At 44.9% G+C, this 144,179-nt stretch overlaps 1 long non-coding RNA gene across 1 annotated transcript; it reads left to right on the top strand.

The window, feature by feature from the left end:
- The first annotated feature begins 66,038 nt into the window (after positions 1 to 66,038).
- LOC135186980 (uncharacterized) lies at positions 66,039 to 100,638 on the top strand. Its single transcript, XR_010307157.1, has 3 exons — positions 66,039 to 66,128; positions 82,262 to 82,338; positions 100,279 to 100,638. It is a non-coding gene; the product is annotated as an uncharacterized LOC135186980 (long non-coding RNA).
- Positions 100,639 to 144,179: the final 43,541 nt, after the last annotated feature.

The following is a 144,179-nucleotide window of genomic DNA, read 5'->3' as shown; positions in this document are numbered from 1 at the left end:
AAAGATTTTAGGCTTCTGGGCCCAGCTTGATGAGAGATTGTAGCTCAGATATTTTGCAAGACTACAGAGTGATTGTGAGGCTGAATTAGGAATCCTATAGCTGTTTAGTGTTGCTCTGAACTCTGATCTTGCTTAAGATGTGTGTCAAAGATTTGCTTGGACAGGTATATTTATACCCATAACACTCCCATAAAGAAAAGCACACACAAGACATAAATGCAGTGTGGATACAGGAAGACGTGGCTTGGAAGAGAGAAGAGGACCAGAAGGCATGGTGGGATTATTAAGAGCAGAATCCTAGTACAGACCCTTGATGGTCCATCTCACTTTGGATTCTTACTTCCCTAGAGCAGACTCCTTGGGGGAGATACTTAGTTGGTGTTTTCACTAGGCACCCTTATTGTTAATTTGAGCTTATCTACTTTCAAGTGCATGAGCAGCATCTGGTATGAACCTCTAAACCAGAGTAATTGTTCAGCTGAATATGCAGATGTAGTACTTGAAGCTCCACTGATACAGATGGCGTGTCCATTATGTTTGTAGATTCAGATACTGGCAGTATCTGTTTGCACAGACTTTTTTTTTTCCCTTGGATTTGAGAAAGTAGTTGCAAAAATAGTTGTGTGATGCTTGTAAGCAGATACTGTGCTATAATGAATTGCCTTATGTTCAACATTGCATTTAGGGGAGCTAGACTCTAAAGTTTTGCCATTCTGAGCAGTGGCACAGCTGTATACTATGAGAGTATTTGTTATGACATTAATATGCTATCCTGCTATTACCTACTCTTATTGCTTTTAAGAGTCACTGAGTCACAGTTTTGCTGTTGGATCAAGGCTGTGTCTCAGGGGCCAGAGTCTGGTGGCTGTTAAAATTGGCCTAATGTGGTAAGAGAGCCATTGTTCTCTTCAGTGTCTGATTCTGTACGTGAAGGGAGTGTTGTGCTGGTTTGAGCCTAGCTGGGATATTTTGCTGAGAAGAGTTAGATTATAGGCTGTGAAAAGGAAACAATGGTGATGCCTGCTGCACTCACAGATCATAGTATCTCTCTCTGCTTTTTGGGGCTGCATGAACTTCCCTCTCTAACTTCCTGCCTGACTAACCCTTCTGCTTCCTAACCTGGGAGCCCCTCCTGAGGACTCAGGTTTCTGGGAGGGCTGTTGTGTTTCTGTATTACCTTTTACCTTGTATATAACTGCATATACTGCAGATACCTGCTTGTATATTGAGCTAAGCTGTAAATATAAGCTTCATTCATATTTCCAGAACTGGCTGAGTCCAGTCTGGGTGATTTCCAAAGTCTGGAGGGGCAGGGAACACCCAAACCATCACAAACTGCTTTTTTTTTGTTTTAAGGTGTTTATACAGTGGCAGAAAAATCAACAGGGCTCTTCATAGAATGTGTATTGTCGTTGGAGGCTTCTGGCTCAAAGAAACTTAAACATAGTTCACTTTTTCCATAACAATTGAAATGTGTTGCTAGCATCTTGCCCCCTGTGTTAGTATATTTCTCTGCAAAATGGGTAATTCATCCTCAGTTTAGGTTTGCTAGGAAATATATACAGCCTTTGAAAAGTCAGATATTCATGCTTCTGTCTTGATGTCACTTGCCTCAACTTCTGCAGTGAAAATATGCCACTCATTTATTTGTGCAACACAGTTGTGTCTTTTGAAGTGCTTACTAAACTGCAGCTGACTTTGAAATGCTGGCAGTGAATGCTGCTGTTGTAGATGTCTGTCAATCCTTCTCTATCAGTCTCAATGCTTTTTTGGCACGCTGAGGAGAACTAATGAGCAGCAAATGCAGAAATAGGACTGTGCTTGTAAACTGCAGGGATTTGATCACACTTTGTGCTTCTGTGAGTTTAAATAAAGATGGGTGGCAATGATGTATTGCCTATGGATGGCAATGGATTGCCTATGTTCTGCAGTAGCAATATAGAATATTTTGAACTCTGTCATGCAAATCCATTATTGTTTAAGGAAGTAGGTTGCTGATTTGGTTTTTGTCCACTTGCATCTCTGAGAAGAGTGTTCAGGTAAGTGCAGTACAGAGAGCAGAAGATACTCAAACTCTTGTTGGCATTATAAAGAAGATGCAAAAGATGTGATTTTTTTCCCCTCTTTTCTTCACTTTTCAGGGGATTTTATGGTTCTTGAGCTAGAACAGAGAAATCCTGCACAAGCCATGTGTATGCTTGTTAATGATAAGCCACGCAGGAGAAGGTGCTGGTGTGAAGTGAGATACCCTTTGCCTAATTGAATCATAGAGTCATAGAATCAACCAGGTTGGAAGAGACCTCCAAGATCATCCAGTCCAACCTAGCACCCAAACCTATCCAGTCAACTAGACCATAGCACTAAGTGACTCATCCAGTCTCTTTTTCAGCACCTCCAGGGACGGTGACTCCACCACCTCCCTGGGCAGCCCATTCCAATGCCAATCACTCTCTCTGGCAACAGCTTCCTCCTAACATCCAGCCCCTTGTTCTTTTGCTGGTTGTCTGGGAGAAGAGACCAACACCTACCTGGCCACAACCTCCCTTCAGGTAGTTGTAGGCAGCAATGAGGTCAGCCCTGAGCCTTCTCTTCTCCAGGCTGCACACCCCCAGCTCCCTCAGCCTCTCCTCATAGGGTTTGTGCTCCAGGCCCCTCACCAGCTTTGTTGCCCTTCTCTGGACATGTTCCAGCACCTCAACATCTCTCTTGAATTGAGGAGCCCAGAACTAGACACAGTACTCAAGGTGTGGCCTGACCAGTGGGAAAGAATAACTTCCCTCATCCTACTGGCCACACTGTTCCTGATCCAGGCCAGGATGCCATTGGCTCTCTTGGCCACCTGGGCACACTGCTGGCTCATCTTCAGCTACTATCTACCAGTACCCCCAGGTGTCTTTCTTCCTGGCTGCTCTCAGCCACTCTATCCCCAGCCTGTAGCACTGTTTGGGGTTGTTGTGGCCAAAGTGCAGAACCCTGCACTTGGCCTTGTTAAAGATAACAAGAACTAAAAAGCAAAGACTAAAAACATGCAGGGAATGAAAGTGAGACTGTTTGTTTGTTAAGATCTTCTTTCTGAGTTATGCTGGTTACTTATTTGTTTTTCTAGGACAAGCAGCACACTGCAGAAGCCCCTTTCCTGGGGTTTAGTTTATGTCCCTTGTGGAGTTAAGTACTGAATTAACAGTAGACCCTTTCAGGAGGCTTGTGAAATTGCTGTTTAAAAATCCAGTATTTAAAGATTTGTCCATTATGACCTGTCAAGATCTGAATTTTTTTCTATCTTGCACCCTTAGTTGAACCTCTGGCAGATTGCAGGCAAGTGCAGGAAAGCAGGAGGCTGTCATCCTAACAGAGCACAGCATTTCCTTTGTGGCCTGTTAGGGAAGCAGCTTATGGAAGAACGTGAAGATATGGCTTTGTGGAAGGAATTTGGCAGGGAGTCTGCACATGGTTGTCCATGACAATACGTCTGGACAGTCTGGGTGTCTTGTAATTAAACTTATTAAGTGTTTTGATTGCTCCAGGCACTTAATATTGTTCTCTAACTATGGAGACCAGTGAGGTTATGTGTAGTAGCTTGCCAAATTGAAAACAACTGCCCTGTGCACCCATTAATGCAACAGATTTTTAGAAGATAATTGCTTGTGGCATGCCTGACTGGATACCATTTCATACCATTATGCTTCCATTTCCTTGAATGTTTGCAAGTTGTAATGAGGTTGGGGCAGTAAGGTTTCATATGGCTGGGGAAGTTATTAGTGACATAACTTGGAGCTGACACTTTTCTTCCTTTCTTATAGGAGGCATATGGCAATAGGATCCCATCCTTTAAAGATTTAGCTTGGTTTTGAAGGAAACCTCTGGTTTAGTTTCTTCCATGGTGATGATCAAAAGAGGGGACATGTGGCATCTGGTGTGAATATAGAATCATAGAATGGTTTAATTGTAATGAAATAATTGTACTTAGTGATTTTTAAATATTTGTTAAGGTTACTCAATAGAACCATAGAATGGTTTAGGTTGGAAGGGACCTCAAGGATCATCCAGTTCCAAGCCCCTGCCATAGGCAGGGACATCTCCCACTGGAACAGGTTGCTCAAGGCGTCATTCAACCTGGCCCTGAACACCTCCAGGGAGGGAGCAGCCACAGCCTCCCTGGGCAACCTGTGCCAGTGTCTCACCACCCTCACTGCAAAGAACCCTTTCCTAACATCTAGTTTCAATCTCCTCTCTTCCAGTTTAAACCCATTCCCCCTTGTCCTGTCATTACAAGACCTTGTCAATAGTCCTTCCCCTGCCTTCCTGTAGGCTCCCTTCAGATACTGGAAAGCCACTATAAGGTCTCCTTGAAGCCTTCTCTTCTCCAGGCTGCAAAGCCCCAACTCTTTTGTATTGACAAATACTGAATGATTGAAATTTGCAAAAGGGTTTGTAGTGAACTTGAAGATGATATTTGTGCTTAGCAGGTGGACAAGGAAGCAGGGTGGTCATAAAATGTTGAATAAACTGTGCACGACAGTGCTAAAACCCTCCCAGATCTAGAAAACAAAAGGCCTAGAAGATAAGCACTGTTGCTAAGGTCTGGAATCCCTAGGGTGTTGCAAAAGTCTCTGTGTTTCAATAAAGTCCTGGCATTTCTCCAAAGGGAAGCAGAAGGAAGGTGACTGTGACCAGGTTTTGAGATGTGTACTTATGTATGAAATCAGCATGGGAACACTGGATTGGTAGAAGCCTTGCAAAGATGGGGGAAATGACTGCTTAGTGAGGAGTAGCTCTGTTAGGTTTGGGGGTTGAGCTGGCTTTCTTTTATTTTTTGAAGAAGATGTAGTTGTTTGTTGGAAAACCTCTGTTTTTTTTTTTTTTTTTTTTTCAAATGGAAACAGGACATAGAAGTTGGAGAAGGAAGAGAACAGTAGGAATTGAAAGCAAATTGGTAAATTCAGCCTGCTGTTGTGATGTTTTTGTGGTGTCTGAGTTGGACCTGAAGAGCCTGGTTAACACATTCCCAGCAGCTAGAGCTGTTTGCACAATGGGAGGAATGGCAGAATTCACATTAGCTCTCTGTGTATACAGCCTGTTGAAGAAACATGAACAAGGGAAATTATCAAGCTGTTTTTAATGAATCTAGTAGTGGTGACTTCTGCAGGGAGATCAAAAGCAGAAGCTACAGGCTGATGAGGTTTTAAGGCTTTTCAAGAAGCATCAAACTGAACTTTGATTCAACAGGAAGAAAAACATTAATTACAAATCACACCCTCATTCTGGTGCTCTGTATTTCAGCTGCTGGTTAAAAAACAACCAGCCACAAACAGGATGAGAAATATTAAATCTGGAAATAGCAATGCTAGTTACAGGATTGTGACAGTTTGGGTGTTACCCACCCCCCTACTCTTGTGAAATCACCCAGACTAGACTTAGCTGAGCTGGAAGTTAAGGAATGTAGCTATATTTATAGCTTAGCACAATATACAAGCAGATAGTTACAATATCTACAGCTATATACAGAAATATACAAGTTAAAAGTAATACAGAAACACAACAGCCCTTGAGAAACCATGGTCCCTAGGAGGGGCTCCCAACCACCCTTCCACCTCCTTTCCATCTCTCTACTTTATCTCAGACTTTGCCTTACATTCAGGGTGAGTTTGGAGAATCAGCCAGGGGGGTTAGGAAGCAAATGGATTAGTTAGACAGCAGGTTAGAGAGAGAAGGGCACGCAGCCAGAGCCAGAGAGCAGCTCTGTTATCTGTATTTGTGTTATTGTTTTTATCCATCTCAGCAAGCCTATGAGTGCAGCAGACATCACCATAGTTTCCTTTTCACAGCCTGTCCTCTAATTCCTCTCACTAAAATATCCCAGCTAGCTTCAAACTAGCACACAGCAGGAATTGAAGGTATTGAATACCTTTTCTTTAAGGACAGAACTAAGTATGAGGAAAAGTCAATGAAAAAAGGATTTGGATATATTTTTTTCCTGATAGAAGTCAGAAGAGATGCCCTGGAGAATCCTTTCCTAGCACTTCCCCTTTTAGAATGCACTAAGTTTGAGAAGGAACAGAAGCTGAAGAACAAAAGGGTTGTCTGAAAACCAACCCACATGGGCTTGTGAGGAACACCCGCCCGCAGCTGCTCTGTAAATAGTTGCTTTACTAAAGATCCATTTTAGCTTGATGAAGTTGCTTGTTACTCAGCACATGGTACGTAGAGAACACCAAGCTCTGTAAATTAAGTAGTGATTGATCTGAGCTGTGTGTTAATTTCTTCATGCTATTGTCATTCCTCCTACCGGTGTCCTGAAAACAATTAGGTGTACTCAGATCCTATTTTAGAACCTACTGTTGGGCAATTATTCAGAGCAAATGGAAGGAACATTTTTGTCTTTTTCTTCACAGTATCATCAGGGTTGGAAGAGACCTCACAGATCATCAAGTCCAACCCTTTACCACAGAGCTCAAGGCCAGACCATGGCACCAAGTGCCACGTCCAACCTTGCCTTGAACAGCCCCAGGGACGGCGACTCCACCACCTCCCCGGGCAGCCCATTCCAGTGCCCAATGACTCTCTCAGTGAAGAACTTTCTCCTCACCTCCAGCCTAAATTTCCCCTGGCGCAGCCTGAGGCTGTGTCCTCTTGTTCTGGTGCTGGCCACCTGAGAGAAGAGAGCAACCTCCCCCTGGCCACAACCACCCCTCAGGTAGTTGTAGACAGCAATAAGGTCAGCCCTGAGCCTCCTCTTCTCCAGGCTAACCAATCCCAGCTCCCTCAGCCTCTCCTCGTAGGGCTGTGCTCAAGGCCTCTCCCCAGCCTCGTCGCCCTTCTCTGGACATGTTCAAGCATCTCAATGTCCCTCCTAAACTGGGGGGCCCAGAACTGAACACAGTACTCCAGGTGTGGTCTAACCAGTGCAGAGTACAGGGGCAGAATGACCTCCCTGCTCCTGCTGACCACACCATTCCTGATGCAGGCCAGGATGCCACTGGCTCTCTTGGCCACCTGGGCACACTGCTGGCTCATGTTCAGGCAGGTATCAATCAGCACCCCCAGATCCCTCTCTGTTTGGCTGCTCTCCAGCCACTCCGACCCCAGCCTGTATCTCTGCATGGGGTTGTTGTGGCCAAAGTGCAGCACCCTGCACTTGGAGCTATTGAACCCCATCCCCTTGGACTCTGCCCATCTGTCCAGGTGGTCAAGGTCCCACTGCAGAGCCCTTCTGCCTTCTAACTCAGTCACATCTGCCCCCAGCTTGGTGTCATCTGCAAACTTGCTGATGACTGACTCCATGCCCTCATCCAGGTCATCTATGAAGATGTTAAAGAGGATGAAGCTTTTAAAAGAAAAGGATGGGAAACTCTTTAAAAGCATATCTGTCATAATAAGAAACCATACTTCTGTTCCTGTAGGCAGTAAGCAGTTGATTAAACTACTGTGATGCATTGGTGCAGGTTCTAAGCTGTACAGTTCCTGGAGGTTGTCGTGCAATACATAACAGTATTATGCATAAATGGTAACCAGAGGAGCTTTTTGAAGAGGGAAGACTGCATTGTTTCTGTGATGAATGGTAACATCAGCAGTGACAAATTTTGCTTGTGGCAAAATGCTAAGAAAATTGATGACTAAGCAGGAGAAGCTCCTGTGCCAGTTGTTGTCCGAGTCTGTCTGGCAGCTTAATCTGTAGTGTATCATCTTATGATGAGTGACTGGGAACTCAGTGAAATTTTCCTGTATAATGAGAATGTGATTTAGGTACATTAGTTTGACGGAGATGGAGCTGTGTGAGTCATAGCTCATGCAAGTGTTGTAGACAGTGTTGCTGAACAGCCCAAAGCAGGATCAATGAGATATTGTAAAAGTTGAGAATTCAACAAGGCCAAGTGTAAGGTCCTGCACCTGGGTCATCACATTCCCAAGCATAACTGCAGGCTGGGCGGGGAATGGCTGAGAGCAGCCCTGAGGAAAAGGATCTGGAGTGATGCAAAGCTCAACAGGAGCCTGCAGTGTGAGTGCAGCCCAGACAGCAACTGTGTGCTGAGCTGCAGCAAGAGCAGTGTGGCCAGCAGGGCAAGGGAGGAGATTCTTGCTCCTTTACTCTGCTCTCCTCAGACCCCACCTGGAGTACTGTGTACAGTTCTGGAGCCCCCAAGACAAGGAGAACATTGAACTGTTAGAGTGAGTCTAGAGGGGACACAAAGATGATAAGGCTGCAGCAGCTCTGCTATGAGGACAGGCTACAAGAGTTGGGGTTCTGCAGCCTGGAGAAGAGAAGGCTTTGAGGAGACTTTGTAGTGGCCTTCCAGTATCTAAAAGAGACCTACAGGAAGGCTGAGGAGGAACTACTGACAAGGTCTTGTAATGAGAGGATGAGGGGTAATGGGTTTAAACTGGCAGAGGGGAGATTCAAACTAGATGTTGGGAAGAAGTTCTTTGCAGTGAGGGTGGTGAGACACTGGCACAGGTTGCCCAGGGAGGTTGTGGCTGCTCCCTCCCTGGAGGTGTTCAAGGCCAGGTTGGATGAGGCCTTGAGTGACCTGTTCTAGTGGGAGGTGTCCCTGCCTATGGCAGGCATTTGGAACTGGCAGATCTTTGAGGTCCCTTCCAACCTAAACGTTTCTATGGCTGTATGGTCTGCATCTTGGACAATGTTTCCTCACTTCAGCAACCCATGGATGGGCTGTGTTGCAGAGTTAAAAACTTTGTTCAGTGCATTCCAAAAATGAGTTTTCTACATGGAGAATCTTCTGCTTTCTAAGAAGTTTCGTATTATTGCAAGGAACATGCTCTATTTGCTAGAGGATTCAAGCAGAAGAGTCATTCTGTGCTTCCATCTTTCATTATGGCATGGCAGTAAAAGAGGAGATTGCATCCTTCTTCAGAGGTGCCACCTTTGTCTCTTTTTGTTAAGACCTAATTACATTAAATGGGAAAAGTATAACATTTCTGTTATGAATTAATATGATTTCAGTAGGAAAGCACAGTATGCCTTTGTAGAGGAAGATGGAATATTATTGCTGTGTTAGAGCTCTTTGAAGGAGCAGATTGCTAACAATGGTCTGCTTGATGTGATGTTTGTACATCCAAAAGCTTGGAAAAAGAAGTCCTTTACTGAAGGGTCTGTCCAAGCTGTTACAAAATAAGCATTTGTAGATGACATTCATCTAGATATCTGTTGTGAAAGAACAGGTTGAGAACCTCAGAGGGTTGCAAGGACTACTGACCAGATTTTGTCACTAGTCATGTAACTAAGCCTTGCAGCATGTTTATAACTGACTTTTAAAAGTACTGAATCAAGGAGGAAGCAGTTTAAGTTACTCCAGAGCTTTAAAATGACACTGATGCCATGAGTGTAAAGACTGGATGAGGCACTTAGTGCCATGGTCTAGTTGACTGGCTAAGGCTGGGTGCTAGGTTTGACTGGATGATCTTGGAGGTCTCTTCCAACCTGGTTGATTCTATGAGCAATACAGTGTGAGATGAACCTCGGTGCTCCTAGACACAAAGAAATGCTTTGCAGAGAAAACAGTCCTAACTATCTGTATGTGTTGGTGGGTTTAAAATTAGCTATTGCTGCTTCTCAAACAGGAGTTTGAGTCATTTTGGATAATTCCTGTAATATCAACTCAATGTTTAGGTAATGTGCAGAAGAACAGAAGTTCCTAACCTTATTTGTGAAAGACAATAAAGAGTTCAGTATGTTGCATGTAACTTGAAGAGAACAGAAGAGCATAGAGAATTCATTCACGGTGTATTAGAGCTGGGAAGATGCAAATAGGGCAGCTAAGAAGTGTTAAACAGCTTACAGAGAGGAGATGCCAAGGACCATTTTCTTCACAGAAAGGACAAAGGAGGATGGGATGGCAGATGTCTATAAAATTTTGGGCTGTTATGAAGTAGTAAATGAGAATATAAATATTGAATGAGAACAAATGCTATCCTCTGACCTTTCAGTCTTCCAGATGCTGAAAGGTGGTGAAATGGCAGAATGGAGCTCTGCTATGGGCATGTTCTGTCATCCTTGATTGCTCAAGGTTGGTTTGGTGCCTCCTACCTGCCTTGTGAATACCACCATACTTCTCTACAAACTGAAGGTCTTTGGGTGGAGGGCCAAGCAGCTGCATGTGCACCTATAGCAGTCTGTTAGGGTGAGTCATAGTTCACTGTTACCTTTCTGAGTTGTCTCTCTCACCTTCTGTTTGGCAGCTGGCAAAGCTGTTGCTTTCTGTCACAGTTGTGAGCTCTGAAGTGCACATTCCCATAGTGCAAATACAACAAAAGTTCTTTACAATGTGGGTAGTAGAGCACTGGTAACAGGTTGCCCAGGGAGGTGGTAGAGGCCTCATCCCTGCAGAAATTCAAGCTGGAGAGCTTGATGATGTTTAGAGATTCATTCCAAGCCAGTGGATTCTGTGAAAGACTATTCTCCTAAGTGCGCCCTCAAAGCTAAATATATACCTAATCATTGTGCATGGTGCTCTGCAGAGCAATAACACTCCTGCTCAAAGTCAAGAACTTCTGTGGCCTCTCTCAAATACTTACTGCACCTGTTCTGGTTGTAAGATTGATTTTTAGGTTTTTTGGTGTATATTTTGTAATGCCTCAGTCTAAGTGTGTTGTTTTTTTCCTGTTGTGTCACCAGATGAAGACAATGAGCAATGCCAGTGGCGTTGATAATGTTTTACATGAGGAGAAGCAGCTGCAAAGATACATGCTTGATGTGTAATTTGTATTATTAACCAGAGTGACAAGTTAGGGTTAGAGTTATGCTGCTGCTCATGAACAGGAGGAAAGTGTCTTTGTCTGTGGGTCTGTACTTTTATGTACCTGGTAGCCTAATGCATAGAGCAGTGACTGGCATCATAACCTGTGCTTCGCTTGCAGTTCGCCTTCAAGAAGCACTGGACTTTTTCTTGCTGCTGGTTGGAAGTGTTCAGCATATGATAACCTGGAGAGTGGGGTCTCCACTGCCTAATGGTGTGTTTGAGTTGATTCTCCCTCTTCAGCTACAGCTAATGAAAAGTGCTGCCATTTTAAGACTGTACTATGCTAGATCTCTTGGTTGGTGGTGTCTCCATGACATGTGTTTCATGATGTCCTTCAGAAATCTCTGGGTTAAAATTAAGCACACTGAATTCAAAAGCACTGTTTCTGTCCCTGCTACAGGTTTAATATTTGGATTTCTGCTTCAGTTTGAATTTAGCACTTTTATAAGATACTTTAATATTTGCTTACAGCAAAACATTTCTGTAAACAGTTCCAGCAAATCCATTAATCATTTCTAAAGTACAAGAGTAGTGCAGTTAAACTGAACTTTCCTGTTCCATCTGTACAGACTCAGCTTCCTCAGGGGATTTTGTAGCTGTTGACATTGAAAAAAGGCAGAGGTGACTGGAGAGTTGCACTCTGGGATCACCTCTTTGCTCCTCTCAGGCAGCAGCTATCTTGTCTGAGGTAAATGACTTAATGAAAAGGGAAAAAGCAGGCTTGTGTTATTGTAACAGGGAGTAGTTGCATGCTTGTTAAAATCACACACAGAACTAACCAGGTTGGAGAAGACCTCTAGGATCATTGATTCCAACCTATCACCTAACCTTTCTAATTAACTAAACCATGGCACTAAGTGCCTCATCCAGCCTCCTCTTAAACACCTTCAGGGATGGTGACTCCACCGCCTCCCTGGGCAGCCCATTCCGAAGGGCAATCACTCTTTCCATGAAGAACTTCTTCCTAATATCCAGCCTAAACCTGCCCTGGTGCAGTTTGAAGCTGTGTCCTCTTGTTCTGTCACTGGGTGCCTGGGAGAAGAGACCAATCCCCGTCTGGCTATAACCTCCTTTCAGATAGCTCATTCTTGATAGTGTTTTTGTATAGTAAGTTTGTTTCCCATACTTCTGCCTTATGCTTTTCTCTGTGATGTATATTTGATGTTGGGAAGAATCAGATATATCAAATCATTGGTAAGCAAAAGCAGCACAGAGAGGATGGTGTTTATCTTCTGCCAGGGCCTCCACAAAACCAGAAGTGGTCCTGGAAAAGAAATTCTCTCAAAAGATGAGACTAGCTTTTGAAAGGGGGACAATGACACGGGTGAAACGAGGGCAATCTCATGTAGTTGCAGGGACAGGGCCAGAATTTGGGTCCAAAGTTTGTAATGATGTGTATAAAAATAAGTAAACAATGTAAAGGCAGTTTAACAATGGACCAGATTAACCAAGGAGAGTGACCCCTTCCAGACTGTTTGAATGAGTATTCTTAGACTCAGTTAAATCCTCTAGAAGAAGAGTATTACAGTAAATGATTTACACCCATAAGCCAGTTGGTTATCTGAATGTAGAGACTGTCAGTCCTCAGAGGTAGCTGTTGTGGTGAGAGCTGGGGAGGAGGAGAGGAAGGTAGAAGCAGCTTCCTTTTTCCTTAGTCAATAATTGTTGGTGAGACTAAGCTTAGGTGCTGTGTAGAGATGATCCAGGATCATTTAATGTTATTCTTGCTTTCAACAATGCTGGAAGGGTAATAGCTCAGCTGCCTTTTGCCAGAGCACATTTGACATTGCATATATGTGGTACCAGAACTGCATTCAAATGACAACTAATAGACTTGGGGATTTCTTTTTATCTAGAGGTTTGGAATCTTGTTGCAACTGTGCAGTAAGTGCCAGTGTGAGATCACAGTATCACAGTATTATTAGGATTGGAAGAGACCTCACAGATCATCAAGTCCAACCCTTTACCACAGAGCTCAAGGCTAGACCATGGCACCAAGTGCCACGTCCAATCCTGCCTTGAACAGCTCCAGGGACGGCGACTCCACCTCCCCGGGCAGCCCATTCCAGTGTCCAATGACTCTCTCAGTGAAGAACTTTCTCCTCACCTCCAGCCTAAATCTCCCCTGGCACAGCCTGAGGCTGTGTCCTCTCGTTCTCGTGCTGGCTACCTGAGAGAAGAGAGCAACCTCCTCCTGGCCACAACCACCCCTCAGGTAGTTGTAGACAGCAATAAGGTCACCCCTGAGCCTCCTCTTCTCCAGGCTAACCAATCCCAGCTCCCTCAGCCTCTCCTCATAGGGCTGTGCTCAAGGCCTCTCCCCAGCCTCATCGCCCTTCTCTGGACACGCTCAAGCATCTCAATGTCCCTCCTAAACTGGGGGGCCCAGAACTGAACACAGTCCTCAAGGTGTGGTCTAACCAGTGCAGAGTACAGGGGCAGAATGACCTCCCTGCTCCTGCTGACCACACCATTCCTGATGCAGGCCAGGATGCCACTGGCTCTCTTGGCCACCTGGGCACACTGCTGGCTCATGTTCAGGTGGGTATCAATCAGTACCCCCAGATCCCTCTCTGTCTGGCTGCTCTCCAGCCACTCCGACCCCAGCCTGTATCTCTGCATGGGGTTGTTGTGGCCAAAGTGCAGCACCCTGCACTTGGAGCTGTTGAATGCCATCCCCTTGGACTCTGCCCATCTGTCCAGGCGGTCAAGGTCCTGCTGCAGAGCCCTTCTGCCCTCCAACCCAGTCACATCTGCCCCCAGCTTAGTGTCATCTGCAAACTTGCTGATGACTGACTCCATGCCCTCATCCAGGTCATCTATGAAGATGTTAAAGAGGATGAAGCTTGTTTTCCCTGTTATTTGAACTATTAAGCTCTGTGCAGTAAAATAAGTAAACATGGAGAAGCATTTAAAAACTTTTACAGACCCTTGGAGTTCTTAAACTTACAAATGACTTAATTTGTGTTATGATAGAAAACTCATTGCAGTTCAAGTCATAAATACTGGAGCTTACTAATTCAGTTTTGTACATGCCCTACGCCTTCAGGGGGATGGAAGTGTGATGGCTGTCTCATTATTGAGGCTATTATAGAGGCATAAAGGTGCGAGAGAGAAAAATAGTGTTGCACAGATAATTATTGTCACCTTAACTGCAGATGATTGTCACCAAAGTTTAAGAATTGTTTTATCTATCTAATAATGCAGTACATTAGATTTAAGCATGGTAATTAGTTTAACTTGCAATATGAAAGGTAAGCCTTAATTATGTTTCTTCTTCCATGGCTTGTTTTTCACCAGTGATCTCTTTAATTTATTTGCTTCTGTTTTCAAGCAGTTCAAGATTATTTTTTTCAAAGTCAGAACAAGGTAGAGGAAAGAGAAAAAAAATATTCTGACTGCTGTTGCAGTTGAAATACATCTTTATTTCTTTAGTAAAGCAACTTTATGCAAATAAAAACCTACCAGCAATATAGTACCTAAAATAAAACAGCAAGCACTAAGTCAAGTAGGAAAGCTGTAAAGCAGTATTCCAGTGCTGAATGTTAAGTATTCAAATAAACATTGTAAAAACTTCAGAAAGACTTTATGGGGCCATAGCCAAACAGTGTAAAATCACTCGAGTTCTGCTAGCAGATGACACCAATTGTTCAACATATTCCTATCAGTCCAAGTTGAAAGTGAGTATCGTAAGGGAGAGGAGCACTTATGCTAGTGCATGTGTGTAATTCATCTGCCACACTGCCTGTCGCCTGCTGCTTTCCTTATTACACCTTTGCATACAGAATCAAGACAGTGTTTAAGTGCACAGAACACTGACAACATAAATAAATGTATGTATTTGGGTAAAGGAGGCAGCTTGTTGCACCTAGGTGTGCCATTACTGCCATGGATGCATGCTGTGTGTGTGTTGGTAAGTGTACAAGGGGAACTGAGGAAGTGCTGTGTGAGCTAAAAAAAGGCTTCCTGCAGAAATATGGAAGAAAAAGGCAGAATAATAGTGGGAAGGAAAGGGACTTAACAGTAGACATTTGGGGTTTTTTCCCCCCCTAGATTACTTCCTTTTATTCTGTTGTTGAAATGCATTTAATGTAAAAGACATCTTAAGAAAAGACTTCATGGGAAGCCTCAGTTGAATTATAGAATCATAGAATCAACCAGGTTGGAAGAGACCTCCAAGATCATCCAGTCCAACCTAGCACCCAGCCCTATCCAATCAACCAGACCATGGCACTAAGTGCCTCATCCAGGCTTTGCTTCAACATCTCCAGGGACAGTGACTCCACCACCTCCCTGCACAGCCCATTCCAATGCCAATCACTCTCTCTGGTAAGAACTTCCTCCTAACATCCAGCCTAGACCTCCCCTGGCACAAATTGAGACTGTGTCCCCTTGTTCTGTTGCTGGTTGCCTGGGAGAAGAGACCAACCCCACCTGGCTACGGCCTCCCTTCAGGTAGTTCAGACAGCAATGAGGTCAGCCCTGAACCTCCTCCAGGCTGCACACTCCCAGCTCACCCAGCCTCTGCTTTCAGGGAATTCTGTTACTTGTCTTGTCAACCACCGAGACTTCTGATTCTTCCCAAGCTTCTCAGGCTGGGGAAAGGAGGCAGACAATCTCTGACCATGTATCTTTGCTTCTCTGGATGATCTGTGTATCTCCATGACTTCCCATCCTGGCAGGAGAGTTTCGGGTGCAGGCAGGATGTCTTGCAGTGTGCAGTCTTAGCACAATGTCATGCTGGCTATGCAGGCTGATCACGTGGAGGCATTTGAAGTGTGTTTCTGGTAAACTTGAGGCAGTGGAGTTTCCAGCCAGGTCAGGAGGCACTGAAACAGTAAGCAATGGCAGCAAGCAGGCAGCAGGTTTGAAAACAACAGCAGAACACACTGTGTTTACCTGTGTATCTCTTTTTATCAATGTAGCCTGAAACTAATGGGCTTTTGGACACAGAATAGCCAATTAGAATAGCAGTTATCCAAGCTTGAATATGTTAGGTGAAGCCATAGGATTACTTTACCCAAATCTGGGAAAAGCATAGGCCTTGCACAAGGCAGGCACAAGCTAAGTGCATGTACCTTGTTTACCACAGGATGTAAACATGTCTGGGCAGGCCAGAGTCCTTAGACTCAGTGGCTCCAGGTTCTTTGTCCTCTTTCCCATGGCTGCTTCTCCCCAAACCAGAAGGAAGGAGAGCAGGAAAACATGCCTGGGCAAGCCAGGACATGGATAAGCCTATTTCAGCTCATCAGGCTTACCACAACATCAGTTGCTGTCCCTGGAGATGTTCAAGAAAGGACTGGATGAGGCACTTACTGCCATGGTCTAGTTGATTAGACAGGGCTGGGTGATAGGTTGGACTAGATGAGCTTGGAGGTCTCATCCAACTTGGTTGACTCTATGATTCTATGATCTCCTCTTCTGTGGGAGATGACTGGGAGGGAGGAGCACCTCTGGGCTGGTTTGGAGTGTCTCAATGTTTTTTTACCACAAAAGCAGGTGGCATATCTGGATAGCCTCTGTTTATTGAATGAGGTTACTTATAAAGTTAATCTGGATCCAAATAAAGAAGAGTTGGTGATTTTATAAGAAGGATTCTGTGGAAGATTGAATTTAAGCTGAAGAACTAAAATCTGCAAAACATAGGAATTTTTTTTAGGGGCTAAAAATTCAGCTCAGGGTAGATCATGTTCTGGAGTTAAATTGTACAGCATGACTCAACAGTTACTGCAGTAGCAGTTATTTTAATCAGCTCTTTTTGTAATCAAGTAATTGTTCTAATAGCTCATCTAAGAGTTTGATTTAGCTTTAAATAAACTGGAAAGAGGAAGGATGGAACTCCTCAAATGTAATCAGTATTTTATTTTAGGAAATAAAATTACACCTTATATTTGTTACCCAGGACCTAAGTTACAGACTGAAACCTAATTTGTCTTCTGGGGTTATTTTTGATATTGTCTCACAGAAAGGTTTCTGTTGACAGAGAATAAACAATTTTGTGCAAGTAAGGTGGGCTTGGGACTTGCAAGACCTGTGCTGAGTTCTTAGCTCAGTGCCAGCATTCCTTGAAATCACTTAATCTGGATGGTTTCCCATCTGTTCTGCTTTTCTAGGTGGGGAGCTTTTGTGGCCACATTTGCATGTCTATGAATACAGGTGGTTCCAAGTGTTACTTGGAGCATCTTGTTGCTGTTGAAATGTGTTTGCCAGTGAAATTAATCCCTGGTTTATGTCCTTAAGTGATTAGATCTTAATTATATGCAAGTGTGTATTTTTCACTTGCAAGTAATCGTGGGAAACATTTACAAATGTGTTCCTCCTGCACAGAAAACTGATTAAATAAGCATGAGGGTAATGGTTTAAGAAGCAAGCTATAAGGTTATGGAGGCCAACTTGTAGGAGAATAGTTTCAAGTCACCCACTTCAACTGTTTATGGCCTTATGACTTTGCTGTCTGATTTTCCAGCCACAGTGGCCTGATCAGACATGCCCAAGCCTCTTCCTGAGTACAGGATGCTGAAGTAGTAGTGTAGCGACAGGACTAGGGGGCATGGAGCCAAGCTGGAGATGGATAGGTTCAGACTGGATGTGAGGAGGAAGTTGTTGAGCATGAGAATGGTGAGAGGCTGGAATGGGTTGCCCAGGGAGCTGGTTGAGGCCCCATGCCTGGAGGTGTTTAAGGCCAGGCTGGATGAGGCTGTGGGCAGCCTGCTCTAGGGTAGGGTGTCCCTGGGCTGTGGCAGAGCTAGATGATGCTGTGGTCCCTTCCAACTCTGTTTCTATGATTCTAAGTGTAGAGTTGGAGAAGGTTAAGTTAGAATGGAAGTATGGTGCATTAAAAACAATTATCACAGGCCATGAGGAGTCCCAAGAGGTTTATTCTGGCAGTTTAAAAGGTTGTAGCTGTGCTTTGCTGGGTTCATTAGCAAAAGAGGTATTTTCAACTGCTGTAAATTGCTAAAGCTCTGCTTACAGGTACCTTCTTAGATAAGCTGAGTACTCAAACTTGAGAATCCCAAGTATCACTGAACTAAAACCTCAGGGTATTACTTTAGTTTCTACGTGGGGAATAACCCAAAACACACAGTTTGCAGAGATGTGTCCACATCTTGTGTATTAATGGACTGAGCTGTCTTCAGTTCCTGCCTACTGTAGGCTGCCTTTGTTTCTGGAGTGTGCTCTGCTGTGTGGATGTCTGGCTAACCTTTGATCTCACCTGACCTCTTAACTGCAGGCTTTAAATGACGTTTTTTCCTGGAACAGGCATCCTATGCTGCACAACTTCACTTAAATCCAGACAGCTGGTGTTTTGAGTTTGCTGAATAGATAATAGTGCTATGTGATAGGCACACTTTTTGGCAAGCTGCCGTTTTGATACACCTTTAAAAGCTATTGAAGTTCTGTGCTTGTGAGTTTTGCATGCCCTGCTTCCCCTCGTGCCTTCAAAGGTATGGTTTGCATTTTTTGGCAGGTAATGGGGAATAGTGGCTACTCAAATTCCTGGCCATACTTCACAGAAAATTACTAGTAGAGATCCAAGGGAAAAAATTGTAGACTACTTACAGAAGAAAGAATGGTTTCCATCTGATGTTATTTTTGGATTCAGAAGCTGTTGGTAGCAGAGGCACCTTTCTTTTGCATGCTGTTACATGTTTCCTTTAGCCTAGTTACAGGACTAGCAACGTTACCTTAAAATCACTACAGCATCTAAGCTCAGGTGTGTCCATTGTTGTCACACATTATTGTCTGTAGGTTTCACAGTGTCATTAGGGTTGGAAGAGACCTCACAGATCATCAAGTCCAAGCCTTTGCCATAGAGCTCAAGGCCAGACCATGGCACCAAGTGCCACGTCCAATCCTGCCTTGAACAGTCCCAGGGACGGCGACTCCACCACCTCCCCGGGCAGCCCATTCCAGTGTCCAATGACTCTCTCAGTGAAGAACTTTCTCCTCATCTCAAGCCTAAATTTCCCCTGGTGCAGCTTGAGGCTGTGTCCTCTTCTTCTGGCGCTGGCCACCTGAGAGAAGAGAGCAGCCTCCCCCTGGAGAGAGCATCCTTCCCCTGGGGAGAGCAGCCTCCCCCTGGAGAGAGCAGCCTCCCCCTGGGAGAGCAGCCTTCCCCTGGAGAAAGCAGCCTTCCCCTGGAGAGAGCAGCCTTCCCCTGGGGAGAGCAGCCTCCCCCTGGGAGGCCTGGTTTGAATGGCTCTTCCCCATTATGAACTGTAATTCTTTGGAATGGGATTTTTAGGTGCCATTATGGAGAAAATCACTGTGGCCTGGACTACAACAGAGAGTAAAGGTTGGTATGGACTGAGAATGGGACAGAGAGGGGCCAGTGCTGTTTTGTGAGGTTCTTCCTTACTCTTCATCAGAAGTGGTGGAAATTGGTGGAATACTCAGGATCCTATTTTTCTATCTCAAATATGAGCAAAAGTGTGCCCTTCAGAATAACCTCAAAATGCTTTCATTTGGGCTAAAAGATGAAGGCAAATTGTTTAAGGCTGACAAAGCATTGGGTAGTCTGTTTGGTGGATGAGGAACTGGCTGGATGGTCACAGCCAGAGGGTGGTGCTGGAAGTCCAGTTGGAGAGCAGTGACAAGTGGTGTCCCTCAGGGGTTGAGATGGTTTGGGTGTTCCCTGCCCCCCCATACATTAGAAATCACCCAGACCAGTCTCAGCCAGCTCTGGGAATATAAATGAAGCTATTTATTTACAGCTAGCACAATATACAAGCAGATAGTTACAGTATATACAGTTATAGACAGAAATACACAAGGTAAAAAGTAATACAGGAACACAACAGCCCTCCCAGAAACCTGGGTCCCCAGGAGGGGCTCTCAACCACCCCTGCACCTTCCCCCTGCCCCTCTCAACCTTACTCCAGTCCTAAGGAAGAATGGAGGTTCGGCCAAGAGGTTAAGAAGCAAAGGTGAGTGGAAGGTGAGGTTAGGGAGATGCAGCTCAGTCAGAAGCCCAAAGCAGAGTGTGAGACAAAATGGCAAGAGTGTTATCTAATGTTTTTGTTTCTTCTTCAGCAAGACTCTGAGTGCAGTACCATCACCATTGCTTTCCTTTCACAGCCTATGATCTGGTTCTTCTCACCAGAACATTCTACCCTGCTTCAAACTAGCACAGGGGTCCGCACTGCTACCTGTACTGTTTAATGCTTTTACCAATGAGAGAGACACTGGGATCGAGGGCAGCATCAACAAGTTTGCAGATGGCTTGATCTTACACTTGACTCCAGTGGGCCCGGCGTGCTCTGCCCGGGGCCCGGCGTGCTCTGCCCGGGGCCTTCTGTGCTCTGCCCGGGGCCCGGCGTGCTCTGCCTTGGGCCTTCTGTGCTCTGCCCGGGGCCTTCTGTGCTCTGCCTTGGGCCTTCTGTGCTCTGCCCGGGGCCTTCTGTGCTCTGCCTTGGGCCTTCTGTGCTCTGCCCGGGGCCCGGCGTGCTCTGCCCGGGGCCCGGCGCGCTCTGCCCGGGGCCCGGCGTGCTCTGCCTTGGGCCTTCTGTGCTCTGCCCGGGGCCTTCTGTGCTCTGCCCGGGGCCCGGCGTGCTCTGCCTTGGGCCTTCTGTGCTCTGCCCGGGGCCTTCTGTGCTCTGCCCGGGGCCCGGCGTGCTCTGCCTTGGGCCTTCTGTGCTCTGCCCGGGGCCTTCTGTGCTCTGCCCGGGGCCCGGCGTGCTCTGCCCGGGGCCCGGCGCGCTCTGCCCGGGGCCCGGCGTGCTCTGCCTTGGGCCTTCTGTGCTCTGCCCGGGGCCTTCTGTGCTCTGCCCGGGGCCCGGCGTGCTCTGCCCGGGGCCCGGCGTGCTCTGCCCGGGGCCCGGCGTGCTCTGCCTGGGGCCCTGTGCGCAGCCCAGTCCCCATCAGAGAGCAGCCTAGGAGGTGAGTGCTGGCGCTGCAGCGTGTGAGGAGCTCTGCTCTTCCCCTGTGTTTAGAGCTGTCACAGCTATCAGGTGTTTGCCTGCAGGCAGTGGAGATTTGTGGCTCTGTGGGTGGATGTTATGAAATGAATGTGATGAGAGGATTGGTCTGGGGCCGGTGGGATGGATTCAGGCCTCGCAGCTCTGGTTTGTGGTGAGAGCAGCACATAGCACCTGGGCATGTGTCCTCATAGGTACTGAAATGGAACTGAGTGGATTCACACTGTGCAGAGGAGGGCCACGAAGGTGCTCAGAGGGCTGCAGCAGCTCTGCTGTGAGGACAGGCTATGAGAGTTGGGGCTCTGCAGCCTGCAGAAGAGAAGGCTTCAAGGAGGCCATATTGTGGCCTGCCAGTATCTGAAGGGGGCCTGCAGGAAGGCTGGGGAGGGACTATTCACAAGGTCTTGTAATGACAGCACAAGGGGGAATGGGTTTGAACTGGAAGAGAGGAGGCTCTTGGTGCCATGGTCTGGCCTTGAGCTCTGTGGTAAAGGGTTGGACTTGATGGTCTGTGAGGTCTCTTCCAACCTTGGTGACACTGTGATGTTAGGAAAGGGTTGTTTGCAGTGAGGGTGGTGAGACACTGGCACAGGCTGCCCAGGGAGGTTGTGGAGCACAGAATCACCCAACGTGATCTTTGATCACGTTGGGTGATTCTGTGCTCCACAACCTCCCTGGAGGTGTTCAAGGCCAGGCTGGATGAGGCCTTGAGTGACCTGTTCCAGTGAGAGGTGTCCCTGCCTATGGCAGGGGGTTGGAACTGGATGATCCTTGAGGTCCCTTCCAACCTGAACCATTCTGTGATTCTAAATACGAAGATGACAGCCACAGTAAGTGCCAATCATATTAAAAGGTACTACTCCAGTTTTTCATGGTATGCTACCGGTGTCTGGTAACAGAATTTGGTAGGTCCTGATGGTTACATAAAGCAACTTTTAATAAGGTCTATTTTTTTCCAGATTCCTTGCTGGCCTGAGTACAATGTGCTCTGGGTTAGTCAACCTGATTTCTTGCTAGGGTGACTGTAATGTGCTCTAGGTTATTTAACCACATCTCCTAATGGATGATCCTTGAGGTCCCTTCCAGCCTAAACCATTCTGTGATTCTGTTGAGTAACCAAGAAAATTAAAAAAATCAACAAGTGCATTTCTTTTAGTATATATTTATTAACTATAATTAATGAAATTACAATTAATGAGCTAAAGCAGAACAGAATATAAGATTATTAAGCTATTGCTTTATGTGTTATAGTAAGACCAGTGGAAGTGTTATCACAGTATCATCAGGGTTGGAAGAGACCTCACAGATCATCAAGTCCAACCCTTTACCACAGAGCTCAAGGCCAGACCATGGCACCAAGTGCCACGTCCAATCCTGCCTTGAACAGCTCCAGGGACAGCGACTCCACCACCTCCCCGGGCAGCCCATTCCAGTGTCCAATGACTCTCTCAGGGAAGAACTTTCTCCTCATCTCCAGCCTAAATCTCCCCTGGTGCAGCCTGAGGCTGTGTCCTCTCGTTCTGGTGCTGGCCACCTGAGAGAAGACAGCAACCTCCTCCTGGCCACAACCACCCCTCAGGTAGTTGTAGACAGCAATAAGGTCACCCCTGAGCCTCCTTCTCTCCAGGCTAACCAATCCCAGCTCCCTCAGCCTCTCCTCATAGGGCTTGTGCTCAAGGCCTCTCACCAGCCTCGTCGCCCTTCTGTCTGCTTGTCCATTGTCAGCACTGAGGATGGAGTGGCAAGTCTGCAAACCATGCATAGGGGTTAGAGAGTGTGAGCAACAGCACTTCAGGAGTGCTTTATACAGATCCTGGTTGCTTGACAAGCCTCAGGGTCATGCAGAGTGTGTGCTTAAAAGGTATGCTTGGCTTGTCTTAAAATGTTTGGGTAACCCTCAGTGATGCTAGTAAGAAACAGCTCTGTTACGGCAACCGCAGAGGCCACATGAACTCTTAATTTGTAGTTCAGTTCAGGTCAGTGACTTCTGTTCCTTCCAGCCTGTCTCTCCTGGACTGCAGAGCAGCAGTGCAGATCCATGGTTCTACCTAGATGGAAACATCAGGAAGGTGGGGGTGAAGGATATAATCCAAAAACCTGGTAGTTGTTCTGTAGCAAAGGGGCCCCCAGCTTAGCTGAGTTTCTGTACGTTCATTTGCATACCAAAACTGAACTGGTTTAAAATGTGACTAGCATTTAGAAGTATCATGTTGTAACTTAAATTATAGATTGGGAAGTTAGAAGAAATTAAATATCTGGAATTTCAAAGATTAACACCTTCTAAGATGGTTTTTTTCCTGCTGTCTTCAAGATTAGCTTAGAAGCTAAATTAAAACTAGCCAGCACGTCTCAAGTTTTGAGGTTTGTTCAGCCCAAATTTTTACTGGTGAAAAAGTCTGACATTTTGTAGGTACAGGATTAAACAAATGCGACTTTCATGCAGCTCTAGAAAGGCTGAAGTGGAATAACTTCAACTGCTCAAGTTCATGGAAAGATCACACCATTTTTCCCTACTTTTGAGTTATTTTTCACATCTTTAGGAAGTAGCATATAGCTTCATATCTCCTAGGAAGTCACAGCAATTTCCCCCAATGCCTTCAAAAGTGTAGACTATTTTATCAGAAAATGGAAAAGTACTCTCTTCTAATTTCATACCCACAGGTTATTTGAGACTTCTTACATAAAGACAACTTAAAAATGTAGCAAAGGAAGGTGTCCATGTAGAAATCCACAGCACTGGATGCAGTACTCCAGCTGGAGTGCACGTCTGTATGTCTGTGAGTTGCACACAGTTCCAGTACTGTCATAACTCTATTTTGTAAGAAATTCCATTTAGATTAATTTTTAGGAATGTTTTAAAGTATGCCCAGGAATAAGAAGGATCATCTTCATAGTAATTATCTGCTCTATTCTGCTCTGGTCAGATCCCACCTGGAGTACTGCATCCAGTCTGGAGCCCCTATTACAAGAGTCATGTGGAGATGCTGGAGTGTGACCACAAGGATCATCCAGCTCCAACCCCCCTGCCATGCCCAGGGACACTCTACCCTAGAGCAGGCTGCCCACAGCCTCATCCAGCCTGACCTTAAACACCTCCAGGCATGGGGCCTTAACCACCTCCCTGGGCAACCCATTCCAGGCTCTCACCACTCTCATGCTCAACAACTTCCTCCTCATGTCCAGCCTGAATCTTGCCATCTCCAGCTTTGCTCCATTCCCCCCAGTCCTGTCACTCCCTGAGAGCCTAAAAAGTCCCTCCCCAGCTATTTTGTAGGCCCCCTTCAGATCCTGGAAGGCCACAAGAAGGTCACCTGGGAGCCTCCTCTTCTCCAGACTGCACAGCCCCAACTCTTTCAGTCTGTCCTCACAGCAGAGCTGCTGCAGCCTTCTGAGCATCCTCATGGCCCTTCTCTGGACATGCTCCAGCATCTCCACATTGCTCTTGTAATAGGAGCTCCAGACCTGGATGCAGTACTCCAGGTGGGGTCCTTATATATCCTTACATGTTCCAGATCATATATAAATTCCTTATATATTCTTAAGTGTTCCAAAATTAAGACTTGGGTTCTGAGTTCAACAAGAGAAACGAATGATAAAAATTATCTTAAAGTGATGAGTGACATTTTTATTGTTGTAAAGTGTAATATTGTTCCATCTTGAACCATTTACCCACTTCAGAGGTATTTTGAAGCGGGCTCAAAAATCACTCAATGCATTGGATTGTCATGAGGAGTTCCTAGGAAGTCAGTGCTTGCCCACATGATTACTCTTAAGTATAGGTGCCAGTAAGGTTTCTTTTCTTCAGGAGAGCTCTGCTAACCAGCCCTGCCTAATTTTGCAAGTCTGCCTGCCTGCCTGGTCTTTGGAAGGGTTTTTGTTCAGTGTATTGCCACTAACAGGACTGGGCTGAAACAAATGATTCTTTAGTGGATAATATAAAGAACTCCCTGAACAATGGGAATTCTCTTAACCTCTGCTGCCTGAGTAGAATAAATTTCAGTGTCATGAAGCTGCTTCAGTGGTCTGGAGACTCCTAAAAAAGTTGAAAATATGATCAGGATGTTACCTATTAAAGGAATAGAATAGGAAATAAAATCAGTTAAATAGTAATGCAGAATAAAAACTACTTTAGCATAAAAAATATGCAGAGGAAGCACTATGTAAAAAAAGATAGTAATCTGATTAAAAATAGTGTGCACAGAATTATTTCACAGTGACATTAAGCTGGAGGGAGACTTGTGGTGGGAAACAATCTGTCAAGTAGTATCCATGACAGTTCAGCAACAGTGAGATCCAGCTGGTGAAAACCTGGTGAATATGGAGCTGTCCAGTATTGCTTTGGAAAACCTATCATACCCTGATTGGATTCCTGTCATCATCTCTGTGCTTAGCTCTGTTCTTTGCATTCAGTTCCCAACAAATATTTGTATGGATTTAACTTATACTTTGGATATGATGATCCCAGTTTGCACTAAAATAGCACTTGTTTAATAGGATTTTTTTTAAAAACCTTTTTTGTTCAGTTTGGACTTTTTTAGGATTGTGCTAGTTTGAGCCTAGCTGGGATGTTTTGGTGACATGAATCCTTTTTTCATCCACTCTTCCTAATACTTAGTTCTGTCCTTACAGACAAGGTATCCAATACCCTCAGTTCCTGCTGTGTGCTAGTTTGAAGCTAGCTTGGATATTATCACAGTATCATCAGGGTTGGAAGAGACTTCACAGATCATCAAGTCCAACCCTTTACCACAGAGCTCAAGGCTAGACCATGGCATTAGATGATAGGCTGTGAAAAGGAAACAGTGGTGATGTCTGCTGCACTCATAGGCTTGCTGAGATGGATAAAAACAAGAACATAAACACAGATAACAGAGGTGCTCTCTGCCTCTGGCTGCCTCCCTTATCTCTCTAACCTGCTGTCTGTGTGACTAATCCCTCTGCTTCCTAACCCTCCCTGGCTGATTCTCCAAACTCACCTTGAATGTAAGGCAAAGTCTGGAGTAAGGCAGAGAAGTAGGAGGAAGGTGGAAGGGTGGTTGGGAGCCCCTCCTGGGGACTCTGGTTTCTGGGAGGGCTGTTGTGTTTCTGTATGGCCTTTTTAAATTGTGTGTTTCTGCACATATTGTAAATACCTGCTTGTCTATTGTGCTAAGCTGTAAATATAAAGCTTCATTTTAATCTCCATCTTGACTGAGTCTAGTCTGGGTGATTTTCTTAAGTGTAGGGGAGCAGGTAACACCCAAACCATCACTAGGATAAAGTAATAGGGAAGGGTCTACGTTGCCTTGGATTCATGTACTTGGTGGCTCTCTGGAAATTGTCAACTTTTCAGCTGACTGATGAAGAGAGACTCTTTAAGTATTTCCCATAGTTAAACTGTTTTCCAGTGGAATAGTTTTGGGCAATTAGGACAATGTTGCGCCCTGGAGGTTGTCCAGATAAACTCTTTGCATCTGATAACTGATTGCTGATTAGCCTGAGAACAAATTAGCATTTACATAAATGTCCATTGAGATACTTCAGTTGTAAAAGTGCCAGTTGTAAATGCTGTTCTAGTGCTGAGACTTAGGATCCAGCTCCTGTTTGACCCTTGAAATATTTTAGTGCCTTTACAGCTGTAGCCTCTTTCAAGTCTTTGATTCCTGGCTTTTCTTCAGTGTCTCAACATCTAAACACCCTCCTGCAGTTTTTATGCCTATTACAAGTGAGTTGGCTGGGAAAACAGAATGGGATGTAGATACAGATGTGTAACTGCATCTGGACTGGCAGTTAAAATGGCTTCATTGTTTGTGCTCTTATAGTGATGCAGTAAGGTCTGAAAAAATGTGTAGCCAAAAAGAAATGTAGAGACAGCTCTTTGTATTGCAAAGCTGTTCTGCAATTAGCTGAAATCCTTGGCAATTACCTAAAAGCCAGGCTGGGTGTCTCTAGAGTGCAGAAGGGCTTTATGCATATGCATGGACATGTGAGTAGATGTATCCACAAAGTATTTTACAGATACTCTTTCTATCCAAATTCTGCTGGTGCTAGCACCTGGGTAAATTAAAAGAATTTGTATTGCTTTGTGTGTAAGTGGTTATGAAATGGAGGATCTGTAACACATCTTCTATATCTGGTCTCCTCCACTGTTGTCCACAACAGGGATATTGGGCTGCTCGCATCTAATTTTACAATCTCTAGACAGAAATAAGTCTTGAAAGGCAAAAGCTACTCAGGATTCAGATTTGGAGTGTAACATACACTGACCTGCATGCTAGAGGTATCTGTATTGCTTGGTGCTTTTTCCAAGTTGTATCCAGCTCACAGATCAAGTTAACTAGATCTCGCCTAGAAAGCTCTATGGATGAGGGCCATCACATGGCACACACAGGGCATCTTGGTGATCAGGTCTAGTCAGCATGGATTTATGAAAGGCAGGTCCTGCTCAAACTAGTTAGGTCTTCAATGATTACAGAATCATAGAATCAGTCAGGGTTGGAAGGGACCACAAGGATCATTTAATTCCAATCCCCTGCCATGGGCAGGGACACCCTACCCTAGCTAGGGCTGACCAGAGCCTCATCCAGCCAGGCCTTAAACACCTGGGGTGTATTTAAGACTGGGGTCGGAGTGGCTGGAGAGCAGCCAGACAGAGAGGGATCTGGGGGTGCTGATTGATACCCACCTGAACATGAGCCAGCAGTGTGCCCAGGTGGCCAAGAGAGCCAGTGGCATCCTGGACTGCATCAGGAATGGTGTGGTCAGCAGGAGCAGGGAGGTCATTCTGCCTCTGTACTCTGCACTGGTTAGACCACACCTTGAGGACTGTGTTCAGTTCTGGGCCCCCCAGTTTAGGAGGGACATTGAGATGCTTGAGCGTGTCCAGAGAAGGGCGACGAGGCTGGGGAGAGGCCTTGAGCACAGCCCTACGAGGAGAGGCTGAGGGAGCTGGGATTGGTTAGCCTGGAGAAGAGGAGGCTCAGGGGTGACCTTATTGCTGCCTACAACTACCTGAGGGGTGGTTGTGGCCAGGAGGAGGTTGCTCTCTGCTCTCAGGTGGCCAGCACCAGAACAAGAGGACACAGCCTCAGGCTGTGCCAGGGGAGATTTAGGCTGGAGGTGAGGAGAAAGTTCTTCACTGAGAGAGTCATTGGGCACTGGAATGGGCTGCCCGGGGAGGTGGTGGAGTCGCCGTCCCTGGAGCTGTTCAAGGCAGGACTGGACGTGGCACTTGGTGCCATGGTCTGGCCTTGAGCTCTGTGGTAAAGGGTTGGACTTGATGATCTATGAGGTCTCTTCCAACCTTGTTGATACTGTGATACCTCCAGGGATGGGGCCTCAACCACTTCCCTGGGCAGACCATTCCAGGCTCTCACCACTCTCATGCTGAAGAACTTCCTAAGATTCTTTCCAACCAAAGTGATTCTATATTCTCAATCAAAAGTAGCATAGAGATATGTTTACAAAGATGGATCTGGATACAAACATGAAGTCGTTGTGTAGCAACACTCTACAGTCAGCTGCTTCTGCAGATGGGAAGGCTGTGTGCAGTGTTGGCAGTAAATTGTTAGGCTGGATACATTAATTGCATGATAGAAGGTTGCTGTAGCTTGACTTACTATTAATGGTTTTCAGATGGATAAAATCCTGAGTGGATCATGTTCATATTTGTCCACAAGACAGGACAGACCTCATTGCTGTCTATGACTACCTGAAGGGAGGTTGTAGCCAGGTGGGGTTGGTCTCTTCTGCCAGGCAACCAGCAACAGAACAAGGGGACACAGTCTTAAGTTGCGCTGGGGGAGGCCTAGGATGGATGTTAGGAGGAAGTTGTTGTCAGAGAGAGTGATTGGCACTGGAATGGGCTGCCCAGGGAGGTGGTGGAGTCGCTGTCCCTGGAAGTGATGAAGCAAAGCCTGGATGAGGCACTTGGTGCCATGGTCTGGTTGACTGGATAGGGCTGGGTGCTAGGTTGGCCTGGATGATCTTGGAAGTCTCTTCTAACTTGATTGATTCTATGATTCTAAGACTGTTTAGGCACAGTGTGGGGGTAATTGTAAGCATCCTGCCCATGGACTGTAGCTGCTGGGAGCATTAATTGACTTGGATGAAATGGATTGTTTATATAATGCCCACACATTGAGGTTCTGTGTCCTGACAAATGGTGTGTGAATGGTCTAAAAATAGATATATTGCTGATTTATTTGTAAAAATTAATATGCTTGAGAGTACACAAGAATTTGAGAGGGTAATGTAAGCAGGTTGGTGAGAAGTAAAAGCTCATTTGGAATGCCACAAGGCCAGTGTTGGAGCTAGTGCTGCTTTCATAAGACACTATGGTAGAGTTTAAATTTTACAACATTCCTATATTCCAAATCCAAACCAAATATACTCATTTTTAACTTTGACATTTGCTCTTCTGTGATTACTAATACCACAACTGTGTTGTTCTATCCTCATGCATCATGTATCTTTTGGACACAAAGCAGGCTTCCAAATCCTCTTTCATGCAAGGGAATTGACCTTCTCATTAGCTGGAAATAACACTATGATAGGTAATCGATATTTAGTTGAAATACCAGCATTGCTCATTCTTATTTCTGGAAAGCATTCAGATTAAAAGCAAAATGTTTAGACTGGGCTGTGTATGGCAAACCTGCCTTTATACATACAAATCCAGTGTATGCAGGTGTTGATGTGGATCTACAAACTGTGGGTGGACATTTCTGAAGCTTCTTACACATCAGTTTGATCACAGGCTCACAGGATATTAGGGGTTAGAAGGGACCCAAGGAGATAGAGTCCAACTCCCCTGCCAGAGCAGGACAATCCTATCTAACACAGATCACAGAGGAACACATCCAGACAGGCCTGGAAAGGCTCTGGAGAAGGAGACTCCACAACCTCTCTGGGCAGCCTGTGCCAGTGCTCTGGGACCCTTACAGTAAAGAAGTTCCCCCTTGTGTTAAGAAAGAACCTCTTATGCTGCAACTTACACCCATTGCTCCTTGTCCTATCCCAGGGAGCAGTGAGCAGAGCCTGTCCCTCCCCTCCTGGCCAGCTCTCAGATACTTATAAACATTTATCAAATCCCCTCTAAGTCTTCTCTTCTCCAGACTAAAAAGCCCCAGGTCCCTCAGCCTCTCCTCATTAGCCATGCCCTCCAGTCCCCTCATCATCCTCGTAGCCCTCTGCTGGACCCTCTCCAGCAGATCCCTGTCCCTCTTCAACTGGGGAGCCCAAAACTGAACACAGTATTCGAGATGAGGTCTCCCCAGGGCAGAGTAGAGGAGGAGGAGAACCTCCCTTGATCTGCTGGACACACTCTTCCTAATACACCCCAGGATCCCACTGGCCTTCTTGGCCACAAGGGCACACTGCTGTGCCATGGGTAACTTGTTAGCCATGGAGGACCCCCCAGCTTCCTCTCCACAGGACTGCTTTCCAGCAGATCAGCTCCCAGCCTGCACTCAAGAGCCTGTATCAGAACATGAAGCAATTGTCCTGAGTGCTGCCAGGTTTCCCTGCTGCCAGGACCCTAATGAAAGAGATCAAAGGCTATTTTTTTTTTAAGCTGCTGTAGAGACTTGGTAGAAAGTCACTGTTTTTATCCTCACACTTAAAAAAATGTGGCAGATAGAAATTGATGCAAATATTGATTAGCATTTGGAATTGTGAAGTCAATTCACTGTTGGCATTTTAAAAGCAAATGCACCTTCACCTCCCCATTTCCCATAAAGTCAAAGGAAGAACTAAGTGACTATCTGAAAATGTAGCTTCAGCTTTTAATGGAAGTGTGACCTACTATGCCCTAGTTCAGCTCAGGTCTGCTTGGTCTGTAATCAGCCTGCTGGTTTGGTAAGCATGAAAGCCTCTTTGCCACTCACGTCTAATGAGGCTGTGTGAAGTCTGTGCCAACATATGTATATTTCTAGTGAATATGAAGAGACCATTGCTTAGTCTCTGGAGATTGGATTCTCTTTAGATTTCTTGGCTATCTTCTCTAATTTTACACATCTTGTTAGGGGTGTTGGTGGTGGTTGTTGTTTTATTTGTTTGTGTTTTGGTAGGGTTTTTTGTGGATTGGTTTTTGTTTGTTTGAAGTTCGAGGTGCAAATACTACAGTTATTGCAGGACTATAAAGGAGCACTTCTGCCCTGTCTGTAGAAAGAAATAAATAGAGACAGCTCCTATGAGGAGAGGCTGAGGGAGCTGGGATTGGTTAGCCTGGAGAAGAGGAGGCTCAGGGGAGACCTTATTGCTGTCCACAACTACCTGAGGGGTGGTTGTGGCCAGGGCAGGTTGCTCTCTTCTCTCAGGTGGCCAGCACCAGAACAAGAGGACACAGCCTCAGGCTGCGCCAGGGGAGATTTAGGCTGGAGGTGAGGAGAAAGTTCTTCACTGAGAGAGTCATTGGACACTGGAATGGGCTGCCCGGGGAGGTGGTGGAGTCGCCGTCCCTGGAGCTGTTCAAGGCAGGATTGGACGTGGCACTTGGTGCCATGGTCTAGCCTTGAGCTGTGTGGTAAAGGGTTGGACTTGATGATCTGTGAGGTCTCTTCCAACCCTGATGATACTGTGATACTGTGTGTGAAATGCATTTCCTTTTACCCTACCATCTATCTCCTCTACTCACAGCTCATTCATGAGAGCTGCACAGGCAAATCTTTGTCTAGGTCTGCTTATAAAATGATAATCACAGCAGCCTGTGTTATTTAACAGCTATAATCAAATGAGGTGGTATTCCTGAAACCCCCATCTCACTCTCCCCTAGGGGTACTGAATGTGTATGAAACTATAGGCCATAGCATCAAAATTAACTTTTTGCTTCTGCATAGGCCATTTCTGTTCTGCATGAATACAACAGAGTGCTTGAGTCTTACTTTAGTAGTAATGATGAAAATGTTTGCAGGTACAAACCCAAGCCCCACAGTCACTGCTCTTTGTATGGATGATGGAAATTGATTATTCTGGTCCTTGTTATGTTTGGGGTTACATCCATAACCTGTCTTTTGGCCAGATTGGATCTCAGTGCAACACAAAGGCACAAGAATCCAAGCCTTGATATGGCTTATACTTATGATGTGGCATATCAAAACTGCAGCTACGTTTTGCTGTTGTTCTGACAATGTCTGTATAAAGTAGAGGAAGAGAAAGTAATGGTCAGATGGTTTTTCCTCAACAGAAATACTCAGGTTAGGCTAAAAATATATTTTCAAAAATAATCTGCACTGGAATAGAATCAACCAGGTTGGAAGAGACCTCCAAGATCATCCAGGCCAACCTAGCACCCAGCTCTTGCCAGTCAACTAGACCATGGCACTAAATGCCTCATCCAGGCTTTTCTTGAACACCTCCAGGGATGATGACTCCACCACCTCCCTGGACAGCCCATTCCAATGAAATAGAAAGGGATCTGGAGGTGCCAGGCAGAAAGGGATATGGAGGTGCTGGTAGAGAGTAGCTGAACGTCAGCCAGCAGTGTGCCCAGGTGGCCAAGAGAGCCAATGGCATCTTGGCTTGCATCAGGAATGGTGTGGTCAGCAGGAGCAGGGAGGTCATTCTGCCCCTGTACTCTGCACTGGTTAGACCACACCTTGAGTACTGTGTTCAGTTCTGGGCCCCCCAGTTTAGGAGGGACATTGAGATGCTTGAGCGTGTCCAGAGAAGGGCGACGAGGCTGGGGAGAGGCCTTGAGCACAGCCCTACGAGGAGAGGCTGAGGGAGCTGGGATTGGTTAGCCTGGAGAAGAGGAGGCTCAGGGGGGACCTTATTGCTGTCTACAACTACCTGAGGGGTGGTTGTGGCCAGGAGGAGGTTGCTCTCTTCTCTCAGGTGGCCAGCGCCAGAATGAGAGGACACAGCCTCAGGCTGCACCAGGGGAGATTTAGGCTGGAGGTGAGGAGAAAGTTCTTCACTGAGAGAGTCATTGGACACTGGAATGGGCTGCCCAGGGAGGTGGTGGAGTCGCCGTCCCTGGGGCTGTTCAAGGCAAGATTGGATGTGGCACTTGGTGCCATGGTCTAGCCTTGAGCTCTGTGGTAAAGGGTTGGACTTGATGATCTGTGAGGTCTCTTCCAACCCTGATAATACTGTGATACTGTGTGATACTGTGAAAATACTTAAGCATCAATAGATCTTCAAGTTAGTAACATGAATTTCATTGGCAGAACTGAGAGAAGGTGATCCAAATGGGTCTCTTACAGCCCAGTCAGTCAGTAGTGCCCTGGCAGAGTGAGCCCAGCTGGATGCTAATGCAAAGTAAATTGAGAATGAAGCTATATGCCCATTCTGACCACACATAAAACAATCTGCTGAGTCTGAAAATATTTTAGAGTAAGGATCAATCCATGTACCTCAAGGTTAGTTTTAGTTAAAAGAGGTTTTGGGTTTTTTTTCCTGTCTTGTCATTCACCCTCAGTTCCCTACATGCAGGAAAAATATTAAGCTGATAGTATTTGATTCAGATGATAAACCATAGGTAGGGGCTGTTGCATCTACTAAGCTTAGGTTGTGTTCAAGTGCTGTGAGAATTGATCAAATTGAAGAAGAAATGATGGTTCCTTTTGTTTGATCTTCTGACACATCATTTCAACTAGTTTGAAGAGGTAGGAAACCCTAAACATCCCTAAGGAGCCGCAGTGCACATTTTTGTTCCTCAGGAGTGGATGACATGTTTTAAAATGGAGTCTTGTAGGCATGTCTTTTTGAACAATAAGATAGTCTCAACATGTTAATGTGACACCTGCTCACCTAATGCAGCAATGGTTGCAGATGTGCTGCTTTTCTGCATTCTGCAGTTGCTTCTGTCAAGAAAAGCTGGCGTTGTTGTAAAATGGCATTCTGGAAGTCACTGCTCTTGTTCATCAACCAGTATTGCAGGAAGCCTGCAATAAGTCTGAGTTTGTATAACAGTAATAGAGGAATTATTCTTTTCTCTATGTATCATATCTTATTAAAGCAACTACCAGCAGAACTATAGTGATTAGTAGTCATAGAATCATAGATCAAACAGGTTGGAAGAGACCTCCAAGATCATCCAGTCCAACCTATCACCCAGCCTATCCAATCAACTAGAAGGTTTGTGTTCCAGGCCCCTCACCAGCTTAATCACCCTTCTCTGGACACCTTCCAGTACCTCAATATTTCTCTTGAATTGAGGAGCCCAGAAATTGGATGCAGAACTCAAGGTGGGGCCTGACCAGTGTTGAGCACAGGGGCAGAATAATCTCCCTTGTCCTGCTAGCCACACTATTCCTGATCCAGGCCAGGATGCTATTGGCTCTCTTGGCCACCTGGGCACACTGCTGGCTCATGTTCAGCTACTCTCTACCAGCACCTCCAGATCCCTTTCTGCCTGGCTGCTCTCCATCCACTCTGTCCCCAGCCTGTAGTGCTGCTTGGGGTTGTTGTGGCCGTAGTGTAGAACCCTGCGCTTGGCCTTGTTAAATCCCATTGGCCTCAAAACAGTTTTAAATTTTGAAGTGTAAATGGCTACTGAAGTAATGCAGGGATTGGAAACAACCCCTTGAAAGTTTGAGGTTTAGCATCACTTAAGATGTGGCTCTTACTGAATGAAGTTGGAAGTTAAACAATTGTAATTCTGCAAGGTGCTGATGATTTTCCCAAATGTTTCTTAAAATCAAGTGGACCAGAAGAAAAAAAAATCACTTACCTGTGTGTTCAATGCTTCACCACTCTTGCAGATGTTGGACATGCAATTGCTTTGTGGGAAACACTGGAATTACTGTGGCAGTTTTGACCAGTGACTTGGCTGAACTATTGTGTCTTCTCTCCAATCAGGAATCACAGTCTAGATATCCTGAGTTCACTAGATTGCCAAGAAAGAGATAGACAAGGATTGGTTTGGGTGTTAGCCCCACACTTGTGAAAGTCACCCAGACAAGACTCAGCCAATCTGGAAGTTAAGGAATGAAGCTTTATATTCACAGCTTAGCACAATATACAAGCAGATAGTTACAATATCTATAGCTATATGCAGAAATATACAAATTAAAAGTAATACAGAAACACAACAGCCCTCCCAGAAACCAGAGTCCCCAAGAGGGACTCCAAATCACCCTTCTTTCCACCCCTCTACCTTATCACAGACTTTGCCTTATGTTCAAGGTGAGTTTGGCAGATTGGCCAGGAGGGTTAGGAAGCTGAAGGATTAGTTACACAGATGGCAGGTTAGAGAGAAGCTCACCTCAAAGCCAGAGAGCAAACTGTGTTATCTTTCTTTGTGTTCTTCTTATATATCTCAGCAGGCCTATTAGTGCAGTAGATATCACCATTGTTTCCCTTTCACAGCCTATCATCTAATTCTTCTCACCAAAATATCCCAGCTAGCTTCAAACTAGCAGAGTTGGTTTTGAAGTCACTGTGCGTTGTTGCAGATTTAATCTTCCAAATGGTGCTGAGAAACACAGCTCTACAGCAGGGCTCTTGCCACTGGTGGCAAGTTTTACTCCCCATTTCATCCTTCAAAGCATCTTTGCTTTAGTCCCAAGGTGGAAACACCTTTCTGTTCTTCTGTTCCTACTTGTCACTGCTATGCTATTATTGCTGCTTTCATGTAAATTGGAGAATTTCATTTTAAGGAAGCTATTGCAAATGAAATAGTTTTACTGAAAACTTGTAATTAGTCCTCGTTCTTAGCCTCTGACTCTTTCTGGGAGGCTGTTAATGCAAAAACAAGGTTGATGTGTGAAGATGTTCTTTTGAGAGAGTTCTCTGCCTCCCAGTACTAGTACAAATCATCTGATTTCATCATCTTTTGACTTTGTACTCCGTTATCCTCCTTTATATATGCCTTTGTCAGCTATTTGTTTAACTGCTGCAAGGTGGGGTCTTTTTGGAGGAGGTGGGAGTCATGTTTTATTACCCTGTGACCTTTTTACTTGTCAGAGACATATGTATCTGTTTAACTGAATTTCAGATGTGAAAAGAAAGCAGGAAAGAAATCTGAGAAGAAAATCTCTATATATAAGACAATATTGGCTTCATTTTTTTTAATAGCTCATCTTTTAATAGCTCATTAATACCTGTGAGATTCCTGTTCTTCACTGATCAATTCTGCCTGTGAATTTTTATTCTTAAGTAAAAGTAGACACTGCAAGAGTGGGATGCTGCTTTCAAATTTATCATATTGGTGGGTTTTTTTTGTTTTAGATTAAATTTGCCAAATTAATCTATCAACAGTTTTACAGAGCAGAGAAACATGCACATTTTCCTTGATGCCCAGGAGAGCAAAGGAAGTGTAATATAAAACATGAATCAACATTGATGATGGATGATGTTGCTTCTTGTGGTGTCTTATTCTCACCATTTCAAGTGCAGAGTTTGCAGAAACTGAATATAACCTCTATTTTGCCAGAAATATAAAACCTATCTCTTTCTTTTGAGCATGTTTTATTCTCCCTCTAGGAGAGGGAGAATGCTTAAGCTGCAGTATTAGTTTAACCCAAACCTTCTTAACAAAGTGTAGGTATCATATTAAAATAAAAGAGTATGAATGTACATGTTCCAAAGGGTGCTGCATATTGTTGTGGTAAGTTGAATATAATGGACATTTATGTTCATCAAGTGATGAACAGTATACATTTGCAGTGTGCACTTGCAGCCCAGAGAGCCAACCAGATCCTGGGCTGCATCAGAAGTGTGGCCAGCAGGTCAAGGGAGGTGATTCCTCCCCTCTGCTCTGCTCAGACCCCACCTGGAGTACTGCATCCAGTTCTGGAGTCCCTATTACAAGAAGGATGTGGAGATGCTGGAGCATGTCCAGAGAAGGGCCGTTGGGATGCTCAGAGAGCTGGAGCAGCTCTGCTGTGAGGACAGACTGAAAGAGTTGGGGCTAAGTCTGGAGGAGACTCCCAGGTGACCTTCTTGTGGCCTTTCATTATCTGCAGGGGGCCTACAAAAAATCTGGGGAGGGACTTATAGGCAATCAGGGAGTGGCAGGACTGGGGAAAATAGAGCAAAGCTGGAGGTGGGGAGATTCAGACTGGACGTGAGGAGGAAGTTGTTCAGTATGAGAGTGATGAAAGTCTGGAATGGGTTGCCCAGGGAAGTGGTTGAGGCCCCATGGCTGGAGGTGTTTAAGGCCAGGTGGGATGAGGCTGTGGCCAGCTTGATCTAGGGTAGGGTGTCCCTGCCCATAGCAGGGGGGTTGGAACTAGGTGATCCTTGTGGTCTCTTCCAACCCTGACTGATTCTAAGTGTTAATTGACTTTACTTTCAAGACATGTTGGCTGTTTGGCATGAAAACACTTACTTAAAATATTCTCATCATTTATATGCAACTGTTTCCTATGAGTTCATATTGGAAAGCAATTCATCAGTAACTCAGGAGCCATGCCTACTTGGTACAGGAAGTGCAAGGACAGGTATGGAAAGAATTTTATTGTGGGGAGCTAATAGAAGAGTAAGAAAATCCTGGAACAGAAGTATAACCACGTGTATTCTGAGAAGCAGCCAGCACTCAGTTTGATATGCAGTGGATGTCACCTTTGCAAATGAAACACTGGAAGCATCCTTAGCAGTGAATCTAAAAATGCAAAACTCAGCTATGCAGAAAAGGGAAATTAAGAAGTAATTTTTATACTTAGGTGTGATTAAAATTGTAGGATAGTTTTTAATCCTTTTGGGATGAGCATCCTGATGTGTCATTTGCTGGCAATAGTCTTTGCTCTTAGGATTCACCCCAGGCTTCAAGGAATTATGGTTCACATGCTGAATTATTTTGTGTTGAAGCTTACAGACAAGCGGCATGAGGAGTAGCCCTCTTGGGATCAGAGTGGCTGGGGATAGGGAGGAGAAGAAAAGAATGGCTTTCATTTGCAGCTAACGTCGCAGTGCCAGAAAGGGCCCTAAGTATATCACACTGGAATAGATTTTTGGGGAATTTGCAATGAGGTATAGTGCAGCAAAGGGAAGCTGCAGTACAAGCAGAATAGAGTACTTCATCTTACAGCTTCACGTGTGACCCAACAGATGATACTCCCAGCCCTTTGAAATGGATGCTTGCTGCATGACAACTAACTGTAGGCAGAGAATGCACCTGTAGGGTGCTCCAGCCAGAACACCAGCTGGACTTTAAATGCTGGGGTGCCATGAATTTATTCTCCCATATTCTGTCATCCCATGTCCTGCAATAGGTAATTCCTGGTGATGACTAACTTGAAGATGCAACCATCTAAAATATTTCATCTTCATCTGAGTATCCTTTCTTCTACACCAAGGCATTGGAAGAGTAAAGGAGTCCTATGGCATGGTTGTTAACAGCTGCCTTTGTGGAGCTCTAAGTTGAACTATGGTTTAGAACTGTTTGGGTGTTACCTACCCCCTCACACTTAAGAAAATCACTCAGACTCAGCTCAGCCGAGCTGGAGATGAGGATGGAGCTTTATACTTACAGCTTAGCACAAGATACAAGCAGATAGTTACTGTATCTACAGCTGTAGACAGAAATGTACAAGTTAAAACAGCAATACAGAAACACAACAGCCCTTCCTGAAACCAGAGTCCCCAGGAGGATCTCCCAACCACCTTTCTACTTCCACCCCTCTGCCTTATTCCAGACTTTGCCTTACATTCAAGGTGAGTTTGGAGAATTGACCAGGGGGGTTAGGAAGCAGAAGGATTAGTTACATAGACAGTAGATTAGAGAGAGAAGTGCAGGCAGCCAGAGCCAAAGAGCAGCTCTGTTATCTATATTTATGTTCTTGTTTTTTACATCTCAGCAAGCCTATGAGTGAAGAGGACATCACCACTGTTTCCTTTTCTCAGCCTGTCATTTAATTCTTCTCACCAAAATATCCCAGCTAGCTTCAAATCAGCACAACAGTGTCTTGTTGCTGAATGTTAGAAGTGTTCTTAGATACATCTGCTTAGATGTACACTTTGGGGCAGTTGTGGTTTTACATGAAGGACAGACAAATGGTATCTAAGAAGCTTGGAGACTGACTGCTTTCACGTTTGGCAGTAGTGATAAAGGGAATTAGATTTCTGGTATCCTAGCTTGTCAACCCAGTGTTACCTGTAAGTACATAGGGCAGTCAAGCGTTGATTTCAGTACCTGTATTCATAAGAAGGTGGAAGAGAACAGCTTTCTGACTCTCATGTCAGCTACACTAGAAGTGAGAAGCAGGAAAAAAACCCATGAGAGCACAGCAATTGCTCAGAAACTATTTTCTGATGAGGATTGTTCGCATCATAGGGATTAGGCAATTGGCTATTTTTAGACACCTATAACTTTTAGAGGCAATTCGAAGCAGTAGATATCACCTTGGGCACATTTTTGAGCTGCCAGAACAGTACTGTGAGATAAGCAGGATGTCTCTCAGTTTGGAATCATTAATTTCCTTCAGGATGGGGACTGCATAAATTCAGACTTGCATGTTACAAGCTCTGTGCTAAACAGCTTGTGATAGTCTCTGAGAAGGAAAGTCAGCTGGGCACCAAGTTGAGTGGTAAGAAGGGAGGAGCTGTAGCAGCAGCAAGGATACCCATTTGCAGATGTTAGTTTATTTTTTCTCTCCTGCAGGCCTGACATTAAAGGAAATAAAGGTCAGAACCAGCAGAGGAATAAACATTTTTAATTGAAGCAAAGATGCAGGATGGGTCATGAAGTATTTTTAATTTAAAATTAAAGAGAGGGAGGATCAAGTTAATTGATCAGCTCTGGCTCCCTGATGCCGCTCTGGTCTCCTAAAACAATGATGAAATTGGGTTAAATAGCCAATAGCAGGACCTGGTCCCCTCCTTAGATGTGGAGGTTCTCTAGTTGTGGGCAAGAGAAATTCAGAGAATAGAATTGCTCCAGCTACGCTGCCCTGCTCTCCAAGCAGCGTGTTACCAGCAAATCACAGAACTGGCACTCCTTGGAATTACATTGTCACCCATGGAAGAGTTTGGTCTCAGGTTTATGGTATAAAATATCACTTCAGTGGGCACTGCATTTGTAGTGTTCCTTGGCACTGCATTTTCCACCTAGCTGCAAGCATGCAAACTGGCTTTTGCATCTTGTCATTGGATTTGTGGACCTCTAACCTGTGTTACACAGAGTTACTTGTAAATAAATAGAGGTTTGCCTGAATTGAGTTGAGATTAGGTTCTTCAGTGTGCTCCTTTTAATTTTGGCCACACTTCCTTTAGTTTAGACTAATCTGAATTATCAAAGCAGCACAAAGTAATTGAATTGCATCAGGAGAATTTGCCATTTTGATACAAAGTGGTCTTGTGCTGTAACAGTCCAGCATTAAGGAACTTGATCTGGCTTTGATCACTGTGTGTCTTGGTAGGAATTGTTTATTCAGGCACCAAAATGAATCTGGCTTGACTTTCAAATGTTAAGTGGAGTTTACTTTTAGAAAACACAACTTATTACTTGTGAGATAATATTGCAGAAGGGGAAATTAATTGATGTGAGATTACATATTTTCCAAAATCGATACTGTTTCTTAATTTTGATATTGAGAACTCTCCCCAGCCCCCACCACTCATTTTAATGGTGTTTTGGTTCTTACACGGTCATGGAAACATTCAATGGATAATATCTAGGTCTGGAATCATAGAATCATAGAATCAACGAGGTTGGAAGAGACCTCCAAGATCATCCAGTCTAGTAATAACCAGCAAAATCCATAACCATTAATTGAACTGGCAGAGAAGATTCCTGCGGTCAAATGCCACTTGCGGTCAAAGTACCGCTTGCCCACTCGATGGGCTCAAGGAGCTCCTTCTGCTCTATGGCAGATGGCAATGGAGAATTACAAAGAGGCATTTAAGCATTTGCTCACAGACTTGCAGGGACTAGCTGCAGTCCAGACAGTGCCCAAATGCTTTCAGGGAACCCTGTCTTGTCAGACATTGAGACTGGAATCTTCCCAGGCTTCGGGGGAAAGACGTAGACAATCCCTGACCTTGTTCTCCTGGCTTCTGGACAATCTGTACATGTGTCCAGGACTGCTAAGCAGAACTTTCAGGTGCAGAGGCAGATGTGGTGCAGTCTCAGCACGCTGTCAGCTGGCCACACAGGCTGATTGTGTGCAGGCATCCAGGGTCTGCTTCTGGTAACTCGCGGCAGTGGAACTTACCGGCAGAACAATAAGGCAGTGTGCAAGAGCAGCAGGGCTGGGCACAGCAGAGAGAGCAGGCAAAGAGCAGGGAAGCAAAGCAGGTAGTTCACCTGCGCATCTCCTTTTATCAGTGTGGGCCAAGATTCATTGCCCTTTGGACACAAGAATGGCAAATCAGCATGGCAGTTAGCCAAACCTTACCAAATTAGGCAAAGCCATAGGCTTGCTTTTCCCAAATTTGGGAAAGGTACAGGCCTTGCACTAGGCAGTTGTGTGTACCTTGTTTACTGCAGGACCCTGGGCAGGCCAGACTCAGTGGCTACAGGTCCTTTTGTGTCCTTTTCCTGCACTTGCCTCTGTGGTGGAGCAGAAAAACATACCTAGGCAAGGCAGGACATGTATAAGTCCATTTTGGGCCTATCAGGCCTGCCACAACAGATAAGCAAATTTGTTAGGAAGCTGTAGAGACAGACTAAGGAAACCACTAGAGCTCTTACTCCATTTCTGCTGAGTTCACTACAGTTCAGATGAGACCACTTAAGCCAGAATCACATTGCATCTTTTCTCCCTTCAGATTTCAGTCTATCTGAAATCAAGTTCAAAAACTTGGCAACCAGGAGTTCAAGCCAAGTGGAGGGTTGAATCCTGATCTTGCAAGCCTTGATGTGGTGTCATAACCAACACCCTTTGCCAGAATATGTATGTCCAGAAATGTAAGTGATGCTTTGCTTTCCCTGGTCTGTGGGATCAACACAAAGACAAAGCTCAGAGATTTTTAAAAGGTTAAAGAAGAAGAGATAGATTTTTACAGGACATCACTGAAAATTCATCATCCCCTTTGCTGAAGTTCCTTTGAAAAGAATAGCCAGGTTATTAGATTTGATTGTCATAGAATCTACCAGGTTGGAAGAGACCTCAAGATCATCCAGTCTAACCTAGCACCCAGCCCTGTCCAGTCAACTAGAACATGGCACTAAGTGCCTCATCCAGGTGATTCAACACCTCCAGGGACAGTAACTCCACCACCTCCTTGGGCAGCCCATTCCAATGCCAATCACTCTCTCTGCCAACAACTTCTTCCTTACATTCAGCCTAGACTTCCCCTGGCACAACTTGAGACTGTGTCCCCTTGTTCTGTTGCTGGTTGCCTGGCAGAAGAGACCAACCCCACCTGGCTACAGCCTCCCTTCAGGTAGTTGGAGACAGCAATGAGGTCTGCCCTGAGCCTCCTCTTCTGCAGGCTGCACACCCCCAGCTCCCTCAGCCTCTCCTCACAGGGCTGTGCTCCAGGCCCCTCACCAGCTTTGTTGCCCTTCTCTGGACACCTTCCAGCACCTCAACATCTCTCTTGAATGGAGGGGCTCAGAATTTGACACAGTACTCAAGGTGTTGCCTGACCAGTGTTGAATACAGGACATTTTGACATAGAGTACAGGACATTGAGTACATTTTCTATTGTTTTATATTGTTATCCTTTAATGTTTTTGGTTTTTTTTTTGTTGGGGTGGGGGCTTTGGTTGGTTTGTTTGTAGATGGGGTTTGTGGGGTGTTTTTTGATGGGTTTTTTGATAGTTATTTGGATTTGAGGGTTTTGTTTGTTTTGGTTAAGGTTTGTTTTTTTATGAAGCTGTGCACTTTTTCCTTAAAAATCCTCAAGCAACAACCTGCACAAAAGCCCACAACAACAAGAAAACACTAAACCAGAAATACTGGAAAGTAATTGCAGGAGTTAGAGGATTTTTTCTTTTTTTCTGAAGATGAGTTGCTTTATAACATTCCCAATAGAAATTTAGAGTTAAATGCACTTGAACATCACTTGGCACTTGTTGTTATATTAATGATAATTGATTCTCAAACACACACAAATCTATACTATGGTTGCAAGCTCTGTGACATCCCCAAATGCTTTGCTTGAATTGCAATACCTGAAATGCTCCAGGGTTTAAATCAAAATGTAATTATTTTGTTCCTCATAAATCAGCATCCCTGAAGATAATGCCTGCTTGTATAAGAACCCAATGGTTGTGCTGCCATTCATCTTCTGAAGAAGCAGAGTGCTTGTAAGAGCTGTATGGGAAGTTTGTGACTCCTTGGACTTGCAGACTCCTAGTTCTGTGCAGAGCACTGGTGTGCGTTTAATGTAGTCAAAGTACATACGTTAAGAGTCAGACAGACCTCTGCAGAGTACAGCAGCTGATTCTGAAAGATGAAGTACTTCATTTCTCTGTGGATGTAACTGTCTTCCTCCTTCACCTGTAAAACATGAGAAGTCATTTTGTATTTATGCTGTGAGAGCACAGCTGTGAAATGCCCAGGTACTGCTCTGAGAGTTTGAGAAAAAGTGTATAAAGTCCAGCACTTTTTGGTTCCATTTTCATGCTCAGCAGAGTCTGTTCAGTTCCCTGATGTTGATAGAGGTTAATTGTGATGCTCAATGAGGTACTCAAAGTAATGAAAGTGAGTTTCTAAGTCATCTCAATATATTGAATAGAATTACTTTTTTTCTTTGAGTCACTGACATGCTAGTAGTGTACAAATTCCAAAACCCAATTTTTGGGTAATGCAAAATCTCTTCTAAGCATCTTGCAATTGTTTGGTGTTGTGAGGATGACTTCAGTAAGTCATAGAATCTACGAGGTTGGAAGAGAGCTGCAAGATCATCCAGTCCAACCTAGGGCCCAGCCTTAGCCAATCAACCAGACCATGGCACTAAGTGCCTCATCCAGGCCCTTTTTGAACAGCTCCAATGACACCACCTCCCTGGGCAGCCCATTCCAATGCCAATCACTCTCTCTGCCAACAACTTCCTCCTAACATCCAGCCTAGAGCTCCCCTGGCACAACTTGAGACTGTGTCCCCTTGTTCTGTTGCTGCTTGCCTGGCAGAAGAGACCAACCCCACCTGGCTACAGCCTCCCTTCAGGTAGTTGTAGACAGCAATGAGGTCTCCTCTGAGCCTCCTCTTCTGCAGGCTGCACACCCCCAGCTCCCTCAGCCTCTCCTCATAGGATTTGTGCTCCAGGCCCCTCACCAGCTTCGTCACCCTTTCTCTGGACGTTTTCCAGCACCTCAACATCTCTCTTGACTTGAGGAGCCCAGAACTGGACATGTGGCCTGAGCAGTGTCGAGTACAGGGGAAGAATAACCTCCCTTGTCCTGCTGGCCACACTGTTCCTGATCCAGGCCAGGATGACATTGGCTCTCTTGGTCACCTGGACATTCTGCTGGCTCATCTTCAGCTACTCTCTACCAGTACCCCTAGGTCCCTTTCTGCCTGGCTGCTTTCCAGCCACTCTGTCCCCAGCCTGTAGTCATCATTGATAATGAAAACTGAGCTTGACTCTGTGTGGGAATGCTCTTGTGAACTGCAGTACAGACTTGCCTGGCATGGACACATTGGTCATGTTCCATAGCAGAAATATTATGAACCCCTATTTTAATTTTCTTTTTTTAGGATAACAAATTCTTACAGCTGACTTCATGATGCTTGTAGCAGACTTCATGCTTCAAAACATGTTTCATGTCATAATTAGCTTTATGCATACCCATGTAACATATGCTTTTAATTAGTGGATTTTTTACATACACTCAAGCTAACACAAGACACATGGGCTTGAAGGGGTGAATTTTTAGGCTTGGGTTGCAGGAAAGACTAAGCTCAAAGGTACAACAAATCAAGACTTGTATAACATGACTACCATGTGACTTGGCTTTAGCTAGCTCTTCTGGTTTTAAGCAAACATGAAATGCAGTTTTGGAGTGCAAATGGAAACCAGTGACAGGAACATCAGAGATCTCGTGCAGTGAGGTAACTGGGATTGCCTCTGCTGCTCCATTCCTGTGCTGCTTCTGTCCTAAAACAAACCCAACAACAAAACACCAACCTTACAGGCTGTAAGCATCTCTTAGTGATGTGCTTGTGTCTGCAGAAGTTACTACTGCCATGATACTCTATAGCTAAACTGTGTCTCTCCATAGTTGTGAGCTTGGAATTGGGTTCTCACCCTGGAAAAAAACATCAAGTTCTGTGATCCTGCACTTGGGGCTGTAATTCCTGGAGCATCTTGTCTAATGCTCTCCAGTGAAACCACTGCTAGAAGCATATCAGTCTTATCAAAATGCAGTTCTTGCCAGCACAGCACAAACAGGTATTTAGTGGCCCAAAATGCATCATAGAGTGAAAAATAAATTCTCTGTGGAAATAACTTTTATCAGATGTGAACCTCAGGTTTGCATATGCGATTCTGGCCTTGAATTTAGCAGGGAGGAGGGCATATGTAAAGAGCTTGTGTGGGTGGTGTAACTGCTTTACTGTGTCTCAGGCCTGGCATTCATGCCATTGGTCTTGTGTAGCTTCTTAGTTTTTCATTCCACCGTTTCCTCTGACAGGAGAGGAACTTTTGGTTACACAGCAGATGTCCCTGAAGGCTGCTAATGTACCTTCAGGAGCTGTGGTCCCTTCTCTCACTGACCACCACCTTGGATTACTTTATGACTAAGACTTCTGGCAGCTATTTTAAACAGTTGGAATGTGTTACTTTATCCTTTCATATTTAGTAGCAAGGTCCTGAAAGAAACCCACCAGTGCTGGGAACACTGAGTCAGGTGCTGTCTGGTAGGAGAAAAAGCTGTTGTCAGTTCAACTGTCTGCTTTACCAGTTTAGGAGGAGGTATCTCAAGCACTATGGAGGGTACAAAAAGCAATACTTGCAAGGGTTGAAGTGTGCATCCTACCCTCATCTGGTTATGTCTTTTGCCTCTACATAATTCTACCCAGAGGGCTGCCTGTCTTGCTTCATTTAAGCCTCTCTGTGAGATGTGTGATACTGTGCTTTATTTATTTATTGCATGCTATTCACACCTTGTTCTGGTTAGAGAAGTATTGATTTTCTTATGGGCTTTTCTGTGGTACTCATCATTTTGAGATGAGTGTTACAAATGCTAATTGATCCTCAACTTGTCTATTAGTTGACAGGATGGTGGGTATTCTCATTCTCCAAATGAAGAGATGAGACTCAGATTAAGCCAAAAAAGAGGCAGCTCACTTCTGTTTGCCTAATCTGATGTGGCATTGCCCTGGTTTCTCACAGCAGTCCAGATCATATAACAATTCAAATGTTGACAGCATGCAGTCCTGTGACCCCAGCTGCAGCTGTGAGCACTTAGGACTCCTGCTTTTCAGACCCTGGGGTCTCAGAATACCCACAAATGAGCAATGTGATTAGTGGCTCCTGTGGGAAATTTGGTTAAAAACAAAACCCATTTGGTCTGGAGAAACTTGTACAGAGTGGTGATAATTATAGTGCTCTCTGGGACAAGAGGATCTGCCTTAACCGTGAGAAAGACCTTTCTCTCATTGCCCTCTCACTCTTTGCAGCTCTAGTTTGCAGCTCTTGTGTACCATAGCCAAGTCTCCTGCCATGTATTATGGATCTGCTCCATAGATCCTAACTACCTTCTCTGTCCCACTGGTAGCAACCACACGTGTCTTGCAAACTTCCCTATTGACATGACTCCCTTGAACTCAGAGCAGTTGTCCTTAGCATTAGAAGTCGTTGCTAGGTTTCCATAAAGCAGTGCATCCTGCCTGGGCTTTTAGTAGTGTCACTGTTAAGATTAAAATGTAAAGCCATGTACTGGGATGGGAATACAGAGAGAGGTGGTGAATGATGCCACATCCAGTTGGCAGCCAGTCACTAGTGGTGTTCCCCAAGGATCAGTGCTGGGCCCAGTCCTGTTCAGTATCTTTACTGATGATCTGGATGAGGGGATTGAGTCCAGCAGCAGTAAGTTTGCAGATGACACCAAGCTAGGAATAGCTATGGAGCTGTTGGAGGGTAGGGGAGCCCTGCAGAGGGATCTGGACAGGCTGGATGGGTGGGCAGAGGCCAGTGGGATGTGATTGAACAGGGCCAAGTGCAGGGTTCTGCACTTTGGCCACAACAACCTCAAGCAGCACTACAGGTTGGGGACAGAGTGGCTGAGAGCAGCCAGCCAGAAAGGGATCTGGGGGTGCTGGTAGAGAGCAGCTGAACATGAGCCAGCACTGTGCCCAAGTGGGCAAGGGAGTCAATGGCATTCCTGGCCTGGATCAGGAGCAGTGTGGCCAGCAGGACAAGGGAGGTTATTCTGCCCCTGTACTCAGCACTGGTCAGGCCACACCTTGAGTGCTGTGTCCAGTCCTGGGCTCCTCAATTCAAGAGAGATATTGAGGTACTGGAACATGTCCAGAAAAGGGCAACAAAGCTGGTGAGGAGAGGCTGAGGGAGCTGGGGGTGTGCAGCCTGGAGAAGAGGAGGCTCAGGGCTGACCTCATTGCTGTCTACAACTACCTGAAGGGAGGCTGTAGCCAGGTGGAGTTGGTCTCTTCTGCCAGGCAAGCAGCAACAGAACAAGGGGACACAGTCTCAAGTTGTGCCAGGGGAGGTCTAGGCTGGATGTTAGGAGGAAGTTGTTGGCAGAGAGAGTGATTGGCATTGGAATGGGCTGCCCAGGGAGGTGGTGGAGTCGCTGTCCCTGGAGGTGTTCCAGAAAAGCCTGGAAGCCTGGATGAGGCACTTAGTGCCATGATTTAGTTGATTGGACAGGGCTGGGTGCTAGGTTGGACTGGATGAGCTTGGAGGTCTCTTCCAACCTGGTTGATTCTATGGTTCTATGATTCTATAATCTGGTTTCTTGAATTCAAGTTGAGTGCTGTCTGCATTGTGTGTATCCTTTCTGTCACCTAGAATTACTGTACTGCAAAACTAATCCAGCATCAACTACTGCTGAAATATGCTGCATATCCATACAAAATATCTAATTTTAGGAGCAAGTTAGTCATTATGTCTTTTTTTCCTTCTGGTCAACCAAATATTCATGGTCTTTTAATAATTATGGTTATACTTTAAAGAAGTAGTAAAAATGAGACTATAAATAAGGTACTCCTTATAAGAAGGAAGCCAGGGCAGCCTTTACAAACAGACAGCTATTTTTGCAGGCAGCTGCTGTGTTAGTCCTTTGGAGTGGTTTCAGGGTTATTGTTGAGTAGCTGTGGTGGTTTGGGTGTTCCCTGCCCCCCCACACACTTTGGAGATCACCCAGACTAGACTCAGCCAGCTCTGGGAATTTGAATGAAGCTTATATTTACAGCTTAGCTGAATATACAAGCAGATAGTTACAGTATATACAGTTACAGACAGAAATAGACAAGGTAAAATTAATACAGAAAACACAACAGCCCTCTCAGAAACCTGAGTCCCCAGGAGGGGCTCCCAACCACCCTTCCACCTTCTCCCACTCCCCTACCTTACCCCAGACGTTGCCTTGTGCCCCAAGGAAGGGTGGAGGGTTGGCCAGGGGCGTTAGGAAGCAATTGAGATGGAGGGTAAGGTTAGAGAGAAATGCAGCTCAGAGCTCAGGCAGAGTGCAAACTGCCTTATCTATGCAAACTGCCTTATTTATGTTTGGCTTATACCTCTCAGCGAGCCTATGAGTGAAGTAAACATCACCACCATTTTCTCTTTCACAGCCTGTGATCTAATCCTTCTCACCAAAACATTCTAGCTAGGCTCAAACTAGCAGAGCAGCACAGGAAGGTGCTGTGTGTTTTTAGTAAAACATTTTGCCATTCCCTACTGTAGTACTTGGACAAAGGTGAGGGTTTGCTGGTCTCATCCCCATAATCATTTGTGCCCATCATGATACTGCTGTGCTGTTAGCTGCAAAAGGCAAGCTGTGCTGAAAATAGCAGGGATTGCTGCAGATAAGGTTTAGGGTACAGTGGTGGCAGGAGGGCAGTGTAAGGAGGCTTGCTGCTTCCCTTGCTTGTCGTAACTAGCTTTTGCTAAAGGCTGTGTGTTCCTGGTTTTGGGGCATTTGCTACAAGATTAACTGAGACTCTTCATCTGAGGCTTAGATTTATTATGCCTGTTTAGATGAAAACACAACCTTTCTTGGTGTTTCAGAGTTGCTCTCTTTGCCTCCTAACCAGCCAGCCACAGGTCAGTAATCTTTTGATAAGAATAGAGGATAAATAAAGGAGCCTTTATTTAGCAACTGGAGCTTGCAGAATTTCTGACATTAAAAATGGGTAGATATTACCAGTGGAGGTTGCTTTCTTGATTTCCAAACAGCTGGACCATGCCCTGCATGTCTGCCACAGTAGGAAAGAGGTCAACTCTACTGGTAGCTTTTAATTGCTATGGCATACTATAAAGCCCTTCCTCTTCTTTCCTTACATGTGCTTTTTTCAACTGTGCAGCAATTGTGGGCAGAAGAGTGTGTATAGTAAAGGGAAAAATAAATGAGAGACACTTTGTGCAGCCTGTCACTCTGCTGATATTTTGGGGCAAGGATATCTGCTGCTTTATTTGGGAGAACTATTCAGTAGTCACCTGCTGAAGGGCCAGAGACCAAAACTGCATGCTTATGTTTGTGGAAACAGAAATCAGTAATGATCTGCAGTAGAGGAGGAGGAGGCCCAGAGGTCTGTGGAGTCCTTGGGAAAGGTCTTTTTTACCTCTTACTGGAGAGTGTGACTTGAGTGATGGGAGGAGGTGTGTGGGTGCAGCATTCCAGGCTTCTCCCAGGACTTTTCATAGACTCAACCAGGTTGGAAGAGACTTCAAGACCATCCAGTCCAACCTAGCACCCAGCCCTAGACAAACAACCAGACCATGGCACTAAGTGCCTCATCCAGGCTTTGCTTCAACACCTCCAGAGACAGCGACTCCACCACCTCCCTGGGCAGCCCTTTCCAATGCCAATCACTCTCTCTGCCAATAACTTCCTCCTAATATCCAGCCTAGACCTCCCCTGGCACAACATGAGACTGTGTCCCCTTGTTCTGTTGCTGCTTGCCTGGCAGAAGAGACCAACCCCACCTGGCTACAACCTCCCTTCAGGTAGTTGTAGACAGCAATGAGATCTGGCCTGAGCCTTCTCTTCTGCAGGCTGCACACCCCCAGCTCCCTCAGCCTCTCCTCACAGGGCTGTGCTCCAGGCTTCTCACCAGCTTCGTTGCCCTTCTCTGGACACCTTCCAGCACCTCAACATCTCTCTTGAATGGAGGAGCCCAGAACTGGACACAGCACTCAAGGTGTGGCCTAACCAGTGCTGAGCACAGGGGAAGAATAACCTCCCTTGTCCTGCTGGCCACACTGTTCCTGATCCAGGCCAGGATGCCACTGGCTCCCCTGGGCACACTGCTGGGTTTGTGTGCATGTGTTGCTATTTTTTGTTTGTTTCCTTGGTGGGGTTTGTTTGTTTGTGTAGTTGTTAGTTTGGTTTTTTTTGGGGGGCTGTGTGCACATTTTTTTTTTCTTAAAGAGTCCATTGAGAAACAAATATCTTTGTCTCTAAAATAGTGTATGAATTCTTCCCACCTCTACAGAACTCTGGTTGGTGCTGTCCATGTAACTGGCATGAAACCCTTTACTCCAAGACCCTCCTAGGTTCTTTGAAACACATTTTGTATCGAGACTTTACCCTCACCAGAGAGGCACTGGTGGGGGGTGGGAGCCAGTTTTGTTACAGCACAGGGCTGATATTATTCAGATGTGAGGCTCTGGGGGAAGAGAAACATTTCCTTGCTGTGACTCTACAATCCTGCATCTAGCTGAGGGCACCTGATGGAAGTTCTTTGTACTCTTCCAGTGCCTGTGACTTTGTTTCATAGAGCATCTGCAGCGCATCAACTTCCTTGACGTTACAGCGAAGAATCCCTGTGCTTTCCCACAGCATCATACTGTGGTCTGTGTTCAGTTTTCCCATAAAGTTTCCTGCCCTTCCATGCTTTACCAAGAAAGGGGGTGGGAAAAGGTTGGGATTTTCCAGATGGGTTATTAGAGGAGAGCTTAAAATGCTGTAGGAAGTGATATTCTCTTGAAACCACAAGGCAAGGTTCAGAAGGAGGTCACTGTGAGCTCTCTAGCACTCAGTAACTGAACTGTGACCCAGCTGTGTGTGAGCTTTGCCACTGAGGCTCGTTGCCCACAGGCCAGCTTTATGCTGGGGTCCTAGGGGAGCTCTGGCTGCCCTAACACAGGTTGTGTGCATCAACTGCAGCAGCACTGGGCTTGTGCTCATCCTGCCCTGACATTTGAAGCCAGTCCGGTTGTGCTCCCCTTGCCCTCATTCTCATGACTCCATTTATTGATGTCCTTGTCTGTAATTTGTGCAGTATTTTCAAGTTTCACAGGATTAACTGCAGCACTACAGCATGTGGGATTTGGTTTTGTTGGGTTTTTTCACGAGAGCAGTTTGTGTGAGAAGCTTTGAGATGTCTTTGCAGAAGGTATCTGCCTTTTCCCTCTCCGCCCCTTACTTTCCAGGCACTTTGTAGTCTCCTTTTCTCCACGTAATTCAGCCTCCAGCACAGCATGTGAGCAGTTTGCATCTGCAGACTTGTTAGCTTTGCTTCTCTAACTTTCAAACTTTACCTTTTCGCCTGCAACCTGCTGTTCTTTTTGGCAACTTTGGGTCAACATTTTAAGGGTGTTCCCAGTCACCCAGGCTGTATGAACACTTGTGAGTGAATGCCTGCTTTGAGTGTGTTTTCTTGATGCTCCCCGGCTGGTAAACCACCACTGCTGCCAGTTTCTAGCAACATGTGAGATGCATGTTGCACCCAAACTTTGGATGAGAACAGTGTGACAGAAAGATCAAGGCTTTTATCCACAGTATTGAAGATCCTGGATCAGATGTATTTAAAGCAGATGTATGCAAAGGCTTACAAGGTTTGTTTCAGTTTCTGTTCTGTTGTCAGGACAAAGTGGAGAAAGAGTGTTAAGGGGGAAAAGGAAGAGCAAACCTTTTCTCCTTATAGTCTTTCCCAGCTGTCTTTATATTTCCACTGCATCCAATAAATTTCTTTCTTTCAATGTATTTTTTTTTTCTGAAGCCTAGGAAGAAAATTTTATCCCATCCTTTCCACTGGGATGAGGTCCCAGTGTGGATCTACTATTTGAAAGAGCTGTCCTTCCATAAAAAGCCAGTAGTGAAATGTAGAGCAGAGCCATTACCAAAATCAATTCACTTTGCCTTTTCTTTTTATTTATCCTCCCTTGCCCCTCTTATTTTTTATTCCTTCCAGTAGGCAATAGTTAAGCTGTCAGCAGCAGGGAGGTAGCTGCCATACTGTTTTCTCTTTATTTTGTCACTCAGGATAGGATTTACCCTGTAAGAATTTAGCAACTTAAACTTAGGTTTTTAGACTTGCTCCTCAGCAAAAGGAGGAGCATCTTTAAAAGCCAGTTTATCCTCTCTGAAAACAGATAAACAGATGTTGGGGTGAGTTGATCACAGGATGTTAGGGACCCAAGGAGATCATCGAGTCCAGCCCCCCTGCCAGATCAGGACCACACAGTCTAGCACAGATCACAGAGGAATGCATCCAGACAGGCCTTGAAAGTCTCCAGGGAAGGAGACTCCACAACCTCTCTGGGGAGCCTGTGCCAGTACTCTGTGACCCTTACAGTAAAGAAGTTCCCCTTGTGCTGAGGCAGAACCTCTTGTGCTGCAACTTACACCCATTGCTCCTGTCCCAGGGAGCAGTGAGCAGGGCCTGTCCTCCCACTCCTGACCAGTCCTCAGATGTTTATGAACATTTATTAGATCTCCTCTCAGCTTTCTCTTCTCCAGACTGAGCAGCCCCAGGTCCCTCAGCCTCTCCTCATAAGGCAGTGCTCTCCAGTCCCCTAATCATCCTTTTAATTCTCTGCTGGACCCTCTCCAGCAGATCTCTGTCCCTGTTAAACTGGGGAGCCCAAAACTGAAGACAGTATTCAAGGTGGAGTCTCCCCAGGGCAGAGCAGAGGGGAAGAAGAACCTCCCTTGATCTGCTGGCCACAATCTGCTTAATACACCCCAGTCGAGATCACCCTTAGGGGTGATTTCCTTAGAGAGGAAATGGAAGAAGGAATAGCTTTGGCTGTCTTCCAAACACCTTCTCTCTTGCCTACTTTCATAGACGTCTTTCACTTTCAGTAACTCTTCCAGGTTGTTGTCAATGCATCAGGAATCCCTCTGAAACAACATTGGTGACATTTCTTTTGCACCTCTGGTTACAGAAGGAGAGGAAAAGACATCTTTTTGTGATCATCTGGATGAAATGTCTTCCTGGTTTTATACTCTACTGAAACTACTGCTGCTGCTTTCGTCATGTTTCCCCTCCAAGCAAAGCCCAGCACATCCATTTCTTAGTTAACAGGCTTTTTACTGCTTCTGTTTTAGGCAAATAAGAAGCAAACTAGAGAGTTTCAAAGTGCAAAAAATAAAGGCGAGGAGAGAGAAAGGAGCACTTGGGCTTTTCTTCCTTCTCACCCACACACTTTGCAAAACTTTAACAGCTGCAGAAAAGTTAGGGACAAGAGAAAAATGAAATACCACCTTCTGCCACTGCCTTACTGAAGTTAGCAAAGCTTTGTAAATGGAAAAGGTGAGGCAGAAGGCAGAGAATGTGAAGGAGGACATGAAAGAAACACAGCTTCTGCACAGTATCTATTGCACTAAGACAAACAAGGAGAAAATGCAGGAGGAGAAGTGTGCAATCTCCAGTTCTTAGCTTTTAAAAAGAAGGTGGAAATGTAATTATTTTTTAATTCTCTTTTTCTGAAGCTTTCTTCTGTTTGGAGAAAAAAAAATTCAATAAAATAATAGTCTCATTTTTTATGTATCTCTGACTGCTGTCATATTAGCATATCATGGCAGCAGTTGCAGCTGTATGCTGCTGCAGGTGAGGTGTATGCATTTTTAACAATCTTGGCTTGTTCCTCTACAGTGTCACAAGTTGTGCTGCTTAGAGCACAATAACTTAACAAAGCAAAGAAGAAATCCACCCTTCTATGTGGCCCAGTGGGGAATGCTGCCATACTCAATATTATTCATCTCTTTTGTGAGTTTTTGTCTGTTGGATGCCTTGACAAGTATCATCCTAGCCTAGAGGAAAGTAAGAGCATCAACACTTCCACAAAACTGCTTTCTAGTTCAGTCTAACTACCATACTGGGCAGAAATAACTTGAACAATGGAATTTATCCTAATGTTGTCTGGATGAATTCTGTGCTGATAACATTCAGCCAACTACTTTGAAGTGGCCAGTACTAGGGGCATGCTAGACTCATATGAATTTGTATGTCAAGCAATGCAGTCCAAGAGTGATGATCATTTTCCTCCTGTTTTTAGAGTAATAGTGCTGCACTTTTGCTTTCCCATGCACAGGTTTGAGGTTTCCATCTTGATGAGCCTGGATTTGCCACTATGTCTTACCACTGTCTTCTCTTGCCCCATTCAGCTGTTTTTGTCACTGCCTTTCCTGAAAGACTGCAAACTCTGCATGGAGTATTTTGTATTAGAACACCTTTCAAAAAACCCAAATGTATAACTTATAGTGGAATCACAGTAAAGAGAGAGGATAAAATAATGCACAAAAACAGACAGTGTTTTGTGTAAAGACATCTTTTTACTGGTGGTTTGAGTAGGGTCTCCTTGGCCATCTACTATCTGGGATTTTACCTGAGAGAGGTATTTCATAGAATCATAGAATCAACCAGGTTTGAAGAAGCCTTCAAGATCATCCAGTCCAACCTAGCACCCAGCCCTGGCCAATCAACCAGACCATGGCACTAAGTGCCTCAGCCAGGCTTTGCTTCAACACCTCCAGGGACAGTGCCTCCACCACCTCCCTGGGCAGCCCATTCCAATGCCAATCACTCTCTCTGCCAACAACTTCCTCCTAACATCCAGCCTAGACCTCCCCTGGCACAGCTTGAGACTGTGTCCCCTTGTTCTGTTGCTGCTTGTCTGGCAGCAGAGACCAACCCCAGATGGCTACAGCTTCCCTTCAGGTAGTTGTAAACAGCATTGAGGTGTAATTTCTACATTTTCCCCTCTAGCAGTCTAATCTCAGTCTATATGCATTATTTAATCTCTTCTCTTATCTCCCAGGCTGATCAACATCCACATTTGGGGTATTTGTTTTGGTGTTTTGTTGTTTTTTTTTTTTTTTTTTTTTGGTTGGGTTTTGTTTTTTTTTCTTCCCTTTGAGTTCCCAAATACAGAATTCTACCTTTTAAAAGTTAATTATATTCATATAGTAGTAGCTAAAATTTAAGAACAATTACTCTAGTTGCATTTGTGATCTTGTTTTAGTTTTAATAGAAAAGAACAAAGGTAAACAGCAGGATCTGTTGCTGTCTACAACTACCTGAAGGGAAGTTGTAGCCAGGTGGGGTTGGTCTCTTCTCCCAGGCAACCAGCAATAGAACAAGGGGACACAGTCTCAAGTTGTGCCATGGGAAGTATAAGCTGGATGTTAGGAGGAAGTTCTTTCCAGAGAGAGTGATTGGCATTGGAATGGGCTGCCCAGGGAGGTGGTGGAGTCACTGTCCCTGGAGGTGTTGAAGCAAAGCCTGGATGAGGCACTTGGTGCCATGGTCTGGTTGACTGGCTAGGGCTGGGTGCTAGGTTGGCCTGGATGATCTTGGAGGTCTCTTCCAACCTGGTTGATTCTATGAAATATTAATAATTAATATCCCTACAGAAACCAATATTCATAATTCATAACAGATTATTAATTTCCACCACATATATAAATCCACTTGGATGGGTTTTTAATAAACATAGCCAGCATGGGCAAGACACAGTTGTATTCCAAGACCACAAGTTGTAAATGAGTACATTCACCTACTGCATGAATCACCAGCAGAGTGTAATGCTCTTGCTAATCAGTGCTATTAGTATCTTCTTTGTGTTCTCTCAACTTTTTATTACTTTATATTTCTCTGCAGTCAGAATAAAAATGTATTCATTTAACAAGCCAAGAACCTGAATAGCATGTTCCTAACAGGGTAGCAGCTAGGGTGTGCTTGTCTCTCCTGATCTACTGCAAATGAGCATTGCTATCCAATTGAGGACAGAAATTTCAGCAGTGACACTTTTGATTTGCTTTGAATGAGTTCTGTTTAAAATATGAATCATTATTGAATCAGAAGGAGCTTTCTCAGTTCAGAGTCCCTAAACTGTGTCAGAGGGGATACAGAACAGGAATGGGTTTGAAATGTTGAAAATTCTTGCAAGAGGAGCTGTTTTTCTTGCATTCTTTGAGCACACAGGAGAATTATGAGCGTTGCATCTGATGTAGCATGTTTCTGTTATAATGATGATGTGGCAGGGCAGAAGCTCTACTGAAGGACATGATTTTGTGGGTGATCTATCTGCCTGTAGACCAAGTGCCATCATGCCTTTGCTGAAAATGCCACTGTGCAAATATTCCCCAAGAATTTGTACCAAACCCCAAAGCCTTTGCCAGGTGTTGTAAGAATAAGCATGTTTAAGTGAATTTCTGTGCTCTTTGAAGTATATTTGAATGACTCTGATTCTCTTTGACACCTGCTTGTACTCTCATTGATTTGATTTTACAAGCCTTGCCTATAGTGAGAAATGCTCTTTGTGTGTAGAGGAATTAACTGTATGCATGTTTTAATTCTTGATGCTGTCCGTCATAAATCTTGGAAGATTTTCTGAAGTGTGTGTGTCTAAAGTATTGTCCTTTCCAGAGAGTGTCTCAAACATCACTCAGTCTGGGAGCTCAGACTTGAATTGTTCTTTCACTTCATTTTATTGGCTAAAGGTTCTGTGCCCTTCTGTCTTTCAGGACTGTAACCATATTTCTGGTAGACAGATAATTGTTGGTGTTATTTATGTCAGATTGTACTGAATGGGCAACTCCCAGTAGGTTATGCTGAAGCATTGTTAGCTCTCACACAAAACCTGCAGTGGTTCCCTGGTTAGTTTTTCTTCAGGATTAAAAGAGCCTGTCCTTGTTAGGGGCTGGTGTGAAAAAGAAACTGATAGTCTTTGGTACCTTGCTTTGTGGGAGTTTGTAAATAGCTGCCAAGAATGTCACAACATTGATGCTTCTGTCTCAGACTTCAGGAGAAGGGATTCATTCAGTCACAAAACCCCCATATGTGCAAACTCAACTCCAAAAGGATGATCCTGTTTTATGAGTAAACCTTAAGATTTAGTACAGGAGAGTAACTTACTTGTCAAAGCCATTTCACTGGCACATCAGAGAGCTCAGTTACTTTTTCTGCCAGATTACAAGTGTTCAAAATTATGTGGAGGGAGACCACTGCTAGTTCCATTCATAAAACAGGGATAACACTTTTCTGTCAGTAGTCATGCTGGTTTCAAGACAAAGGTTTCAGAAGTATGGTTTGTGTGCTATTCCTGTACCTGCTGTGAAGGATTATGCAAAATTAATAATCCATATTAATTTTGATGTCTAGGGCATGATTGTTAATAACTATGAGAACTGTTTATTAACCTTAAAACTCACCAGAAACTTATTCACAGGTTCAAAAACTGCACAGGTTGGAAATTTATACAGGCAGGGCACAGGCAAAACCAGAGCACTTATTTCTTAAAGTGGCAAACACAAATATTATACTGGAAGAGGCTTTTAAGTATTTACTCAGAAGTCATTATTACTCGACTTGCAGGGGCTAGCCACAGGCCAGACAGTGCCCAGATGCTTTCAGGGGACTCTGTCTTGTCGGATGCTGAGATTTGATTTCTCCCAGGCTTCTGGGGAAAGGAGGCAGACAATCCCTGACCTCGTCCCCGGCTCCTCTGGACTATCTGTGTACCTCCAGGACTTGTAGTGTTAGCAGGAAGACTTTCAGGGGCAGGCAGGATGTCTTGAGGTGTGCACAATCTCAGCACATTGTCATGCTGGGGGCTATGCAAGGCGACTGTGTACAGGCATTTGGAGCCTGTTCTGGTCAGCTCTCCAGGCAAATTCAGGATGCAAAATGAGGGAGCAGCAGCCTCGTGCTACCTGCTCATCCCTTTTATCAATATCCAGCCCATGACTAGTGGGGCATTGGACATAGATTAGCCAATTGGAATGGCACTTTGCCAGGCCTCACCACATTAGGCGAAGCCAGGGCTTTCGCCCTCCCCTCCCAAAGTTGCTTCCCCAGCACAGAAAGAGGGGGGCAGGGGAACATGTCTGGGCATGGATAAGCCCACGTTTGCCCCATCATGCCTACCACCACACCTAGTACCATGCCAGTGGAAGTTTTGTCTTTAAGAAGTGATAAAGAAGATAGGTAATTGCTAAACACTCTTAAACACACCCCCCCAAATATTACACTAAGGAGAGAAAATCCCTGTACTTACAAACATGTAGTGTTAGTGTCCAGGAGTACCCCAAATACCTCTCTTCTCCCTCTCACTCCATGGGTTTGAATGGGAGAAGAAAGGCACGAAAACCTGCTTCCCCCTGCCCCCAGCCTGCAGGCTTGAAGGGGGGCAGCAAAGGATGCCTTTCTGCACATGGGCTGACCTGTGGGGAAGCCTGCACTGGAATCAGGCTGGTGGTTGGCTGTGTTTTCACACCCAGTATAAATGGTAAAGGGACACTTTGTCTAGAAAAGGGATAAATAGACCAAGGGTTCCATCCTTGAGGGTTCCTGCCTTGAGAGTTCTCACCTTGAGAGGCCCCTGCCACTGTGAAGGACAAGATCCTGTTGTGACTGGACTGTCCCTACTTTTGAACAGCTCCTACCTTTTGTACGGCTCTCGGTTTTATCCTGTCCCTGCTTTTGGACAGTTCTCCCCACTTTTGCACCCTGCTGTCCAAACCTGCAGGCTTGGCAAGCCCTGGGATCCTTTGGGAGAGAGCCAGTGACATCTGAGCTGCCTCCTCTCAGACCCTATCAGTAGCCAACTTCCTGGCTGCCTCCTGGACTGGGGGACCCTCGCAGTTTTGGCTCTCCCCTGCCGCTGTGAAGGCAGCATCATCCCACAACCATCCCACTTGGGAAGAAGTGCTCAAGGCATTTCCAAGTCTGGCAGCTCTGCCACTTGGCAAAGAGCTCTGTGGTGTGGATCTCTATTATTGGATATTGCCTGCAGTGTCAGAAGGCTGCTCCTGCTGAGGAATCCAGTAAGGGATCATTGCCGAATGCCTGTCTCGCCTCTGTGAGTAATATCCACTGCTTCCTTGATCCTCTGCTCAGCCCAACTGATAGTGAGGTAAAGCTGTGTTTATAGCTTAGCCTTTTCCATTTCCTAACTTCCCAAAGCTCTCAATTTATCTATAATATCCTTTTTTTAGAAGATACTCCAAATGAATCTGAATCTGTCGATAAACTAAATTAATGTTTGTATGCAGTTTGGGGTTCCAGGAAAATAAAACAATTCTAATTTTTATAATTCCTGACTCAGCCACATTAATTCCCTGCCTCCACAACAATAGGTAATTGCTAAACACTCTTAAATAACCCCCCAAAATATGACAGTAAGGAGAGAAAGTCCCTGTACCTACAAGCACTTAGTGTTAGTAAAACAGGCCCCTGATATTTATTGCACACTGGAAAGGCTTCTTTGTAATACCATAGTAATAAAGCCACATTTTGCAAGGACAGAACTAGTAAAGGAGCATCTCTGTCCATGGACAAATTTTGTAAGTCTTAACAATACTTCCCTCTGAAGGATTGCTGTGGATACTTAGGAAGTAGGTCGTTGCTTAAATCTCTCCTTGGGCGTCAGAAATCGGTGCCGTCGTGTTTAGATGCATTTAAAAGAGAAAAATAAACCTCTGTGTTTTAATCTCCCTTCCCCTTTTTGCATTTCACTTTCAAAAAATCAGTTATGCACTCAGGCAAATTCCTTTTTCACCTTCTGTAAGCAACTGGATGGCTCTTTCTGCTAGTGATTCATAGCTTCATTATTGAAATGGCAGCCTAATCACAGGACTGGGAGCCAACTGCTTGGTGTTGCAAAGTGAAATGTTCAGTTGAACAGCGATGTTTAAAATGAGAACTATTGCTACGGTAGGGTGAAATTCAGCTGCTAGGCTGGATGTTGGGAGGAAGTTCTTCCCAGAGAGAGTGATTGGCATTGGAATGGGCTGCCCAGGGAGGTGGTGGAATCACCATCCCTGGAGGCGTTCAAGCAAAGCCTGGATGAGGCACTTAGTGCCATGGTCTAGTTGATTGGCTAGGGCTGGGTGCTAAGTTGGACTGGATGATCTTGGAGGTATCTTCCAACCTGGCTGATTCTATGATTCTATGAAAAGTGGAATGGTAGGTCCCTGTCCATTTTCTTCCTCTGCTACTTCCCTTTCCCTCACACAGAATCAAGTTGTGCAGCAAACTAATTTTACATCAGATCTTTCCTTTCATCCCTTACCATTGTTTAAGATCTAGTTGCAGCTGCATTGTGTATGCTTAACAAACAAAAGCTTTCAGAGAACGTCATTCCATTCCCTCTTCCCACTAAGGGTTTTCGAAGTGTAATACATCACAGAATCAAAATGACTTTCAGTAAAAGTTCATGCTGTTTAAAGCACACCAAATGTTGTATTGAGCTGTAGCATACATAATTCATGTATCATTAACAGCTTCTACAAGTCTTTGGCAGCATGGCATACCAATGAATCAGATTGTGCAGGTATTTTTTTGATACCTGCCTTTACTTAAATTGTATTTAGAAGCAACAGCATGTAATTGGACTAAGTTGGAAAATCAAACAAGCATGTAATAAATTATGGTTTGTGATTGACATGGTAAAATAAGTCTCTTTCCTTTCCTGAAGTGGAGTGAACAAGCTGTTTTAAAGAGGAAAGGCTGGTTACATTTTTGTGCTGTCATTGGTATTGTAAATGAAAATCCTTTTTCACTGTTTATAATGTGAGAATTCTCCTGCAGTCACTTAATTCATTACTGGTGAATCAAGTAAGAAAGACATGTCAGTTTGGTCAATTCAGATCTGTAGTGCAGGGTACTAGCTTGGACAAGTGAATGTGGCCAGGAAGATGGCTGTGAAATTACTGATGGCTTAGCCTCTTATGTCCTTTAGAGATGTTTTGCTTCTAATAATGCTCACTATGCTTGCATGTAACTGTCATTCCTACTATTATCCTTCTTCTGTTGCAGAAGTGTCAAAGGCATTAATTTGAGAGATCTGTTAGTGCCAACTGAAGCAATCTGAAGCTGCTAAAATCTCTATGTCAGATTTAGGAGCATGTTGCAGTGCCTGACTGAAGCAAAACTTTAGCTGTGCCTGCATGTAGGGATTGTAATTCTGTGTAAGTAACTGAATCTGATTGCAGAAATGGTACTGGAGAACCCATACACAGAGAACTGCTTTGTGATCTGTGATTGCCAACAGAAGGACAGGCAACCAGCAACAGAACATGGGGACACAGTCTCAAGTTGTGCCAGGGGAGGTCTAGGCTGGATGTTAGGAGGAAGTTGTTGGCAGAATGATTGGCATTGGAATGGGCTGCCCAGGGAGGTGGTGGAGTCGCTGTCCCTGGAGGTGTTGAAGCAAAGCCTGGATGAGGCACTTAGTGCCATGGTCTAGTTGACTGGCTAGGGCTGGGTGCTAGGTTGGATTGGATGATCTTGGAGGTCTCTTCCATCTTGGTTGATTCTATGATTCTATTACATGCCTGTCAAAATCATATAAGATTGTGTTTGCCCTGGATATGTGAACTTGGAAACTAGGAGATGGAGGTGGCCAAGGTCTCGCAAAACATAAGTTTTTCTCAAGCAGAACTATGAATGTTGGTTCTAGCTCTTGACTGACAAACAAATAGGTTGGAGGTTTTCTACAAGAGGTTTTGTATTCAGAAATGTGACTATTCTGATAAGTGTATTCTGCCCTTAATCATTGATATGCCAATTTATTTAAGCAAAACTTCAATTTAAATCTGTATTTAAAGTATATATTAGGCCCGAGGTGTTTAACTGTATCCTTATATTTGACAGTCTTTAATAATAAATTACAACTTTGGAAGTGTTTTGTTTGGTTACCAAGGTGGTTTTTTCCCCTCAAATTGATGCTTTTTAGCCTTCCAAGTCCATGTTAAACAGCCTCAAATGGATGATTTCTCCTAATCAGATGTTCTGCATTTTGCCATTAATACTGTTTTAACCTTTCCTGTATTCTATGCAGTATTAGTAGTGTCATAAAAAGTTGCACCGATAACGTGTTCTGGCATAGAATCATGGAATCAGTCAGGTTGGAAGAGACCTCCAAGATCATCCAGTCCAACCTAGCACCCAGCCCTAGCCAGTCAACCAGACCATGGCACTAAGTGCCTCATCCAGGCTTTGCTTCAACATCTCCAGGGACAAGTGACTCCACCACCTCCCTGGGCAGCCCATTCCAATGCCAATCACTCTCTCTGGCAACAACTTCCTCCTAACATCCAGCCTGTACTTCCCATGGCACAACCTGAGACTGTGTCCCCTTGTTCTATTGCTGGTTGCCTGGGAGAAGAGGCCACCCCCCACCTGGCTACAATGTCCCTTCAGGTAGTTGTAGACAGCAATGAGGTCAGCCCTGAGCCTCCTCTTCTCTAGGCTAAACAACCCCAGCACCAAAGCTGAACTAACACATCGCTTGTCCACACTAGCTGACAGGATTTACTTTTAGAACAGCTGAGAACCAAATTATTGGTAAAGTGTCTTCCAAAAGGATTGCTTCTAACTCTCTTCTTATGCTTAAGAATTCCTGTCTTTGTTCTTAGAGTGTAACTTCTGATGAATGTGAGGTTGCAGTGTGAAGGAATGGGCTGCCCAGGGAGGTGGTGGAGGCACTGTCCCTGGGGGTCTTCAAGAAAAGACTGGATGAGGCACTTAGTGCCATGGTCTAGTTGATTGGTTGGGGCTGGGTGCTAGGTTGGACTGGATGATCTTGGAGGTCTCTTCCAACCTGGTTGATTCTATGATTCTATGTTCCTGCCTTTCTGATCTCCCGTTGTGGTGGCTGTGAAGCAAGCAGCCCTGCGCACAGCGTTAGCTCACTGGTTATCTCATTTTGGTGGCATTGGGTTTGGTGCCTTTCTTTTCCTCCTAAACTTTCTCCAATCACTTTGATTACTTTTGTGACAGAATTTGTCAGCAAGAAATAGGACTGTAGCCACAAGACAAAGTTGCACAGAACTGTAGTGAATGTTTTCCTGAGTGGGCAAGTCGGTGAGTCAGAAAGCTTCGTCTCACTTACACAAAGCAAATGTGCCTGGTGCACGTAAGGCAGTAACTACATACCTGTGTGCTCTCCTGGGCAAAAAGCATGAGGTGACAGGGCAGTAAACCCTCAAATAGTTGTGGTATTAAGTCCCAAAATTATTTGCTTTTGTGAAATGGCTGCTCAGAAAATCGCCACAGCTAGAAAAATATTAAACAGTTGAAAATGTTGCTGCCTTTAAATATTAAACTGCTCAAAATGTTGGTACCTTTAAATATTAAACTGCTGAAAATGTTGGTACCTTTAAATTCAGCAAATGTTTATGCCAGTTTATTTGTCCCTAAGGCTTCTCATGTTTTTAAAGAGTCAATGAGCATCGTTCTGAGTCTGGGCACAACAGAGCAGCTGCATTCCATGCTTTCACTGCAGGGTGTTTGCTCCTTTCCACTGAGATGTGGTTAAATAACCTAGAGCACATTACAGTCACCCTAGCAAGAAATCAGGTTAAATAACCCAGAGCACACTGTACTCAGGCCAGCAAGGAATCTGGAAAAAATAGACCTTATTAAAAGTTGCTTTATGTAACCATCAGGATCTACCAAATTCTGTTACCAGACACCAGTGACATACCATGAAAAACTGGAGTAGTACCTTTTAATATGATTGGCACTTACTGTGGCTGTCATCTTCGTATTTAGAATCATAGAATGGTTCAGGTTGGCAGGGACCTCAAGGATCATCCAGTTCCAATCCCCTGCAATAGGCAGGGACACCTCTCACTGGAACAGGTCACTCAAGGCCTCATCCAGCCTGGCCTTGAACACCTCCAGGGAGGGAGCAGCCACAACCTCCCTGGGCAACTTGTGCCAGTGTCTCACCACCCTCACTGCAAACAACCCTTTCCTAACATCTAGTTTGAATCTCCTCTCTGCCAGGTTGAACCCATTCCCCCTTGTCCTCTCATTACAAGACCTTGTCAATAGTCCCTCCCCAGCCTTCCTGTAGGTCCCCTTCAGATACTGGAAGGCCACTATAAGGTCTCCTGGAAGCCTTCTCTTCTGCAGGCGAGCCCCAACTCTTGTAGCCTGTCCTCATAGTAGAGCTGTTGCAGCCCTCTAAGCATCTCTGTGGCCTCCCCTGGATTCACTCCAGCAGTTCCATGCCCGTCTTCTGCTGAGGGCTCCAAAACTGCACACAGGACTCCAGGTGGGGTCTGAGGAGAGCAGAGCCAAGGGGCAGAATCCCCTCCCTTGCCCTGCTGGCCACACTGCTCTTGCTGCAGCCCAGCACACAGTTGCTGTCTGGGCTGCACTCACACTGCAGGCTCCTGTTGAGCTTTTCATCATCCCAGACCCCCAGGTCCTTTTCCTCAGGGCTGCTCTCAGCCATTCCCCACCCAGCCTGGAGTTGTGCTTGAGATTGCTCCAACTCAGGTGCAGGACCTTACACTTGGCCTTGTTGAATTTCATGAAGTTGTCCTGGGCCCACCTCTGCCAGCCTGCTCAGGTCTCTCTGGATGGCATCCCTGCCCTCCAGCAAGTGAACAGTGCCATACAGCTCAGTGTCATCAGCAAACTTTCTGAGAATGCACTGATTCCTCTGCCCATATCACTGACAAAGATGTCAAACAGCACTGGTGCCAGCACTGACTCCTGAGGGACACCACTTGGCACTGGTCTCCAGGTGGAGAATTAATTTTTGGTTCAATGCTGATCGATTACTATTTATAAGCAGGAAAAATTAAGCAGTAAAATAGGGGCCAGTAAGATACCAGGAAGAGAAGCTGAGAGAAGTGTGTGAATTATGCCTAAGGAGCAGTGTGTTCAGAGCTGGTGTTTCTAGCATGACTTTTGTGTTACTCTGCTAATAAGTGGCCCTCTTGGGCACTGAAGTATTTATTCAGGTACTGAAGTTGTCTTTTCCCTGTGTGACTCAAGCTGTATTAAAGTCAGGTCTGTTTAAAGCTGCAGTGAGGTGAGACTGATCTTGCTGCCAGTAACTTAGACACTGGGCCCTGGAGAGCCAGAGCACACCTACTGCAGTGGGCAGTGTGCTGCTGTGCTAACGGAGAGGGCAGCGCTGCAGGGCAGTGGCTCAAGGCTGAGCAAAGGCAGAACCTGCATGTGGATAGGCTGTTACCCTCTCCCTAGTAGGCTTTGCTTTTCCTCCACACCTCTGACTTCCAGTTTTTTATGCTGTAAGCAAACAGCCACTGTGGTAATGAGTTCTTTGGTTGGTTACTGCTGAGATGTGAGATTATCAGTTTAGATGCATGATGTCAGAATGGAAATGGAACTTTGACTGTAGAAAAGTACAGTACCTATATGGGTGTGTACAAATAGAGGAGGGTTTTTAAATGCTTTGAAGGACAGCTCCTAATGACATGGCACAGTCAGAGACAGGCTGCAGCATGGCCTGTTTTAGCTGGGCATAAACTGACACACTATATCCCTAGTGTAAAGTGTCCTTATAGTTGGGTGAGGGGATGGGGGGGGGGGGGGTGGGGGGGGGTGTTAAAGAATTAAACTTAAAAAAATAATTAAAAAAAAGTCATTACCAAATTCTCTACAGTGTTTGCCTAAAATTTCTGTTTCTTCTTGCCAGGCACTGCTGAGTGTCTGTATTTTATATATGGAGAGGTGCTGACTAGGGGTTTGCACTGCAGGATTAGCTACAAGAACACTTTAGTGCACTGAGGTGGTCTTTGCCCTGAGGGCTTGCAGTTTAAAAGATCAAGGGAGATGGAGAGGAGAAAAGGAAGCATTTAAGTTCATTTTATGGGTTGTGTCTTCATCAGCTTTGGATTTATTTTAGGGGGAGAGACTAGAACTAGGATTTTGTGTTGTTTGGGAAGGTCAGCCTGCTTTTTCCAGCCTTGATATTTGGGCAGGCTTGCCTGTATGCTTGATTGCAGAATTATTTTAACTCATTTTTTCTTTTGTGTTTGATGAAAAATGCTCCAGATGAAAAAAAAAAAAACAACAAACCCTTAATGGTGAGAGAAATGGAGACATTTTTAACTTTAACCTGCTGGGCAACTCCTCTCTGATGTTCTCCACACTATCCATCTGTGTGCGTGTACATGTGTGTGTGGTATGTTTAGGGAGAGGTGTGTGACAGTGTGGCAGGTACAACCACCAGACACCTGACAAAGGGCTGAGGCTTTCTAGAAGCTGACAACGGTCATCTTGGGCTTCTCAGACATTAATTGGTACATCTGCCCCTAAGCTTTTATCCTGCTTTTGTGTGTTTCTGTGGGCTCAGCCCTCCAACTGATTCAAGCTTACCATAAAGCACTCTTGACTGAGAGTATAAATGGTGTCCTCCTCAGATCCATTTGGAGTTGGTTTCCATGCAGCAAGTGGCCTGGCAGTCAGATCCTCTCCCCTGGGACTGGGACTCCAACTAAGGACACTCCTGGGACTAAGTAAGTCCTCACCCCCTTACCACTGCTCCTCCTTTGCTTTGGTGAGGATGTGTTTTGGGTGCTTTTGAGTGTGAGGTTTCTCCTTTATAAGTGTGCACACATTTTGGATCATCTTCCTAGAAAGGATATTCTTTAGAGTTTAAGATTAAAGCTGAATTGGTCATGTGGCCCAATTTCCTGATTGACATCCCACCTTGAAATGTGATTGTGTTGGAAGGAGTACTGAGTCATTTGGATTACAATGATCTGTATTTCTGCTTCACAATTACACTCATTCCGCTCCCATGTGCCTCCCCACCAGTGTCATTCCCTGTGCAATGAAAATGCTTCTCCCTTGGCTCTGAGCTGGATTGGGAACAACTGCTACTGGGTTCTCTCTACAGTGGAACTAGAGGTGACAGTGTGACACCCAGACTATGATGTTAATATCCCAAACCACAAGCCTTCTGCCAGCTTGATGCTAGAACATTTGGGGATTCAGTGGGGTGGGAGGTTAAAGCAGACAATGAAGGAACACTTTGGGAGCATAACTCTACCCTGAGATGTTAAGTATGGGCTTGGCTGTGATCTGAGCAATTTGTGAATGTCACCAGCACAGTCTGCCAAAGTGATAGCTGTAAAATGAAAGATTTAAAGAAGGTGATCATAATGATTAAGAGCAGTATGAAAAAGCTTAAACATGTTCATAAATTTCAATAGCTGCTGAGCAATACACTGGATTGGTCTAGGAGAGATTTGATTTGAAACATGCTAAATAGGAGACACAAAGATGAAACACAGGCATTTCTCCTGGAGATGGAGTCTTTTGGTGAGGAATTTACATTGTACTTCAGCTGAACAATGTGGTAGAAAGAGAACTATAAAATAAATTATGGAAAGATATTTGGAATTTGTGCATTGAGGGAAGAAAGCTTTAGTTTGTATTCTCACTTCAGAGAGCGTTTGTGTCTAGATCCCTAATGACCGCACGTGCTGCACGAAATGAGATCAAAGATTTTGGTGTCAATTATATAGACATTTAATGGAATCAGAATCAGTCAGGGTTGGAAGGGACCACAAGGATCAGCTAGTTCCAACCCCCTGCCATGGGCAGGGATACCCTACCCTAGATCATAGAATCACAGAATCAACCAGGTTGGAGGAGATCTCCAAGATCATCCAGTCCAACCTAGCACCCAGCCCTATCCAGTCAACCAGACCATGGCACTAAGTGCCTCATCCAGACTTTTCTTGAAGACCTCCAGGGACAGTGCCTCCACCACCTCCCTGGGCAGCCCATTCCAATGCCAACCACTCTCTCTGTGAAGAACTTCCTCCTAACATCCAGCCTTGACCTACCCCGGCACAACTTGAGACTGTGTCCCCCACAGCCTCATCCAGCCTGGCCTTAAACACCTCCAGGGATGGGGCCTCAACCACTTCCCCGGGCAACCCATTCCAGCCTCTCACCACTCTCATGCTCAACAACTTCCTCCTGAACCACCCATCTCCAGCTTTGCTCCATTCTCCCCAGTCCTGCCACTCCCTGAGAGCCTAAAAAGTCCTTCCCCAGCTTTTTTGTAGGCCCCCTTCAGATACTGGAAGGCCACAAGAAGGTCACCTGGGAGCCTCCTCTTCTCCAGACTGCACAGCCTCAACTCTTTCAGTCTGTGCTCACAGCAGAGCTGCTGCAGCCCTCTGAGCATCGGAATGGCTCTTCTCTGCACATGGTCCAGCATCTCCACATCATTCTTCTAATAGGGGCTCCAGAATTGGATGCAGTACTCCAGGTGGGGTCTTACCAGAGATAGAAAGTAAATATGACTGAAGAATAGACAGTAAAAATGAGCTAGGTCTTGTCACAGGAAAGGGTAAGCAGATATACTTGTGTGCAAGTATCCAGAATCTATGCATCATTGAAATAGCTGCATTTTATGTAGACTCTAAATGCTTCAGATGAATTTTAAGTTGTGCATGTTTAATATTAATCATATTCCAAGGAGGAATCTTTCACTGTAGATAGTTTTAGCAAGATGCATCAGTGCACTAAGATTTTTGAAATGGTGACTACCTTCTTTGTGTTGCTAATTGCAGTTGTGCAGTCTGCAAATGAGGGATATCCAGCATCTTATTTTCAATTTCAATCACTTTATTCCTGTTGATAAACAGCCCTTATCTTCTTCCCACATGCCAGATGGGTTTTACATTATTTTATGAAATGAGAATTTTCCATTGTGCTGCAGCAGATTGTTAGCAGGCTTGAGCTTTATTAACAAGAAATAGAAACATGAGATTTGGAAACTTTCTCCCTGATCAAGTGACTTAATTTGTGATGTACAGATGCAGCTTGCAGTACCGATTAAGTTAATGAAGGTGGTGTGGTCTCAAGTAGCAATGTTAGTCATTGCCATGCTCTGTTCTCATCTAAACCCTGCTGCACTCTTATCTCGGTCAGAACACCAGCCTGCTTCAGATGGGCGTGGGAATGATCCCAGCTCCAGCTGCACTGCAGTCCTCCTCAGCTGGAGGCTTGAATTTAAGAAAGATGGAGCAACAACTACCCCAGTTCAAAGGTGAAACATGAGCCAACAGTGTGCCCAGGTGGCCAAGAGAGCCAGTGGCATCCTGCCCTGCATCAGGAATGGTATGGTCAGCAGGAGCAGGGAGGTCATTCTGCCCCTGTACTCTGCACTGGTTAGACCACACCTCGAGTACTGCGTTCAGTTCTGGGCCCCCCAGTTTAGGAAGGACATTGAGATGTTTGAGTGTGTCCAGAGAAGGGCAACGGGGCTGGGGAGAGGCCTTGAGCACAGCCCTACGAGGAGAGGCTGAGGGAGCTGGGATTGGTTAGCCTGGAGAGGAGGAGGCTCAGGGGTGACCTTAGTGCTGTCTACAACTACCTGAGGGGAGGTTGTGGCCAGGAGGATGTTGCTCTCTTCTCTCAGGTGCCCAGCACCAGAACAAGAGGACACAGCCTCAAGCTACGCCAGGGGAAATTTAGGCTGGAGGTGAGGAGAAAGTTCTTCCCTGAGAGAGTCATTGGACACTGGAATGGGCTGCCCGGGGAGGTGGTGGAGTCGCCATCCCTGGAGCTGTTCAAGGCAGGATTGGATGTGGCACTTGGTGCCATGGTCTAGCCTTGAGCTGTGTGGTAAAGGGTTGGACTTGATGATCTATGAGGTCTCTTCCAACCTTGGTGATACTGTGATACTGTGATACTGTGATTCTGTGTGCTTGGCAGGACATTTGGGATGCAGAACACCCCAAGCCCTGGTGTCTATTCCTTGTGTAATGTTCACAGTAAGATGGTGATTGCTTACGAGCAATCAGCTTGATCTGGGTTGCTGCCTGTGGTGAAGGGTGTGTGTTCTGCTGCATGTATCAAGCTGCACAGCCCTATAGATGGATGGATTTATATTTTGACTAGTTGTGTTTGTCAGCAGAAGAATGGTGATATAGGGCACATGTTGTTTATCTTCTTTCTGCTCACAGCTAAGGATTTAATTGCTCTCAGTAAAAATCAGCCTCAAACCAACACACAAGGTACGCTGTATTTTTGCCATGACACTTTATTTTCTGAATGGCCTTATGGTGCAGTTGTATTTGTTCAACAAACCACTCAAAATACAAGGAGATTTCTAGAGAGTGAGAATAATTATTTCCACTAACAGAATGAAATATTTTAGCTGACAAGTTTAGTGGCATGGCTCTGTGAATCCTCCTACGTTTTCTGCTACATACCACATCAATTTTGTTTGACTCCATGCAAGCCTGGATGGAGAGGAGGAGCCCTTATCTCTCTGTATACTTACATTCATTTTATATATATATGCATAAATACTCCCAAACAAGCATATGAAATTTCATATTGATTTGTGAACTCCATAAAACACTAATGGTGCTGCTTTAGCTTTCAGTCAATTGGGAAAGACTTAGTGATGGGAAAGCACAGGCAGATTCTCCCCTTTCTGGTCCCAGTAGCGCCTGCCTTGTAACTTCAGCCATTCTGGTTTCCACTGCCCTCTGATTACATTCTCCCATTTGGGAAGCCACACAAACATTGATGGTACAACTCAGAAATGAGTTCTCTCTCCCTCCATCTGATACACTTTATTTCTAAGCACAACCTTCTGAAAGGGAAAACACACACAAGCTGTACTTAATGTGCACAGCTACAGCGCGGTAAAATGCTTCTTCGGGAGGAGACGGAGAACATTGCTCTGCTCTTTTTTATTGTGAAATGAGTTGTGCTGCTTTTGACAACCTGCACGTGCAAAATTGTTATCCCTGTGCTCTGGTGAAAATGATTCTGCATTACATATGTTTTATGTGTGCCTGTTGCTACATCAGTGATGCTTTACGCTACTGTGTAGGCGACAGCCTCAGGACAGCTCAATATTCCAAATCAAGTTCTATTATAACCAGGTCATCTGCTTTGAAAGACATTTTCATTGCCAGGTACTTCTAAACAAACTGTTTGGGGATATCATTAGTCCAGTCACTACTGATGCACTGGGCTTTTTGGTTATATTGATATAATGATTCACAGCATAGTTGCTGTGTTGTCACAGGCAGTACCTCAAGGATGAAATTAAGCAAGCAGAATCCTAGCTGGAATGTAGGTAGTGATCAGAATAACTGGCCTTGAGCTAAGTTGTGAGAAGCCATGAGATCTCTAATGGTAAATTGCATCTTCCTCACTTAGTATCTCGTTATTTTTTTAAATCCCCAGCACCCTTCATATACAAAAACATGATTCTCTCACGAGTTCAGGATATGTGCTGGCAGCTCAAACATCATCTGCTGCTCTAAACACACTGCTTTCCTCCCCAGGAGCTGGAGGAAGCAGTGAGGTGGTATGTCGTGGTTTGGAGGGGGAGGTGAGACAGTGAGAAAACAAACTGAAGCCATGCAGCACTGAACATGGACCAGTACAGGGGCTGTAGTTACTGAGGTCTAGGTTATAGTGTGCTTATTGATGGGCTGAGTATAGGGCTCTGCGCAACAGTCTGGCTTCAGAGGTTGGAAATGATGCTGTCAGCAGAGGTCATGGATAATGTTATTATCCATTATCCTTGAATCTAGTCTGACTTCTTCCCAGCTGACCTTAATGCTAAACATGCACTCAGTGGACTTGTGGTTTCTAAAGCTAGAGCCAGGCTTTTGACATCGTTTTGGTAACTGCTAGAGGAGTGCTTTATAATGCCTTCAACTGGGGTATCTATGTGCAGGACACTGCTGAAATAAAGCAGTTTACACTGTGAAATCCAGGCCGATTGTCTGTGTACAGAGTGAAGTCTGTGTGCTGAGATGCTTCCTTGCTAGGCTTTGAGCTGGTGGAAAGGAAGGATGGCATACAGAGATGAGAGGGACATACTGACTGTTGGGTCTCTACTTCATTGTCTCTCTCTCTTTCCTTTTTACTTCCTCTAATCACTTTTGTTCATTTTGATACTTTGTTTTCCCTTGAACGTAGTCTCTTGTGGGAACCTTTATCAGCTGAGTGAACGGCTACACATTTTGTTAATGCATAAATGAGCAAGCTGAGAGCATCTTATTGATCAGCAGATGCCTTGTTATCTGTGGAACCCTTGCTCTAATGCCCTGGGGGTTGGGGGACTTCCTACTTTGAGTATATACACTATTATTTCCCTTCCTTTCTTTTCCTGTTGTATGTGCACAAATAAATAAGTGTGTGGCATGATAATTTACCATTTTCATACCAGAATCACTCTTCTCCCTTCTTTCCAGTAGAATCATGTATTTCAGATTCTCAGTGTCACATTTGAGGCTATGTTAAGGCTTGTGGTTTTGTTTTGTGCTCTTAGCCTTTGGTCAAGCAAGACTGGTGCTAGTAATGATTGAATTAACACCATCATCAAGGAGAACACTGCGCTGCTTTTAATGTGCTGAGAGTTTAGAGGCACAGTCCAGAGTCTTCAGCAGCCAGCTGGACATGCATTGCTGTGGTGGTTCGGGTGTTACCTGCCCCCCCCCCCCCAAACTTTGGAGATCACCCAGACTAGACTCAGCCAGCTCTGGAAATATGAATGAAGCTTATATTTACAGCTAGCACAATATACAAGCAGATAGTTACAGTAGATACAGTTATATAAAGAAACATACAAAGTAAGAAGGTAACACAGAAACACAACAGCCCTCCCAGAAACCTGAGTCCCCAGGAGGGGCTCTCAACCACCCCTTCACCTTCCCCCTACACCTCTCAACCTTACCCCAGTCCCAAGGAAGAATGGAGGTTAAATGGAGGGTGAGGTTAGAGACTAAGGTGCAGCTCAGAGCTCACAGCAGCAGAAGAGAGTGTGGTTATCTATGTTTTTATTTCTTGCTCTTATGCATTCAGCAAGCCTATGAGTGCAGTAGACATCACCATTGTTTTCCTTTCACAACCTATGATCTAGTTCTTCTCACCAAAACATTCTAGCTAGCTTCAAACTAACACAGTTGCTGATAGGTAAAGAAGATTGAAAATTCTCTTCTAGCATCATGATTCTTCACTGATAACACTTTAGGCATTAAACCCCTCCATTTTTCTTTCCCACTGTCTGCTTTTCCTGACAGTCATCTGTTGTGGAGTGCTGATGGCAGTATGGAATAAGCCCAATGGGGTCTTTGGAACTGATAACGCACGCTTCATTTCTCTGTAAAGACAACTTGATGTAAAACAGAGTGCAGAAGCAGACTCAAGTCTTAGAATCATAGAATCAACCAGGTCAGAAGAGACCTCCAAGATCATCCAGTCCATCCTAGCACCCAGCCCTAGCCAGTCAACCAGACCATGGCACCAAGTGCCTCATCCAGGCTTTGCTTCAACACCTCCAGGGATGGCAACTCCACCACCTCCCTGGGCAGCCCATTCCAATGCCAATCACTCTCTCTGTGAAGAACTTCCTCCTAACATCCAGCCTATACTTCCCCTGACACAACTTGAGACTGTGTCCCCTTGTTCTGTTGCTGGGTGTCTGGCAGAAGAGACCAACCCCCACTTGGCTACAACCTCCCTTCAGGTAGTTGTAGACAGCAATGAGATCCCCCCTGAGCCTCCTCTTCTCTAGGCTAAACACCCCCAGCTTCCTCAGCCTCTCCTCACAGGGTTTGTGTTCCAGGCCTTTCACCAGCTTCATCGCCCTTCTCTGGTCTCTTTCCAGCACCTCAACATCTCTCTTGAATTGAGGGGCCCAGAACTGGACACAGGACTCAAGGTGTGGCCTGAGCAGTGCTGAGTACAGGGGAAGAATAACCTCCCTTGTCCTGCGGCCCACACTGTTCCTGAGCCAGGAACCAATCCCTCTCTTAGAACATGGAAATCCTCGCAGTGGTGGGAGGCTGGGTCTCCTATGTGCAACACTGTTTGCCTTTGCACAGTGCTGTAAGCCATGTGAAAATCACAGTAACTACTTTTGTTTCATATTTTCAAGATTTTCTGTTTTGCAAGAGCTAGTGGTTGAAAGGTTAAAAACGTCAGCATGCAACTCCAGGGGTTGGTGTTTGGTTCTCTCTTAATTTGATTCCTTTGCCTTACCCTGAGTTTAGTGATGTCAGAGATATATTCAAAGCCTTGACTTTTCCTATTTAATTAAGCTAACTTAAAAATCCTCTTTTATGTCCTAGATAGTAATGCTAGCAAGGTCTATAAGAATTCATTGATTTGTTGGCTCTCAGCAACTTTTTAATGAAGTAGAAAAGTTACTGTGTAAAAAATAGATTTGCAATACAAATAGAAAACCCTAATGCCTTAGCCACGTATCCAGCTTCCCAAAAGTCAACTCAAAACTTTCAGCTCCAGAATATTCTAATCAAAAAGTCATCTTTCTTTCCAAATCACTGCTTTACATGAATTGTGGAGTAACCCACTAGTGAGAAGTCAGCACTAGTTCTGAGCACACACTGCAAAATACATGGAACAGGACACTGCAGTGCACACTTCTGTCTTACAACTATGGTTTGTGCTCCAAAATATTGCAAACAAGAACTTCCAGTGTGCCAGGTGTTATAACACATGCAGGGTTTGGTGTCTCTTGGTTTGTGGATTTTTTTTGTTTGGGTTTTTTTGGTTGGTTGGTTGGTTGGTTGGTTGTTGTTTTGCTTGGTGGTGGTTGTTGGATTGTTTGGTTTGGTTTTGTCTTTTCAGCCTCTGTTTCTGCCTTCACCACAAAAAAAAAAGCAAGAGGACAATTCACAGTGCCAGAACATAGCAAAAGTGTTGGCACAACATTTCAGTTAGTGACATTCTTGTAAAAGCTCATGCCATGTGCACACTGGCTTTGTAGGAGCTGTCAAAAAAAGGTATCCAAGTGTAATAATTGTATGCATTTCACAAGCACACATTAATTTGTTTTGAGTTTAAGTTCACTTAGAGGTGAGTTTTTCAGTGGGTCTTCTGGTGAATGGCCTTTTCAGTTTGTCTCCTTCATCAGCTTACACATCACTAAAACATGCCTGCCCTTGACTGAGGTGTACAAGTAGTAAGCTGAATGTATGCCTTGTGAACCAGAATTAGAATTAGCCAAATACACTGGAATATTATGCTTTGCTATTAAGTCAAGGTATAAAGTGAAAGGTTACTAGAGTATAGCCATAAGTTATATTTAAAGAGTATGCTTACCTAAGCCTGTAGTTAGGGAGCATAAAAACTTAGAGCATAGTCCTTTCCTCAGAAGCCTGCAGCATGAATGGACAAGGCAAGAGGGAGCAACTGGGAGGAAAAGAGCTCAAAGGGCTTTATTTCCTCTGGCCACTGACTGCAATGCTCTCAAAAACCAACCTTGGGCTCTGTGTGAACAGTTTCAGCAGGCAAAGGACATGAGACATACAGAAGTCTCTAACACACTCAGGATCAGATTTATCCCCCTGGGGTCCAAATTCTTGAAAATTGTTCATAAAAAATGTCTGTATAACTGATCATTCTTCAGATGACCTACACACTGGTTCTTGTGCTTGGTTTGGTGAGTTACTCTGTAAGTCTTTGCTACAAATGCATTAGGTTTAGATTGGTTCTTTTTATAGGTTCCTATGGAGCAGGGTCTGCAGGGTGTGTGTGTGAAACTTCAGTAGCTTCACAGCAGGGTGATGCTTTTTTTTTAAAGGGACACAAACAAGCTAGCTTTAGAACTGGAAATGAAATCCCTTAGCCCACAGGATTTCTGCAAGCATGTCCACGAAGAGCACTAAGTTAGCTCTGCAGAACACCAGGGTTGCAATTCTACTGGTTGCTCTGATTCTACCCTTTAGAATACTAAACTCCACCATGTCATGATCACTGTCCCCAAGGCTGTTCTCAACCTTAATGTCCTCAACTAGTCCCTCTTTATTAGTTAATGCAGGGTCCAGCAGTGCACCTCTCCTTGTCGGTTCCTCCACTACCTGCATCAAGAACTTATCATTGATACATTGCAGGAGCCTTTTGGAATGTCTATGTCTGGCTGTGTGAGCTTCCCAGCAAATATCAGGGTGATTGAAGTCTCCCATGAGTAGCAAGGAGTTAGCTCTAGAGGCTACTTCCAACTTGTCTGTAGAAGGCATACAAGTTTAAGGTTTCATTTCCAGTGCAGTTGTTTCCACAAAATTTGCCCTGGACACTTGTGTGGTTGAGTTCTAGTAGCTGCAGCTGTCTGATTGCAGAGTGATAGTGAAGTTGCTTTAGCAGCTGAAGTTTCCATGTATGGGCTGCTGGAGGCAGCCTAGATGTGTTCCTGGCTGAAATGAAACCAGAGGTACAATGTTGGCTGCTTCAGTGCTATTTTAACGTGTCTTCTGCTGAAATGTTCCAATACTCTGCACACAGAAGGGGAAGGTTTTGGGGATATACGTAGGTGTACTTCACTTTCCCCACAGATCTGCGCTTTGCTGTGTTTTCCCCCCACCTTAGAAAAAAAAACCTGGAGAAGAGGAGGCTCAGGGGAGACCTTATTGCTGTCTGCAACTACCTGAGGGGAGGTTGTGGCCAGGAGGAGGTTGCTCTCTTCTCTCAGGTGCCCAGCACCAGAATGAGAGGACACAGCCTCAGGCTGCGCCAGGGGAGATTTAGGCTGGAGGTGAGGAGAAAGTTCTTCCCTGAGAGAGTCATTGGACACTGGAATGGGCTGCCCGGGGAGGTGGTGGAGTCGCCGTCCCTGGGGCTGTTCAAGGCAGGATTGGACGTGGCACTTGGTGCCATGGTCTAGCCTTGAGCTCTGTGGTAAAGGGTTGGACTTGATGATCTGTGAGGTCTCTTCCAACCTTGATGGTACTGTGATACTGAGAGAGAGTTTCTTATCAGCCATTTATGTGATAAGCTCAGTTTTCAGTATTTCATCTTTTCCTCTACCTTGGGTGTCATAAAAGCAGTAAAAGCCTGTGATGAGTGAAGTGGACAACAGAGGAGAGTCTGTAACCCTCAATGGAGGGGTTACAAGATGGTAGGCAAAGTTATGGATCAAGATGCGATAGAGCCCTATTCTGTACACCAGATTCAGTGATATTGCACTGCCTTTGACTTTCTGTACAAGGTAAATACAAATCCTGATCCTGCCTCAGGTTTCTGTTTACAAGCACCCAGTTTGTGAACCAGAACATGTATTTATTTTGTGTTAACTGTGTATTGACACATTTAGGAAGGCCTGAGAGTAACTTTGTGCTGAGTAGCTTATTCCATTCCAAAAACAGAGCACAATACCTTGTGTACTCGAGCCATTGGTTTTACTGTTAGCTTTAACAATCTGGCACTGAAAGCTGAACCCTGGTAACCCATGGCTTTGTGTGAACTTGCCTGATTTGCCAAGAAGCAGCCATGGTCCTGGAATCTGCTTCCTGCTCACGGGCAGCATGAGTGTCCAGTGTCATTAGTTGTGCTGCTTTGAGGCTGATTTTTACTGAGAGAAATTAAATCCTTCTTGTGGCCTTCCAGTACTGAAGGGAGCCTACAAAAAAGCTGGGAAAGGACTTTTCAGGCTCTCAGGGAGTGACAGGACTGGGGAGAATGGAACAAAGCTGGAGGCGAGGAGGAAGTTGTTGAGCATGAGAGTGGTGAGAGCCTGGAATGGGTTGCCCAGGGAGGTGGTTGAGGTCTCATCCCTGGAGGTGTTTAAGGCCAGGCTGGCTGAGGCTATGTCCAGTCTGATCTAGAGTAGAGTGTCCCTGGGCATGGCAGGGGGGTTGGAACCAGATGATCCTTGTGGTCCCTTCCAACCCTGACTGATTCTATGACAGTACTATGAAGGACTGAACCTGTAAAGAAGCCACAAGATTTATATTCTTTTTAATGAGGTAATGGTAAAAAACCCAAAGTACCAAGTATTTTGTGTTCAGAAATTGAACTGCAGATTAATAGTGACAGTACTGTGTAAAATATCTCTTCGGGATTTCCTTCCAGTTCACTTTTTTCTCTAGCCTGACAGTGCTAACACTTGTAAAGCACTTTGTAATAATAGTCTTTCAAAACTCTAGTTAATAACATCACTGAGAGAAACCATTTGTCAGAACAGAAAATGCTGCCCTGTTTCAGCCTTGCAAAAAGCTCTTGATTTCACCACAGAAGGATGTTTGGAAAGGGCAACTTCCAGTCTGATATGCTGTGAAGAGCCTGTGCTCTCAAGGGCATATTTCACAGAATTATTTCATAGAATTTCATAGAATCAGCCAGGTTGGAAGAGACCTCCAAGATCATCCAGTCCAACCTATCACCCAGCCCTAGCCAGTCAACCAGACCATGGCACTAAGTGCCTCATCCAGTCTTCTCTTGAAGAGCCCCCAGGGACGGTGCCTCCACCACCTCCCTGGGCAGCCCATTCCAATGCCAATCACTCTCTCTGTGAAGAACTTCTTCCTAACATCCAGCCTATACCTACCCTGGCACAACTTGAGACTGTGTCCCCTTGTTCTATTGCTGGTTGCCTGGGAGAAGAGGCCACCCCCCACCTGGCTACAATGCCCCTTCAGGTAGTTGTAGACAGTAATAAGATCACCCCTGAGCCTCCTCTTCTCCAGGCCCAGCTCCCTCAACCTCTCCTCATAGGATTTGTGCTCCAGGCCCCTCACCAGCTTTGATGCCCTTCTCTGGACATGTTCCAGCACCTCAACATCTTTCTTGAATTGAGGGGCCCAGAACTGGACACATTGGACACATATTGCTGAGAAAAGCTGGAAGCTGCTTTTGGCTGGGTTTGAACCACCTGCTGGTAACAGGGAACAATGTTTGAGCAAGAAAGGACAAGTGTGCTTGGGCTTTGGAAAGTTCTTCTCCAACCCTTAGTTATTGGTGCTTTCTAAGAGGGTCTTCTGGCTGATTTATGGAAGCGTAGTTCCAAAGTAAGCAGGAGAAGGTTTCGGTGTTAAAGCAAGAATTGGTTGTGTGTGCTTAACAATACTCTGTTTTCAAACAACCCTTTCTGCCTCTTTCAGTTGGAGTCTTTGCATTCTCTATCAGAATTTTTTTTTTTAAATTATTATTATTTTTTCATCAGGGTTGGAAGAGACCTCACAGATCATCAAGTCCAACCCTTTACCACAGAGCTCAAGGCTAGACCATGGCACCAAGTGCCACGTCCAATCCTGCCTTGAACAGCCCCAGGGATGGCGACTCCACCACCTCCCCGGGCAGCCCATTCCAGTGTCCAGTGACCTCCAGCCTAAATCTCCCCTGGCACAGTCTGAGGCTGTGTCCTCTTGTTCTGGTGCTGGGCACCTGAGAGAAGAGAGCAACCTCCCCCTGGCCACAACCACCCCTCAGGTAGTTGTAGACAGCAATAAGGTCACCCCTGAGCCTCCTCTTCTCCAGGCTAACCAATCCCAGCTCCCTCAGCCTCTCCTCATAGAGCTGTGCTCAAGGCCTCTCCCCAGCCTCGTCGCCCTTCTCTGGACACCCTCAAGCTTCTCAACGTCCATTCTAAACTGGGGGGCCCAGAACTGAACACAGTCCTCAAGGTGTGGTCTAACCAGTGCAGAGTACAGGTGCAGAATGACCTCCCTGCTCCTGCTGACCACACCATTCCTGATGCAATTAGCAGCAAAGCAAGAGTATGTGCCAACAGCTGGCCTCAGCTAACTTGTACATGCTTCTTTGTTGGAAAGGAAAGGCTTGATAAATGACAAGTTAAAAGTAGATACTTCCTTCAGAGTAAGAGATATAAATCCATTACACATTATCTTCCCCAACACCATACAAACTGTAGATTGTATCTGGACTTCCAGGCTGTGCATTATGTACACAGCACAACTTTGCTTGGAGAGTAAGTGAGAAAACTTGCAGCTAACAAAGCTGTTGGGCATTCCAATCAAAATGACAGTGCAACATGGAATGGGACAGCTTCCCATAATGAACAGTTTAAAATGCTGATGGCAAGGGTTCATCTGCCACTGATAGTACCTGTCAAACAGCTGGTTACCAAATCAAGCACTTGTTTAGCAGCATATGCTGTGCTGGTAACACAGCTAAGGAAAGCTTGTGAACTTGTGGTTTCACCCTTGAAGGCTTCCTTATTTAGCCTTGTAAACCTGCATGGTTTCTATGCTTTCCAAATTCATCCATAAGCATTTAAAGCCTTTTACACAGCTGCATGCCTCTAAACGAAGCAAGCCTGCTTCTACCCTAGAAATCTATGTGTAGATCCTCCCTGTGTCACACTGATCTTGCAATCAAATCACTAGGTCATCTGATTTAGACACCTCAGAGACTGCTCTGTCAGTCACAAGCAGTGATGAGTGGGTGCCTTAAAGGGTGAGCTACTTTTTGTTTTAAATCATGGAATCAACCAGATTGGAAGGGACCTCCAAGATCATCCAGTCCAACCTAGCACCCAGCCCTATCCAGTCAACTAGACCATGGCACCGAGTGCCTCATTCAGTCCTTTGTTTGAACACAAACTTGCTCTTGATACAAATGGTTGTGATAGATGCCTAACTAGGTGCTTGTATTGGTTAAAAGCAAGAGCAGAGCAAGTGTCCCAGCAGTGTCTTTAAGGAATATTCTGTCTGTGGTGTGTTCCTGTCTCTAGTCCACCATACATCCTGCTGTGGTTTGCTGAGACAGCACATTGATGACATTTGGCAGACAAACAGTTCTCTAAGAAGAAGGCAAGACTCCAAAAGTCATGTGCACCAGGATGTTTAGTGCAGAATTCATGTTCTGTGGGCTAGGAATTGAATATGGGATGCAGAAGATGTTCAGCTTTCGAACTCCTAGTTGGGGTGTTGCTGGTGCCTGGCTCTGTGGTATAGACAGAAATACCTTCTGTATGCCTAGTTTGTAGCAATACAGCTGTTGGGGGTACTTTGAGAGTGTGTCTTTCCCTTCAAAGTGACTGAATCTGCTAATGTCTTGAACTTGCTATTAACCCTTTACTCACTGAGCTCATCTCATATGTCAGTGAAGTGGTGGGGTAGTACCTAGGGAGAGAACCATTGCTGTTTGTGTGTGTGTAGTGAGGTGGCTTTAAATAGCAAATATGAATATGCTGAGCTGTACTGACTCCTGCAGAAACAAATCCAAGCATATAACTTGGGCAAAAAGACAATAAAAAAATGAGACCTGTAGAATTTGTCAGCTGATACAAGAGATGTATTTAGTTCACTCAGCTTAGAACAAGCTATGAGTCAAAGCAACCAGATTTGCTTTATATTTTAATGGGTACAGCTGCCAGAAGCCAGATGGAAGCACAAAGCTGTAGTAACCAGGACAACACCAAGGTTTTAACAAAGTTGAGCAGGGATAAGGAAGCAAAACCCTGCCTTGCTGCATTAGCTTCAAATTTGAACAGCTTAGGGACTGGCAGAAAGTTTCTTTGTAATTGTTTGATTTGCATAGAACACTTGACCTTTTCTGTTGAGTTATGAAGTATCACAAGGGGGTTTTATTTTCCACTTTGGGTAAAAAACATTTGATTCACTTCATAGGTTTTTAATTTTTTAGAAGCATGACAGCATGGGATATTTGATTAAAGTCAGAAATGTCACAGTCCAAATAGCTGGACCAAAATAAGAGCTCATAATTTTTACTGCAGCTTTTCTGACTTGAATATTCTGACTGTTCTTATGACCCTCAGCATTATGAACATGTTGCTTGTAGGGTGACAAAGCTGGTGAGAGGCCTGGAACACAAACTCTATGAGGAGAGGCTGAGGGAGCTGGGGCTGTGCAGCCTGGAGAAGAAGAGGCTCAGGGGTGACTTCGTTGCTATCTACTACTACCTGAAGTGAGACTGCAGCCAGGTGGGGTTGGTCTCTTCTCCCACGAAACCAACAACAGAAAAAGGGGACACAGTCTTAAGTGGTGCCATAGGAGGTATAGTCTGGATGTTAGGAGGAAGTTCTTTGGCATTGGAATGGGCTGCCCAGGGAGGTGGTGGAGTCGCCATCCCTGGAAGTGTTGAAGCAAAGCCTGGATGAGGCACTTAGTGCCATGGTCTAGTTGACTGGACAGGGCTGGGTGCTAGGTGTGACTGGATGATCTTGGAGGTCTCTTCCAACCTGGTTGATTCTATTCTAACAATAAAGTGGTCCTCAATGAGGTTTAAATTTGTTTTGCATTAACAATGTAGTTTCTGGTTTTAACTGGACTGTTTCTGTGTGTTTATGCATGGCATGCTCAGCTGAACACCACCAACTACAGAACCGATGAAATCTTACAGCTGGTGCATTTTGCAGGAAACAGAAGATCTGTAACATCACTTAGTTTGGGCTCCTGACACTCTTAGTGAGCAATGGCCACAATGGAGGATATTAAAAAAATAAATTAAAGCATGTCACAAGGGCTCAGATGGAGTTCTGCATCCATGGCAGACTGACAGGAGAAGGCTAACAAGACACAGAAAGCCCAAAAGCCAAACAATCCTTAATCTTGCAAATGATCCCATTCCCACTGACGCTGACTCTTTGCCTGCAGCAAGTTACAGATACTTCTTTTTCCTTTTTGCTGGGTGTCAGTCTCATCCAAAGAAAGATGGAAGTTAACTTTCCTCTGAGCTTTGTGTTCACTGTTACCTTCTTTTCTGTTTTCTTATCTCCCCAGACTGTCAGATCAAAATATGGAATAGTAAGCATGGTTTTGTGCAAACAAACCCCTCTGTGGTTTATCCCCATCTTTCAGTGCTGCCTGCCATTAAAGCTTTTACTATACTGAAGACCAGTGATTTTAATATGACTGCAATCCTCTGTTTTCTCTAGGTATGCTTTTTATGGAAGAAAAGGAATACTACATGAATGATCATAAAGTTGCCTACTTGTTAGCTGAATTGATCCAGGTAAGCTGGCTTCCTGATCCAGTCTGCAGCAGCCCATGAAATACCTGTATTGAGCATGTAAATGCTTTAGAGAACTCAGAACAGATGAAGCAATCTCTGGCACAATCACAGGCCTTGGAAAGTCAGGCAAGTATTTTTTTCTTGATTTGTTTCTTTCCTTTTCTAATCAGTAGTCTACATGCAGAGTATCTGTAGACAGATGCATAAGCCAAACACCTCCTGTACAAGGAGATTCACTCTTGTTTGTGTTCTGTACAAATGGCACTGTCCAAGTGACATGTCCATAGCCCCATGGCTGACCCTCTGTCATACTGTCGTGGAGCAAGCTGGACAGCGTGGCAGGACTTGCAGTGCAGAGCACTGTGAGGTCTCACACATCCTTAATCAGCCCATGAGCAGCTGCCCAAAGTAAAACTAAAGACTGAGACAGCTCTTGGTTGTGCAAGGCACATTCTGAATTCTTGCAAGCACCTTCTGTGTCTGAGCTGCAGTATTCCCCTGGGAGCGAGTGCAACAAACATCCACCTTGTTTTGGTGGAAGCCCACTGAGAGTTAGGGAATGTTGACAATATGCTGTGGTGCTGCTCAAAAGCTGGTAAGCACTCAGGCTGCATTCGTGATCTGTGCTCACCTGAGTGACTTGTTGAGGTATTTTTCAGGCTGACTTTGTGTGCAGTTTGTTTGAATCTATAGATTCCGTTTGAAAACTAGCACAAATAATCAAGGAATACAGAGAGTGACTCTGTCTCTGTTAATCAGTTCAGCTGCTCCAGACCTGAGTCCAGCCCCTTTCACTGGAGACTGTTGGTTGCTCAAGTGAGAAAGTTTTAGTGTCCAGCAGGGTTGGAGTGTCAGGAGTACTTTTTGTCCAGAAAAACTGTTTTGCTCCAAGTGGAACAGTTTCTAGTATAGTTGTCTTCAATTCATATTAACCTCATGCTCACGATGATGTGGCCCTTTGGAAATGTAAGAAGTGTCTATGACTGCCAAATTTTAGCAGGGTGCCCTAACCCCTATTTTGTTTGTATAAAACATCTGGTTCTACAGCCATGTGGGTTTTGTTTACTTGTATTTTACTAAAGCAAAAAATTACTGACTGCTGCAACATTTACACTCTAATTTGTGCTAGAGGTTCACAATGTTTCTAAGAACTTGCACGAAGATACATCTGTCCTGTGGGGTCCAGTTAGGTCTAAGTGTTTCTAAACAGACCCAGAAGAACAATTTGCCATTTGGAGTATAAAATACTTTGCTAGCAGACTTTTTCTGGACTTGATATGTGGGTTTAAGAATATCACCCTCAAAGGAACACAAAACACTCTGCCTTAGGTTCTTTTTAGACTGTCAAAGTCTTCTGAAAATCTGGATTGATATGACTTGCTTTCAGCTGCCATGTGCCAAAGCTGGTTAGTAGCAAAGTTGAAACAAGCCACACCTGATCTGAAGTCTGTTAAGAAAGATCTTAAGAGTGAGTCTCTACAGTCTTTGTTTAAACTGGGCCAAATTTGGCCCCAGATTTGCTCTTTAGTGATCAGATTGTCTGACTTTGCTGATATTTTTGCTGTATCTTCATTTAGCACAAATGCCATATCAAGTGCTGGGTGGGATTGTTACAAAGTACATGGACTGGAAAGGTGAGCAGTATTAGAAACCTTGCATCCTGAAGGTGCACTTCACTGTGATGGCCAAATTCTGCATATTCAGAGGGAATGTATTTGTTGTCAGCCTTGCCACACAGTCTGGAGGAGAGAGCAAGGTGATGGTTTCACTTAATGGCAGTGGATATGATCCATTACAGATGGATCATTACAGATGGAGGTTTCCCATCAATCTGGCAAGGTTTGCTGGGTTTATTTAAAACCTTGAAGAATTACTTCATAGGGTTTTGTGTATAAAGCCTAATATGTCTCAAATTCCTGAAGCCAAGAATTTGAAGGAGTGGCTTTTGTCAGCACTGGAACTGTGCCTTCCATGGTGTGTTGAATGGCTCTGGCCTAGCCTGGGGATCAGAGCTGGATTTACCTGGTATAATTTCTGTTTTCTCTCCACATCTTCACTGAGGGATTGTGTGACCTCAACAAATGCTGTTAACAACTCTGCAGCTCTTCCCCTTCTTGTCCATTGTCTCATCTTCCCGGCTTACAAACCTCTCAAGGCTTGAATTTGTGTCTATGCTGTGCCAAGCACAAAAGGCATTCTGGTGTGGGAATTAAGATAGAGAATTTAAGGGACTTTGCATAATTCACAGAGCAATGGAATAAGCTGATAAAATCAATCTTACATTGGTCTTTTTATCAAAACTATCCAGTCCTCTTAGGCACAGCATAATGAGAGAATGTGACACTAGTGTGAGTACAGTACAGTGATCAGGGCTTCGTGCTGCACAATTTCTCAGGTACTGTTAGGCTGCTCCATGCTCAGCAAGGAGCATCAGAGCATGGAGCAGCCCCCTTAATTTCCCCAGGGGGAAAGAGAATCTTCATCCATCTAGCTTCAGTTGAGGAATCTCTGTGATGACTTCATAGCAAGGTAACTTGATAAGCCATATGATAGCTCATCTTTGTAATCACAGTATCACAGTATTATCAGGGTTGGAAGAGACCTCACAGATCATCAAGTCCAACCCTTTACCACAGAGCTCAAGGCCAGACCATGGCACCAAGTACCATGTCCAATCCTGCCTTGAACAGCTCCAGGGACAGCGACTCCACCACCTCCCCGGGCAGCCCATTCCAGTGTCCAATGACTCTCTCAGTGAAGAACTTTCTCCTCACCTCGAGTCTAAATTTCCCCTGGCACAGCCTGAGGCTGTGTCCTCTTGTTCTGGTGCTGGCCACCTGAGAGAAGAGAGCAACCTCCTCCTGGCCACAACCACCCTTCAGGTAGTTGCAGACAGCAATAAGATCTCCCCTGAGCCTCCTCTTCTCCAGGCTAACCAATCCCAGCACCCTCAGCCTCTCCTCGTAGGGCTGTGCTCAAGGCCTCTCCCCAGCCTCGTCGCCCTTCTCTGGACACGCTCAAGCATCTCAACGTCCCTCCTAAACTGGGGGGCCCAGAACTGAACACAGTACTCCAGGTGTGGTCTAAGCAGTGCAGAGTACAGGGGCAGAATGACCTCCCTGCTCCTGCTGGCCACACCATTCCTGATGCAGGCCAGGATGCCACTGGCTCTCTTGGCCACCTGGGCACACTGCTGGCTCATGTTCAGGCGGGTATCAATCAGCACCCCCAGATCCCTCTCTGTCTGGCTGCTCTCCAGCCACTCTGACCCCAGCCTGTATCTCTGCATGGGGTTGTTGTGGCCAAAGTGCAGCACCCTGCACTTGGAGCTATTGAACCCCATCCCATTGGACTCTGCCCATCTGTCCAGGCGGTCAAGGTCCCACTGCAGAGCCCTTCTGCCCTCCAACTCAGTCACATCTGCCCCCAGCTTGGTGTCATCTGCAAACTTGCTGATGACTGACTCGATGCCCTCATCCAGGTCATCTATGAAGATGTTAAAGAGGATGGGGCCCAGCACAGATCCCTGAGGGACACCACTAGTGACTGGCCGCCAGCTGGATGTGGCACCATTCACCACCACTCTCTGGGTCCAGCCCTCCAGCCAGTTCCTAACCCAGCATTTCCCACTTTTGAAATCATGTTAGCCAATGGGAGTAGGATGAAATCTTGATCTCATGGAAATCAGCAGCAGAAGTGCCAGCTAATTTTATCTGAAATTCACCCCTGGTGTCAAGGATTGAGAAGTACTGGAGTTCAAACTGTCACTACAGACACCTAGAAACAGATGCTTTGATGGCATTGTCATGCCTTTAAAGTATGAATGCCAGTTAAAAGGGTAAGTAGGATCGATGTGTCATCCAAAAGAGCTGCCCAGTTTCTGTGTTCTTAGTGATGTCGTTAAGGTTTTACAGGTGTGCACTAAGGTTTGCATCTCGTGGTCCATAAGTACATCAAGGCTGGATATAAAACAACATCCAGCAGCGAAGGGAAAAGTAACAAAACATGTCTGAAATGTACATTGGAAAAGAAATGTGTTTGGCTTCACAGCATTTCAAAACAGTGGTCAGTGCAGAAAACAGGGTGAGCTGCTGGGCAGGGCGAGACTGTTCCCATCGGAAATTGTGCTTGGCATACTTTACAAGCAGGATCAAGGCCTGCGTGGAGCTGATCAAAGTGTAAGCATAAATGAAGGCAGTGTGTTTTCTGGGGGAGCATGTGTGCAGAACAGAAGTTCTGGGCCCCCCAGTTTAGGAGGGACATTGAGATGCTTGAGCGTGTCCAGAGAAGGGCGATGAGGCTGGGGAGAGGCCTTGAGCACAGCCCTACGAGGAGAGGCTGAGGGAGCTGGGATTGGTTAGCCTGGAGAAGAGGAGGCTCAGGGCTGACCTCATTGCTGTCTACAGCTACCTGAGGGGAGGTTGTGGCCAGGAGGAGGTTGCTCTCTTCTCTCAGGTGGCCAGCACCAGAACGAGAGGACACAGCCTCAGGCTGCGCCAGGGGAGATTTAGGCTGGAGGTGAGGAGAAAGTTCTTCACTGAGAGAGTCATTGGACACTGGAATGGGCTGCCTGGGGAGGTGGTGGAGTCGCCGTCCCTGGAGCTGTTCAAGGCAGGACTGGACGTGGCACTTGGTGCCATGGTCTAGCCTTGAGCTGTGTGGTAAAGGGTTGGACTTGATGATCTGTGAGGTCTCTTCCAACCCTGATAATACTGTGATACTGTGATACAGAAGATCTTAACTTACAGGGGGCAGCCATTTGAGAGCTGCTATAATTTGCAGCTGGAAAGGGAAATGAAAACGCATGTGGGTCCACTTCTGTGTCATTTGATGTTTTCAGTAGTGCCCTTAATTCACTTTCTATTAAACAGTCACCAAAGACAAGGTGAGTGACTAGACATTGAATGAGAGGGCTATTTTTTTCTGCTCATAAAACCAGTTTAACACCAAGCACCAAGCCCAGAAGATATTAGAGAACTACGACTCCTTCATTCTGCACAATATCACTGTAAAATAAAGTTAATCTAAGTCATGATGTGCATCCATAGGTTTTACAACAGCCTGTAAATTTCAGGAAATTAATTTCCTCCTAATCACATGTTGAAGCTGGCCTTTGGAATGGGGACTCTATTTTGAGGTTAATCACTGCTGGATTTGAATTAATTTTTTTCCAGAAATCAGTTGAGATTCAGTCTCTTGAAGGGGAGAAGTTGCTCTTATTTATCAAACTGGGATTTCTTTCAATGACTTGTAGCAGGAAATGTTGCTGCTAGCAACCATGCAGACATGCATCACTGGATACCTGCTTTCATGTTAACCAGGTGATTATTCAATTGCTATGCAGACAAAGAATCTGTTGTGGTTTGTTCTCAGAACAAGGGGACAACTTTTGAGATAAGGTGAACCAAAGATAATGGTATTGATCTTGTTAAAGATGGACAACTTTGTCTCAGTTGAAGGTCTGGCTTAAAATTCATAGTGCACTTACATGAGGTCATACTGCAGATGCTTTTAGGTCTCTGCTCTCTTTATTGCTACTTCTCCGTTCTGTGCTGTCTGACATTCCCGAGTTGACTTCTGAAAGTTGAAACAAATACAAACTCTGAGTCAAACTGGAGCCATTCTGCAGTTGTCTCTGACACTTTCATAAACGTGTGCAATTCTGAGTTCTAGTAAGCATCACATTTGTCACCTCAGTTGTTATCTGCGTCTTCATTCAAGAGCACTTCAACTTCAACAGCAGTTACTTTCTGCTGATTAATATTTACTTGCGTGGTCTTGTCATACAGTACTTGAAACACAGAAGGCACCAAAACAGAGTTCAGTTTCTGTAATCACAGACAGTAATGCAGCATTTTGAAATTACTGCAGCAATTTTACAGGCAAAGTTTAACTCAATTTGCATAAATCAAGCAGTGAAGCAGTGACCTTACACGTGCCTTTCAGACAGAGGTTTTTTTGTTAATTCTAAGTAAAAAATAAGAAGAAAGAGTCATGGTGGGTTCAGTAGTTGGAAACAAATATCATTCAGTCATTTTGAGAATGGAAAAAGTAGTTTTAAGCACAGAATTGGAATATAGTAGGATTTAGCAGGAAACATGGGCACTGCGATTGCTCGACACAAAGGGAAAGGCTTACACAATTCAGCCCTATGAGCAGTTCTTCTTCAGCAAACACCTTTTTAATTCTGTTGGCAGCAAAGCCAGTTCCCGTTTATGTGTCCACATGGAGTGGATTTGCTGAAAAACTTTCACAGATGAAATGTTCCTCACTTACTATCAAACATAAATGAGACGAGAAGTTTGGTAGACTCATTGCTGAGGCACATTACCCTTTTTCACCATTACCTCCTGTTGCTTAGTGAATTGAGATATCTGCTGTCTGGTTTTCATCTGGAACTGGGACTTTCTGTGTCAGATCCTCTCACTGAACACTGAATTTGATCTAGCATTTCATAGGGTCTGGTTTTGGTGGTGTTTGCCTCCATCTCACCACCACATATGCTACTTTCTTTTAGGTGAAAAAAAAAGGCTTTATGGCCCCTTTAATCAAATGTTAGATAAAGAAAGACTTGAATGTTTTAATGACTAGTTGTGTTCCACAGCTGCTTTTGCATTCCAAGGTGACATAGTCAATGTAAGAAACTCATAACCAACTGACATAGCAGTCTTCTGGGTGTGAAGGAAGCAGAAGCTGATGGGAATCAGTTCAGGGAAGGCAGCAGTCATTCATAGTTATCTCTTTTTGTGTTCACTAAGCTAATAAGGAAAGTAGCTGAGCCCCACAGACTGCTTCCTTTTCTATTGTCCCCCAGAGTGCAGCTTGTGGGACTGGAAGAGTGAAAATTAAATTACCTTCTCATGCTTCAGATGAGTTGGATACCAGGGGATGCTTGAATATAGTTCTAATCAACAGCCAGTTTGCTGTGTGTAGTCAGAGAGGAGAACAACTCACGAATACAAGATAATTATAAAGCCAGTCTCTGGCACTACAATTACTGTAAAAAGGGAAGTCAAAGAACAATCTGCTCCTTTGAGGCATTTGAAGCTGATGTCGTCATGGTGTAGTGACTCCTGACCTCCTTTTCTCTCTGTGCTGTTAAGAACAGGTGGCAGGGAATATAGCTTGTGCCTGTCTTCTCAGTCCCAGAATCTGGGAGGCTGATGCCACCCTTTCTTTGACGTTAAGAGTCCAATCTTCCTTGTTATCTCTGCCCAAAATCTCTTTGTCCTTATTGACCTTGCTTTGTCTTTGCTTAAATATGTACCTGTCAAGAGAAAGACCACACCTATGTGTTTTTAATTGTCTAATAAAGCTTTACATGATTAAAATTGGGAGTAGACAGAATGGAGCTGAGACACAACCATCTGCTTGTACCCTTGCAAAATATCTGCAGCTTGTAATTACCTGGGCATAGGCTAAGAGGTGAGAGAGTTCTTTCTTTCTAGGTGCAATCAAGTGCTTTACCATCTCTAAACAACCACCTGTGCCTTAAAAGCTTAAGTTGAGAACATTTCAGGTTTCAGAGTGAGCTGAAAGCCCTGGGTTGGTTTGACTTTACCGTTCCTGATTTTTGACTTGTGAATGGATTAACATAGTAGCATATGAAATAACCTATTAAAAGTCGGTAATGTATTTTTGTTGCCCTTCTGCTGTAGCAGTACAAATCTCAGCCTTTGGAAAAATAATATGGAGAGAGGTAGGAACATACAGCTCAGCTTAAGAGTCTCTTCAATGAAGCAGGAGGAACTTTCAACATACGCACAAATAGTGACTCCTGCATGTCCTGTAGCTTAGCCAACCTTAGCTGGACTTGCAGTGCTTCTGCATTACATTCATTCACATTTCTGCAGTGTGTTTGTTGCTTATACAAGTATGAGCTCTTCAAGTGTGCCACTGAGGTGTGAAGGGCGACAAAGTTGGTGAGGGGCCTGGAGCACAAACCCTATGAGGAGAGGCTGAGGAAGCTGGGGATGTGCAGCCTGCAGAAGAGGAGGCTCAGGGCTGACCTCACTGCTGTCTACAACTACCTGAAGGGACATTGTAGCCAGCTAGGGGATGGCCTCTTCTCCCAGGCAAGCAGCAACAGAACAAGGGGACACAGTCTCAAGTTGTGCTGGGGAAAGTATAGGCTGGATGTTAGGAGGAAGTTCTTCACAGAGAGAGTGATTGGCATTGGAATGGGCTGCCCAGGGAGGTGGTGAAGGCACCGTCCCTGGAGGTGTTGAAGCAAAGCCTGGATGAAGCACTTAGTGCCATGGTCTAGTTGACTGGACAGGGCTGGGGGATAGATTGGAGTGGATGATCTTGGAGGTCTCTTCCAACCTGGTTGATTCTATGAATGAATTCACATTAGAGAGAGTGTGAGAGAATGTGTGCACTATAGATGACAAATACATTGAAATGAAAACCAGCAGCACAGTGGCAAAAGGAGAAGCAGAGTCAAATGTAAATTGCCCAAGTCAATGAGCAGAAAATAGAAGGATTCTGTTGTACTTGGGGCTTTATATTCCTCAAGACTTTAATGTCCATCACAAAGAAACTCAACTGAAATAGTCACCTGAAAGGCAGGCACAAACTGGATTGTGCTTAACTGGATAAAGGTGGAGATAAGGGATTACAGTGGGATTTTTTTGGACAATATAATTAGAAGGTGTCAGAACTAACAGTGCAGATAGTTTAAATATATGTGAGGGAAGCTCTCCAGACTGAGAGGTCACTGGAATTTTGCAAGCAGATCAGCGTAGTGCATCCAATAAATAAGCAAGCAGGTGACTTTGTGCAGTTTTTCTGTGGAGATTTTCTGCAGTTCCAGAAGGATTTGCTTGTTAAAACATGGATGAGATAAATGCCTCTTCTTTCTTGTGGTAGCTACAGGAGGGTACTTTCCTATTACCTGTGCCAAACCTTGGCAGATCCATCTTTGCGCTTATTATGAGAGCATAGAAAAGAAGGGAGCTAAAACCAAACAAGGCATGCCAAGATCTAAATCTTTATTTTATATGAAGTACCATTAAGTGAGTGGTAAGTCTGGTGCATGTCAGGAGGAGGGTTGCAATATTAATCATTCTGAAGCTGACCCACACTAGGACACCAGTCAAAGTTAATGAGCTGAATGTACAATAAAAGGACAATATAGAGCACACCTGCTCTAATGGCATCTCTTCTCTACTTCTGACTGCACCTTCAGGTAATGTAGAAATGATGAATGAAGCTCTTAGAATAAAACCTTGTGGATTATCATTAACTGAATACACATCAGCAAGAGCAGCACTGCTTATCATAGAAATGGACTTTAGGCAGGTATGAGAGGCCTCGCCTTAACATTTCCATTTACCAACAGAAGGGGATTTTAATAAGTATTTATTGAAACTCTATGTGTTGTATCTCTTCTCCTCTGGCTGCCAGAGGAAGGCATTCATCAAGGCACCTTTCTTTCATATCCTTTGGTAGCTGGTTTTGAGCTTTTGCAAAGAAAGTAAGAAACAGTAGAAGCTACTGGAAGCCAAAGGAAGTGGTAAATGTTCTGCAGTTGTTCAAGGGTGGGTTGGTTGGTTTGGTGCTTAGGTTTATTTGCTAGAATTGTTTAGTGGCAAGGTGAGTGGGGTTACACACAGGATTTCACACTATCATCAGGGTTGGAAGAGACCTCACAGATCATCAAGTCCAAGCCTTTACCACAGAGCTCAAGGCCAGACCATGGCACCAAGTGCCACGTCCAGTCCTGCCTTGAACAGCCCCAGGGACGGCGACTCCACCACCTCCCCGGGCAGCCCATTCCAGTGTCCAATGACTCTCTCAGCGAAGAACTTTCTCCTCACCTCCAGCCTAAATCTCCCCTGGCGCAGCCTGAGGCTGTGTCCTCTTGTTCTGGTGCTGGCCACCTGAGAGAAGAGAGCAACCTCCTCCTGGCCACAACCACCCCTCAGGTAGTTGTAGACAGCAATAAGGTCCCCCCTGAGCCTCCTCTTCTCCAGGCTAACCAATCCCAGCTCCCTCAGCCTCTCCTCGTAGGGCTGTGCTCAAGGCCTCTCCCCAGCCTCGTCGCCCTTCTCTGGACACACTCAAGCATCTCAATGTCCCTCCTAAACTGGGGGGCCCAGAACTGAACACAGTACTCAAGGTGTGGTCTAACCAGTGCAGAGTACAGGGGCAGAATGACCTCCCTGCTCCTGCTGACCACACCATTCCTGATGCAAGCCAGGATGCCACTGGTTCTCTTGGCCACCTGGGCACACTGCTGGCTCTTGCAAGTTACTCCAGGGACTGTGCATTTTGTCAAGAGTGGGCATGTGGAGATAGTCTCTGCAATGTTGAGTGCTGCACACATGCACAATAACAAAAGAGATTTACCTTTGGAATTTATAGACAAGTTGCTGGAGAGGCTACTTAAATCTCAGCGGTAATTTGATGATTTCTGTTTGCCTTTGCTGCTCTTTCCACACTGACATGAATCAAATTGGTTTGTTGTTGGCTTTGTTTTGGGTTTGTTAATTTGTCTTTAATAGTTTGGGGTTTTTTTTCCCCCTTCTTTTCTTATTTTTTTTTTCTTTTTCTGTTTCCTGTTGTTTTATTTACATTTTCTTTCTTGAACAACCATTTAAAGATCTGTGAGTTCTTAATGCCTCAGGATCTCTGGAAAGATTCCCCCCAGATAGTTACTCCCAATGTCTCTTAGAGTTTATTTCCTTAGGATTTGTTCCTGCACCTTTAAAGCCAAAAAGAACTTCATGCAGAGGCTGCTGCCTGTGAATGCCACATAAATTATGTAGCATAGTCTGAGGGCCGTTATTAAACTTGAGCTGGAGATCTGAAGTTAAGAATTAATGGCTTTTCATGGTGTGGATCGTTTTATTTCCTCCTGAGGGCAAAGATTCTATGGCTAGATTCATCCTGTGTCTTCTTTGCCTTCAGCAGTCTGACCATAGGCCACTCTGTGGGGAGATGTCATGAAGGAAGACTGGTGTTACAAGAATCCCTGCCGGGGAGACATGTAACCGACTACCTGGTGCCCCTTCATTTTGCTTTCTAAGAAGCTTATGCTTTAGCAGGAGCAGGAGATTCTGCAATGGCAAGCAAAGGGCTGTATCCACTATCTCCTGATTCCAGAGAGATTGCTGAGGTGCCACTTAGTTGGAAAAGACTTCAAGGCACTTAGCAACTGTGTGACATTTAGTCTGTTTGGTTGGGATTAAGCAGAATCGTGAGACTTTTAAACACAGCAATATAACTCTTGTTGAAAGCTCAACCTGCAATTGCTGGTAGTACATACAGTTAAAACCAAATGAGAACATGTAGTCTTCTAACTAGGACTTTCATTTGTAGTCTGGGGTCATCCAATGCACTGAAAGTAGTATCTGTATCTTTAAAGGCTATCAAGACTGTCCAGGAGACAAAAGGTTCTGCTTGCGCATTGTGCTACAGAGTTTTGTCTGGCTGAGTAAAAGGTTTGCACTAACTGCAGCTCAGCAATTTGCTGAAATCTGGGCAAACTGGCTCATGTGCTGCAGCTCCTGTGACTGATAAGAGGCTGCACTGGTGCCTAGTGCTAGTCCTTTCCCAAGTGGAAAGCTGCAGTGGTAGAAAGGCTCCACAGAAAACATGTTCCTAACTACTTTTTTTTCCTCCAGGAAAGGTGAGTGTTTTGAGAGCTGGGACCTCACCATGACTTTTGCTCTGGTTGCTTGATGTCATGCCTAGTGGAACAGTAATTGCTGGGTCTGTAAACTGCAGCCCAGATCAGGGAAGGGGAAGAATCCTTCTCTGACCATGAGTTAGTACACTGGCTGCAGGACTAGCCTGCAGTGTGAAGTGGTGTTGCTGGAGCTGAAATAGGCAATGCAGAGTAGACCTCAACGAGGTTTATGCTAAAGACAGACCTCAGAGAGTAATCCAGTGTCCTGGAGAGCTGCCATGAGTGGATGGAAGCACTTCATCTTTAGCATCCTGGAGTAGTATCTAACCTGAGAGATGTGCTGATCCAAAAAGCTGGATAAAGGTCCTAATGTGGAATGTAGAAAGAGGTCTGGGAAGTCCATGAGTTTGGTTCAGAGGGCAGCTAAAGCATAACTTCTGTTCTCTGAAATCCTGATGATTTTGTCATAAGCAAAGATCACAGTATCACAGTATTATCAGGGTTGGAAGAGACCTCACAGATCATCAAGTCCAACCCTTTACCACAGAGCTCAAGGCAAGACCATGGCACCAAGTGCCACATCCAACCTTGCCTTGAACAGCTCCAGGGACGGCGACTCCACCACCTCCCCGGGCAGCCCATTCCAGTGTCCAATGACTCTCTCAGGGAAGAACTTTCTCCTCACCTCCAGCCTAAATTTCCCCTGGCACAGCCTGAGGCTGTGTCCTCTCGTTCTGGTGCTGGCCACCTGAGAGAAGAGAGCAACCTCCTCCTGGCCACAACCACCCTTCAGGTAGTTGTAGACAGCAGATGGGAAGGAAATGGAGAGTTTGGGTCTACAGGGAATGATTCAGCCATGGGACAGTCAGTGTCAGTTTCAAGAAAAAAAAATAGGGCATTTTTGGGAACTAGCCTCAGTGTTTTTTATGCCAGTGAGAATACTTCTTTTCTTCTGAATTACTTCCATGGAGTGTGAACACATGGAACAGCAAATTGCCATCAAGTCACAGGGACTTTTATTCTACTTTGAAAAGTCAGCCTGTGTATAGAGGGTAGAGTCAGATTCACGTCTCAGTCACTTTTTAATGGCATGAAAGGTTTAAGGGAATTGTTCTTAGCACTTCCAGCAGTATAACATGAAAGCCTAGGAAAGACAGTGGTATTTAAACATGACTGTGTATAGGCATAGCAGCCTTTACTGCACACCATTAACTGAGGATTAAAAGAGGTGTAAGACTGTGGTAGTAATGAGAGGTTTCATAGAAACCTTATGGTTTTCCTCCTCATCTTGTCAGTAAAAACAGCCAAGGCTTGCTAGGGCTCACTAATGGCATCTGTTACCATGGAGACTGGGGTTCAAGTTATTTTTAGGGCACAGAAAACTGATGATTGTGTATTCATATAAAACCTTTCTCCTTTAAAGCAAATATTATGTATAGGCACGTTAAGGATTCTACTTTGCAGAAGGGCCCATTCTGTAAGAAGCAGGAATGTTAAGGATCAGACCAAAGGTCACTGGCAACTCTCTTCTTTCACTTATGGGAAAGCTAAGCAGTAAAAGTCCTCATGGTTAAAGTGCTTTGGAAGTTTGTAATTACTGATGTCTGAAGAAAAGCAGTGCTTAACAAAAGCAAAACTTGAAAGAACTATTGCTCTGCAAATGATATTAAATAACACACAAACCAGCCCAAAAGCAACAGGGAGCCTGAATCATGTCTTAGTGTGGCACACACAATTAATTGTGCCAGATTTTAGTGTCTTGGGGCACTTCACAAGCAGGAAGCTTGTTGGAATGAATTTTTAGTATCAACTATTCATACACAATGTGTGGCACAGTCTCCCCATCCACTGTCCTCTTGGAGCTGGAGTATACCTGCACATAAATGAGCTAGGTGCATTCCATGTCCCCTATGCATATGTGATGCAACTTTTGCTGCTAGAACTTACTGCCAACAACAGTAATTTTGACTTGAACATGCTCTTTCTTGTGGCAATAGAAACTTTTCTTGTGACTTATAGCATCTTGTGGAAAGGATGAAAAATCATGTTGATATTGCACAATTTTCACCTCTGTGGTTTTAAACCATCAAGACAACAGAGCATTCTGTTCTGTTTGTCCACTTACTCCAGATGTTTTCCTGGCCTATCACAGCATGCAGTTTTAGACTGCTTGAGATAAATATGCTTGCATTATAAGCTCATTTCTTATTTCTTAGTTTAAAAACACATCGTTGGAAGTGTCCCACACCACATCTTGGTCTCCAAGCTGGTGACACATGGGTTTGATGGGTGGACCACTAGATGTATAAAGACCTGGCTTGATGGCCGCACCCAAAGAGTGGCTGTCAATGGCTCCATGTCCAAGTGGAGGCCAGTGACAAGTGGAGTTCCTCAGGGATCAGTCCTGGGACCAGTCTTGTTCAACATCTTTGTGGGTGATATGGACAGTGGCACTGAGTGCACCCTCAGCAGGTTTGCTGATGACAGCAAGCTGTGTGGTGCAGCAGACAGGCTGGAGGGCAGGGATGCCATCCAGAGAGACTTGGATGGGCTGGAGAGGTGGGCACAAGCCAACCTCAGGAAGTTCAACAAGTGCAAAGTTCTGCAGCTGGGTGGAGGCAATGTCAAGCATAAATCCAGACTGGGCAGTGAGTGGCTGGAGAGCAGCCCTGAGGAGAGAGACTTGGGGGTGCTGCTGGATGAGAAGCTCAACATGAGCCAGCAGTGTGCATTTGCAGCCCAGAAAGCCAACCAGAGCCTGGGCTCCATCAGGAGAAGTGTGGCCAGCAGGGCCAGGGAGGTGATTCTCTCCATCTGCTCCACTCTGGGAAGACCCCACCTGGAGTACTGCATCCAGTTCTGGAGCCCACATTACAAGAAGGATGTGGAGATGCTGGAGTGTGTCCAGAGAAGGGCCACAAGGATGCTCAGAGGGCTGCAGCAGCTCTGCTATGAGAACCGACTGAAAGAGTTGGGGCTGTTGAGTCTGGAGAAGAGGAGGCTCCCAGGTGACCTTCTGGTGGCCTTCCAGGATGTGAAGGGGGACTACAAAAAAGCTGGGGAGGGACAGGACTAGGGGGGATGAAGTGAAACTGGAGGTGGGGAGATTCAGAGTGGAGGCGAGGAGGAAGTTGTTCAGCATGAGAATGGTGAGAGCCTGGAATGGGTTGCCCAGAGAGGTGGTTGAGGCTCCATCCCTGGAGGTGTTTGAGGCCAGGCTGGATGAGGCTGTGGGCAGCCTACACTAGGGTAGGGTGTCCCTGGGCATGGCAGGGGGTTTGGAACTAGACGATCCTTGTGGTCTCTTCCAATCCTGACTGATTCTGTGATTCTATGGCACCCTGTGATTGCCTTCTAAGAATAGCTGAACTGGATTTTAATGCCTTGAGATTCTAGCTGATCCTTGTGGTCCCTTCCAAGGCTGACCAATTCTGTGATTCTGTAATTCTAAGTGACCAATGTGCAGCGTTATGAGTTGCAAGGCAGTCAAATGTGTCAGTGTGTTCTAACGAAGCAGATCACCTAAGTCAGTTAGCCACTGGCCAGCTTTCAGCTAGCAATCCCAGTACAGGTTTTTGAAGTCTAGGGAGGAAATGATCACAAAGAACATCTGTGTTTAAAAATGGCTATTTGCATTTCAAAGAAACTATTTACATTTTTATAGCCCTTTTCTCTGAAAGTTCCTGGGGTCTGATACTTCTGATTAGGGAAATGACCTCCGGACCCACACTTTGTGTTCGTTATAGTAACAGACCTAATGAAATGATCTTGTATTAATGTGGATGCATCTAATGTGCAATTACAGAGGAATTCCATTGTCACTTAGCAATGAATTGTTATAGTATTCCTCTGAAGCCTTAGGATTTCACCAAGAATAAGGGAGGATGGCATCTAAAGCCATTCACAAGGATCAAAGTGCTGAGTATTTCAGCCAGTTCTTTTAATCAGGAGAAGTTCTTTGTTTTCAGCTTCATTGCCAACGTAAGGTATGGGTAGAATTTCAGGCTGCCTTATTCTATGTAAAATGTAGGCTTCCCAGTGACTTGGATATTTTAAAGTACTCTCTCACTGATGCCATAGTAATCAGTCCCACAATATTTAACAAGTCTTATCAATATGCAGAGAGCTTAGTGCTGATCTTTTGAAGGGCTGAGAGTTACTGTAAGTTACATCTGTATGTCTGTGTATAAAATGCATCCTAATGCTTCAGCCTGGCACTTATTCTAGGACAACTGACAACTTTGTCTAATAAGGTTACCAGACACTTGCTCTGATAAAGTCTTGCTGTCTGTGATCTGCAGCTGTGAATGTCAAGAGACAGAGCATTCAGTGTAAGGTATTTGCTGAAGACTGGTTCTGTGATTGTTTGGGGGGCTGGGGTTTTGTTTTGGGGGGAGGTGTTTGTGACAGAGAGTCAGCAAAGCTTCACTGTTGTCAAGAATGAAGCTGGGGCATAACACATTCACTTCTGCTAAAGGTCTGGTGACTTTCCTTTGAAGAGCCCTAGTGCCCTGACTCTTCAAGGCAGGAAACTGCAATCTGGTAGAGATTAACCATTGAGTCAGGGGTTGTCCTTTTGATTTCATCCTGAAAGTGAAATTAATCCTGTCCATTTGGGCATTATTAATTCCTGTATTCAACTTGGATCATTTTGAACCAAGAAACAGTTTTTGTCACTAAATTGCTGTTGTGTACTGGTAATAAGCCTCAGTGAATAGCACCATCTAGGGATCAGGATGGTTTTTAAGTCACCTGAGTGTCAAGAGTGGCTTGACTGTCAGCTGTACAGTGCATATACACTGTTCAGGTGGCAACCCTGTTTTGTATTGATACTCTTGCAGGTGCACATATGTTCCTCTCAGTTTGTATCTACAGATAGACATAGTAAATAATCTACACGTGCAGTTCTCTCTACTTATCATATATATATATATATATATATATATATATATGATAAGTATATATATATATATAACTGCTGTGTGCCCCCAGCACTACAAAGCTTAAATGAAAACTATATCCATATTTACAAACACAAAGCTTTAAAGTATATGCTTCACATTTACAGAATTCCTTGGAGTTGCTGCTATGAGCTGCTGTTAGTGTAGCATTAGGGCCAGGAGGATGATGAGGGGACTGGAGGGCATGGCTGATGAGGAGAGGCTGAGAGACCTGGTACTTTTTAGTTTGGAAAAGAGAAAACTTAGAGGGAATTTGATAAATGTTTCTAAGTATCTGAGAGCTGCCAGGAGGGGGGGGACAGGCTCTGCTCACTGCTGCCTGGGATAGGACAAGGAGCAATGGGTGTAAGTTGCAGCAAAAGAGATTCTGCCTCAACACAAGGAAGAACTTCTTTACTGTAAGGGTCACAGAGCACTGGCACAGGCTGCCCAGAGAGGTTGTGGAGTCTCCTTCTCTGGAGCCTTTCAAGGCCTGTCTGGATGTGTTCCTCTGTGATCTGTGTTAGATAGGATTGTCCTGCTCTGACAGGGGGGTTGGACTCGATGCTGTCCTTGGGTCCCTTCCAGCCTCTGACATCCTGTGATTCTGTGATCCTGTGATCTGATTTCTCCTATGCTGTAACAGGATTTTCCAAATACTTGTGTCAAAAATGTAGCAATGTATCTATGGTGTGTAGCAGATACTGTAGAGGAAACTGGAACTGCCACCTATGCCACTTTAAGAGCTTTCTGTATTTTGACTATCCAAAATAGGGACAATGAAGCTAATAGTTCTACTTTTTGTTATGGGGAGGCTGAGTGACTGCAGGAGAGGTCAGAGCTGCTATTTCAAGAGAAACCTGTGTGTATAATAAGCCATTTCTGTTCTGGCATTCAGTGAGTGTCCTGGCCAGAGCTGAGATTCTTATCTTCTTGATTAAAACTGTTTTGGATTTCTTGATTCAGAGCAATCCTCTGAAAAGAGCCTATTGCTCTGTAGATTGGGAAATAAATAATTTGGAGATAGAAGCAAATAAAATGGGCCAGAATCACAACTGAGGTAGCTGTAATAACAAATTGGGTTTTATAAAAGTGATCCTTTGAAAACAAAAAACTTACTGTGCTCAGTGCAGTTAGCTTGTTTGCATTCACTCTACATGTTGGTCTTTGGTATGCTGTTGAGAGTACCAGAGCCCCTCCACCTGGGCTCTGGTCAGGGCTGTTAGCAAAAGCTGATCCAGACCCTCTAGGCAGCACAGATGTGTCTCCATTTCAACTGCAGTGACCTGCAAAGACAGCAAAGCCTGTCACCGAGGCAGGAAGGTCTTCAGACACTGTCACTACAGACTTTGCTCTTTTTCACAGGCTGGATGTTCAAACCTTGACAGATTTGGAGTACTCTCTTCTGCTGTCATAAGCTGCTTACAGGAATACTGCTGGTCCGGGCTTGTTGCTAGGTCCCAAGTAATCACAACCAGGGAATTCACAGAGTAGGTGTGATTTTCCTCCAGCCACTGTCAGACCAGCTCAGCTTGTCTATTTATGCCCATGAATGTATCAAGGTGCATGCTGCTTGAGCTAGCCATCAAAATAATCCTTATCCTCTGTGAATTTTAACTTGAGAAGAATGTGAGAGCTCCAATGATTGTTTTAGTGAGGTAGCTACTTGGCAGATGCACCTAATTTTTGTTGAGCCATTTGCACTGGTAAATATTAACACTTGGCTGTACTTGTAAAATTATATTCATTAATGCAAATTTCCTGCAGTCTTCAGTATGCTTTTGTGAACAGTGTTCATACACCATGCTCTCATTACAGATGCATCTGGAACCTCGTGCAGCTTAACAGCAGTATCTGTTTGAGCCCCTTCTGGAGGGGGAGAAATGTTGGCTGCCACACGTGAATAGAATGCCTTTGGTAATTCTCTTTGAGGGACCTGCTCTTGAGAAATAATGCTGGGTTGGTTTTACATTAAATTCTAGCTGGCCGTGACAGCCTTCTGTTAAAATCAGTGCTACAACCATGGAAATTTATCCTTTTGTCTTCTTCATAGAATCACAGAGTCAGTCATGGTTGGAAGGGACCACAAGGATCAGCTAGTTCCAACTCCCCTGCCATGCCCAGGGACACCCTACCCTAGAGCAGGCTGGCCAGGGTCCCATCCAGCCTGGCCTCAAACACCTCCAGCCATGGGGCCTCAACCACCTCCCTGGGCAACCCAGTCCAGGCTCTCACCACTTTCATGCTGAACAACTTCCTCCTCACCTCCAGTCTGAACCTACCCATCTCCTGCTTTGCTCCATTCCCCCCAGTCCTGTCACTCCCTGACAGCCTAAAAAGTCCCTCCCCAGCTTTTTTGTAGTCCCCCTTCACATCCTGGAAGGCCACAAGAAGGTCACCTGGGAGCCTCCTCTTCTGCAGCCTGCACAGCCCCAACTCTTTCAGTCTGTGCTCACAGCAGAGCTGCTGCAGCCCTCTGAGCATCCTCCTGGCCCTTCTCTGGATATGCTCCAGCATCTCCACATCCCTCTTGTAATGGGGGCTCCAGAACTGGATGCCATACTCCAGGTGGGGTCTGACCAGAGTGTAGTTGAGGGGGAGAGTCACCTCCCTGGCCCTGCTGGCCACACTTCACCTGGTGTAGCCTAGGGTCTGCTTGGCTTTCTGGGCTGCAAGTGCACTTTTATTTCAATGAATTGTGATGCAAAAAATTCTTCCATTAAATGTGAACTGCCATTTTTATGGTTTCACATTACTATTAAGGCACTAGTTTACCACCTCACTACTACTGTACAGTGTGTTTCTTTCATTTTGTATTTCTATGTTTTTTGCATAACCCATAGAAATCACTGACACAGTAAAAATACCAGCTTGCTACTCACTCTGCACATAACATCCTTTTTTCCTTACAGGCTTGATTGAATATTATTGGTGTTTTATCTTTTTTACATCTGCAATGTGTTAGACATTGATTATTCAAGAAGCCTGTTCCCACCCAAACAAGACTCTTTAAATATAGTGCCAGAACTGTCATGAGTTTACTCCTTACTGCAGATGCCTGTAATTTTCCTGTGTGGCAGAGTCAGAGAGCTGGAGGAAATCTGTTTTTCATTCCTCTGTAAGATGCCTGTGTTCAAGCAACCGCCACCTGGTAGTGGGAGATCAGAGACAGAGAAGCTGAGGTGTTTCCTTAAAAGCAGGGGCTCTGCTTCTGAATTGCTCTTAACAACCTGTACTGCTGGAAACTGTGGCCCTTTCAATCAGGCTATGAAAGAAACTGCACATTAGCTTTGAAAAAGCTGCTACTGGCTCATGCTAAACTTGAAAGGAAGGTTGTTTCTAAATCTCACGTTTCTTCATTTTCCTAAGTAGTAACCAGAATGTGGCCCTGGTCCTGAAGTGAGTTCCCCTTTGACAAACAGAGCTGCACAGCTCCAGGCTTCCCAGGAGCATGGTTATTCTAATAAAAGGAAGCAATCCTACTTCATTTTAGTGGAGGTTGGCAGCTTCACTCTTCTCACTGTTTGTCATCTGAGTGCTTGCTTGTGTCTTGAGGGGAGGTAGTGTTCACCAGTTGACTAAAATAAGTTGATCTGAGCAGGGTGTCTAGTCTTGTCTAGTAAATACTGTGTAGTCTTGAGAAGTAAACACAGACTAAAGTTTTATGTGTGTGAGAGCAATGTTGCTTTCTGAATCACTGCTCTCTTTGCTCACAGAAAAAAAGCAAAACCCTAGATCTTCTGAGGGCTGCTGAGAATTGCCTTCCTTGAGTGTTTTCACAGTATCACACAGTATCACAGTATCATCAGGGTTGGAAGAGATCATCAAGTCCAACCCTTTACCACAGAGCTCAAGGCTAGACCATGGCACCAAGTGCCACGTCCAATCTTGCCTTGAACAGCTCCAGGGACGGCGACTCCACCACCTCCCCGGGCAGCCCATTCCAGTGTCCAATGACTCTCTCAGGGAAGAACTTTCTCCTCACCTCCAGCCTAAATCTCCCCTGGCACAGCCTGAGGCTGTGTCCTCTCGTTCTGGTGCTGGCCACCTGAGAGAAGAGGGCAACCTCCTCCTGGCCACAACCACCCCTCAGGTAGTTGTAGATAGCAATAAGGTCACCCCTGAGCCTCCTCTTCTCCAGGCTAACCAATCCCAGCTCCCTCAGCCTCTCCTCGTAGGGCTGTGCTCAAGGCCTCTCCCCAGCCTCGTCGCCCTTCTCTGGACACGCTCAAGCATCTCAATGTCCCTCCTAAACTGGGGGGCCCAGAACTGAACACAGGACTCAAGGTGTGGTCTAACCAGTGCAGAGTACAGGGGCAGAATGACCTCCCTGCTACGTAGCTATGTAGACCTCCATTTGTTGATGGCAGCCTGTACAATTGAAGCACAGTTCCTCTCATATCACACCATTCATGAAGGGTGACATGACCCTCATAGGAGAGCTTCCCTTCTCTATTTTGGAGCAAAGTAGAGAACAGATTTCCATTGCTTCTCTTCCTAGAATCAGTTGGGCTCCCAAATGTGTGTCAGTGCTGCTCTGCAGGTCAGTCTGAGGGTGGGAAGTTAGAGAAGTTATTAATGGGCTGCAGAAAATAGATTAATTGGGAAATTAAAATGAAAGGTTGCTATGTCTTCTTTGTTTAAGCAAGCAAAATAGTAAAGGTGGCTTTGCAGACACGTCGTCAAAACCTCAGAGAGAGAAGAGAGCAGGGGCTGTGAAAGAGCCTCATGCAGTTAATAGAGTTTATAGGTTAGGACTTGTCATTTGGAAACTTCCTTGGCCAGAATCTGTTGGACATTTGACTTGTAGGGCAAAGCTTTAACTGCAGAAAGGTAGAAAGGAAGACACACAGGAGGGAGGAGGGATGAAAAGAGAGTTTTGTTTGAGCAGGACTACCCAGGGTAATGACACGAGTGGCTGTAGGAGATTTGGCCAAAGTCTGTTTCACCCAATACTTTGGCCATGGCCAGTGTTTGAGGGCTGTGAATTACTATCAAACATGCCAATGGTGCACTACTCAGTGTCACTGAACAGTCTCAGTCTCCATCAGTTTCATTGTTTTCCTGAAACAGAAATGATATTTCTGGCTTTTGTAACTCCCATTAGATTGCTTTTCTGCTGATGTGCTTGGTGAGTTTTGAATCCCTGTAAGCCTTATGACTTTTGCAGTGTCCTGTAGCAGGGAACTCCATACTTGACAGTGTTCAAGGAGGGAAGCCTGGTTTGTTTGGTTTTAAGCTTGTCTTTTGCTAATTTAATCTGATTACTTAAAGGTACTAAGAGGTGGTAGTGAGTCTAAGTCCTCAGTCATGTGTTTAAAGTTAGGATTGTTTTCTGCTGAGTGTATGACTTCACATTGCATTTCATGTTTTCATATTTGTCCAGTCTCAGAAGGTCCTTTTGCAACATTTGGCTTTTAATATACAAGATTGCTTTGTATCATTGCCAGATTTCACCATTATTGACTTCATTTCCAAATGACTTAGGAGTTGGCTGAACAGTGTGCACTGAAGGTTGATGGCACACTGTATCCTGAACAGAACCAGGCAGTGGGGAAAACACTTGGACACCAAAATGCCATTGCAATCAAGGAGGACTTGGCAAGTGCAAAGCAGAGCAGTTAAAACAAAGTGCCATTGCAATTAAGGAGGACTTGATGGGTGCAAAGCAGAGTAATTAAAACAAAGTGTCACTGCAATTAAAGAGGACTTGGTGGGTGCAAAACGGAATAGTTAAAACAGAGTAGAGCCTGGGCACCTGAGGCATGAGACCTTGTAAGTATCAGCAGCTGCAGTGTTTGAATAGAGGTGGTCATGGGATTGTCTCAGCAGTGACCCTGTGACCCTGAAACTCTGTTCTAAACCAGCAGTGGATGCCAGGCACGTCCCTTGTCTTAAGTGCCTTAAGACAGTAGTTTGCAAACTAGAGGCTCTAACTTTAATGAGGTTGTAGATGCTTTCAGGGTTGGTGATGATGTTGAAAGATCCTTTGGTGGTTTGTTTCACTGTCTGCTTTAAAGGCAAGAATTAGGAGCTTCCCTTTTTGCTTGGAGCATTGCTGTTACTCCTAGACATGTGACAGATCTGTCAGGGCAGTACCTTTCCTCTCTTACTGAGAGATAAGAGAGCTGCCTGTGCTGTCAGTGGAGGTGGTCACCACTTGAGTTCCCTGTGTCATTGCTCCCATGGTCAGAGCTGCTGCTCTTGACAGCTTTCCCTTCTGTATCCCTACCCATCCAGAACAGCTCTTTACCATGTCTATAGTGAGGCAGGGAATTGAGAGTTGAGCAGGTGTGAAAGCTTAGGGCAAATCTCTCTGGATGGTCTGTGTTCATTTATGATGTGTGGGCATTGTAGTAAATACAAGGGCAATGAGATTTATTGCTAGAAGTAATAGAAACTTCAGAGTCACAACCCAATTTTTTCTAATCTAATTTCAGTTTAGATACAGTCAGAGGCAGAATGCAGCCTGTGTCAAAATGTCATTCTGTGTAAAAGAAAAAATCCTGAATACCAATGCTGCTTGTGGATCAACTCTTACCATGAACAACTAGACCTTAGCAGCAGATTATTTGAACCTCAAGCAGTTTATGTTTTCTGTACTTGAGCCAGCAGTGTGCACTTGGCAGCCCAGGGGGCCAACCAGAGCCTAGGCTGCATCAGGAGAAGTGTGGCCAGCAGGGTGAGGGAGGTGATTCTCCCCCTCTACTCTGCTCTGGTCAGACCCCACCTGGAGTACTGCATCCGGCTCTGGAGCCCCCATTACAAGAGGGATGTGGAGATGCTGGAGTGTGTCCAGAGAAGGGCCACAAGGATGCTGAGAGGGCTGCAGCAGCTCTGCTGTGAGGACAGACTGAAAGAGTTGGGGCTGTTGAGTCTGGAGAAGTGGAGGCTATGAGGTGACCTTCTTGTGGCCTCCCAGTATCTGAAAGGGGACTACATAAAAAGCTGGGGAGGGATGTTTTAGGCTGTCAGGGAGTGACAGGACTGGGGGGAATGGAGCAAAGCTGGAGATGAGTAGGTTCAGACTGGAGGTGAGGAGGAAGCTGTTGAGCATGAGAGTGGTGACAGCATCTATTGTCTGTCACCAGCATTTAAAGAGGAAGCTCTATCAATAAGTCTAAAATCATAGAATCAGTCAGGGTTGGAAGGGACCACAAGGAGCAGCCAGTTCCAACCCTCCTGCCATGGGCAGAGACCACCTACCCTAGAGCAGGCTGGCCACAGCCTCATCCAGCCTGGCCTTAAACACCTCCAGCCATGGGGCCTCAATCACCTCCCTGGGCAACCCATTCCAGGCTCTCACCACTCTCATGCTCAACAACTTCCTCCTCACATCCAGCCTGAACCTACCCACCTCCAGGTTTGCTCCATTCCTCCCAGTCCTCTCACTCACTGAGAGCCTAAAAAGTTCCTTCCCAGCTTTTTTGTAGCCCCCTTCAGATACTGGAAGGCCACAAGAAGGTCACCTGGGAGCCTCCTCTTCTCCAGCCTGAACAGCCCCAACTCTCAGCCTGTCCTCATAGCAGAGCTGCTGCAGCCCTCTGCTCATCCCAGTGGCCCTTCTCTGGACACACTCCAGCATCTCCACGTCCCTCTTGTAATAGGGACTCCAGAACTGGATGCAGTACTCCAGGTGGCCAAAGAGTAGTGCTGCTTGGGGTTGTTGTGGCCAAAGTGCAGAACCCTGCACTTGGCCTTGTTAAATCTCACCCTACTGGCCTCTGCCCACCCATCCAGCCTGTCAAGGTCCCTCTGCAGGGCTCTCCTACCCTCCAACAAGTCAGCACCTGCTCCTAGCTTGGTGTCATCTGCAAACGTACTGATGCTGGACTCAGTCCCCTGATCCAGATCATCAATAAAGATAGTAAAAAGGACTGGGCCCAAACAATGGCAGACTGCCAATAGAAGTGGAAGGATAAAACACAGGCATGGCTCTTTCCCTTTTACATGAGCTGATGTGGCATTATTAAAGCAGTGGCTATATAAAGTGATATCCTGTTAGTGTGTTTCAGTGGGTTTTCTCAGAGTGGACTTGGTTAGAAGGAGCAGAAATAGGAAAAAGCAAAAATGTGCAGACGTTGTAGCCCCTTGGAAACTGAACAGGCACCAGCAGGGTAGGCTGCTTTCAAATTCAGTTTGTCAGAGTGAACTGAGCAATTCTTCTGCTGAAACTGTTTTCCTGGCACTCAATAGAAATGGCCAGCGATTTCCAGGATATGATTTACTGAGAGCAGGAAAGTAAACTGATCTGCAGGGCTTCTGCTTCAGTACCAGAAGCAGAACATTAAATAGTCTGAGGCTAGGTTTTCTGTATGTGATGGTTTGGATGTTGTCTGCCCCCCCACAAACTTAAGTAAAATCACCCAGACTAGGCTCAGCAGCTCTGGAAATGGAATGAAGCTTCATATTTACAGCTTAGCACAATAGACAAGCAGCTAGTTACAGTATATACAGAAATAGACAAGTTAAAAAGTAATACAGAAACACAACAGCCTTCCCAGAAACCTGAGTCCCCAGGAGGGGCTCTCAACCACCATTCCACCTTCTCCCCACCCCTCTACCTTACCCCAGACTTTGCCTTACGTTCAAGGTAAGTTTGGAGGGTCAACCAGGGGGGTTAGGAAGCAGAGGGATCAGTCAGGCAGCAAGTTAGATTAGAGAGAGAAGTTCATGCAGCCCCAGAGACAGAGAACAACTCAACTGCATTATCTGTGTTTATGTTCTTGTTCTTATCCATCTCAGCAAGCCTATGAGTGCAGTAGATATCACCATTGTTTCCTTTTCACAGCCTATAGTCCTCTCACCAAAATATCCCAGGTAGCTTCAAACTAGCACACTGTAGGCTGGAATGGTGTGAGCAGGTCTGAATCCTGCAGCAATAGAGATCTGCAGTAGAAATATAGAGGTCTGAATTCCCAAAGCTCAAGGAAGGATAGGGCAGGGAATTTCTCCTACCCCCTAGCTTGTGGTTTGGATGTCACAGTGTCTTCTGCACGCAGTGTATATACTGCAGTATGTGCTGTCATATTAGCCTTGTCTTTTGGAAGTAAATGTAATCATCTCAAAGTTTTTGCTGTTCTGAACTGCCAACATATTGCTGGTTTGAATGGTACCTGGTAGAGAATTAGATCTGTGAATGAGTAATTTCTAAATCTCAATGAGCAAGCAGGATCTACGAGAAGAGCATAAATGAACTTGCATTGTTTAAAGACTAAGGAGAATCATAACAGAAACATAAATAAGGTTGTTTAAAAGATTTGCTTTCAGTGTTCATTGGATAGGAAAAGAAGTTAAAGTCATTGGAAGAATAGGCAGATTTTAATGGTAAGTAAATTTAAGCAGTGGTGTATAATGTGGGCTCAATCATCAGCTGTTATTTAGGTTAATTGTTTAAGGCTAGTGTAAGATGGCTCAATTGTTGGTGCACAAGAAGCAAGATATGATGGCCTCTCAGTTACTGTTTTGCTTGTTTCCTTGCTTGGTGTGTGTGACTTTTCCTTTGGGAAGTCATTAATGGCTTTAATGTTCTGACACAACGAGGAAACAAGTGTGGAAGATGAACTGATAGGTCCTCTGAAGAAGTGAAGAATTTAAGGACAGCAGCAAAGAGAACAGGAATAAAACTTGGTCATTGAAGTTTTTCTACTCTAGGAAGTCAGGGAGCAAGTATTTACTCAAAGATAAACCTCAGTGAACTGAAAAATCTGATGCACTCTGCCTTTTATTTATTTTACTCTTCTTTCTATTCATTTTTATTTAAACAAATATAAGCATGTTGAAAATTGCCTCCTGTGAGTATTTTATTCCAGTCAAAGTCAATTATCACCCCTTTATCCATGATGATTTTGCTGTATACAAGCAAATTCCATCTCTTTGCTCAGCTCCAGCAAAGAGCTTTTATGTGCTGGTAATGAGGCTGTAATGCTTAGTGCCATGGTCTAGTTGACTGGCTAGGGCTGGGGGATAGGTTGGACTGGATGATCTTCGAGGTCTCTTCCAACCTGGTTGATTCTATGATTCTGTGACCCTGCTTGATCTGGGAAGTCAGCAGCAGCTAAGCATGGACTATCTCTGCTCCCTTAGTCTTTCTTCAAAAGAAAGCTTTTCCTTTAAGAGAAAGCTCTGCTGAGGGTCTGACCTGCCCTTGTTTTCCCATAGGAAAGAGCTACCAGGTACACAATCTGGCAACCCAACTCCTGCAAGGTCTGGCTGTCTCATGAAGCATGGCTATAAAAATCTATACTCAAATCAGGAGAAAGAAATGCTGAGCTTGTTTAATGTGGCAGGGCTCTTAAAAGGCATTTCCCACTCTGTAGCAGTTAGTTTTGGTTTTAAGTGGGAGCATGTAAAGAGGTAGGTAAGGAAGGACTCAGAACTGGTGCCTGTGATGGAGAAAGAGTATCAGGGAAGGGAGCAATGCCTTAAAAGCTTAGGGCTCCTTCAGTGCAAAAACTGACCTTCACCAGTGGGAAGACTAAATGTTCCCTGGGACCTGTGGCAAGCAGTGGTAGGCTCACTTTGTGTCCTTCCTCTATGAGTTCAGAAAACACAGAGAAAGAAGAGTCAAATTATGCATGCAAAATGTGAGCATGCCAAGAGCTATCTGCATGCAGAAAATGTATGCTCAGAAGAGCTCAGCTGAACTTGTACAAACAGATAGGGGGTTTTGTCTGATCTGTGAGGATCAAGCAAGTGAGCTGCAAGCAGGCAGTTGTAAATGAAAGAGTGTTGGAGTTAGACATCATACAGCCTCACACCTGAGGTCTCTTGCTGGAGCTAAAAAGAACTTTTCTGGTTTGCATCTGTATTGATGTTTTAGGCCATAAAGGGCAATGTTGTTTTTCTATACTGTGTCAATATATTGCTCTGTTTGATACATTTTATTTCCTCATCAATGCTAAAGATCGAGCCACATTTATGAAGCACTTTGTTTCTTGAGAGCTGTGCATCTGTCTGGGGAGCTGGTCTGTGAAAAACATCATCTGGAAAGAAAGGGAGGAGACAGCTACATTCAATAGCTCTGAAACTGGAGACCTATATCAAATAAGATGAAAAAAGTTTACTCTTACAAGTGCTGTGCAAAGCTAAAGAGCCATTTAGTTAGTTCTAAGTAAACCACACACACACACACTCGAACAGTCCTATGCATACACTTCGTGCTAAATAATTCTTCTGTAACAAAACAAACTAAAACCTTTTGCAGCTTTGCAGTGATGAGGTTACCACTTAGTGGACCTCCTTCTTTTCCCCTTGTGTGTACCTTACTACAAGAAAGGCATTGAGATGCTGGATCAGTTCCAGAGATGGGCAACAAAGCTGGAGAAGGCTCTGTAGCACAGGTTTTATGAGGAACAGCTGAGGGAACTAGGGTTGTTGTTCCTGGAGAGGGGAGACCTTCTCACTCCCTCCAACTCCCTGAAATGTGGTTGGAGTGACATGATTTTCAGTCTGTTCTAAAGGAGACATCCTCAAAATGTGTCAGGGAAGGTTTAGGCTGGAAAAACTTCTTCACAGAAAGGGTTGTCAAGCCCTGGAACAGGCTGCCCAGGGAAGTGGTGGAGTCCTACCATCCTTGGAGGGAATTAAAAGATGCAGAGCTGTCAGAGACATGTTTTGATGGTGTGGTGGGTTAGCAGTTGGACTTCAAGTTCTTAAAGGCATCTTCTGAGCAGAAGACTTCTATTCTATGCACAAGCATTCTTTCAGCCATCTGCTCTTCAGAGGTGTCATTTGTCTTGTCCCTTGAAGTTCGCTTGCTGTAGTATTTATTTGTTTTCTGCTTACCATGAGGAAGGAAAATAGTTCTTGCTGACTGAGAGTCAGTTCCTCTTAGAATATTCAGCAAGTTAAGTGTCAAGTTAACTGCTGATATTGTTGGATAAACATCATTATTTTCCCCCATACTCCATAAATTATGAATTGCAATCATTAAAAACTCTGGCTCTGCCAAACCAACCAACCAAACAAAACAAGTCTGTATTTATGGGGTTTTTTTCTGCGTAGTCCAAGTCTAACACTATGTTGGACAACTATCAAATACACTCTAAGTCTTTCAAACTACAGATATCCTTACTTTGCTGTGAAAATGCTGATAAAGGCTTCTGAAACTTTTAAGCTATCATACCTACAAGGGTTCCACAGAAAGCATGGGATGAAAACAGGCTTCCAATTTTTTCTGAGTTTTCTCCTGACAAAATGATTTTTTACAAGTACATTCCTGCAAGTGCTTGCCCATGTTTCTCTGTTGATCTCTTGACGTGGATTGGACCCGTTAGACATTTAAGAAGAAAACATACCAGCCTGATCTAGGGTAGGGTGTCCCTGCCCAGGGTGGGGGGGTTGGAACTAGCTGATCCTTGTGGTCCAACCCTGACTGGTTCTATGATTCTATGTGTGCAGATCTATGCAGGATTGGATTCTATATGCGTGAGTGACATGTCACAGAATGCCAGGTTGGAAGGAACCTCAAGGATCATCTGGTCCAAATATTCTTGGCAAGAGCATGATCTAGACAAGATTCCCCAGTACCCTGTCCAGCTGCATCTTGAAAGTGTCACATTTAAGGAATGCACCATTTCCATGGGAAGTTTATTCCAGTGGCTGTTCTCATTGCACAAAACTTCCTCTTCTGTCCAACTGGAATCACAGAATCATAGAATCAACCAGGTTGGAAGAGACCTCCAAGATCATCCAATCCAACCTATCCCCCAGCCCTATCCAGTCAACTAGACCATGGCACTAAGTGCCTCATCCAGGCTTTGCTTGAACACCTCCAGGGACAGCGACTCCACCACCTCCCTGGGCAGCCCATTCCAATGCCAATCTCTCTGCCAACAACTTCCTTCTACCATCCAGCCTATCCCCCAGGAGTAACTTCTTCAGCTTATTTTGTAGGGCTGCATAATAAAGCTTCTTTCATCTGTACCATTCTTTCTTTAGTTTCAATATGCAACTAGTTTCTTAGAGAATAAAAGGTAAAAAAAAAAAGTAAGAAAGCATTTTAAACAATTTTCATAGTTTAATAAGCTGTTTATCATTATTATTAATAGCTTATTAATATGCTATGTATTATTTCATAGTTTAATAAGCTATTTATAAGGATAGATGCAGCCAGAACTACCTTCTTCTCTGAATATATGTGAACTTCTAATTAAAACTTAGTCAATGAAATTCATATGCCAAACAGTTTATATCAGGAAGAAAGACTTTTTCTCTATTTTATCTTTTAAAAAGCCATCCAAAATACCCACAGCACAATTAAATGAATCCCAGTGTAACTTTGTGTGCTAGTTTGAAGCAGGCTAGAATGTTTTGGTGAGAAGAACTAGATTACAGGCTGCAAAAGGAAAACAATGATGATGTCTGTTTTGCTCATAGGCTTGCTGAGATGTATAAAAACATTAGACAAAGCATAGATAAGACACTCGGCATCACTCTTGCTGGGGCTGCTGGCTGAGCTGCATCTCTCTAACCTCACCCTTCATTTTTGGACTAATCCACTTTGCTTCCTAAGCCCCTGGCCGAACCTCCATTCTTCCTTGGGACTGGGGTAAGGTTGAGAGAGGTAGGGGGAAGGTGAAGGGGTGGTTGGGAGCCCCTCCTGGGGACTCAGGTTTCTGGGAGGGCTGTTGTGTTTTCTGTATTAATTTTACCTTGTCTATTTCTGTCTATAAGTGTATATACTGTAACTATCTGCTTGTATATTGAACTAAGCTGTAAATATAAGCTTCATTCTTATTTCCAGAGCCAGCTGAGTCTAGTCTGGGTGATTTCCAAAGCGTGGGGAGGCAGGGAACACCCAAACCCCCACACTTTGTAACCATTTCTGTGCAGGAAATCTATTGTAACTTCCATCTTTTTAATAAGTCTGTTTCCTGTGGATCTACCAGAGCTTGGAGCTGATTCCATGAAGGCTGCTTTGCGTGACAGAGCTCCTCTCCTTGAGGCCAGATCACTCACCCTTCTTACAGTTAGTTATATACCCTTCAAAGTGTGCATCTGTGCTGTGTAGTTATTCTCCTTGAGTGCACAAGTTAACTATTAAAGTAGAAAACAACCAAAAAAGGTTGTCTCTGCCTGTTGAAGATCTCTGAGTTAACAAGGGCTGCTTTCCAGAGCACAAGGCTTTTCAACTTGTACACCTCCTACTGACCCTCACAGCTGACCTGAGCAGTCTCTCTTGTTACTCTGAAATTCCCAGTTCTTTCTGATTGCTCTCTCCTCTTCTACAATTAGGTCTTTTTTGGATTGAGTTGCAGCCTGTCCTTCTCATGTTGGAGAATGTTTAGTTTTGGAAACAAATAGAGCTGACTTCCAGCTAGTTATTAGGAAGTACCAAGTGCTAAAGTCTGAAGGAGTGCCAGGGTTGATTTTAGCTTCCTTCCACAAGTCTTTGAAAGAGTTTTGGATGTTGGGATTTAATAATGTCCAAATTGGGAGCTACAAGTAGGTGGTTTCACTACTTGAAAGGACATCCTGTCCCAAAACTACTAGAGAATCAGATGTCCTCAAATTCATATCTCAATGATTCAGCCAATAGGGATAGTCTCACCAGCTGCTCCAGTAGAGCAGAGATTTCCTCTAACAGGGCTTTTTTGAGCTGTATGCCGTGGCAAACAAGCACTTGTCCACCAAACAGGAAAGATGAGAAGGAATTTGTGCTCCAAACAGCAGTGTTTGCCTTCTGGCACCTCTACCAGTCTTCCTGCAGAAATGTTTTGGCAAAACCACTAGCATAGCTGGCAGCTGGGCATTTACAACTATCTGGTGGCATGATTTACAATGGTCATTCTCATTCACACTTATTTATAAATGACTGATTTTATCAGACAGAATTTGATGTTAGGATATGTGCTTCTAATTGACCTTTTCAGCTGTCTCAGCATTAGGTTTCAAACTCTGGTAGTGAACAACGTTGCCGAAATAAAAGCCAGCAGAGAGGAGAGGACATCAATGCTAATGACAAGCTAGACAGGGAAAGAAACAAGTTGTGTCACCCACAGCCTGGTGAAAGGGCCACGAACTCTGCAATGTTTCTCTGGCTCTTGACTTCCTACCAGAAAGTTTTCATGCTTCTGCTTCCTCTTATTGATCTTTCCTTGCAACCAGTTCTGGCCATGGCTAACCTAGCCACTTTGTAGTCTCTGCAAAACAAATTGGTGATTGCTTGGAGAGGACAACCACTGTTTTCAACCCTGGGGGCTTATCTAGTTCATTTTAGAAGGTGTTGCTGGCTCCTTCTTTTCTTTCATTCAATAGGCCAGCTTGATTTTGCCTATATTTGATAAACAGCCTGTGTAGGTTCCAAGACTGGGTCTGCTTATCATCCTCCTGTTAATTGTATGTTCCTGCTGCCACGAACAGCAGGCCTACCTGGTAGATGATTCATCTTATTGCCTCTGTTAAAGCCAAATGCTTTTGCACTAAGGAGCAAATCTGCCGTTTCAATGTGTATATGTCATATGCACAGTCACCAGTTCACATCTGCTGCAAGTCCTTCTTGGTTCAATTCAGTGCTACAGCAGAGCTTGATACAGTGGTTTGTGCTGCCTGAGTAGGCAGTCCCTGTCTTCCCTTTTCTCTTACGTGTTCATAAGCCACAAGTTCTGCTGCTGCTTTGACCACACCATGGAGTGATTCACTTTGCTGGTCCTGCAGAAGCTATTCACTGCTCTTTTTGGCTGACTGCTTGGTCTGGTGGTCTTGGCTCATCTGAAGTGACCTGAAAAGTGGATTGAAGTACAAGAGGAGTGTAGTCCTTTGCATCAAGTCAGTCATCAGCAAGTTTGCAGATGACACCAAGCTGGGGGCAGATGTGACTGAGTTGGAAGGCAGAAGGGCTCTGCAGCGGGACCTTGACCACCTGGACAGATGGGCAGAGTCCAATGGGATGGTGTTCAATAGCTCCAAGTGCAGGGTGCTGCACTTTGGCCACAACAACCCCATGCAGAGATACAGGCTGGGGTCGGAGTGGCTGGAGAGCCACAGGCTGGGATCTGGGGGTGCTGATTGATACCCACCTGAACATGAGCCAGCAGTGTGTGCAGGTGGCCAAGAGAGCCAGTGGCATCCTGGCTTGCATCAGGAATGGTGTGGTCAGCAGGAGCAGGGAGGTCATTCTGCCCCTGTACTCTGCACTGGTTAGACCACACTTTGAGTACTGTGTTCAGTTCTGGGCCCCCAGTTTAGGAGGGACATTGAGATGCTTGAGTGTGTCCAGAGAAGGGCGACGAGGCTGGGGAGAGGCCTTGAGCACAGCCCTACGAGGAGAGGCTGAGGGAGCTGGGATTGGTTAGCCTGGAGAAGAGGAGGCTCAGGGGGGACCTTATTGCTGTCTACAACTACCTGAGGGGAGGTTGTGGCCAGGAGGAGGTTGCTCTCTTCTCTCAGGTGGCCAGCACCAGAACGAGAGGACACAGCCTCAGGCTGTGCCAGGGGAGATTTAGGCTGGAGGTGAGGAGAAAGTTCTTCCCTGAGAGAGTCATTGGACACTGGAATGGGCTGCCCGGGGAGGTGGTGGAGTCGCCGTCCCTGGGGCTGTTCAAGGCAGGACTGGACGTGGCACTTGGTGCCATGGTCTAGCCTTGAGCTCTGTGGTAAAGGGTTGGACTTGATGATCTGTGAGGTCTCTTCCAACCTTGGTGATACTGTGATACTGTGATACTGTGATTACACATTAGAGAAGGGATTTCATCATAGAATCATCATCATCATAGAATCATTGTCATCCTAGAATCAACCAGGTTGGAAGAGATCTCCAAGATCATCCAGTCCAACCTCTCACCCAGGTATTTCAACCTTCCCTGGCCATGTGCACATCTAGGAACCATAGAGCAGGGAGCTCACACCGAGCCTTCCCTCAGATATTTGTGAAGGAAGGCAGTGAAATCCAGGCCCTAGCCCTTCTCATCTTGTTTATTCCATTGCTTTGTATAACCTGTACAGCATCTTTTAACCTGCACAGCTCCTTCCAAGAGCCTTTGCTTTTGGTTCATTCACAGAGGATGCAGGGGAAAAAAGTGCTCTGTGTGGTTCTACTGTTGGATCCAAAAGCAAGAAGCACAAGTGAGACACCCTATTGTGCAGCTAGAAATAAGCCCTTCAGCACTGTGCTCTTTTCTACAGGAACCCCTTCATTTTATCTTTAATTCTTCATTCCATCCTTCAGAATTTTTTTTTCACAGACTTTAATTTACAGCCTTTTCTACATAGTTTTGCCAAAAGAAGGTTATTTCACTCTGTGAGCAATACAGAGTAGATAAGATGTCTTCCTTGTAAGAACACACACAGTACTTCAGTTAAGTCTGATGGTGTTTTCATTACAATCCTCTGTATTCAAGGATTTATATATTGTCCTGAAAAGGCTTGGCTTAGAAATAATACTTTGGAAGAAATGTGTTTATGTATTGAACTTTCTAAAATCAGTGGTGTGGTTTGGATGTCTGTGGGATGAAGGGAAAAAAAACAAACAGAAGTATCACTTTTTCATGTGCATTTCATTTATTCCTAGTAACTCTAAACTTCTAGAAGTGTGTGTCAGACCCATGTGCTGAGGCATTTTGATGCAGATGCTGAAAACATCTGCTTTCAGCAAATAACCTTTCCATCTTTCCTTCAGTACTCTCTTCCCAGCCCTCTGAGCATCTTCGTTGCCCTCCTCTGGATTTGCTTCAACTGTTCCATGTCCTTCTTGTGTTGGGGGCTCCAGAACTGCACACAGGACTCCAGCTGGGGTGTGATGAGAGCAGAGCAAAGGGGCAGAATCTCTTCCCTTGCCCTGCTGGCCACACTGTTCTTGCTGCAGCCCAGCACACAGTTGCTGCCTGGGCTGCACTCACACTGCAGGCTCCTGTTGAGCTTTGCATCACTCCAGATCCTTTTCCTCAGGGCTGCTCTCAGCCATTCCCCACCCAGCCTGGAGCTGTGCTTGGGATTGTGCTGGCCCAGGTGCAGGACCTTACACTTGGCCTTGTTGAATGTCATGAGGTTGGCCTGGGCACACCTCTCCAGCCTGTCCAGGTCCCTCTGGATGGATCCCTGCCCTCTAGCAAGTCAACTGTGCCGCACAGCTTGGTGTCATCTGCAGACTTGCTGAGGGTGCACTGATTCCTCTGTCCATGTCACTGACAAAGATGTTCAAGAGCACTGGTGCCAGCACTGACCCCTGAGGGATGCCACTTGGCACTGGTCTCTGGATGGACATTGTGCCCTTGACCACCACTCTCTGTGTGCCACCATCCAGCCAATTCCTTATCCAGCAGTGCTGCACCCATCCAGTCTGTGTTTTTTTGGTGACCAGGATGTCATGTGGGACTGACTCAAATGTCTTACTAAGGTCCAGGGAGATGATGTCAGTTGCCTGTCCCTTGTCCACTGTTTCTGTGACTTCATCATAAAAAGCCACTAAATTTGTCAGGCATGATTTGCCCTTGGTGAGGCCATTGCTGGGTACCACCAATCACCTCTGCTTTGTTTTCCATCTGCTTTAACAGAGCCTTCAGGAGGATCTGCTCTATGATCTTGCTAGGCATATAGGTGAGTCTGACTGCTCTGTAGTTCCTGGGGTCATCCTTTTTTCCCTTCTTGAAGCTGGGTGTTATGTTTGCCCTTTTCCAGTCAGCAGGAACTTCACCAGTCTGCCAGGACCTTTCAAATATGATGGACAGTGGCTTAGCAACTTCATCTGCCAGTTCTCTCAGGACCCATGGGTGGATCTTTTCAGGCCCCATGGACTTCTGCACGTTCAGATCCCTGTGATAATACTTAAGGTCACTTTCTGATTCACCAAAATCACTGCACATTGTCCTCCAGTCACTGTTTCTGGATTGAACTTGATTAATTCATGTCTTCTCTTTAGGCCAAAACCCCGTGGCTGAGAAAATATTTCATTAAGTAAGAACTGCTTTGCAGCAGATCCCTCCAAATGTCCATGCATATATTAAGTCTTTTTTGTGTCACTCATACTTTGAGCTGTGTGTTTTAAATCTGAGATCAGAAAAGTGTTTTCAGAAGAACTCCATGACATAAATTGGATCTCTTTGTTTTAAGCAGAAAAGCTAAAAGAATGCAAATTAGGGCCCCAATTTGAATAAATAAATGAATAAATAAATAGACACCTGAAAGTAAACACAGTAGAAATTTGGGCTGTAAAAGCATGACTGTGTTTAGGAGATGGTCCATGCATTTACACTCTTTTCAGATCTTGGTATTCAATCATAGAATCAACCAGGTTGGAAGAGACCTCCAAGATCATCCAGTCCAACCTAGCACCCAGCCCTAGCCAATCAACCAGACCATGGCACTAAGTGCCTCATCCAGGCTTTGCTTCAACACCTCCAGGGACAGCGACTCCACCACCTCCCTGGGCAGCCCATTCCAATGCCAATCACTCTCTCTGGCAACAACTTCCTCCTAACATCCAGCCTAGACCTCCCCTGGCACAACTTGAGACTGTGTCCCCTTGTTCTGTTGCTGGTTGCCTGGGAGAAGAGACCAACCCCACCTGGCTACAGCCTCCCTTCAGGTAGTTGTAGACAGCAGTGAGGTCTGCCCTGAGCCTACTCTTCTCCAGGCTGCACACCCCCAGCTCCCTCAGCCTCTCCCCACAGGGCTGTGCTCCAGGCCCCTCACCAGCTTTGTTGCCCTTCTCTGGACGTGTTCCAGCACCTCAACATCTCTCTTGAATTGAGGAGCCCAGAACTGGACACAGCACTCAAGGTGTAGCCTGACCAGTGCTGAGTAGAAGAGAAGAATAACCTCCCTTGTCCTACTGGCCACACTATTCTTGATCCAGGCCAGGATGCCATTGGCTCTCAGCCACCTGGGCACACTGCTGGCTCATCTTCAGCCTACTCTGGATTAAATAATACTCCCCTCTTCATGAAATTAGATTTCTGGCTCATCCAGGAAAGCAGTGATGGATTTGATGGCTGAAAAAATGTGATAGAAATGAAAACAAATCCAAATGGATTCACTTTTAAAAGCCATACCTAGAAAACACAAGCTCAGTTTAGTTCCATATGTCCCTGTACAAAACTACCATATTGCTACCAGGATGATAAATTGCTTTAATGTCTCTTACAGAGCTGGGGAAAAAAATCCTCTATGTTTCTATCATAAATAAAATTACAGAGATTCCTTTGGTGCTCTATCTGATTGTGTTCTAATTATTACCCAGCAAATGCATCTATAGGCAACGCTGCTTTTCAGCCCAAATATTTATGAACTCTGAATTCTCTCTGCAGAATTCATTTAGGCTCTCTAGTGGCTGTTGTTCCTGTACACAAATCCTGCAGCAAATGATTTTGATCTTTGCTGGGTTGCTCAAAGGCTGTGCAGGAGACCAGAAAGACAGGAGCTTATACTAGTATGGTACATAGAAGGTCAGTCCATTTATTGAAGCTAAGAGTGATACTTATGTAGTGGACTGAGTACATATGTACATAACTCTGATAGGCTTCACTAGCCACAACAATTTTGCTTGTTCCCAGGGCCGACCAGCCTGCCCCCCTTCAATGCCCCCTCACACAGCTCAGCTACAGATAACAGCTAAACTTCTACCCAAGGCTGCTTCCCTGCAGCTGTGCCTCTTATCAGAGTGACCATAGCCTTACCCTGCCTGTTCTTTTCACTTCTCAGACTCTTCAGTTCTGCTCAAACCCCAGCAGATCTTTAAGCCTAAGACAACTGGTAAGGCTGCACAGGAGACTCTGGTTACTCCTTCCATGCCTTTTTTCAGGTAGCATATCCTGTTTGTTCCAGCACTGCTTCTTTCATCTAGCACATACATTGACTAAACGAATCCAGCTTCTTAGAGCTCAGTCCTAAAGAGCTCCACAGTGAAACCACAGCTTAAAATGAAACAGATTAGATGGGTAAATGAAGCAAATGGATAGTGGATATTACATACTACTTAAATTGTTCAGAATTGGGGATAATGGTAGCTTTATGCATACTTCAGTGTTTCTGTATTTCATTGGTGAGTGATGATAGCAGGTTCTTTGAATGATGGACATGGTCTGAAAAGGTCATATAAAATTGTCTCTATTGATGGTTAGTTACATGTGCCCTCTCACCAGAGAAAGAGCAGTAAGATGATACAGACTGTACTAAAAAAAAACATTGGAGGCCAGAAGTGTCAGCAAATTAAGCTAGAAATGTGCCCATAATCACCTTGTTAATCCTTCATTTTGGACCTGCTCTGTGTTCGGGTTGTGCTTGGGAAATAGAAATCCAGGCTGGGCAGTGAGTGGCTGGAGAGCATCCCTAAGGAGAAGGACTTGGGGGTGCTGCTGGATGAGAAGCTCAACATGAGCCAGCAGTGTGCCCTTGCAGCCCAGAAAGCCAAGCAGAGCCTGGGCTGCATCAGGAGAAGTGTGGCCAGCAGGGCGAGGGAGGTGATACTCCCCCTCTACTCTGCTCTGGTGAGACCCCACCTGGAGTACTGCATCCAGTTCTGGAGCCCCCATTACAAGAGGGATATGGAGATGCTGGAGTGTGTCCAGAGAAGGGCCATGAGGATGCTCAGAGGGCTGGAGCAGCTCTGCTATGAGGACAGACTGAGAGAGTTGGGGCTGTGCAGTCTGGAGAAGAGGAGGCTCCCAGGTGACCTTCTGGTGGCCTTCCAGTATCTGAAGGGGGCTACAAAAAAGCTGGGGAGGGACTTTTTAGGCTCTCAGGGAGTGACAGAACTAGGGGGAATGGAGCAAAGCTGCAGGTGGGGAGATTCAGAGTGGACATGAGGAGGAAGTTGTTGAGCATGAGAGTGGTGAGAGCCTGGACTGGATTGCCCAGGGAGGTGTTTGAGGCCCCATGGCTGAAGGTGTTTAAGGCCAGGCTGGATGAGGCTGTGTGCAGCCTGCTCTAGGGTAGGGTGTCCCTGGGCGTGGCAGGGGAGTAGGAACTGGCTGATCCTTGTGGTCCCTTCCAACCCTGACTGATTCTGTGATTCTAAATCTCCTGTGTTGCTCATGGGATTCAATGACATTATTTTCAGTGTTTTGGGAGCCTTTCTGGACCTCCTTTTTCCCTTTGGTGATAATGCACAGAATCTGTCTGAGTGACACATTGATAATGTATATGTGCTTTCATTTCATAGTCATTTACAGCCAGAGATGATGGGATGTCCTCCCTTATTCCTACTGTTGTATGAGAATAAAAGCACTTCAGAATTGCACTTAAAAATTCATTTAAATTAGCATGTCTTGTTTGCTCTCTTTGAATTGCAGCCAAGATTTACAAATGATGTATTTGTTTGCTGGTACCAATTAAGCCCTGCTAGATGATGAGTGACTGAGGGGGTTTTTAAACCTGCAACAACACTTTTTTCATAACAGTGAAGCAGTTTTTAGCACAGGAGCAGCAAATGGTGTTTTTTCCCATGGCAGCAAGTTTGACTTTCTGGTGGTAATGCATTATTTTCCATTCAGTGTTAGACTGAGCACTGAATGTAATGGTTTATGAGTATTCTTTTTCCCAGGTGTATGCTATATTTGAGACTGCAATCAGAGTTTAAAGTCAGGGCTGGACTCCTTCTGTTGGCTGTTTTTCACCTGCTGTGTGGCAGAGGAATATCAGTTCTGTTTCATCAAACTATCCTCATGAAAGAAATTATTATGATTGTGTGGGTTTTCACTCTTTTGACCCATTGAAGGTGAGGACTGGAATCCAAATTGCCTGGATGCAGTGGTTGAACAACAGCCACCCAGACCAGCACATATCAGAGTCTCACAAGTATTAGGTGTGTGAAAGATCAGGACAAAGAAATCTCTTTGGAGATCAGGCAATGATGCAAGTCATGATCTGTGCTTGGCTATTATCAACAGAGGCTTTTTCAAGGAAACATGTGTGCATGCTTTTCAGTAAACCACCCAGAAATGGAGTGCCTTGGGGCTCTAGCAACTCCTAATGCTTTGCAAATCCAAAGGTGAAGCACATTTGTTCCATTTGGACTTCTTAGAAGTGTAGCAAAGCTGTGATGTTAGTGTTGTATCAAAAAGGAAGGTTTATGTTTGACACCACATCTGGAATTGTCAAACTTGAATGCAGTAACTAAATGACATCATACAAATAATTCAGTAGGCTGCTGGAGTTGATAGAATTAAAATGCATTTTATATCAACCCTTAAACTGTCTCATCAGTATGCACACCAGAGACTAAAAAAATACAGTGGCTCATATATAATAATCCTTGCACTGGTGTAACAAATTGAATTCTTCAGGTAGATACTCTACAAATGCTCTTCCTTCAGGAAAGAATCCAAGGACTTTATTTTTGTGCTGAGTTTTTCACTTGATCTTTCTGTTTTAACCTGGAGTGTCTAGGTTAAGTATTTAAGCAAAATAATTGTGTTATGGTTTATTATTAAATGACTACAGCTCAATAAACATAAAATCTAATTATTACCTTACATCTTTGTATGAGTGGCTCACAGAGGGTATTTTATAGTCAGAATCTGCACTTTCTTTTTTGCCCCCAAATGATTTTAAACACATAATATTTTCCACCCTGAAAAAAGATTAAGAATGCTCTTAAGTATGAGAAATTACTAAGTCAAAAGAGATGTACAGAATCATAGAATCAAACAGGTTGGAAGAGACCTCCAAGATCATCCAGTCCAAGCTCATCCAGCCCTATGCAGTCAACTAGACCATGGCACTAAGTGCCTCATCCAGGCTTTTCTTCAACACTTCCAGGGACAGCAACTCCACCACCTCCCTGGGCAGCCCATTCCAATGCCAATCACTCTCTCTGCCAACAACTTCCTCTTAACATCCAGTCTAGACCTCCCCCAGCGCAACTTGAGACTGTGTCCCCTTGTTCTATTGATGGTTGCCTGGGAGAAGAGACCACCCCCCACCTGGCTACAACCTCCCTTCAGGTAGTTGTAGACAGCAATGAGCTCTGCCCTGAGCCTCCTCTTCTCCAGTCTAAACACCCCCAGCTCCCTTAGCCTCTCCTCATAGGGTTTGTGTTCCAGGCCTCTCACCAGCTTCATTGCCCTTCTCTGGACACCTTCCAGCGCCTCAGTGTCAATGTCTTTTACTTCTAGATGGTCCATTTTATCAGTTCCTAGCACTAACCTTAAATACTGTTCTAAACTCTCTTGCTTTAGGATTCATATCATAGGTACTAAACAAACCTCAAGGTTTTAGCTGTCCAACAGTGGGTTAAAAGACATAGTGCAGTCGAGCTGCCAGTTTTCCCCAGGTAATACTTCTTTTTCCCCCAAATCCCCCATGTTTTGTTCTCTCCATGCAGGATTGTGTGATACTGTACAGATGGTGCAGATGTTTTTTATGGCCTAGTCTTTCCAGTGCTGGCTTCCATTAAAGGGAATGGTTTACTGCAAGCAGTGCTCAGTATGTCTGACTGGACCTTACCTTGGTAATGGGAGCTGTGCTAGGGGGCTGTAGCAGCTTAGGGCACTGACTTTAGAAGTGTGCTGTTATCATTTTAAATGTATAGTTAAAGGCTTTAAAAACTTCCTTCAAAGTTGAGATGCTGGAAGGTGTCCAGAGAAGAGCAACAAAGCTGGTGAGAGGCCCTGTGAGGAGAGGCTGAGGGAGCTGGGGGTGTGCAGCCTGCAGAAGAGGAGGCTCAGGGGTGACCTCATTGCTGTCTACAGCTACCTGAAGGGAGGCTGTAGCCAGGTGGGGTTGGTCTCTTCTGCTAGGCAAGCAGCAACAGAACAAGGGGACACAGTCTCAAGTTGTGCTGGGGGAGGTCTAGGCTGGATGTTAGGAGGAAGTTGTTGCCAGAGAGAGTGATTGGCATTGGAATGGGCTGCCCAGGGAGGTGGTGGAGGCACCGTCCCTGGAGGTGTTGAAGCAAAGCCTGGCTGAGGCACTTAGTGCCATGGTCTGGTTGATTGGCTAGGGCTGGGGGATAGGTTGGATTGGATGATCTTGGAGGTCTCTTCCAACCTGTTTGATTCTATGATTCTATGTCTCCAGTCTGGTGGAAAGATTGTACTAGTTTTGGACATTAGCTACCAATTGGAGCAGCTGCTCCCTCAGAGCTGGGTATCATCTTCAACCAGTAGCTCAGTTTGTGGCTGTCCTCATTGATTTTGGTGAGCCTATTCACAGTAAGAGAAAAAAAATGGTACTCCTACACCTATTCTGTCTCTGCCTGATGCCTGCTCTGCATTCTCTGGAGACATCCATGATTCTTCCCTCTCTAAGATGTGGGCCAGAACAGCTGGAACATCATGTTGGGGGAAAAGGGCTGTGCCCTTAAGGAACTGTGCCAAGTATTTTCCTTTGCCTAGGGTAAATAGTGATTCTCTGCTTTGCTGTTTGCTCCCATGTTGGAACAGTCAGTATTGCATTGTCCTTTCCCTGAGCTTCTGCAGCAAAAGAATAGTTGACTGCAAAGCCCTTAAACCTTGTGTGTTTTTGAAGGATGCCAGAAGACTGCAAAGAATCTGAATCGAAATGTAATGCATACACCAAAGGAAAGTTAAATGAAAAACGAAGGCAAGTTTTTACTATGATTAAAAATAAACCCCCATAAGTTTAAACATCCTCAGTATCCACAGAAACTGCAGCTTGCTATAAAACAGACCAGCAGGCTTAGTTTTTTATTTTTACCTAAGTGGTTTGAGCCAAATCCTATTTTTGGAGGAGGAGACAAAGAACCACTGAAGATAAAAGCACCGGAATCAAATACTGTTGTACTCTGCCATTGAGACTGTTTGAGTCAAGCACACAAAGTGAACTTCCTGTCTTCTGTGCATTCAGACAGCAGTTTGGAAGGTACTGGAGAGGTGGGAAAGCCTGGTTGGTATTGTGCTTTCCAGTGTCATCTTCTGTTTCCTTTCTGGTAATTTTACAGACTGTTGAACGCTGGACAGATAAGAGGCTTTAACAGTGTTCATAGAATCAATCAGGTTGGAAGAGACCTCCAAGCCCATCCAGTCCAACCTAGCACCCAGCCCTAGCCAATCAACCAGACCATGGCACTAAGTGCCTCATCCAGGCTTTGCTTCAACACCTCCAGGGACGGTAACTCCACCACCTCCCTGGGCAGCCCATTCCAATGCCAATCACTCTCTCTGCCAACAACTTCCTCCTAACATCCAGCCTAGACCTCTTCCAGCACAACTTGAGGCTGTGTCCCCTTGTTCTGTTGCTGGTTGCTTGGCAGAAGAGCCCAACCCCACCTGGCTACAGGCTCCCTTCAGGTAGTTGTAGACAGCAATGAGGTCAGCCCTGAGCTTCTTTTCTCCAGGCTGCACACCCCCAGCTCCCTCAGCCTCTGCTCACAGGGCTGTGCTCCAGGCCTCTCACCAGCTTTGTCACCCTTCTCTGGACATGTTGCAGTATCTCAACACCTCTCTTGAATTGAGTTGCTGCAGTAAGCCTTGCATGAATTGCAGAAATAACTGGGAAGCTATTCATGATCCTGGCAAAGATGCAGGAGATGAAAACATGAAAATGATCAATAATATTTCCAAGATGTGGCAACAGTGTTTTCACAAATATGGCTTGCACACATCTTGCACTCTCTTCATTGTAAAGAAAAGTTTTTCTGCAATACAGGACTTTGAGATTTGGTGGTGTTGCCTTCCTTTCCTATGGGAAAGCACACGTGTTCACAATTTCACACATGAATGCTGAAAGGTGAGAGTCTGGACTATGAAAAATGAGCATCTGAAACCCCATCAAAGAGAAGAATCCAACTAGCTGCTGTTTCCAATTTCATTGTACTGTGGATTTTGTTATCCTGACTATATGGTCTATACTGAGCAGTGTTTTACACTTCAAAGCAGAGATCAACCTTCTCTGTCCAAAATAGACCTGGTTGGTGACTGCAACTTCCAGTGCAAGGGTTGCAAGTTTTATCAACTCTACAGTCCAGGTTTTTGTTTTCCAGTCAACAGTAGTAATAAATTCCACAGCAAAATGCACAGCATAATGGCACAGTAAGCACCAGAATACATAGGCTGGAGACACAATTGCATCAGAATTCTGTCGTGAGGCCTTAAAATGCCAGCAAAGTCTTCCTGGAGATAGGGAAGGAATCACAATGAGGCATTTCAGCTTAGCATTCATGGCCAAAGTTCCCTTGGGAGGTTCAAGAATGACACCAGGACAGGCTGCTGCCTATCACTTCTTAAATCAGAATCACTATTTCCATGGCAACAGCAAGTGTATAATGTACCCAAGGCCTTAAGGCACTTTGGCATATCTGATGGTTACGTCATGTCGTGCCTGGTCACAACGAATTCAACCTAGCAGATGAAAAGGAAGAAGCAATTTATGGTCCCAGGTTTTGATTTTTTTTCAATAAATGAGAGACCTTTCCAAGTTGTGGTTGCACTCAGTAAGCATCTCGATGCTGGGATGTCTTGCAATCCTTAGAAGTTTGCAGTAAGCACTGACTAAGTACTGGCATTTGTTCTGGTAAGGCTTTGCCCCATTCTTATGCTGGTAGGCTGCCTTGTAAGGCAAACTTCTTGTGGGTGAAGCAAGAGGAATTTCCATGAAAAGTTAGATATTTTTTCTTCCCCATTCCCAACTACTTCTGTCTTTGCCTATTTCTTTCCATGGGCTTTACTTACTCAAAACCCCTGTCTGACACATTAGACTTTTTCACAGTATCATCAGGGTTGGAAGAGACCTCACAGATCATCAAGTCCAACCCTTTACCACAGAGCTCAAGGCCAGACCATGGCACCAAGTGCCACATCCAACCTTGCCTTGAACAGCTCCAGGGACGGCGACTCCACCACCTCCCCGGGCAGCCCATTCCAGTGTCCAATGACTCTCTCAGGGAAGAACTTTCTCCTCACCTCCAGCCTAAATCTCCCCTGGCACAGCCTGAGGCTGTGTCCTCTTGTTCTGGTGCTGGCCACCTGAGGGAAGAGAGCAACCTCCTCCTGGCCACAACCACCCCTCAGGTAGTTGTAGACAGCAATAAGGTCACCCCTGAGCCTCCTCTTCTCCAGGCTAACCAATCCCAGCTCCCTCAGCCTCTCCTCGTAGGGCTGTGCTCAAGACCTCTCCCCAGCCTCGTCACCCTTCTCTGGACTCGCTCAAGCATCTCAATGTCCCTCCTAAACTGGGGGGCCCAGAACTGAACACAGTACTCAAGGTGTGGTCTAACCAGTGCAGAGTACAGGGGCAGAATGACCTCCCTGCTCCTGCTGACCACACCATTCCTGATGTATATTGTGGTGCCTCTGCATTTTATGATTCCTGCCAGGATTTTTGGGTTCATAGTAGCAAAGTAAATTTTCTTCCCAGGTTCTCAGCCTAGCTTACTCTGTTATATTTAAAGCAGAGGGTTAAGAGGGGAAAAAAAACCCAAAGAAATCACCAAAAACCAAAACAACTGTGGAGTTTCTGGAGTTCCATAAATCATGGGACTGAGGCTGGTGGTTTTGAACGAAGTCCAAGCAAGCCACAGCTTTCTGATAATGTGTAATGTGATTACCTGCAAGCTTAGAGCTTAATTTTTTTCCTCCTAAGCATTCATCTAGGCTGGTGACAGCTTAGAATTAGTATCTGTGGAGTAGCTCTGGATTTGCTGGTGCTGAAATAAATTTTCCTTCCCACCACAAGGAGTTCACTGAAATGTAGCTATGATTGCAGCTTTTCTGCCTTTGAGGCAGAATCCAAAAGGAACATATAATAAAGTCTGTGGTCTGCTTGTCCTTTCTCTTAGTCTCTGGGATTGGTCTGTATTGAATAGTTCAGAAGCAGCTGAGACCATGTCCTTATGTTCCTCAGCTGTAAGGGCAGGGGTTAGACATAGAGTTGAGAGATTAGAGTTGCACATTAGGACTTTCAGATGTACCTAAGTCACAAAGTATAAATGAAAGTTATTTTTAATGTATTTCTTTTTCCTTTTTGCCTTTCATTTGAGTGGCCCTTATGTCATTAAGTGTTGATCTCCATCTGGACATAATAAACCCATTGTTTCAAAGGAGGGGAAGGAAGCAGTTAATGAAGAACAGCTTTTGTTTTCTAGCATAACCCAGTAATTCATAATTCATAGTAGTTGACAGTATTTGCTGCTCTAATCTCTGTGTGGCAGTATTTCAGTTCCAAATTAAATAGCAGCTTGAAATGTCACAATACAAAGCAAATTACAGGTGTTGCAAATGCCATATTTTACAGTTGTCTTCCATGCCCATCACCAAGTAGATCTGGTACTGGTTTGACAGAAGTCACCAGTGTGTTTCATGCAGTTTTAAAATTCTACTTTTGTCTATGGGAGAATTGTGCAGTCTTGAGGGAGATGCTGCTAAATTGTTTGTTAGCATTGTGTCTGTTTTTCTCGTGGTGGAGAGAGGAGGAGCAAGCAGCAAGACATTGATTTAGTTGCTCTGAAGTTACATACAATCATAGAATCAACCAGGTTGGAAGAGATCTCCAATATCATCCAGTCCAACCTAGCACCCAGCCCTAGCCAGTCAACCAGACCATGGCACTAAGTGCCTCATCCAGGCTTTGCTTGAACACCTCCAGGCATGGTGACTCCACCACCTCCCTGGGCAGCCCATTCCAATGCCAATCACTCTCTCTGTGAAGAACTTCTTCCTAACATCCAGCCTATACTTCCCCCAGCACAACTTGAGACTGTGTCCCCTTGTTCTGTTGCTGGTTGCCTGGGAGAAGAGACCAACCCCACCTGGCTACAATGTCCCTTCAGGGAGTTGTAGACAGCAATGAGGTCAGCCCTGAGCCTCCTCTTCTCCAGGCTGCACACCCCCAGCTCCCTCAGTCTCTCCTCATAGGATTTGTGCTCCAGGCCCCTCACCAGCTTTGTTGCCCTTCTCTGGACACATTCCAGCACCTCAACATCTCTCTTGAATTGAGGGGCCCAGAACTGGACACAGCATTCAAGGTGTGGTCTGACCAGTGCTGAGTACAGGGGAAGAATAACCTCCCTTGTCCTGCTGGCCACACTGTTCCTGATGCAGGCCAGGATGCCATTGGCTCTCTTGGCCACCTGGGCACACTGCTGGCTCATCTTCAGCCTACTATCTATCAGTACCCCCAGGTCCCTTTCCTCTTGGCTGCTTTCCAGCCACTCAGTCCCCAGCCTGTAGCGCTGCTTGGGGTTGTGGTGGCCAAAGTGCAGAATACATTTGTATGTGCAGGGGAAAACCCATCAGAAACATATTCTAAAAGCTTACAGTACAGACAAGTGTGTGACACCACTCAAATGTATTATCAAATGGCTAGTTTAGACTTCTCAAGCTCAGGTAGAAATAAGAGTTTGTTCTGGTATGACACAGACATCCTCTGTCAGCCATTAGGGCAGCTGGCTTGAAATTTGTGGTAGCATTCCGTGAGTGTAGGTCTTTGCAGCAGTATTTAGATTGTATGTCCAACAGACATTATTGTTGTCCAATTAAAATGTCCACTCATGTCATACAATCACAGAATGTCAGGGGCTGGAAGGGACAACAAAAGCTCATCTGGTCCAGCCACCCTGCCAGAGCAGGATCACCTAGAGCAGATCACACTGGAATGCATCCAGACAGTTCTTGAGTATCTCCAGAGAGGGAGACTCCAGAACCTCCCTGGGCAGCCTGTTCCAGTGCTCTGTCACCTGCACAGTGAAAAAAATCTTCCTCAGATTCACGTGGGTAATACTCAGTGGTGAATGGGTTGGAAGGTCAGTATTTTGCCACTGGTATTCTGAGAGGGTAGGGGAAACAGACATAGAAAGTAGGTGTGTGCACTGAAGTGCTCAGGAGTACCCAAGGAAGCACAGGCAAACAGATGGAGTAGTTCTAACTGGACCGTGTCTGTAAAAAGCACTTTCAAGAACTTGGGTACTGTAAGGCTCTGAATTTGTTCTGTTCTCATGGTTAGTGAAGAGTGATTGACAGTGAGTTGGGGAGGGAAGGATTGGGTTTGGGTTTTTTAATGTACAATTCTACCCCAATACCTTTCTACTCTTGTTCCCTGAAGAAGTGACCAGTGTTACCCCTACCTTGCCTCTCTTCTGTACCACTCTGCATCCTTATAGGGGCCAAGTATCACTTGCTTTAAAATCCCTCTGACCCCTGGATATCAAGTCAGAAGTTTCTAAGTGATCACCAAGTACAAAGTGTAAACATGGGAATATGTCATTTGTAACTGTTAAATTCTTACCAGCTACTTTCTTATGACTTGTGCTGTTGAAGAACATGTTAGATATCTGTTCCAGTGGGTTCTCTGGGGACCAAGGAACACACACACACACACACACACACACACATGGGTACCCTCCTCTGGGTACAGTTTCAACACTTTATTACAGCTCAAATACTAGAATCATAGAGAGAAAGGTATACTGGAAACTACAATGCTTATAGCTGAAATACTAAAATCATAGAGAGAAAGGTGTGTGACAAAGAATGCTGAGTAACTTTATTGATCAAAGAGCAGCTTATACTCACCCTATCCAACTGACCAGCAAAACTGCTGAGATGTGTAGATGGCAGGGCTGGCAGGCACTCATCTTCCTAAGGCAGGCATCCCCATGTGGAACTGCACCCTCATGGTGGTCAGACCTGTGCTGCTCCAGCCCAGCTCCCTGGGCTCTCAGGATAGATGGGGTCAGAATTGTGACCTATGGCCAGGACGTCCCAGAAGGCCAAACCAAGGAGAACAGAGCAACTCCTTTGTTTTGGGATCTGTTCCATCCCATCTTTCCCTACTGCTCATGTGCACACTTGCAAGCCCTGCTTCCCTGGGTCTTATCTCTAGTAACCCAGTGACTATCAGCCTGTTGTAACTTCTGATCAAACACAGACCAGCTCTTCCTTCTTACGATATCACACAGGTCCCTTTTTGGATTTCAGAGCTATTCAACTTACTATCTTTATGATACTGCCTAGACTTCTGGGAACCCTGATCTACAAAACCTGCCTTGTTCCCTGTATCTGTGTTCAGTTCTGGGGGTGGCAGCAGGGAGTTCTCTTAGTTTTGCCATTGCCAGTGCAACTGCAGAGAATAAGGCTGGCAGTTTGTGTAACAGCATCACTGTAACTATGACCCTTGTAGGTATTTTATTTTACATTTTAGATGGATTTCTTACCTGAATTAGACTTCCAGATGGTTTCTTCATTGTACCTGATATTTTCTAAGCTCTCCATGTTGAATTAAGTGGGAGAAGAATTACATCAACATCTGTCTTTTGGGAGCAGAGTCAAAACAATGCTGGGCATGCTGAGATGCCTGCTCAGATATGTTTTGGAAGCAATTTGGCAAATGCCCAAACTCCTCTTTCTGAGAAAACTACATCACCTACAAGGTGAAGAGGTCTGCTCAGAAACTTTGTTCTCCTAGCAGCTCATGCATGTGTATTTGCATTGATCATTTAGTCTTGGCAGCACTCCTCAAATGTGCTCATATGTGTTTGGTAAAGTCTCTACAATGTTAAAGGTACCTGTCAGTCGTCATTAGTGGACTCAGTGGATGTGCTGTGGAGTTTCCACACTATGGAGGTCCATGAAAATGGATTTTCCTAAAGCATCTTGAAGTGTGTTCTCAAGATCTCAGTTCTGGTAAGGTTTCTGCATTCTCTCTACACTAGAATTTTCCAGTTGGATAGCCTGAGGAGCACTCATGGCCATAGGTATGTCACTGTCATACCTGTTGACCAGCTGTGTAAATGACATCTACTTATGGTTAACTGCCTGTACTCAATAACTAAGAGGACTTATTACATCTCTCAGATAAAGTGATGTGGTATCAAGAACAGAGACCACAAATTGATACTGTAAGTATCCTTTTTGGACTGAAGATGGCTTTCCCACTCCTAGCACAGCGTGCTATGGCTGTTCTCCAGATGACACTTAGAATCATAGAATCAACCAGGTTAGAAGAGATCTCCAATATCATCCAGTCCAACCTATCCCCCAGCCCTAGCCAGTCAACCAGACCATGGCACCAAGTGCCTCATCCAGTCTCTTCTTGAAGACCTCCAGGGACGGTGACTCCACCACCTCCCTGGGCAGCCCATTCCAATGCCAATCACTCTCTCTGGCAACAACTTCCTCCTAACATCCAGCCTATGCTTCCCCTGGCACAACTTGAGACTGTGTCCCCTTGTTCTATTGCTGGTTGCCTGGCAGAAGAGGCCACCCCCCACCTGGCTACAACCTCCCATCAGGTAGTTGTAGACAGCAATGAGGTCAGCCCTGAACCTCCTCTTCTCTAGGCTAAACAACTTCTGCTGGTGGTGGCACCCACTCCCCGTCACAGATTGATGGGGCACACTAACCTTTCTGGTCTTGTAACCTGGAGCTTGACCCCTCTGTATTTCTTGTGCACAGCACACTGCCACTAACAGCAGCACCATTAGCATCAAGCAGCAGCCCCTCTTTGTCTCTCTTTGCACACCTGTGTGTCCTGCTGTGCGATGAGCTAGATGTAGTTTGTGGGGCCTGTGGGGAGCCAATACCTTACAGGCTGGGTAAGTAGTGGCTAGATCTTGTTACATAATTACTTTGCTGGGTTTGTGAACAGGGTGGGCTTTTTTAATTAAAACTTACATTCCATAGCTTATCATTTTGACTCTATTGCTCCTTATCCTCTGTGGACATTCTGAGCACAGATAATTTTAATTAAAAAAAAGCCAACAGATGCCTAACATGAAAAAACCAGGAAGGAATGATACTGTGCTCCTTTTTAAATATAATAATTGCTATGCTAATATTCTGTGCTATACTAATGGTTCATACTAGCCTGCTCTAAAATATTCTTTACAGAGAGAAAGATTTTTGAACAGAGGGAAATTAGCTGCTGCTTCTAAAGGCTGATATACAAATTCACTGAGAAGAAAATCCTATTGACTTCAAGGGCTTTGGATCAGACCCACACGAATAAATTCAGCAAAGCTTGTGAAGTACATGATTAACCTTCAGAATGTGCTCAAATCACTCTCCTCAACAAAGTACGTAAGCACTTGCTTAAATCTGAGCAGTTGATTAGCTGTCTGAAGTATTTGCTGAGGAAAGACCAAAGCACTACCACTTTCAGCTAGGGTTATCTACCTAAAGCTGTCCTCTCCATTGCATCCACACCTGAATCTGTTTTGTGCAAAATGCCAAAGCAGCTATTTTTCCTTTCTCTTCACAAAGCTTCTAATGCATTGACAATTTAAAAGGAGTTCACAGAATCACAGAATTTCTTAGATTGGAAAACACCTTCAAGATCCTTGAGTCCAGTCATTAGTTTCACACTGACAAGTCCTTAACTAAACCAAATCCCTCAGCACAAAATCTAAGCACTGTGAATTGCTATGGTTAAAAAGGACCACCAGGATCATCCAATCCAACCTTCATCCCGGCATCCTTCATCACCAGACCATAGCCTCAAGTTCCACATCCACTCTCCTTTTAAACACCTCCAGGGATGGTGACTCCACCAGCTCCCTGGGCAGCCTGTTCCAGTGCCTGACCACCTGCTCAGGAAAGAACTTCCTCCCAACAGCCAACCTAAACCTCCCCTGATGCAACTTGAGGCCATTTCCTCTTGTCCTATCATTAGTAATTTGGGAGAAGAGACCAGCTCCAGCCTCACTACAACCTCCTTTTAGGCAGTTCACAACAGTTAATACATTTTAATCAGGCTGTTCATTTTTAATTTGATTTCCAACAATTATTTGTTTATAGGAGAAAACCCAAAAGTTTGAGTCAAAATATTGAAATGTCATTTGAAAAGTTAATGTTATCAGAACTCTACATTTTATTTCAAAGCCAAGCCAAATCAGAGCACAAAGTCAAAGCAAATGTATTTCTTTGTAAATTTATACTCATTGAAACATTCTTTTTCAGCTGGAGAAGTGCTTTACTGGGAGATGTCTGCTTGACTAACGCTAATATATCACAAAGCTGGTTTGAAACGAGAGCAGGCAATTAGTGTTGCTCTGATTCACTGTGTTAAAACCAGAACAAAGCAGCTACGTTTAGTTATGTCAGTGACATTTAGGCATTTGCTTTGTAGAACTTTAAACATTTCTAGTTAAGAAATGTTTACAGTAAGAAAGTAAATATAATCAATTGTTTTGTCCCTGGCTGGTTGTAAACACACAGAATTTTCTGCAGCTGATGATGTTGTATTTAGAGGTACTGGATTGTAGGCTCCAAACTATGATAAACTGACATAATTTGTGATCATGGAGAAGTATAAAAGACAGAATGAAATGTTGAGCCACTGATTTCTAGATTATGTGATTGAAGACTCATCTCCACAAAGATGAGAGTCCAGAGGTACCAGAGCCATCAAGGGAACTCCAGTACTCCATGTGGAAAAAGAATCCTCTGCCCTGCCTCATTCCAGGGCTATCCCCAAAGAACATGGTCTAGTTGACTGGATAGGGCTGGATGATAGGTTGGACTGGATGATCTTGGAGGTCTCTTCCAACCTGGTTGATTCTATGATTCTATGATTCTATGATTCTATGAACACAGCATAAACACAGAATGCCAGGTTGGAAGGGACCCCATCTGAATCATCTGGCTCAACCTTTCTAGGTAAAGGTCTAGTTGAAATGAGCTGGCCCAGCACACTGGCCAAGCTGAGCATTAAAGTTGTCCAGTGTAGGCAAATTCACCACTTGCCCTGGGAGATGATTCCAATGTCTAACCGTTCTCATGTTGTGGAATTCAATCTGAATCTCCCCAGGAGCAAGTTGCTGCCATCATCCCTTGTCTTTGTAGTTCCTTGTAAAAACAGAGCCTCCATCCTCTTCGTAACCACCCTTTATGTGCTGGTACATGGTAGTAGTTTACTCCTAACATTAGGAGAGACTTCATCAAAGCCTTCAAGGACAAAACAGCAGTTAAACATCCAGTAGTCATTTGGAGTTCTGGAAATTGTAAGTGAAATACATAAAAGCAGGAGACTTCCCAGATCCCAGTGACACAAGTTGAACTAAGCTGCCTGTAGTGAGCAGCTCTAGCTCGAGCAGAATGTATCTGAGATGGCTTTAGACACCAGCCTGCAGGTCGATGTGGAGTGGTAGTTTCACCTTCACTTTTTCTTGGTGAACAAATAGGAGGAAAAAACTCTTAGGTGGATGTGGACTTGTTAAAGAAGAAAGACTTGTTTGCCTTCCAACTCTTTGCTCTGTTTGTGAGGCATGCAGTTATATCCCTGCACACTGCCTCTGCCTGATGCCCCCTGCAGCAAAGATCTAACTTGCATGTGTAGTGTTTTGCTGGAGGAGGAGGCAGCTGAGCAGCAGTACATTTGTTCACCGTAGGTATCCTCTCCAGCACTTGATTTGCATTTGCCTGCTCTAGACAAAATTTGCATCTGTTCCAGTGGCAGCATGCTGTGTATAAAGTATTCAGCAGACAGATGTTTGTAATAATTAGCAGATTTTGACTGCTATCTGTTAGGCACGCAGCAGGCGAGGTAGCTAACACTGATGTTCAATAGCCCACTAAGCTTCCTCTAATGGCCCCTGCTGAGGAAACTTCTGCAGCCTGCTATCAGGTACAACAGGACAACAGTCCCACAGCCAGAACTTCACTGCCAGCAGTCATCTGGAAGGCCAGATCCCTTGATGACACAAGGACGTTCTCTGCCTGATTCTGAGCTGTCCTTTCTCTTGTCCATGTAAACCAGGCTCTCTTTTCACTGCTGATGCCAGTGTGTGCAAAGGCTGCTACAGAAGTTGCACCTGAGTTAGCCTGGAGGGGAAAGCTACCTCTGAGTAGGGACACTGCGAGTGCCTGTGCTGTACTGAACACAGCATGGGCTCATCTTCTGGAGAGGAGCTCATCAGGCCATGGGTTCTCTTTTGTTGGGAAGTACTGTGAAGCCTGACCCAGTGACATGACAAGCATATTGACCTGATTGCTGGCAGCATTTTAAGCCATTTGCTGTATTTTGCAGCTTGTCTTTTAGTATTATTGTGCTGTTCAGGGGTGTGAGAAATTAGGCAATCAGGCCATTGGACTCTAACAGAGGCATTAAAAAAAATTACAGGTACCAAATTTGTTCTCCTTCTGGCTCAACCTTCTCCTTTTTCCTACTCCTCTTGTCCTATTGGCATGGAAACCATGTTTTAACTTCTATCACTTGCTTCTCTCTTCCCTCCTGCCCTTAGTAATCGTCTCCTAGCTGTCTAGTCTGGTGCTCCAGGTAAACATTGCAGACCTGAAGCAAACCCAGCCACCCAGAATCTGATTTGTCCTGTGTCTTCTGAAAGATAAAAATGGCTCCCCTCACTGCAGGGCAAATTCAGTGCAATATGACAATATAATACAAGTCTCTCCATTTCAGTACATGGAAGAACCTCACTTTTGGGCCGGTGGAAATGAAGCTAACTCAGTCCCACACATATTTTTGTGTTGCCCAAATGAGTCACTGATGTTCTGATACTCACATACCAAAAAAGGGCTTGACTGGTACTGAATGGTGAAAGAGTTATGTTAATCCATTTTGGCTATCCAACTGGCGTTCTCCCAGAGGGGAGTTTTTTCGGGATCAGAGGCTTATACAGTACAATAGTCCTGAAATTGTTGTACAAATCTGTAGGTGTTTCTAGAGCTGTCTGTATTTGTAGGTAAAAAAGAGAGCAAATCTGGTCACTGGAATATTATGATTACTCTCCTCCTTTTGCTCTTCTACAACTCATGTAAGACTTTATCATAGAATCACAGAATCAACCAGGTTGGAAGAGACCTCCAACATCATCCAGTCCAACCTAGCACCCAGCCCTGGCCAGACAACTAGACCATGGCACTAAGTACCTCATCCAGGCTTTGCTTCAACACCTCCAGGGACAGTGACTCCACCACCTCCCTGGGCAGCCCATTCCAATGCCAATCACTCTCGCTGCCAACAACTTCCTAACAACATCCAGCCTATTACTTCCCCTGGCACAACTTGAGACTGTGTCCCCTTGTTCTGTTGCTGGTTGTCTGACAGAAGAGACCAACCTCCACCTGGCTACAGCCTCCCTTCAGGTAGTTATAGACATCAATGAGGTCACCCCTGAGTCTCCTCTTCTGCAGGCTGCACACCCCCAGCTCCCTTAGCCTCTCCTCATAGGGTTTGTGTTCCAGGCCCTTCACCAGCTTCTTTGCCCTTCTCTGGATACGTTCCAGCACCTCAACATCTTTCTTGAATTGAGGACCCCGAAACAGAGCACAGCACTCAAGGTGTGGCCTGATCAGTGTTGAGTACAGGGGAAGAATAACCTCCCTTGTCCTACTGGAAACTAGAGAATTATATTGCAAGCTGAAAGGCAGTTACCTAAGTCCAGAGTCATAATGCTTCAGATGCTCCAAAATACTGCTGTCTGTCCCTAGCAGGTGTTATGAGAACAGCCACTACTCTGATACATGGCCAGAGGATCATCCAGATTTCTAGTACCCAGAAGTTTTAAGGTCCTCTATGTTGCCACCTGCTAATACAGAATTATCTTGTCTGTGCATGGATGTTGCAAAAGAGAGGTTCTTTATCAACAATGCAAATTGGCAATGTGTGTCTTTTGGTGTAGAAACTCATGTGAACCCTTTTGTCTTTTGGACCTGTGTAAAAGGTTAACCCTCCTGGGGGAGTGGTCTTGACCCTGTCCCCAGATGGTCCTGATCCCTCCAGAGGGGGAACACTACCAGGTGTGGTGGTTAGCCCACCCCAACTTCCTGTCTGAGATCTCTATACAACCAGAACCTCATCTTTCTCTCTCTCTTGCCCTGCCTCTCTTCTTGCCAGCATCACCATCCTGTTTCCTGGTACTCTTTGTTTTACCAAGAGGCTGTGACCCAGGAGGCAGACAAAACCATTGCCATCAAATCTGGTTGCATATGTATTTTTTGTATCTTGTTTTCCCTTCCCTGTGCCTTTTGTAACTTCCCTACCTCAAATGCCTTTTATAACTTCCCTACCTCAAATGCCTTTTATTTATTGTTTAAGTTTTCTTCTTTTAACTTCCAGATCGAAGTGAGACTATTTATTTTGGGTGTACTTTACCTTATCCTCTCTCCATCTAATTCCTTTTCTTTGGGAAAGCAGGGGGAAGAGGGAAAGGCATCCTATAAATTGTTATTGGTTCTATTAACTATGTTTGAGTCTCTGGGACATTTAAACTAGAACTGAGATAACCTGAAATGAAATACAAATCTGAATACCACTGATACTGCTACATTAATTCCGATTGGTTATCTGTGAGACCAAGCTGGAGTAAAAGAGGAGGGGGAAATGACTTTGTAAAAAGTTTGTCAAACAGATTTCAATACAGTTTCTAGTTTGGAGGGTTTTTTTTCCCTTAGAAGATATTCTTTTTCCTTTTGCCTTTAATTACATCTCCCTGGGTTCACTTCCTTGGCAAGCTTTGAAAGAGAAAAGTGAGGAGAGCTTTCATGCCAAGATGGTTTCTCCAAGTTCTTACTAATCCATACTTTATAGCAGCTTTATCAGTAATTGGTTTGGGCATGTTGGCAGTGCTTGATAGCTTTCAGCTGGGTTTGTACAGTCAAACATGTTTTCATAATCTACAGAATGTTGTCCTCTTAGATCTTGTTTGTTCTTCTCTTCCAGAATAACTTATTTTTTTCTGCACACACACATTCCCCCCCACCAACACTGCAGTGTCTGATGTTTGCTGCTTCATTGTAACAAAATGCATGGCATAGCTTAGGTAATGTTTAGGAGAGTAAACCCCATACATATACTGTGAGTCTTGCTAATTCCAGAAGGCTCAACTTTATACTTTTGGGACAAAGCAGAAGAACCTGATAAGGAAGGGGAAGCAATCACAAAGATGGTCTGCACTTATGCATGTTATCCTTACAAAATGAAACGTGATGAATGTATTTCTGGATCCACACCCCAGGGTAATGTCAATGAATCATGTCATCAGATCTATTTCATCCTCATTGCTGGTAAGGTGCTTAGCCAGCAGATCTAGAAAGTGCTGTAGCTCACAGCAGTAATTGAATTTTGGGGTAATTTCCCATTACCTATACATGTCAGTACTCTGAAAAATCTGCAGCTCAACAGGAGGAAGTGGCAAAATGCTGTTTGCTTCTCCTGAACCTGATGGTATGATGGTTTGGAAGTGGACATACCTCTCTATTGCTGATCAGGCCCTGACCCTGAAAATTATTTTAGAGCCAAGAATGCAAAGGTGTTATAAACTCAGGAGGGTAAATTGAGGACTTGGGATTTAGGAAAGGTAAAACTGAAGGAAGACACTAATCTTCATGTATGAAAACATTCTGAATGCAGAAGATAAACTGTCCTGCATATTGACTCTGCTGGAGATAAAATACCTGAAGCTCAGGGCGGAGGAGAGCTAGGACAAAGCATTGAGCAGGAGAGGTTTGTGCTCAGAGTAGTGTGCTGTGTGCTGGTTTTCTAAGGTTTCTTAAGTCCCTTGAGCTTCTCTCTGTGAAACTGTCATTTCAGACCTTCTGTGGGATTCAGATTTTGCAAGAGGTGTGTTAGTGAGAGATGATGGCTTTCCTCCTGGGGGCCCGGGAATCTGCACAGGGCAATGTGGCTTTGAGGTCTCCTAGATGGTTTACACCCATCACTGCCCAGCTGCCCAGCCATTCCCTATCAGTGGTGCTCTCCAAGTGACACTCCTATAGCTCTGCCACCATTGTGCTGGTAATGCCACCAAGGTGTGTTGGATCAGAGAATCATAGAATTAACCAGGTTGCAAGAGACCTCCAAGCTCATCCAGGCCAACCTAGCACCCAGCCCTATCCAGTCAACTAGACCATGGTACTAAGTGCCTCATCCAGGCTTTTCTTCCAGCACCTCCAGGGATGGTGACTCCACTACCTCCCTGGGCAGACCATTCCAATGCCAATCACTCTCTCTGACAACAACTTCCTCCTAACATCCAGCCTATACTTCCCCTGGCACAACTTGAGACTGTGTCCCCTTGTTCTGTTGCCTGGCAGAAGAGACCAACCCCCACCTGGCTACAACCTCCCTTCAGGTAGTTGTAGACATCAATGAGGTCACCCCTGAGCCTCCTCTTCTCCAGGCTAAACAACCACATCTCCCTCAGCCTCAGGATAGGTCATTACCATCAGAGTCTCTGGTGCAGTGCTAAGCATCATGTTCAGTGTCCCAGGCCTCCTGGGCTGTGCCACAAACATTGTGGGAATGTTGACTACAGCACACTAATGAAGGCTGGAGTGGGCCAGAAGGCAGAATTCACTGAGAAATGGACTGAACTTCCTAAAGAATCAGCAGCCACCTTTTCTGGTGCCCCTCTGGGCTAGCAAAGCCCTTACAGCCTTGTAAAGACGTTCAGAGGCTTGAGGTGGGTCAGTGAGAACCTGAGAAGTACAGGAAGGCCTGGCTCTCAGCTGCTCCCTGCCATTAGCTCAGGCCATGGCTACTGTCTCACACCAGAGTATTGACTCAAGCTGTCAGTTATACAGGAGGGGAGAAGCTTGCACCCATGGAAAAAAACCCAAACTGCTTTTGCAGTCACAGAACAAAGCCTGTTTCTCTTCCTAGCTTTGTCATTCCTCTTTAAATTTGACCGTTACTATGAATAATGTAAATGAGCATTTGCCACCTGGGGTAAGGCTAACTCAAATGTTAAATGTGACTTTAAATGGCCTGCCTGGCACCACTTTGTCATGTTACAAATTACAGCCATGGCTGCTCAGCTTAAAAGGCTGCTTCCTGCTGCTCCATAGCCTTTTGGGGTAGTGTGGCGTGAGCTGTACGTGCTGGGGGTGCGAGCTGCGTGCAGCACTTAGCAGTGAGTAATGGATGCAGTCAGAAATAAGTGTGTACATGTGCACAGTAATCTTTGAAGAAGATTACAAAGTGCAGTGTCAAAGTGAAAAATCTAGCATGGGTACATCTCTGAAGAGGTAGCAACCCCCCTTTGGATCTGTCGCTCTTTCATACTGTCAGCTTCTGCTGCTTCCTTGCCAGCCGTAGCTGCTAATGCGTTTATAGGAGAACGATGCTCAGTGGGAGAGGCTCTAAAATGGTGCTTAGTGTTTCTGTGGAGAAAAAGATTCATGTCTCTTCAAAGGGAATTGTGCAAATGCATCTGTCAATATGCATGAAGTAAATGAAGAAGCAGATATGTTTAAGAGGTTGCTTGTAGAATGAGAATATGATACCCCTCAGAGACTGTCTGTGCCTGTGTATGTGGTTCGGTTTTTTTTCCCCCTGCCATCAGAGCAGCACCCCTGCAGATTTCATGTGCAAGCACAGGGTGGGGAAGGATGCTAGAGCTGGAGCTTCTCTACTGGGAACTATGTTAACAGGCCAAGGAACTCATCCCTTGTCTGTCATCCTTGTCTTTGAATGAGAGCTGAGTAGATCTTCCTCTGTCTGTGTGCGTGCTGAGCAAATCCTGCTGTACCATGCAGAAGCAGCACAAAGTTGCTGTGAGAATACCTGCAACATGACCTTCCTTCAGGCTTTGTGAAAACTCCCTCTTGCTCAAGCCTTCATTTAATGCAGCTGCTTAGCTCATATACAGCTGGCTTCCTGGCTGTGAAGCAGCATGCAGGCAGTGATGCTGTACACAGGACATGTCACCCCCAGGTGAGTTTGGCTGCTGAGGCTCCCATCCTTTCTTTGTTCAAAAAGGACTTAATGGGCAAAAGGGAAGGAGGAACAGTGCTCAATACGGAAATTGCTCTCCTTGTTACTGAACCATCAAGACCTCAAAAGAAATTATCTTGAATGCTGGTAAATCAATGTCCTAACAGAGAGCAGAAGATGGAGGAGTAGCTAATGGCTGCTACAGCCCAGCCACTGGCATTAGCAAAGAAGTTGGCTGGCTTATCAAGCAGCCATATGTCAATTTGGTGGTGAAAAAGACTCTGCTCCTAGCAGACTTGGGTCTGAGCAGTGCTCATGCTGCTGGTGCTGAGACACTTTTGTCACTTCTGACTGTCCTCATCAACAGAAAGGACAAAACCAGTCTGGGATCTAGTAGGGAGACACTTGTGAAAGCAAGGTGATCGTGAAACTGACACTTTCAGTCTAAGCAGCTGTGACTGGATCATGCTTCTTACCTGCAGGTCCAAACCAGATGATATTCCCTGGATGGTTTAACATTCTCTGTTTCATGGTATTACAGATAGTTTTGAGGCATAGTGGCAAGAAACTGGAAGTAAAATTGCAGAGCAGGAAAGATATTTAGAACTTTTTTTCCTCATCTTAGAAGCTGCCCAAAACATCAGAGTCCAAAAGAGGACCACTGTCACTTAGAAGCAGGAGCTTGATTTAGGGCAAGTGTAAAGAAAGTAGTTCAAAAGTATCTGGCATGTAACAAATAGGGTAAAAAAGGAAAGAGGGTGAGCTGTAAGCAGTAGCTGGAAAACTAGAGAGAAAAGAAGTTACAAAAGTTGACATCTAAGACATCAGCCAGACAATCAGGAGACCTAATTTGGGAGGGCACTAAAGGTACAGTAAAACACAAGAAATGTGTAGCTGTTGCAGCAGTTCATTCCTAGGAAATATTAGAAGTGCCAGTGAAAGCAGGGAAAAGGCAATTTGCAGCAGCAGAATTTTCTAGATGAGAAAAGGCAAGATGATGTATCCTTTTCATATGAGAATCTGACACTTTCATCTCTCACAGTGAAGAGTGTGTTAAACCCGAGGTACAGAAGTTACACTTACTGAGGCTGGCAAATGTAGATTAACCTGCATCCTGTAGCTGTAAGAGAGCTGGCCAGAGAGCGATGTTATTGAGCTTTTTGTTTGGTGGTGGTGGTTGTTGTTGCTTTGTTTTTCAAAACTCCTAGACTCCTGGAATCATTTCAAGGCACTAAAGGGAAATTAAGGTTTCGAAATCTGAAAAGCAGAAATGGAGAGATCTGTGAAAATCAAATTCAGTGTAAGTCAACTTGATATCAGACTTGGACGAAACAAAAGGAGGACAAATAGATGAGTCTTGTAATAAATGGCTAAAAATATGTGAGTTCTTTAATAGTGCTTGCTGTTGTCTTCTGGAAAAATGGATCCTGTTAGAGTAGCTTCTTGATAGCATTATAAACTTATTTGATTAAATTAATAATGTCTGCATAATGTGCTATTGCTTGGTAGCTTGGAGTGTATTGACTGAGAAACACTGCAGGATGACTTTCAGTCCTACAAAGTTTTCTTTCTGGCTGATACCTGTTCTAATTGTTCAACAGCTAAGTCATCAGCATGCTTGTAGGGATATCCTGCATGATTTTGTCAACCTGAAGTTACTGGACAAAGTTTGTGGATATCACAGCAGCAGCTGTGGATTTAAAAGCAGTGAAAAGGTCAGGTCACTGTGGCAGGTGTAAGACGTAGAGGCACATGGCAAAATGTACATTTCTCTGCCTAGAAACAAAAAAGGCAGCATACCAACCTGAATGTGGACAGGAGCTTTCAGTTTGTTCCCCCTTTTCTCCCAGTCTAAAAGTTAAACTCAATTACTTAATATTTGAGAATCTCACTCCCAGTCAAAAGTTCTCTTCCCTGTCCTGCTCCTAGGAGATTCCTTGGCTGGCTGGAGAAGGCAAGCACAGCCTCCAGAGGCAGGCTTCTGCAGGGCTGTGGGCTTATACAGGCAAGAACATGTGCACAGCTCCTGGGACTTGTGTCAGGAAGAATCTGAACTTGGGCTCATTTGAATCATTGGACTACCATAGTTGTGGGTAAGGAACACCAGATGTGGGCCCTGTGTCTGCTGGGTCAGAGCCACGGTGATAAATTTGGGTGCATTGGCTGCTACACTTCTCTTTGGACAGCTCTGTCAGACTAAGGCCTCCTCCTGCTCACCACCATGGCATTCACAGCCACTTCTCCACAAGGTCAGCTGCAATGAGCAGGCATTGGTCCACTGCTGCCTCCAAGCCGTTGTTCTGGCAGGGAAAGGTAAGATAGGGGAGGCAGCTTTGAAACATCACTGAGACAACTGGAAATCATGTCATTATATTGTAACTCAGGAAACTGAGCTTTTGAGTCAAATGTGGAAAAGAAGGACAGTCTTGGTAACAAACTTCATTTCAAATAGTAAATGCATGAGACTACCCAAGATGTAGTGGATGTAGCTGGTGGACATGTTAACATTTTTTAAGTGAAAGAAGGCTGACAGACAACAGTAGGCATAATTAATATCCAGAAAAAGCTTTCTGAAAGTATGTTTGGACTCTTCAGTGCTGGCAGTTTGAAGACTAAAGCTAACTGCTGTGTGCCAAGGTATGAAGTGTCACAGACAAGGACTGAGTAAACATGAAGGCCTGTGTTACACAGAGGAACGTCTCAGTGATTGCAGCAGCCCTTGGCTGCATGGTCGGTGATGTGAAGGGTGGTGTGAAGCCAGG

The sequence above is a fragment of the Pogoniulus pusillus genome, chromosome 26, assembly GCF_015220805.1.
Source record: "Pogoniulus pusillus isolate bPogPus1 chromosome 26, bPogPus1.pri, whole genome shotgun sequence".
Taxonomy (NCBI): domain Eukaryota; kingdom Metazoa; phylum Chordata; class Aves; order Piciformes; family Lybiidae; genus Pogoniulus; species Pogoniulus pusillus.
The sequence above is the reverse complement of the archived record's forward strand: the minus strand, read 5'-3'. Positions and strand labels throughout refer to the sequence as shown.